Source organism: Lygodium microphyllum, chromosome 7, assembly GCF_053477565.2.
Source record: "Lygodium microphyllum isolate KBCC chromosome 7, Lygodium_microphyllum_v1.1.10, whole genome shotgun sequence".
In the NCBI taxonomy this organism is placed as follows: domain Eukaryota; kingdom Viridiplantae; phylum Streptophyta; class Polypodiopsida; order Schizaeales; family Lygodiaceae; genus Lygodium; species Lygodium microphyllum.
The window spans coordinates 152,388,322-152,532,500 of record NC_141141.1 but is presented as its reverse complement, the minus strand read 5'-3'; the positions used below and the strand labels follow the sequence as shown (position 1 = coordinate 152,532,500).

The 144,179-nt window shown below is 40.9% G+C and overlaps 2 protein-coding genes and 1 pseudogene across 2 annotated transcripts; 1 reads left to right on the top strand and 2 right to left on the bottom strand.

Moving 5' to 3' along the window:
* Window positions 1–27,259: 27,259 nt before the first annotated feature.
* Window positions 27,260–27,846, top strand: LOC148034092 (uncharacterized). Its single transcript, XM_087682083.1, has 3 exons — window positions 27,260–27,356; window positions 27,484–27,602; window positions 27,710–27,846. Exons 1-3 carry the CDS (start codon window positions 27,277–27,279, stop codon window positions 27,844–27,846), a joined length of 336 nt encoding a protein of 111 aa, XP_087538209.1. The 5' UTR covers window positions 27,260–27,276.
* Window positions 27,847–27,930: 84 nt separating this feature from the next.
* On the bottom strand, window positions 27,931–110,770 carry LOC148034090 (fanconi anemia group F protein (FANCF)). Its single transcript, XM_087682082.1, has 9 exons — window positions 110,622–110,770; window positions 107,640–107,738; window positions 107,312–107,547; window positions 106,478–106,670; window positions 74,499–74,639; window positions 44,519–44,619; window positions 29,611–29,667; window positions 28,166–28,206; window positions 27,931–28,066 (listed from the first exon to the last, which is right to left on the bottom strand). The coding sequence occupies exons 2-9, from the start codon at window positions 107,718–107,720 to the stop codon at window positions 28,014–28,016; spliced, it is 903 nt and encodes a 300-aa protein (XP_087538208.1). The 5' UTR covers window positions 107,721–107,738; window positions 110,622–110,770; the 3' UTR covers window positions 27,931–28,013.
* On the bottom strand, window positions 58,673–60,106 carry LOC148034091 (uncharacterized; annotated as a pseudogene).
* Window positions 110,771–144,179: the final 33,409 nt, after the last annotated feature.

Genomic DNA, 144,179 nt, shown 5'->3' with positions numbered 1-144,179 from the left:
GTTGTAAAGAACACTCTATCTACCAACTTCCAGTGGGTTGCTAATTGAACAAACAGAAGATTATCAGTGCACCAAGCATCCCACGTATCTTGCTGTTGAGCATCCACGAACAAATTCCAACTCTTTTCCTTCTTGTCCTTGTGAACCTCTACAGACCAAGACTCCTGAAGCTTCTTCACAATCTCCCACTTGATGATGTGTGGAAACTTCTCAATGAATGCCAAATCTTCCATGGATGGTCATTCTCTCTGTTTCTTCTCTTCAGTTTGTCCCCAAACAGTTTGCCACCAAGATGCAAGTTTCTGCTGCTTCAACAGGAAGAGGAAACTGTCCACCACATAGAGCATGCATCATGATGGTGATGTATTTCCGCCATTGTGGGATGAACTTCTTGTGGAAAGTGGCTCTGATTATGAGAAATTCTAACTCTTCAGTGGAAGAAGGAACTTTACAAACAACCATTGAATTCTTCTCTTCTTGGCAATGCCATTTCCTTCATTTTCAGCCTCTTCTAGTGCTTGTTGATGGCAAGTTTCCCCGGCTGCGCACCAAAAACATGGAGCCCCAAGAGGAACACCAAGGAAAAGGGAATTCTCTTGCAAGAAATCTATCTTGTAACATCAACAAGCTTGTTTATTATGTTTCATATGATCACAATGAAGAAAAGAACACCAGACACAATAAATCTTCATGCAACATCATGTAGATCTCCCACGGATTTGATAGAATCAACCATATTCCTCAATATCTTCACAAAATCCATCAATATAACAAAGAAAGCAAAGGAATACACAATCTTTGAATGGAAATACATCACATAGTATTCATCTTTAATATCTTCATAGTCTTCTCTCTCAATCTCTCACATACAATCACTCTATTTTAGTAGAATTGGCTATCTCTGACTCTCTCTCTCTCTCTCTCTCTCTCTCCATCAATAATACACCATATCCTCACTACAATCTCTCAAAAATAACTCTCAATAATCCTTCTTAGGTCATGGATACCCCTCCCAAGAGGTATGTCTGATATGAAGAGTCACCAGAGCCACTACAGTGTCCTTTCATAGCTCACTACTGTCACTACACTCCAGTCTTCACTTGAGTCTTCAGCAGCTACTTCTTTCACTTCTTTTAGCTCTTTTGTACTTGTATTCACCTTTTTCCAAGGCTAGAAAACTTTCCCAAGCTACACATACATTCTACAGAACACATACAGAAGCATACAGAACAGTCTACAGAACAGTACCAGAACAGCTACAGTACAGAACAGAACAGAGACAAAAGCTCTACAGAAGACCTACAGAAGGTTACAGAAGGTTATCAAAACCACATAACTCATACTCAAACCATTCCAAACTCTCACAAACTATTCAATAAGCTTTCACAATATCTCAATCTTCATCATTCATCAACCCATCCCTCCTTACAGAAGACAATCAGAACAAAATAGAAGCTATACAAAAGGTATACAGAACTAATCAGAATATCACAGAACCTCATATCTCCACTAATAAACATCATGAACTTCCAAAACACAATCAATATCATCCAAAACACTCTCAAACCACTTCCAAACCAATCAATCATCTCATAAAACCAACCATTCAGCTCTCAAAAACAACAAAAATCAGCCAAAAAACAAGTCACTTCAACAGTCAATAACTAGATGCAATTTGAATGCAACATAGACATGCTTTTGTGGTGTGACCTTTTTGCCCTTGTTGACTAGGTTGGCCCCATTGAGGTTCTAGGGTTTCTGTTCGTCTTTATTCGGGTATGGGCTTTTGGTTGCTGTTTTGCAAGTGAGAATCTATGCTTGTGCAGAGCCCTTAATACACTAGGATCTAATTTGGAGGACTTGTCACAATGGGTGTTTTCTCTCCAACCTACTTGGGGGAGGTGCAGAGGGGGTAGAACCCCCTCTGCGGGGGTCCGGGGGGGGGAGGGGGGAGCAGTCCCCCCCGTCCCACATGGCCGTTATGCTAAACACCATGTGCGATTTGAAGGACCGTTCATAGCCAAGTTTTAAACTATTTGCTTTAGATTTCAATCTAGTGATAGATCTATGATGTTCCTTTTGGCTCTATATGGTCTCTGTGTCAGTTTCAGGGTCTGTAGGTTAAGATTTGAAAAAATCCAAATTTGGCCCAATAGGTTTGAATTGCAGGGGCCGAATGTCCGATTCGGCCCGTCTGAATGGCCAAGGGCTGAATGAGAAAGGGTCGAATGCAATTGGTTTGAGTGTCGAACTCGAAAAGTTCGAGTACAATTATTTGAGGGTCGAATTAGGTGGATTGAGTCGTCAGGACCGAGGGTCGAGTGGTTCATTCAAATGGGTTTGGGCCGAATGGTTGAGGGCCGAGTCAGGTGGGCCGAGTGCAAAACTGATCCGAATGGTGAACTCGGCCGGGACAAATGTCAGTTTGTCTAAGTGGGGTAGGGCCGAGTCCGTAAGGTTGAGGGCTGAATTATAAGCTAGTCCGAATGGTTGACTCGGACGGGCCAGCGATGAGTGTCCGAATCAAGTGGGTTGAGTGGTGGGTATCCGAGTCAGGTGGGCCGAGAGCCGATTCTAGGACTCAGCCTAGAATCGCCTTCACTCAGCCCGGGCCGATCGCGATGCGTTTTTCACCGGACTTCCACAGAATTCGTCGCGTCGAGCAATCGAGGCATTCCCACTGGCCGAGCACCTCTAGATCCTAACTACACATGCTGGGGAAGGTGTGAAATTACCTGTAGTGGACAAAGAACTCATCGATGGCAAGATCAAAGCAAGTCCACACAATGAAGCTCTCTCTCCCTCTCTCCAGCTCTCTTGAAACCTTGCAATGCAAAATGTGGTCTTCCTTGCCACTCTTGGCCTCTTATTACCCTACCCACGCCTAGATTCACATGCTCCAATGTTTGGCTCCTATCCTACCTAAATGCAAGCAGAAATCAATAAGAAAATACGTACAATACATCCACCTACTTTTCCAAATCCAAAAAATCAAAAACCTACTCACTAAGGAGATCGAATACCTCTTCAAACTCCCTCACTTCCTACACATCTACCTCAAGCACCAGTTCGCGAAAAACCCTACTTCAATGCTCGATTCGAAGTACGCAAGCGCTCAAGACTTGAATCCGTTTGTCCCAGCAACGAAAGCAAAATGTGGAGGTGATTAACCACCAAGACCCATGTACCGCTTATTACTTCAAGCGTTCCAAGCCAAGCACTAATGGCTACCTCTCACATAGCCAATGCGCTATCCATCTCTATGGGTGTAGTGAGCTTACCTCCATGCCCGGTCGAGTTACCTCCTCTCCCAAGCACTCCGGTAGCTCCACGATCCAAGTGCAAGCTTCAAGTGAGCTCCATTCTCAAGCTCCACACTCCATTGCCACGAGCAAGAGAAGAGAAGAGAAGAGAAGAGAAGAGAAGAGAAGAGAAGAGAAGAGAAGAGAAGGAGAAGCAGAAGGAGAAGGAGAGAGGAGAGAGGAGAAGATGGAGAGCTTCTCCTCCACGGTCCCTCACCCTCACCTTCACACACTCACTCCCTCACACTCCCTCTCTCAAGCACAAGCTCAAGCAAGCAAGCAAGCAAGCAAGAAGAAGAAGAAGAAGAAGAAGAAGAAGAAGAAGAAGAAGAAGAAGAAGAGAGCCACTTTTGGCCACACACAAGAATGAGCTTCTCATTCACTTTTGAACTTTATATACAAAACCCTAAATCCCTTTTGGTTGATCATCCCATTATCCCCTTTTTCACATGGCCGGCCATGGCCTAGGCTATTTTTCCCATTGTCCTCATATCTTCCTAGCTTCCTTCCTACCGCCCATCTACCTTTACAAATTGCACAGGTGAGAGCCTGCCGATGCTCTCAAAATAAATCATGATGCGCCTTGCACTCTTTTACAAAAGTATTGACTTGTGCTTTTCTTGTGTGCATTTTTCCTTGATTTAGGACTTTTCTGTACCTCTTGTGTTTTTATATTTTTCTTGGCGCGCCTTCATGTTCCGTTCCACTTTTGCCTTGGCCTTGTCCTCCACTTTAGATTTTCTAGATTTTCCAGCTTGTTCGTTTGAGGGTTAACATCCACTCGTATGAGGCATTTTCTCATCATTCTTCTTGACAAAGTCTCTAAGGATGGCTTTTCCCATCTCTATGTGATCCTAAGCTGCTCTTTTATTACCCCCTGTTTTCGTGCATTGCCCTCCTCACGCCATGGTCAAATTGTGTTTTGTACCTATAAAAAAATGTATTTGGGATTCCATTAATCTCATACCATGCCCTTCCACATACCACTTGTCCATTGAAGATGAAGCTGTATTTCCTTGTTCCCACGTGTTAGATCCTGCATGATGATTCAAACTTGTCATAAACATAGTTTGTGCAGTCTTCAAATTGCAATCCCTAAAGGTATTTACATAATTGTTGCATTACTTCTATAGGAGCAAACTAACAGTACTTTTCTTGGAAGCAATCAATTGTGAAAACCTGTGAAATGGAGTCCATAGAAGTTCTTAAGTTTCACCTTTAGGGGCAATAATTTGAGGCTTTTTCTTGACCATACAATATGATCTTTTGTGAACAAAAATTTATTTTTTTGCAAAAATAGAATCTTCATTGGTATCTTCCATGTTTTTGGCACAAGCATTTGTAGAGATAAATTGCATGTATGATTGTTGTAGTAGTAGTGGTGTTCCATCATTAAAGGTGACTTGTTTAATAGGCCATCTTTCCAAAGTGACACAATGGAGGTTGTCACTACCACCATACCAACATCCTCTTCTTCTAGCAAATCAAAGTTTATAACACCATATGGAAAAGCCAATAATATAACCCCTGTCCCAACACACATCATGTTGCCTTCTGTCCATAGCATCACTCTATGTTCTCTCCAACTTTCACAAGTGCTAAGCACATCAATATCCACTCTCTTTTCTTGTAGCAAACATAGTTAATAGATTGCACCAAAAATCTAGAGTTATAAGGCTAAGTAGAATCTTCCACAAAGTGAATATCACAATTGATAAAGATACTCTTACTTTGTGGACGGATAACTTATAATCTTTCCTTTCATTACTATACCCAACAAAAATGCATTTTATAGCCTTATCCTCCAACTTCTTGCATTGTAGCACCAATACTAAAGCATAGAAAAAGCAACCAAAAACATACAAGTGAGCCACATATAGCATTTTACCATGCTAAGTCTCATAGGGTATGATAGTTTGTAAAGTGTTCATGAAGTTAGATATTTTATTGGTTTAGCAGATTTCTATAGAAAATTTGTTTGAAACTCAGTGGCTTTAATTACAATAAAATTAAACATGTGCACTTAAATCATATTTCCATTGTTAAAATCTAAACTTTTGACATCATGTTTCCTACATATACATTAGATCTTGATTTTTCTATTGCATGGAATAGTTTTCAAAATACTAACACTACTATTTTTGATCATTATAAAATAACTTTTTTGTATTATCAAATAAAATTCTATATCATTGCATGTTTTAGAAACATTACCATGAATGAAATACATACACCAACTTACATGGAATATATAAGCATTTAGTCTACCATAGCTACATGTAAGAAACATTTTGATTGGTCTAATATGAAGCATGACATTGCTAAATTTGTATCTAAGTGTATTGTTTGTAAATTGATTAAACATCACCATGGTAGATCGTATGGATAACTGATGCTTTTGCTTGCTCCTTGTGGATCATGGGAACAAATCTCTATGGATTTTATTATGGGTGCTCCCATGATATCCACCCACAATTGACATGATATGGACTATAGTGAATAGATTTAGTAAATAAGCTCACTTTGTTCCATGTGAAAAGGTAGTGATCGCACTTCAAGTTGCTAAACTCTTATTGATACCATCTTCCCATATCATGGATTTTCAAAAATAATACTTTCTAATAATGATGTTATATTTTGTAATCAATTATAGGTAGCGTTATTTAAAAATCTAGGTTCTCAAATAGACTTTACCTCAGCTTTTCACTTTGAAAGCAATGGCCAAATTAAAGCAACCAATAGTACTCTCTTTGCCCTTCTTAGATTCTATACAATTGATTGACCAAACAATTGGGACATCCTCTAGTTTACTTGCAATAACACTCCACAGTCAACTACTGGTGGTAAAGCACCTTTTGAAGTTTTCTATGGCAAGAAATTAAATGTTTCTATGACCACAATAACTCTATTGATATTTACTTACGATAACACTCCAAAGTCAACTACTGATATACACATTTTAAAGTTTTATATGGCAAGAAATTACGTGTTTCTATTATCACAACAACTCTACCGATATTTCAATAGTTGATACTTTAGCTAGTAACCATATGGAAATTCTAGAAAAAGTGGCTGATAAGAATAAGCAATCTTAATTAAGACATGTAGCTTAAGCCAATAAGAAATATAAGGCTATTATGTTCAAAGAAAATGATTTAGTAGTTTGGCTTTGTATTAAAAAGAGGAGATTGAGATCCATTGAAAGGTATCCTAAAATTAAACTAGCTCTAAGATATTACGGGACATCATTTTCAAATTCACAATTCATCCCATATTAGCTTATTAATGCCTTCGAAAGGAACCCAACTAGTAACTCCAGTTGTTAATGACCCATGATTATTAGTGGAAGACATAGAAATACTATACCCAAAGTTGTCCTTGACCACCATGATTAGAGCACTAGTAGAACTTGAAATTAGTACCATAGATTATTAGTGAAATACAGAAATCATTATATTGAAGAATCCTAGTAGATTTAGAAATCATCGGTAACCTCGATTTATGATTATCCAATAACTACATACCACTCACAATCACATCAATGTTTGATGGGCACAGATTTGCCGCATTGAGTCGACAAAGAGTTAGTGTTTTGTGAAAATCCATGATTGTCTTAATTTCATAAGGAGTAGGGAGGGGGTCAACACAAGGGGTGGATGACAGAGAGAGGTTTGTAACCTACATATGAAGAGGGGTCTCGTGCTACACTAGAAGAGAGCAAGAGTGCTTTTCTGTTATACGACAATGGAAGAGATAGAGTGCTCTTAAAATAAGAGTAATATTGACTGCATATAAGTACACTATTATTATTAGCTTTCTTTAAAAAATTAATTATGATAAAACTAAAAAAAAAGAAAATGATGTACACGAAATGTGCCATGCCATCCTATCTCTATGATCATTATAAGTAGTTGCCCCCAGTGCTGTAGATTGCAGAATCGGCCAAGCCCATCACACCATCGCCTGTCATGCACCAGGCAGGTTCACTATATTGCTTGCTAGTATGGGTTGCAAAGCCACCTTGCCTCATCGTCACCACACCTATCGCCACTGTGCTCGCATGTGGTCCCCTTACCATTTTGGATGAATTGCCCTTCCTTGCTATAAGAAGATGCCCCTAGCACCATGGACCGTAGAACCTCCTCTCGCTCCATCTCATCTGCATCACACACCACCTCCTCCCACTCCATGTCCACCTCATGGACATCACCTCCACCCTCCCCAGTCCATCTCCTCCTTTTCCACCTTCTCTCCACTCTATCTCCACCTTTTCCATCTCTCCCAACTCATCATGCTTGTTTGCCACCATTCTCATGGCCACCTCCACCTTCTCCACCCACCTACTCCAGCTCCTCCTTTTCCACTTCATCGCCCACCTCCTCCCACTCCACCTTCTCTTTTGAAATGCATGAATCTAAAGTATAGCCATGGCGGATGGAACACAAAGACAATGTTCATGATGACATAGATTAAACCAAGAGTCAAGTGAATTAGGTTTCAAGATGGAAGCTTAGACTCATAAATAGAATCTTGAGGATGACACTGACTATGACTGAAAGGACAAAGTTTAGTTGTATTCCATCATCGAATGATAAGAAGGTACATCACTTTATAGGCTCATGATGGTCCCCTTTTTCTCCACTGTGCATATGGGATTCAGGACATCTCTTCTTGGACTATACATCATTTGTCATTTCTCAACACCCCCCTCAAATGATGAGTTCCTACACTTGTTGGCTTTTTCCCCCCCTACATGGTGACATGGCTCGGGAGACTAGCTCATGGGCAGTCTAGTCAAGTTAAAGCTTGAAACTTTACATCTTTGGCAAGTGTTTTATTTTTTACAAAGAAAATCCACTAAGGGAAACAAAATTCACTATGAGAAAGATAATTTCTTCAAAACAAACTATTAGAGTTGTTGTTGATGGTAGCAGAAGCATCTTCTTCTTCATTCATGAACTAGTTTTGGTGGTGATCATTCAGCATCTGTTGTGCTCTTTTCTTATGGAAACATTCACTGGTTGTATAGCAAGTCTTGCCACAATAATGACATACAATCCAATCCTTGTTGTTGGTACTGAGTCCTTGATGAGGGCCTTTTGCTCCATAAGTGCATGTTCGTGCTTGAGGTCTTTAATTCTTTCAAAATCTTCCGTCCTTGTTTGTTTGATGGGTGAATATTACTGTGAACTTCAGTGCTTGTAGCTCAGTGATTAAAATCACTGTTGATAGCTTCAGTGAGAAGACCCAGTGAAAAATGTCAAGCTTTTGAGGTTTTGGCTATGGAGACTTTAGGGTTTTTGACAGACCCGACTGGTTTTTTGGTCACAGCAACATGTAGAGGCAACCATTTGATGAGTCCTTTGATGGAGAATAAGCTCATTAGCCCACCTTTGATTGCCCTATGGTTGCAAGAAGGATCATGGCCTATGCGTGCAACAGTAGCAGTACAACTAGAATTTGGCGCAATTCAGACAACAATGGAAAATTTTGACAATGCTGAGCTCTGGCTGGGGCAATACTGGTGTTTGATGTGTCATAGAGAAGGTTTGGAAGTTAGGAAACACTTTCCTAGAAGGAAGCATTGGAAGATATGGCCTGTAGAGAGAGATTTGGCTACTCAAAGTAGGGTAGGTATTGTTTTGGCTATGGCAGGCATAATGTCAATATGAAGGTGAAGTTGAAAATGGAGTCATGATTTGGATGTGAGCTGGATAGAGATGACCAGAGGTGAAGAGAGACTAGAGAAGCAGTGTTGGAGTTGTGCCTTGATACCATGTTCAAATGCATGGATCTAGAGCATGGCTATGGCGGATGGAACATAAAGACAATGTTCATGATGACATAGATTAGACCAATTGTTACTCAAGTGAATTAGGTTCCAAGATGGAAGCGTGGACTCATAAATAGAATCTTGAGCATGACATTGACTATGACTGAAAGGACAAAGTACAGTTGTATTCCATCATTGAATGATAAGAAGGTACATCACTTTATAGGCTCATGATGGTCCCCTTTTTCTCCACTGTGCATATGGGATTTAGAACATCTCTTCTTGGAGCATACATCATACTTCATTTCTCAACATTCTCCACCTCATGGACACTATCTTGGGAAGCAATGCACTGCCTTGGCAACCCCATGGCTCCTGCCAGCCCATAGCCACTACCGTGGATTGTGAAACTACCCCTCCACTCCATTTGACCTACCACCTCTAGCTTTTCTATCCATCTCACCATTGGTCGCTCACTCCACCTCCACTTTACTGAAGAGAAGCCGCCGCACATAGCAAGCAAAATCATTATGACTAAACTACAACAGCGCTATTGCCATGGGAAGGAGGCACTAGTGCTACTGCCACCTCAAGAGGAAGAGTCATCAGAGAATATAATCAAGGAGAGGGGCTATTGAAGGACTCAAGGTAATTTTTACACTATAATTGTTGATTTAAAAATTTCTAAAATTGGGTGCTTGCATAATTCATAAATTTTAAGTGTGATTCTTAGGGGATGAGAGAGCAGTATGCATTGGAAGTGTCAGTTAGTGGGGGGAGTAGTGGCATTATTGAATGAGTCGGTTACAATAAGAGTTGTTGTAACAAGAAGTGGATATTTGAAGTTTTCCTTTTTGGGCTATCCATATTCCCATTAAAATATTGGAAGAATTTGTGTGTACATGAACTTGCAAGTCATGAACCCCAACTTGTCAATCTAAACCTTGTTGATGTGAACTTATCAAAGTACAAACCTATCAATCTAAACCTTGTTAATGTGGACTTGTCAAACTAAAAAAAGTATCAATCTAAAACTCTTGACATAAACTTGTCAAAGTAAAAAAATTTCCATCTAAAACTCATTGATGTGGACTTGTCAAACTAAAACCTATTGATCCAAAATGATCTCAACTTGTGGATCTTGACTTGTTGATCCCAATTGTTAAACCGACCTCTCAACCCAATCCAAACTTGTCAACATATGATTAAAATATCTCAAACTAAACTTGTCAATGTGAACTCATCAATTGAGACTCATCAACCTGAAACAATCAACCTCAACCTATTTACCTCAACTTGGCAAAGCAAACTTGTCAACCTAAAACTTATTGATCAAACTCACCAATGTAAGCCTATCAATCTAAACCATCGACCCAAAACCTATTGATTTTAGCCTGCCAATCCTAATATGTTAACCCAAATTGATTGACTTGAAACTATCAACCTCGACTTATTAATGTGAACTTTTCAGCATGAACCTATCAACGTGAACTTGTCAACATGAACCTATCAATGTGAACTTGCCAACTTGAAGGACTAGATCCAAAACTTGTCAGTCCAACATCAAACTAGAACTGTCAATTCAAACTTGTCCACCCCATCGTGTCAAACCTAATGTGCCACCTAACTCTTCAAACCTAAATTGTCAACTCATTAGGAGAAATCTATCAACTTGTTGGGAAACTAGTCAACTTGTCAGGAAACATGTCATCTTGGTGACGTTTAGACTTGTAAATCCATCAACACAAAACTAGTAAACTTGGTAACACATAAACTGAACTTGTAAATGAAATTGAAGCTCTTGAAGGGAAACTTCTCATCGAGGGAATCTTGGTAATTGGTCAATAGAAACAACTACCAATTCATAAACTTCTCAACCTATTAATCTCTCAATAAACCTGCCAACAAGGGAGACTAGTGATAGATTGACTCATTGAAACACCAAATTGTCATCTTGACACTCAAACTTGTCAACTTGAAACTCATCTACCAATTTGTTAAAAGCTTGTCAATTGATCAATTGGGTGTCAACTTATCAACAAAGAAAAACTTAAACTTGGAAACCAAAACTAGGAATATAAACCATTGTTAACTTCTCACACATCGAGGTCAATTTGTTAAGTGTTAGTTTGTCAATCCATTGGTGCTTAAAACCATTAAGTCCCAAACTTAGCTACTCATCTACACGAGAATGGTCTATTCATTAAAAAATGAATTTGTAAAGCCCTCATAACAAGAATTCAATGATATCCAAGCATATCTTGTCACCTCATCAATTGGGCAAGCATTGGAACTTGTGACATATAACCCAATCGCCTACCCAGTAAGGCATGAGCCACTTGTCGGCCTTGGATCTTAACAACTTGTGAATTTATCAGTTAATCAACTCATTAGCTGAGTCAAGGCCTTTGAGAACTCACTACTTGTGGGGAAGTAGGCCACAAGGAATCTCATCCTATCAACCTTAAGGGGACCAATTTATGGTGTGGATTTTAGTGTGAATGCCCTACAAGGCAACACTTGTGATTTACGATGCAAAAAGAAATTGCATTATCTTAAAAGTTTAGAGGATTCCATTTGTAATAATTGATTGTGCAGGTCAAATTAAATTATAGCCTTTATTGCTTATCTTTGAAATCACACTTGTTTTGGAAAGAAAAGAAAACAACTTAATTGAGTACAAGCATTAATTGAAAACATTATGTTGAATATGACCTGAACGATCGAGATAAACAAATCTAAGTCAACATCAGTGATAAAAGAAACCCATTGCACAAGGACCAAATAGAAAGTATAGGGGGACAAGACATTTTTAAAAACATAATCCCAAAGATAATAAGAAATTGTCACAAATATCAAATTAACCTAGGCTTTTGAACCACATTGCTAGAACCATAGTTAAATAGCCCTTCCTAAGATGTAGCATGATGAAAAAGAAAGTGTTGTTGAGAGATTCACCCTCAAAGAGTTGAAGGTAGCACTTGAAAACTTTCAAGCTACTACTAATAACGATGTTAGCAAAGCCTTGTCAATAAGCATTAGAAGATGCTAGACAAAGTAAGGACACACTAAATAAGCTGTTGGATCTAACCTTAAGCAGCTTGTTGCCCTAAGATCATTGGATATGATGAGGAATCTTGCACAAACAAATGATGATCACCCTATACTAACCTTAGACCTTATGTTGGCTCTTGATGTTCTCAAAATTCTAGAAGCATAAGACATAATGAAAATTCACTTCAAGAAACGTATAATACAAGCTTAGAGTGAGTCGAGAGCATGTATTTTGATCCAAAAGCTCCATAGTTGACTCCAATAAGCAATGGAACATAAAGTTATCGATGCATTTCAGGCGAAAAAAAATAAAGGAAAAAAAAAAGAAACTCTAATGATGACAATCACAAAAGTCGTAAGATCTCTTGAAAAGGTTCACTCAATTTAAAAAGCAGGGGTGTGTGGCCATTTTGTTGGGAGCAAAATTTGAAGGGAACTCTAGAGAATCGATTAAGGGACTGTAAAGGTCAAAGAAGTGAATCTTGCCGGGAAAGAACAACTCCTAAACTGATATATATTGCCAACAACATTACAAAAGAGGACCAGGGAATCTCACAGTTCTTTAGGAATTCCAAGATATGTTCACATGGAGTTACAACAATCCTAAGGGAGTACCACCACATGTGCTCACCCACACTATCCCAACAGATCCAAACATGCCCAAAAAACAAAGATCATATTGAATGAATCAGACATATGGGCATCTAGTATGAGAAGAGCTGGACAAGCTTTGCAAGGTAGGGTTTATTTATGAAATAGAGCATACAAACTAGATGCCTCCCATCATGGTAGTACTCAAGAAGACATCAAAATTTAGGTATATATAAACTACCAAAAGGTGAATATTTCCATTGAAAAAGACTACTACATGTTGTCTTACACTTTGAACACACGATTGAATAGGTGAATGTTTCCATTTAAAAAGACTACTATATGTTGTCTTACATTGAACACATGATCAGATATGTGGGAGGCAAGGAGGCTTATAGCTTCCTTGATGGATTCTAAGGATCTAATGAGGTGCAAGCTGACCTTGATGATTGGCATAGAGCCGCCTTCACCATCGAATGGGGGGTGTTTGCATACATTGTCATGCCCTTTGGTTTGGCAAATGCGTTGGTAACCTCCCAATGCATGATGTGTACAATCTTTAGAGATATGCTTTGAAAATATCTTGAAGTGTTTTGACCTCTGCGCCAATTATTCATGGTATGAGCACCTAGAGAAACTTTGAGCTATCTTCCAAGGGTATAGGCAATATCAGCTATCTCTAAATCCATTGAAATTCTAGTTTTGGATCAAGCATGGCATAATTCTAGGGCATGCCATGTCCAAGAATGGGATTGTGGGAGACACATAAAATATTTGAGTTATTATGGAACTAATACCACAAGAAAATAATAAAGAGTTCAATGATTTCTTTGACACTAGTTACTATAGACACTTTGTGCTCAACTACACATCCATCATAAGACCATTGTATAGACGCTTGGTAAATTGGAAGTGGACCGACAAATGCCAACAAGCTTATGAAGCCCTAAAGGAGGCTCTAACGAGTGCACCTATCCTACAAGCCCTTGATTGAAAGCTAACATTCCACATATACATTGATGTGTCCAAAATCACTATTAGAGCCTTGCTTTGCCAGTAAGGAGAACACAACATGGATTTTCTTGTGAGCTTTGTTAGTCAACAGCTCATTGAAATCAAAATGAACTATTGCACTAATGGAATGAGATGGACTTGCCATGGTGTATGTTGTGAAGAAATTCTGCCATTATCTCATTGCCACACCTTTATCTTCTTTCTAGGCCATCAAGCCTTGGTATATTTGGTAAACAAATCATGTGCCGTAGGATGCATTGTAAGATGGCTACTATTGTATGATGACACTACCACATGTTAGAAGGAGTAATGAGTGTAGAAAACAATGGGAATCAACCAAGATTCCTAATTGTTGATTCTATAGCAAGAGACTTAGCTCTTTAAAGTTGATCAACAACTTATTACATCAAGAATGTTGCTAATGAATTGACAAATGGATCGCCTAAACTCTCAATAGATAAAGCTTAACTTGCATGCTTGCTCTTAAAAATAAGGTCTTATTAGTTGATTATAGGATAATTGTATAGGCTAGGGCAAGATGGATTTCTGAGAAGATGTGTAAGCGAAGAGCATGAAATTGATAATGTATTGTAAGCGAAGAAGCACATGTAGGAATTGTTGGAGGATACTTCAATGCCCTAACCATGGTGCACAATATTTTATAGTCCTAATTGTGGTGGTCAATAGTATTCAAGGATGTAGAATGATTTTTATTACACTATGACAAATGCTAGTGCACGAAGGTGCCAATAAAAAATGATGAAATGAAAGTTGTGCCAATTTTTGCACATCAATCCTTTGGAAAATGGGGTATTGACTTCATGAGGCCCATCTTCCTTGTGGCACAATATTTCCAAGCAAAATACATCGTAGTCACTATTGATTATATGATAAAATGGGTTAAAACACATGCCACAAGAAAGAATGATGAGAGAACATCTAAATTCCTTTAGAAATTGGTGATATCAATATTTGGATATCCCATTGAAATTGTGAGTGATTGGGAAACATATTTTCTAAATGAGGTAGTAGAGCATCTGCTCTCTATATTCCTAATCATTCACTAAAAGTTAGCACTCTACTATCCATAAGCAAATGGCCAAGTTGAATAAACAAACAAAACCTTAATCAACATATTGACCAAAACTATGTCAGGATCATAGTCAGATTGGGATAACAAATTAATAGCAACACTATGGGCTTACCACACTACTTATAAAACAGCCACAAAGCAAACTTCTTCTAGATTAATCTATGGCAGAGATGCACTCATGCATGTGGAGTTCTTAATCTCTACTCTGTGTATTGCAATATAAGAATGACGGGAGGGAAAGAAGGCCCTGGAGTGAGCACCTCTTTGAGGTAGAAGGACTGATAGAAACTTGGCTCTTAGACACTCATGCACTTATTATGGAAAAAACCCATAGGAAATCTTGGTTTAATGAACATAGACAACAAAGATCATTTGAGCAGGGCGACTAAATACTCCTTTAGATGATATAAACAAAAGTTAAAATTCAGAGCATTAGGGCCCTACCGTATTTGCACCATTAGTCGAATTAGAAAGATAGTGCTTGAAATTTTAATAGGGAGGGAATCAACCATTGGAAGCTCATTCAGAAACACTACCCCCTAGAGATCCTCAACACAAGAAACCTATGATATCTCCCAACGGTCCAAAGACTAGAAGCAAAACAATGGAACCCTTGCCACAAAAGCACAACATCACCCTACAACAAAACCTTCAAGTCCAAGCAATTGTAGTTACTAAATTTGATGAAGAGGAAGAGATGGCTATACCACCAACCTATCTATGCCTCAAGCTCATCGCCTCTAGAGAAATTCTAGTTGATGTTCTTATCAACAAAAGCTCATACTTCAACATCTTGCCATACGAGTTTTGGCATCAAATAAGACAGCCCTTGTTGATACCATTTGATGCAAAGTTATGCACTCAATATTTAGCAAGTGTAAGTTGATGGCATCCATAGAGATAGAAAGTTTGCCAATTTTTTTCTATGTTCTCCCAAATCGAGAGGATGTGGAATGAGAAATCTTGATGGGATGCTCATCCAAGTACAAAACATAATGTCTTGATGAAAGTGTGAATCTAAGCATGCATTCCTCAAGGTTTGGTACAATCACCACCTCGATATTACATCTCACCTCAATATTACATGTAATGGTAGTCAAATAATGACCAATACAAAGCGACACATTGTAAAAATATTGGGACATGGCCCAATGTATTATAGTGTGATTTTTGTTCATGCAATTCTTATTGCTTGTAATTTACAATACTTGTTTGAACTAGAGCAATACTCCTTATTAGATAAAATTCTCTTAGAAAAGGACTTTCATGTGGCAAGCTGACTCAAAGGCCTAGACTTATTAATGGACATAATTAGCTATCTTTGCAAATTTCCATGCTAACTCTTTGATCTAGAGTGCTCATCATTGAGCTTCAATTTGACCCAAAAATTTTCAACTAGTGGCTTTCTTAAAGCATCATGTCTAAAACTACTTAGAAAACAACTTTTTTGTACAAACCATTAGTTTACAAATTTTTTAATTATTAAAAAAATAAAAAATAATAACAAAAAACCAAAAACAACAAAATCTTATACTACATACACATAAAACCGAACCATTATTAGAGCTAGAAAGCTATCTCCCTTCACTAAAGGGGGAGAAAACCAAATGACATTGCTTGAACCATATTGAATTACGAAAAATTGTGCTATAATGACAAATGATTGTTTTTAATAAATTCTCTTTTGTTCTTATAATTCGCAAAACTTGATACTATCCAATGTGTAGATGATACCTCTCATAAGAATGATTGATCATGAATTCCCCACAGTAATCAATGGCCTTAAGTTTAAATAAACATTTTTCCTTAGTGTAGATCAATGTGACAAGTACAACTTACAACCCACCATATGGGACCTTAAATTCTGGCTCAATGAAGACTTTAAGGAGCTAGTTAATCACAATGACACGGCTAGGAAACTTGTAGAATATCGTGGCCTACAAACTTATAGTATAGTGCATAGTGAACTAGCTTACTGAATCACATGCTTGAGTTTCATTAGTAATTACGACCCTAACTCTAAAACAAGCATGTTAGCCTATTAGGCAAGGGGCAAACAAGTAATTGCTAAAGTGATGCTATCTCTAAAACAAGTTTATTGGCAAGGGGTAAACAAGTAATCGATAAAGTGATGCTTACACTAGAACTTGTAGATCTCGCCTTAGGAATACAAAATAACCAAGGATAATAAAAAGGATACATGAGATTTTCCAATGTTCTACAAAGATGTGCAATTTATGGCATTGTAGAAAAAGAATTGTGTATAACAGTTCAAGTTTTTGACCACATGTTCACTAATAATAAACCTTATTATTCCAAAATGAGGATTCCCAAACACCTTAGGGAAGATAGACTCATTGAATAACTCGTGGCTAGAGAACTAAATGACATTTGGATAGGAGTTCATGAAACTATCATGAAGGTGCAAAAAGCACTAGTCCAAACTCTTGATGCAAGTTTCTCCAAGTCTAAAGGGATTGTCATAGGCTTCCTAAGCATACTCACACTAGACTAATCAATGTGGGATTAGGACTCTTTCCTGATGTACTGCCTACCCTAGGAATTGTCACACTTCTAGGATGAACTACCGTTATACGACAATAGTTGCAAACAAATAGGAGAATCTAACAAACATAAGAGAGAAAGCGAAATAGAGCAAAAGGAAAAACTTGAAAGAAAACAAAGAGAGCAAGAAATAAAAAGTCAAACTTCTAGCTAAGAACAAAGTAACCAACAAGGGAAAAAGAGGACCGGAGAGGAGAGCAAGGAGAGTTCATCTACCTTGAACTTTAATTATGAAGACACCCTTAAGGAGAGAAGTTTTGCAAAGAAAAGGAGTAAGAGGGAAACAAAAATAATAGATATTAAGATAAACAAATACACAAAATATTCAAATGACTATTTCATAGTATTTACTAAGCAAAGATGAAAAATCAACCACACACTTATTCAACAGATTCAAGCGATTATGGTAGAGAAAGGGGAAGGCAGCTCGAACAAGGGAAAATAAAAGACCATTGAGAGTTTACAAAGACTTAATTCTACCTCAGTAGGGTTAGTATATTAGATATCAGGCTTGTAGAACAAAATCATAAGTATGGAGAAGATCAAAACCATTGAAGAAGCCACACCCACTTTGCAAGGTGGTGATAGGTAGCCCTAAGTAGAGTCCACCTCAAGCTCACACGAGTGTGGCATGATTCTAGGTTGTAGTAGGGAACCTAGATTCAAAAGAGCTGCTATGTGAGGAACTTAGAAGGGATAAAATGGAAGCGCTTCAAGGCAAACATGAGGCCTAACAATGCTTTCTAAGAAAAGAAAAATTTGAAAGGCTTTACCCCTAAGAACAATGCAAAAATCAATCAATGTAGGTAAAAATATTACCAAGAAATGAAAGAAACAACATGATGAGAGTGCCCTTTGAAAAGCTTGTCAGCTTTCAAGAAGGCGTAAGTCAAGGTGAGCATTAATTCCAGCTAGGCCAAATCTAGAAACTTCAACCAAAATTGTAGTATATTGTCCTAGAAATTGATGATATTGCAAGGCTAGCATTCTACTATGTTGAAAGTTATGAAAGAGTAGATGAACTTTATTTCCCCTAACCCAAGCCGTGCATACATCACGAGTATGATCCGCAACACCATGGCCAATAAAACTTCCCAAAGATCCCCAATGACAATGCCACATAGTGAGGAAATTCATATTTGTTTCAAATGTGAGATCTTTGACTCTCATTCAATAAGTTTCTCAACCACTTTACTAACTGCTATGATCTTGTCTTTGTTACCACATGTAATTACCTTCATCTCATGGTCAAGTCATTGGAACAAGCCCCGCATGGTGGAAAGCCATTTCTTTTTTTGTAACCACCCGTTCTACGCAAAATTCTCCATCAAGCTATGAGAAGTAGTAAAGACTATATGCTTAGCAAGTGATGTCTTAGATGTACCTTGCTACCACTTAGGAGAATAGGCTTATATTTGTATTTACAAAAAAAGAAGAAAAAAAGAAAAATCTAATTAGACAGATGCATAACGTGAATACTATGACTAGGGATACTCTAGTTAGGTGTTTTTGGTGATCTCAATTGGCCGGCTCCACTTCTAAACCTTAGCCCTTTTTTCCCGCAACACAATCTTGAGGCATGTCAAGCATGGGGTTCCTTGAGCAACAACTTGTTACCCTCAAATTTCAGTGGAGAATAAGGCCATTCACTAATTGGGTTCCTAAGTATAGGATAATGCTCCAAGCCATTCTCTTTTTGTAACCACCCGTTCTACGCAAAATTCTCCATCAAGCTATGAGAAGTAGTAAAGGACTATATTCTTAGCAAGTGATGTCTTAGATGTACCTTGCTACCACTTAGGAGAATAGGCTTATATTTGTATTTACAAAAAAAGAAGAAAAAAAAAAATCTAATTAGACAGATGCATAACATGAATACTACGACTAGGGACACTCTAGTTAGGTGTTTTTGGTGACCTCAATTGGCCGGCTCCACTTCTAAACCTTAGCCCTTTTTTCCCGCAACACAATCTTGAGGCATGTCAAGCATAGGGTGCCTTGAGCAACAACTTGTTACCCTCAAATTTCAGTGCAGAATAAGGCCATTCACTAATTGGGTTCCTAAGTATAGGATAATGCTCCAAGCCTACTTGGAGCTCAATCCATCTTTGAGTCACACATGCACGAGTAGTAGTACTACACAGTGGGGCAGACACACACCTCCAAGAAGAGCACATTATTTGAAATTTGTTGAAGATCAATGTGGCTAATAATCGTTTGCAATAACACAACATCCATAAGTCTTCTCCTATATTTTGGAGCACCATTACCAAAGCAATTGACAATTTGAACACCCCTCGATAGTGACCACCAATGCCTCGAAGAACCACCTCACATGATCGTCATCCCTTAGTACAATGCTCTACACCGCTATATGCCATGGGACTAGCACATGTCTATAGCACATGCTTAGAGGGGGGGGGGGGGGGGGGGTAAAGTTAACCCACTGAATAAAGCAAGCATAAGAACAACAAATAATGAGTAGTAAACCATTCTCACTCCAGCTAACCTTGTGGTTCGTGCAAGTGTGGCAACGATGCAAGTGAGATGATGAACAAGTAGGCATATGTTTGGATCATGGAGTGATGCATATCAATGTATTGCGATTACAATGTGGTAAGTGTTGGCAAATATGCTTATTACAATTATTGTGAATTGATCTATTGTTGGATGGGTCAATTAATTGCGTCTTATGCGTGTGAGTAGGCTAGGTGAGAGGTAGGCATGACTTCATGATTCAAAGTATTAAAACAATATGGTTGTCTGTGGCCCTGTTGTTGACATGTGAATGCAATAGGTAACTTTAAGACTAATTGGAAAAGAATAGGAAGCTACACAACAATAAAGGAACCAATAAAAAAATATTATGAGAGAACAATCAAATTACCAAGGGGAAGAATGCAAGGAGACTTTGTCTTTTGGTTACAATCTACCACATGATATCCTTGATGTCATTCCAAGGCAAGTAGCAACAACAAAAAAGCTTGTTAAGAAGGTAGAGCTATTGAAAAAGAAATCAACTAACGAAGTAAGAGTGGCTCCAAGTGATAAAAGATTGATTGACATAGAACTTGAAAGAGAGAGTTGCCCCACAAGAAGATAAACATAAGGTAATGAGAGAGAGTGATATGCCCAAATAACTACTTGACAAGGACAAGTCTCACCATCAAGCCAATAGAAAGAAAGCAACCAAGGAGGTCCTAAAAGAACCCTAGGAAATACAAAGAGACCTTAGAACAACACGATAACATAATTAAAATCCAAAATTATCAAATCGAAAGTCAAAAGAAAATCTTGAAAATCTAGTATGCCCTTAACAAAAAGGCCATAGATTTACTTGCTCCTAGCACAAGATTAAGCAAATACTTCTTTGTTTAATGTAAAATTTCAACCTTAAAGTACTTCAAAGCACCAAGTCAATGGGGATAAGGAGAATCAAGTGGAGGAATAGGGAAAGGAATTTGTTAGCAAGCTTACATCATACCTAGGACAAAGTATGCAATAAAGGAATCTAGAAGAACTGGGAGGCTAAGATTGGCCCCCCTGTTGCTTGGGGAAGCTACTATATGTATATCCTCTATATCACGTGCGTTCAAGGCCTATTTATAAATATCCTTATCTGTGATTTTTTCTTGAATAAAACATAAACCTTTTCTATTGAATCTATAAATAACCCCTTTATATTACACCCTTCTGTATGTAAAAATAAATAAAAATGGTATTTTAAAAATACCTTATTTTGATCCACGTGATGCACACATATATTTGTGAGTAACTTACTCGAGCCATGTTGTTCATTCAACAACAAATGCAATGGAATTTTATGAGGACAACTATTAAGCCTGTGAAAGAGGACATTGAGAGCCTAAGAAAGAAGTTATCCACCATAGAAGGTGCTCTCAACTCCTATTTGATATAGCACTTCCAAGTGTAGAATGTGGCTCTGCCAAAGAAGAATCTTTCCTCACCTACAATGATGATGGCTAAAGCAATTGGGAGATTAGAGAGATGGGATTCATAGTGCTAGGAGATCCATTCTCTTTAAGTAACCATCCACAAACTATTTAAATGGGAGAAAAAGTTACACTCAAAACCTCAATGTCGCAATTGTGCTAGGAGAGTCGTTCTCTTTTAGTGTCCATCCACGAACTTCCCAAATGGGAGAAAAAGTTACAATGGAAACCTTAGAGTAACCTCTTTGCTACCACTATTTGATGATTCTTAGGAGATGAAGTGACATATACCCACCATTGCGTCATCTTTAGAGAAATCATAAGCATACCCTAAGCCACAAAATGGTAAAGAACCCATCCCATCACAAGAACTTTGGCAACTAGAAGTGAAAAAATGCAATATCATGGTTTCTACTCTAAGAATCATAGGGTCATGAAGGGAACAAAGACTAACAAGAAGATATGAAAAAAAGACATTATAACTTAACTATGGAGGCTATGAAATGATTTTGTTAAAATTTGTGGATATTTGGAAAACCATACGAAATTTGCATAGCCTATAGCTTCTAAATTATGTATTAAAAAATATTTTAGGATATGATCTAAACTAGTAAAACTATCATTAGGAAATTGTGTGGCTTATCCAAGACTAAATGAAGGGGAGCAGTTCAACCAACCCATTGAGGAGTCCAAAGCGTGATACCCATCATCACACTCAAATAGACAAGAAAGCTACCCATCATCACACTCAAACAAGTCATTACGATAAGAAATTTTACAACTGGAAACAAATAGACAAGAAAGCTTTTTCCCAATCTTGCAAGGATTGGAGAGTTAAGGCATTTAGGCCCATGGATGCATATGGGGAGGAACTAAATGGTAGTGCACATCCTAGATACCTACAACCATGCATGGTTTGTACTTGGTAGGAGGATCATGATCAAGGAGAGGGTTGATGTGACGTGTTGTCCTTGTGCAAAGCGGCATGATACTTCATATAACTTGTCAGAACAAGGTAGGTACAACTTTCTAAGGATACCAAATTTCAATGCCAAGAACCCAAAGAGTATGTACTATTCCAACCTTCAAACTTGGTATCATCCTTTAGTGCCTTCATCAAGATCTTTGTCAATTACATGAAGCCATCCTTCCTCACCATGTGCAACCCTTTGTAGCTTCTCATCACTCTACTATGCCAAAAGCTTACCTTCTATGAGGAAAGACTTCCACTACTATTCTTTGATGTGCTTGCTAGAATTGCCCACAATCCCATTGCTTCACTTATTCTTTGTGTAGCCTTCTCAACAACAAACTCCGCATATTTCTTGGTGGACATTAATGAGTGTGACTTCCTCATGGATACTATGAAAAAAAATGTAAAATAAAACATGAAAGAAGAGCAACATATGCAACTCAAAGCAAGTGCATGCACCAACATTGCACCTAGGGTCATCTCTCGTCTATAGTGGTGTGAAGATAAGAATGGTAGAAAGGATGGCTCATTAAATCAATACAGCAAAGTTCGACCCTTTAGCAAGATAATTACCTAGTAGTGGGGGCAAAGCCGACACTCTCTATGGGAATATTTATGAAAGGTGTAAAGAGGTGGTGAGACATGGGGGACCTAAGGCAATTTAACTTTTGTTAGGGCTAAGCTAATTAAGGCAAGGTTTGGGCTAAATGAAGTAGAAGTGGAGTGGCTTTAGGAGTGATGTCCAAGATAAAAGAAACTTGGATAACTACAATTCAAATGAACCCAAGAGATCCCCTAAAATGGTGGACAACATTGCATGGTAAAGTTGCAACAACCATTTTGATTCATCTATAGGATAATAGAAATTCATGGCCAACAAAGACCACCAAAAATTAGTAAAAGAATGAGCAACGAAAAATGCTACAACCATGGAAATAGAGGATGAAGAGAGTTTGGAGATCAACGCTATCCTTGAAATCAACATGTTGATGTGGCAAATATTGGCAAGTAAGTTACATGTGAATGATAGAATTAAGAAAAGTAATATTTCATCTATACACTCGGTGCGCAAAGACAAGATAGATCAACAAAGTGTGTGTTTTGGGATTCTTTTGAGACTTGAAGATTTGGGTTGATTTTAGGGGAGTGCTATGTAGGTCAATATGGTACTTGCTTTGTAAGGATAAAGTATGGAATCAAGATCATATAGAGTTGCAAGGTTGCTCACAAAGTTGATATCATCCTTATGAGGATGCTGTAAACATTGTATTATTTTGCCTCTAAATGTATAAGGGGTCTAAATGAATAGGAAAAATGCTCACAGCCAAGGGTTAGCTTAAAGCCATTGAAGGTCTTTTAAAACACATTACCTAAGTAGAGATTAATACAAGTGCGTGGAGTTAAAAAAGGGGGGCCTAACATGTCATGCCTCCCTCTCAAGATGCAAGTGAATGCCGAATAACTAACCAAGCTTATCTTGAAACATGCACATCTTACTACTATGTTATTTTGATTGTAGGTTCAGAAAGCCCCAAATCTCTAAAGGGCTTCCCAAACCTTCCCTTTTCAATTAAAACCCCTTTTCTCTCACATTAAATCACTCCCTCTTTCCTTCCCCTCCCCATTTTAATTACACACCCCCTCTCTCTCTTTCTACAATTTCTAATTTAAATGAAAGCTTTCATAAAAGTCTTCTCCTGTTTCTTAAGTCAAAAGTTTCTCTCTTATCCCCTTTTTTAGTTGGATTAAAAGTTTTTTCCTTTTATTTTTTTCTCCTTTTAATTAAATATTTTAAAAATATTTATAGATATATTTTCTTTTTAATTAAAGACTTACAAGCCATACTTTAAGAGAGGGAGAGAAGAAAAATGAGAGATATAGAGGGAAAAGAGAATTACAGAGAAAGAAAAGATAAAATTTGAGAGAGAGAGAGAGAATGTAAAATTTAAAAGTTTTATTGCTCTTAATTATATTTTTAAAAAGTAAAAATTTTATTTTCCTTTTAATTAAATATTTAAAAAGGCATACAAAGAGAGAGAGAGAGAGAGAGAGAGAGAGAGAGAGAGAGAGAGAGAGGGAAGAATAAAGAGAGCATTATAAAGAGAAAATATCAAATTTGAGAGAAAAAAGAAAAAATATAATTATAGAGAGGAAAGATAAAATTTAAAATAGAATTTAAAAAGAAAGAATATGAACCCAAAGAGAGATTCATATAGGGAGAAAAGATGCAATTTGAGAGAGAGATAGAGAGAGAGAGAGAGAGAAAAAGAGAAGGGAGAGAGAAGGAAAAGAGAGAAGATAGAAGGGGAGAAGAAAATGAGAGAGAGAAAGAGGGGGAGAAAAGAGAATATGAACACAAAAAGAGCATTATAGGGAGAGGAAAGATAAAATTTTAAATAGAAAGAATCACGAGAGAGAATAAGAAAAAAAAGGAAAAAACATAAAGGAGAAATAAGAAAAAGGAGAAGAAAAGGTCCGACATATGAGGGGAATGTAAAACCTCAATGATGGTACCGACATATTGTGCAATACTCTCTCTCAGCTTGACATACATCGATCGGCCAAGCTGTATGGCTCCAGCAATCTGCCTTTTTGTTTAGAACCCAACTTCTTCTTTCACATAAATCCCCATAGGAAATCACAAGTAACCAGGTTACATTTCGCTTATCATCCCTTTTCATCCTAAATTTGCAAGGCCCGCCTTCCTCAGTCACACTTGAGAACGAAGACTGCTCATGATTTGTAGTAAACCCGGCAACCCTTTCATATACTCCTACTCTACTCTCTCCAAAGTCTACACAATAGTCTTCAAGACTGGTGGGATAAAAGACTCATCCAGAATCAGCCAGGATGTGATTGCAGAAAACTGTTGCAGGATTGGGAGAAGGGTGACAAGCGATATCATGCATGGCAAATTCCAGAGCTACGGATTGCTGAGTGTGGCATTGGGGCTGGTGGCTGGTGGATGACAGTAGCGTGGAGGTTAAAAGAGTAAATAAGATTTGGGGAGTGTATGTAACAGAGGCACAACTATCTTAAGCATTGGACGACTTTTGGGGCCTTTGAAGAACAAGACTCATGACAAGTAACAAATGTAGGAGAAGAGGTCGCGTAGATGAAAAGTGCAAGTGAGGAGCACTTGTTCTAGGATGGATATGTGGGAAAAAGATTATGGAAAGAGGTGTTTCTGAGGTTGAAACGTAAAGGAAACGAATGCGAGTACGCACAGAAAAGACACCTTATGAAAAAAAAAAAAAAAAGAGTTTATTATTTGTTTCATTGGTTTCAACTATAAAAAGTACAACCTTGTCCATCACTTTACAAATTGGGCGAGGGAGACTGCACATCCAAAAGTGGGCAAAAAATTCACCTATTTAGCAAGTAAACAACACGTCATACGCTCTTTCATATGTAAAGGATTGCATTGCAGATGCCCAACCTCTTAAGTACTGTGATTGGTTAATATTTACAAAGTGGACATCGACCATTTGGCGTGTAACTAGCTTCACATTGTGCATGTTGGGAGAATTCGATGCATGTGGCAACAAAGAGGGCTTGGCATACATACAATTAGAATGATTGAACTCCAATCGATTTGGGAGGCTAGGATCAAATGAGTCATTGATGGGGGTTAGTCCTCACGACCAAGTAGATGATGTCATCATCTATAGTGAAATGGTTTTGGGGTCATGCTTGTAAGTTGGGAAAAGCAAAAGAAGATGATGTGGCCACAATTCTTAGTTACTACTTGGTCTAGTAGTTCATTTATAGATATTCTACAATGGTATTGAAATTTCACTAATTGAATAGAAATTTATTCGCATATAAATATTACATGCTTCAACATTACAAAAGATAAAAAACTTACTGCCATAAGTTCGATAATGGCTTTGAGTACTCGTGGAAACTACCTATTTAATGTTTTGAAAGTGGATTACACACACACACACACACACACACACACAATGTCTAGGTTGTAATAAGCCTATTGAATGTGCAATTTTGTATCCTAATGGACATTACCTCAAGATTTTGTCTATGGTTGAGGATCCTTGGTAAGGCTTTGTTGAGGAAGGTTAGATTGATCCATGGCAAAGCCAACACGTTTGTGGCATGATAGCATATTGTTAACAATAACCAAGATATTCACATTTCTTTGCCCATCACCTCAAAATTTTGTCTATGGTTAGGCATCCTTGGTAGGGCTTAGTTGAGTAAGGCTAGATTGATCCATGGTAAAGAAGCCAACACGTTTGTCTTGTGATAGCACATTGTTAACGATAACCAAGACATTCACATTTTTTTACAATTGATTGTCTCATCTAATGCTTTCTTGAAGCAAAGTGCTATCACCTACAAAGGGATCCTCTGCCATGATATTAGCATGCTAATTCCTTATCAAGTGAGATTTGAGGAAATCATACATTGGCTGATGAAGCAACATGTTAGAAGACAGTTTTGTAGAATGACAAGCCTAGGGTTCTCTCCGCACAGATCGAATGTTTTATGCATGCGTAGTGAATGCCAAAAGGTTCCCAAGAACAAAAAACTCTACAAAACCTTCATTTAAAAAAAAGAGAATTTACACAATATGAAACAAAAAGATAAATTGGATGCAATCTCTCCCCATGCCTTGTGTGAGTGCTTCACAAGGTATGTATTTATAGACTTATTTATCCTCAAACACAAAAATAGCCCACTTTACAAATTGCATACTTTTTGTTTTTGTGTTTGCTTTTGCCCAAATATAGAGTAAGGTGTTTGAGTGTCCAAAAGTCGGACTGTGCTCAAATATAAATATTAAATAATAAAATATTTAACGAAGCACCTATAAGTCATTGTGTGTTTACGAATGCAATCGCTCGTACCCTCGCCCTCGTGGAAGCAAAACATGTGAACTTCGCGTATTGACTCGTCTCGTAAGCTGTGCTGTGCCATGTTGTGGTCCTATCCATGCGATGTGTCGCGAGTCATTACGCATCAAACTATCTTTGGATACTCTCCACTCCCTCGCCCCTCGAGCCTCGTGTTGTTCTAAGTATGCTAGCGATGAGTGCAACATGCATTTGATTGACGAGAAATCCCTTCAGTCTCGAATCTGCACGGGCATCTCTGTTTCTGTGCGTCCAAGCATTACTAACTAATCTGGCAACTTTCATTTCTAGGAGCAAAAAACGCTGCAGTGACGGTTTTCTTAACGACGTTCCTCATATGGGAGCTCCAAACAATCTTATGCATGCTCCATTCTTCTACACAATCTATCCACCTTTCCTCGGAAAAAAAGGTTGGCGTTTTGGATTTTCCTGTTCTTTTCTTTGGCGGCGACGGTTTTTAGCCCTCGAAGGTTTGAGAATTTGCAAGTTTTTTCTTAGATTTTGTATGTTTTTCCAGTCACATCAGAACTGAAATGGCGCTCCCGAAATTTTCAAGGTTCTTTTAAACAAAATGTAGAAATCTGCTTGACAATAAACCTGGGCCTTAAGCCATGGATTGGTCTTACGGCTGATGATATTCTTTGTATCTGGTAAATATCACCACTAACATGGTTACCTGTCCTCATCCTTGAGGGTGCAACTTCACCTGTATTGGAGGTTTTCTGTAACCGAGTGATCCCCTTTACCTTTGCAAATTTTGGGTTACGCCTCTTATGTAGTATAAATTGCTGCTGTGGACCTTTGATTTCACTAGTCACTAGTTAACTGATGGAGGCAGCCAGCTGGAGACACCAAATCCTCTCATAAATATTGTCTGCACCACAATTAAACAGAACGTGCTTTAATTGAAGCAAGAAGGCTGCATCAGTGACACTAACACATATAACAAATAATAAGATGCTAGAAAGAGCACCTGGGATATTTGAAGTGCTATCATCACCCCTACCCGAGCATCTGCACCCCCCAAGAAATTAATAAGAAAAACGTCCCGGGGATTCTGAAGTGTCCAGTATCAGAGTCAAATGGTAAAACCAGTGTTCACAAACAGCCGAGGCTTAGTGTGAAATGAGTTTGCAAGAATTTCAGAAAAATCTTCAAATTTTAAAGCAGGTTCACAACCGTGAACTTTACAAAATTCTTTACTTATAAAAGAGGCAAACACATGTACTTTGGTTTTAAATTATCCCTCTAAAGTTTTTGAGGCAAATGCTTCTGTATCTGCCACAAAAAAGTTTCCCGTGAACACTAGCTAAAACCTTATTAAAAACAAAACTAACCGGACTCTTCTAAATTAGTTTCTGTCTGGGCCTCTTACCATTTTTGATTTATTGAGCTTGAAATGGGGACTTATAGAGATATAATTGGTAAGAACTAGTCACCGTGGATAAAGAGTAGTTATTCCACCTCCATCATGGCATCCAGCTCAAGAGATATTGAGCATGCAAAGATACATGAAGACCATTGCAAACCGAGTATCGTCATTATGAATTTACAACAGGCTATCTCATTGCTTGATGGAACTCACCCAGTTGTGCTTATTTTAGTCAAACATAAATGTAAAAAGCGGTCCCAGATGGTCTAAATGGTTTTATTTGATATTCTTATTTGTATATTTATGGAACTTTCTTTGTAAAATAAGTGCACAGCAGCATGTGTTGGGGCATTGCCCTTTTATTTCCAAGAAGGGCTCTTAGCAGTACTTTAATTCCAAAAGCAAGGATTCTCAGAAGATCTTTCTTTAAAAACATAAGAGAAAGTTTGGGCAAAAAAAGGAACCTAAACCGAACTAAATCAGCTCTTAACAAGTCTAAAAGTGGGCAAGTAAACTAGAGGTGATTTTAACTTGTCACTGTGCCATTGTAATAGCATATGCTCTAATAGGCAATGCTAATATAGGTATAGGTGGAATATCCTTTTTCCTTTCAAAATAAATGGCCTGTGGTAAAAATGATTGCTATGGGGTTCCTATTCATCTTACCTCATCATTTGGTTGGCTAGTCCAAAGTTAAGCTTTTGCTTGTATACTTACAGATAGTAATTGATTCTTAATATATTTCAAACTTCATATCTTTTGATTTAATCACCCAGCATAACCTGTGGTCTTTGCCTTTAAGGTTGCAACAGATCAATCCCTTATTGGAACTTTGATATCACATACTCATCACTCTTGTTCTTTGAAGTGGGGTTTTCGATACAACACTAGTAGTAAGCACATCGAGGACTCGAACTCAGAGTAAGTACATCAGGACTTGAGGGATCACATAGGTATATGATGAAGTGCATCAGGATTCAAAGGACCAAGTTGAATAAGGCGTCATACCGTGTTGCAAACAACCAATCATTTGTCTTGTACAGTACCTTTCTGGTTCTACATGCCTGACGATGTCTTCGACATAATTGTTGAAAAGCGGCGACCTACACATCCACAAGGCTATGAGAAACAAGTTGTCATTCTTTTAATCCAATAATATTTACAATAAGCACAACTCTCCACACACACCAATGCAACAATATTAGTACATGAAAATTAAGGCCTGGAAAAATTTGCGAAAACGTTAAAGAAGGAACAGGCTGAGCTGTGAGGAGATTTACAGAACTTTACACTGGCAAATGTACTTATCACTACCAAGTCTACAAGATCGAATCACAACCAACCCACTCAGACCCCTACAATTCGCTCACATAACAATCTGCTGGTACAGCTTCAAGGACTTTCTGGTAGGAGAAAGAGTTGAATCGGGTATTTTCCTTTGGGGACGCTGGTTGTTTTTTTTGAAGAGGGGCCTCTCTTTCTTTTGTGGATGAGTTCTAAGAGGCTGTGGTGGATGAGGCCTGTTCTTTTGAAAGAAAACAAAGTAGCAAGGCTGAATGGATCAACAATGGGATCCACTTTAACGGATCAACAATGGGATCCACTTTAGTAAGGCACCGATTTGTTCATTATGTGGGCTACTGAGCTCCCAGATTACTCAGAGTTGACAAGTCTAATCTAGTCATTATCGTATGCAATTTCGGGTCACCAGTTATGTCATAATCAGAGTGGTAAAGTTTTGGGTGCATTAAGGGCACATGTTTTGGTTGAGGACACCAATAAATCTGAGAATGCACACCAACCCTCAAACCACTACCCCCTAGGATGCTTCTCAATGTCCTTGAAGCTACATCTGGTGAACAAAGCCAAGTGTGCGTTAGAGCCTTTTGCCTACATTCCAGTCTGTTGCCCACTTAGCCTATTTTATCGCCAGTGCAGTGGCACAGCCAAATCCACTATCTAGCATCCTGCCAATGTTCTGGTTTTACAAAAAGGTCCAGCCCACAGAAACAAGGAAAATGTGTTCTGCTGCAAAAATTCCTGGAATGTAAATTGATGCTTCTGAATCAGCACATCAAGCTCGTCTTAATATACTGAACTATACGTTGATAATTATGACATCTACACTAGGGAGGCCTAAGCAGAACATTACCAATCTATAGAATTTTACCTGAGCAAAGCCCCAACAAATGCCAGCTCATCAAATAGTACATATGCATCAAAGATCTGGTGACTCTAGGAAGGACTTTCGACATGGAGAGTGCACAATGTACTTTTTGCCTTCCCTAACTACCACCATGTGGTCATGAGCTAGTGCTGCAAAACCCCTTAAAGAATAAGTCAGCACAAGAAGATTACTAATGTCCACCAGCATTTGAGTGGGAAAGAGGCACCAACAAAGAGCAGGTCATACAAATATACATTGTATGTACACAATATCTTTCTGAGGAGGTCGAAAAAAAGACATGCATGACTAAGAGTTGACATGGATGAGCTTGCAGACAAACATGAATTGGCAGAAGTGAAGGAGGAAATTGATGTCTTCCTGTTGAAATAAATGACAGGCCTGAGGAATGGTTGAAGACAGTGAAGATGGCAGGATTGCCTCATGCTCTCTAACACAGTTACTTGCTTTTGGCAATAAGCTTGTGATCACATCAACTTCAAAAACTTCATCCTATAGCACTACACCCAACGATGGAAGTTCTGTTGGATAAGTACACTTTATAACCCTGTAGTGTACCACCCCCACAGATGGAAGTCATTTTAGATAAGCACCTTAGCACATCAACAACCTTAACTCTGTTAAGCATAGACATAATCTAGGAATATGTGCAATGTTATGGACAGAACCCATAGGAGATCTTTCTTACAAATCCTCCTTCAAAATGTCCCTTTCAATACTTCCATGGATTTGTCCTCTTCCATCGAGTCTTCCAAATGCTCTTCATCGTATAACATGTCAATTGGATCTGTCTCCATGTTTTCCCATCAGGTTTATTATGAAATTGACTCTTCGTTGTTACAATATGTTTACAAGTGCACGCTGTTGACACCCTGTCATCCATGCCTTCCCTGCCAACTAAAACCCCTCACTACTGAGTTCCCCATCACCAATCTTATCTTCCCAGCCAAGCTGCTCCTGTCCCTTACCGATTTCTTGACTAATCAGCATATTTAAGTTCTAAGGTCCTCCAACAAGTTCCTCTATTGGACATCGGCCAATCTACACGAATTCAGCATGAGACAGCAACATAAACTACCTTGAGGTCTTAAGAGCAATAAAATGACAAATTTGTTTATGTGGAGATACCTGCAAATTAAAGGACAAATATATTGGGTTTGACTCATGCCTACGCTCATAGAGGAGCGCCCATGATTTGTAGTAGGCCACTGGGGCACTTTTTACTCTCCTTATGAGAGGTTTTTTCCCCCAGTTACATTACTTTCTATTTTGCATGTTTATGTTACACAATTCGGTCACTTTTTGTACTTTTTTAAAAAGCCAAGTCACTAGATCACGGAATGTAAGAAGCGCATTGCCAAGTAGGAGTCAAGGATATTTGTTTCTGATGCATTTTCTACTACTACAAAGTCCACGTCTTTTACACTTCCAGTTATGATTCTTCTTGGGCTAATAGAGCATTCAGCTCTGCTGAGGATGCTAGCACTTGGTTCTTTGACAATGGTGCTTCTAACGACATTACATCCTATAGGGATTTGTTTTCCTCTATTATTGCAGCTCCTGTTGGCAAATCTTTGCAATGTGTGCCAACAATTAACAAGGCAAAACCTGATGTGCACCATGCACAGCGTGCTACAAGTAGACAAATGAGAGTGTATACATGATACATGATACATCATACAAAAAAGCAAACTGTAGGGTGGATGAATAGAGCCTCTTCATTCTTTTGTGTGTGTGTGTGAGAGAGAGAGAGAGAGAGAGAGAGAGAGAGAGAGAGGCTTGGAATTACGTATTCATCTTGGAAGTTGGGAGAGAGAGTGTGAGAAAAACTTGAAATTATGATAATAAATGTAAGGCTTGGAAGTTGGAAGATATTGTATGGTTCAATCTTCATGGGCAAAAAGTAGCCTGTTTTTTGATACCAAATTGTTATGAATACGTATCGTACAGTATGGTACAAACCGTATTTAATGAATTAGTCCGTATATAGTACAAATGCAACTATGCTATGTTCTAGGATCATTGCATACATTTTCTTCATAGGAAGATGTCATGAAGCCAAAGAACAGCATATAACAACGTCTAAGAAGCTCACCTCAAAGTCTGGAGAGAGATTGTACATACCCTTAAGCAAATGTTCTCACTTGCGCTATTGGATCTCACATCCTTAAATGGTGTCAAACTTAGATCCTCACAACTGAACCTTCATACTAGCCATTTTGGACCCCTATTTCGAAAATGCCGTTTTAGGAGCATTTCTAGGACTCTGAAACACATTTTTGGAACAACCCTTTTTTTCTTTTTTCCAGGGAGATTTGATTGTGTGTGTTTTAGGATTGTTTAGACTGACATAAAACATGTCTTAGTTCGCAAATTTCAATTCTAGCCTTCAAATTACATTTTTATTGCATGTGTTTGCATGCATATTTCTCTTCAGTAAAGGCTTTTATCGTGAGAGAATGGAAGCTGTCACACACAAGATTTGCATAACTCAACTCAACTCTTGCCAACAACCTGTAGCTATTAAATAGTGACATGAAGGCTTAAAATACTCAACTTGTCACAATTTGTTTGATATAAGAGATATAAAAGAGATGGAGTGAAGATGAAGACAAGTTCATGACATAAGGGCCTTGAGTTTTGCATAAAATTTAAGTGGTCATATGTGAATTGATATATTAAAGTACTTTTGTATGGATTTAATGCTAAAATCTCAAAACTTTGAAACTTCGGTTTTTGCCATTTCCAAAACTCCCTCGTACTATGATTCTAGTAAGGTCTCTTGTTATATGACGCTTTGCATTGAGGAGCTTCATGTTGATGCACACAAAGAATATAAAAAAGAAAAAATAGATGTATGAATTTTGGTACTAATTTGATGTCTGTCTAGATGCATTGCTGTTTAAAGTTCAAATTTGTATGAAGATCAACCAAGCCATGCAAAACTGTAAACAACAGAGTACTCTTAGGGTTTCGTGGAATCCACCAAAAAAGGAGAATACCGATGCTACTGTTACTCACTTTTTCTATGCGGATCACATTGGCATTTATACTACGAGGTAAAATTTGTAAAATTATAAATATTTGTTGTTTATTTATTAAATTTTGATGGCATAAATTTTAATTTCTAATGATAAATCTTGATTTAGATATTTGAAGTTTGTATCCAATACTATCCATGCGAAATCTAAAATCATGATGTATATTGTATTTAATAATCAATTAGGTTAGAGTTCTTCAAGGAAATGCTAAAAAAGGCTGCCAAATATGGCCTTACTTACATGCCCCCGTTATTAAAGCAATTGCATATTACTCTCTTGGAGAGAGAGAGATGCCAGGTTAAGTAGGCTACAAAGGACATGAAGATGCTTTGAGATCCATTCATCGGCTAGTTGTATGTTCTTGTGGTGAGATGTACGTTTTTTCATCTCATGATGCTTCAAGCAGAAGTCAAAGTGCTAATGTGCTTGCCCATGAGTGGTTAGACAATATTGAGGTGGTTGGGCCACAGAATGTTGTGCCATTCATGGCAAATGGTGAGCCAACAAATAGAGCAGCTGGTGCCATAGTTGAGAGCTACTATCCCTACATTACAATTTTCTTTTGCATAACTTATTGTTTAAACAATCTTCTGAAGGATATTCCAAAGCTTTCATGGGTTGAGCCGACTAGTATTAAAGCTATTAAGATGATGACCTTTGTGCTCAACCATCAATATCTTCGCCATGAATTTAAAAAAAAATCTAAAACGATTCTTCTCAAATACTGTGACACTCGCTTTGCTTACAACTTCTTGATGCTGGGTTATTGAAGGGAGTACGACAATGCATTGAGAGAGGTATTCATTAGTGATGAGTTTAGGAGCTACCCTTTAGTTTCTACTCCTACCGGGATATCATGTATAGATACAACTAAGGAGATGGGATTTTGGGATCAGGTGAAGACGATTGATACCATGGTTCAGCACGTTATCCACTTATTGCACCTCGTAGACGCGATGCAACCATGTATTCGCAAGGTCTACAGGCTATGAATAGGATGATTGAGCGACTAGAGAAGTTGGTGCAAGATTAGGATTAGTATGATGAGATCTACACCTTATGTGTGACATGTTGGAATGCCTATGCATCTCCTTTGCATTCAACAGTACACATGTTAGACCCAGAGTTTCAAGGTCATGGGCATACGAGTAACAAGGAGGTTGCTGATGGCTGAAGATGCATCTTGGAGTGTATGGTTCCTGAGATTGAGACAAGACGCTTAGTGAAGGATCAGCTTGCACTCTCGAGAAACTTCCATGGTTTGTATGGTTGCAGTGATGCAAAGGTGGCTAAGTTCACTCGAGGCGGTCCTCTGTGGTGGGAGAATTATGGATATAATGACCGTAAGCCTCAACTCCTAGCATTTTGCATTTTGAGCCAGGCTATTTGCTCTTCTTGTTTGAAGCAATTCTAGAGCTCTTACAACCACATTGCATCTAAGAAAAAGAGCAACCTTGGTGTACAAAAGGCTAATAATCTTGTCTTTGTCAATGCAAACTTACGTATGCTTTGCAACAGTCTAACTGTAAAGGCCGATCCCTTTATTGCATGAGAGAGAAAGCAAGAGGAGGAGCATAAAGGAAGGCAGGTCCCAAACCCAAGAGAGATTGGGGAGGTAGCAAAGGAGAGCAATGGTGACATGGCCAATGAGACTTAAGGTCCTAGGACATGTATGATGTATGATCATTGATGATAGATGTATCTTTTGATGTACTAAAGACTAGTTGACACTAGTCTTTCATCTCGAATAGGGTGGTAAATAAGCTAATAAAGCACTTAATTACAACAATTAACGACTTCACAAAAATTGAAATGTTAACTTTACGATACAATCTTGGACAATAGACAACCTGTTGGCCCAAAAATTAGCACCCCTTGTGATATTTCTTTAACTTTTATTGTAAATGAATGGAATACAATAGAGATTCTCTGACCTCCTCCGCTAGTCCAAGTGTCTCTTGCTGTCAAAACTAATGAGCAAGCCTTCAAACTAATTTTCCCCTTGGTTTGCTTGGAGATTGATCTTTACCCTGCTCCTTGAAAGACAAATTTCAAGCCAAATTTGATATTGGCTGGCTAACCTCTTGAACCTCCCTATAATTCTTCAAATTTAATTGCTAAAATTCAAGTCCTAGACCCTCAATTCTGAGCACATTCTTAAGGATTAGGATTAACGACAAAGATTGATAGAAATCTCTTCCTCTGATGGCTCAAACTGCGAGAAAATGCTAAGATACCTTGAGAGATGACCAAGGGATGAGAGAGAATGATCTAGAGAGAGAAAATTCAAAGTTTCATCGCAATAAACACTGAAAAGCTATTGTTGCCCTGCTCAAACAACCATTGAAGTTGTCACCTGTAGTTTAGGACCACCAAAAAGACTGTTGTCCCTCCTATATGCTATTATTTGTACCAGAAGGAACTTGGGCTATTGTCTCTTGCTTCTAAAGGGCTCCAATCTACTATCACATGTTGTAGGACTCATCCATAATGGTTGTAAATCACATTAGGAGTCTCTCCTTACTCTCCTCTCCTTACTTTTTAACAACCTCCTTTCTCACCATGGCCGGAATAGACTTTCACCACTCCCTAAAAACGTTTTTTCTACTTGCATGGGCAAGTTTTGCCAAGTAGCAACCTTCTAATCTCATTTTCCAACATTATCTAATTTATTAAATGATTTTTTAAATTTTATAAATTAATTTACTAATTATTCTAATATTCACAAAATTAATTTTGCTAGCTTGTGATTAAATTGGCTAGGCCAATTTGTCTTCCAAGTATGCCTAAGCACTTATTGACCCTTAGAATGACATTAATTAAATAATTAATGCCCAGTCTCTAATATCTCCATTGACATTAGTGGCCAATAAATTGATCTAGGCCTAAATCAAATACCATATACCACCTACTATGTGTCCACCATAACTCATTACAACTTTTGGCTTTGCCATCAGCTAATATCTCGAGATCAAGGGTTACATTAGCACATTTGATCAACTTTTAACTCAAATGCCAAGCAAAGCAATAAAATTTCACATCCTCGTGATAGACCACCGCCTTGAAATCTTTGCAATCATCCTCGATTGCACTGCATTGTGCCAATGGAAAAACATATTGCACTGGAATTTTCATAAGGTATTATAGTCACAACATTGATCCCTGTTGTCCAAGCATGCCATATGCCCCAAACTTGTGGAAAATCCCAATAAATATATACATAACACAAAACTGAAAAGTGGTTGAAAACTCTTGCTAGAAACCCATTGGATGCATCCATAACTCATGTTTCTCAACTGTTTTGACTTCACAACTTTAGTAAAGCATAATCTCAACATAAATCATACCTGAAACTATCAATGGCATTTACTAACATGTTGTCTATGGAATAAACTGTAAACCATTGAAAACTAAGCATAAACTCATAATAAATTGATCGCTTGCTAATCTGAGAACTAATCACAAACAACAGCAAATGTAATCTGGAACTGATTGCAAAAACTCATCAGTAACTAATGCAAAATTGATCTTAAAGTCACTATATACAATTCTCAAACTAATCAAGAACTAAATTAAAACTAATCACAATTTTTGTCTCAAAACTAAGTCAAAAACTCATGCCAAACTTACCATAAACTGATGCAAAAGTATAGTATACTGAGTAGTGCCCTCATGGCAAACATACTGTCAATACACTACCTTGGATGCATACTAAATACATATGAGATCCATTGTAACCAGCCTACCTCCTCGGATAGGGTGGTAAATAACTTGATTAAGCACTATTTACAACAACTAATAAATTCACAAAATTGAAATGCACACTTTACCATATAATCTTGAACATTGGATACCCTGTTGGCCCCAAAAATGGTGCCCCTTTAACTATTTTTTTAACTTAATTGAAAAAGAAGTTGATGTACAATGGGATTCTCCCAATCCCTTTCGATATTCCAACTTTCCTTACAGTCCAAAATAACCAACAAGTCTTTAATCTGATTTGCTCCTTGATTCTAACACTCAATTGGCCTTCATCCACTTTGATGGAGATAGAAAATGCCCCAAGTTCATTGATTTTCTAGCCTCTCCACCTAAACTTGACTGAAAACAGCTTTAGCCTTATTGAAACCAAGTCTTAGAGCTTCCACTTTCTCGCACGCTTTCTGAGGTTAATGCTAAACCCTAACTTTTGCTGCAAATTAGGGTTTAGAACAAAAAAATCTGAAATTTCTCAACCTCTGGTGATCTCAATATTGTAATCTTTTGCGCAAGGCAGTAGAAAGGTTGATAGATGAGAGAGAATGCTGAGGAGAGAGAAAATTCGGACTTTCTTCATGAAGAACTCAAGAAAATCTATCATTTATTGTTGCTGCCTTATCTCAACAGCTTGTAGATGCAAAGAACTAAAGAAAATCAATCATTTACTGCTACTACCATGTCTCAACAGCCTATAGATGTTGTCACCTGTTGTTGATTGGTCTTCTCCTGCCCCTAGCTGCCTCAGAAGGTCCTCCAATGGCTGCAAATCAAACCAGCAACATCTCCTCCCTCTCTCTTGCAGGTTGAATACACTAAAAATGCCTCTCTCCAACCTCCAAAGACGTTTTTCAATCTTACATGGGCATTTTTGATAAGTGGCAACCTTTCCAAATGGTTTTTCTAGCATTATCCATAATTAAATATTAATTTTTAATCTCTAAATACTAAAAATTAATCTCATAATTATTTCAGTGCCCTGAAAAAATAATCTCAATGGCCAATAATTAAATTGGCTAGGCAACTTCAATTCTCGAGTGTCTCTACACCATCTCTAGTGTCACCAACTGACACTTACGGCCAAATGAATGACCTAGGCCAACAATTGACACTAGATACCACCAAGTACTTATGCGATATAACTTATAGCAACTTTTGCCCTTTGACATCTCGTGATTTCCTCACATTCCATGCTCGCAAATTTACTCTCACCCCAGTTACACCTCACATGTGTAATATTTACTTAACCATATGATTAAAAATTAATCCACATAGTAAGTTAGGTTTCAAAAATACATGTCCTCATGATATCCACTACATACCAAAGTTGTCCACACTGGCGGAGTGAAAGTGCTACCTCTCCCTTGAGCATCAAGCAATGCTCCGAACCCTTACTCTACTTAACCTGACTAAGCCGACTCTAACTAAATAGTATCTTGGTAACGTTACAATTACTGAGGATGGTTTGCCAAGTCATCATTTTCCATTCACTTTGCATCTATTGGTAAAACAATATTGAAGCTTCACCAAGAACCATATGGAAACTTTACCTCTAACTTAACTTGTCTCAAAACCTCCACTAAGTTGTATTTCTTTCTTTACCTTCAACATTGCGATGCTTTATATTTTCACATTTTTGCAATTTCAACTTAACTAATATGCAACATTGCATCCAGTTGACTAGCCTCTCATGTGTACCACAGATGCTAGAAGTACCAGATGCATTGGGAATTATTCTTGTTTACATACTTTGAACCATTGCACTGTGATTGTACAATACTACTAGGCATACCAAGATACATTTTTTCATATATTGTATACATTACTAGCTACAATTTTTCCTCATGACTAATAGTATTCGAAGAATTTGCATGACTAGCATTAATATCACAAGTCGCAAACACAGTGGGCTGCATATATGCATTGCCAAACTTGCCACTTTATGCCCAATATCATACCAACATTGTTAAACGTGGGGTTATACATATAACTAGCCAAACCTGGAACATTGGGTCTTGTACATCACACATTAGTTACTATATACAATAAGGAGTTGTGTCATACATCTCCGTATACGGTCCTTGACCCACCCTAGTATGGAAACTAGCGCCACCATCAAAGTAACTTGGCTACCTCACAATTGTATGCATGCCCTCTTGTCCAAAAAGCATTGGCTTGGCGCTTTCAAGTTGGCCTTGCATATGCATCACTTGCCCCACTCGCATCATTTTCTTACGCTCACAATCTACATTTAGAATATTATGCTGCTATATTGGCTCTTTCTTTGGTGCACCTTGTTGTCCTAAAGCTCTTGAAGACAATTTCCTCTTTCTACTTTTGCTGCCCTCCATAAACTCAGACATAAACATTTCAGCTACTGTCCTTAGCTGATCTTTAAACTAGTCATCAAATTCCTCTTTCTCTTGTTGATCATTAGTCTCTAAAGGCTTAGGTCTAAACTAATAGTTGGCCATGATATGTGTCTTGTCCAAGATCAAACTTTTGCATTTTTCCCAACACTTTGTGAGTTTCAGAGCAAGAGGCATCATCCCTCCTTAATCCCATCTCACTAGATTGTTATAATACTCAACTGAATACAATTTTAGCACTAGAGCAAAGCTTTTGAACTTAAATCGGATATCTTGAGCCTCAATTTAAGGGAATTGATAGTATACCAACAATGAAACCATGAAACCAACCTTCCTTCTTAGATATGGTGATAATTAACCTAATGAAGTACTTAATTACAGCAATTAACAAATTCTGAAAACTAAAATGCACACTTTACCATACAAGTTGGACATAGTCATTAATTAGAATCTGCAATTAATGACTATGTATTTTTCTTTAACTTTCATTGCAAATGGATGGAGTACGATTAAGATTCTTTGATCTTCTCCGCTAATCCAAGTGCCTCTTGCTCTTAAAATTGACCAGCAAGCCTCCAAACCAAATTTTCCCTTGGTGTGCTTGGGGATTAGCCTTCACCCTACTCCTTGAAAGACAAATTCAGCCCCAAATTTCATATTGGCAAGTTGATTCGAATACAATCAACAACTTATATAGAGATCTAGACTTCAATGCGTAGTTTAACACAAACCATCGATAGTACCTGGTGTGTCCTAAGAAACACTAAACACCCTTGTAATTAGCTGGGGATGGAAGATCGACAATGACCTTGATCTTCGAGAAATTTGTGGCAATGCCATTCTTTGACACCACATGTCCTAAGATATATCTATGCCTTACCTAGAACAGGCATTTCAAGGGGTTCAATGAGAGGCGATACAACCAACATCGTTCAAAGTGTTCTTGCCAAGCAGAGTGAATACACAAGTCGTCCACGAAGACTTCTTGAAATTTCTCAATTTCAGCTACTAGAATTCAAGTCCTAAGCCATTAATTCTAAGCACGCGTCCCAAAACAACTACCTAAACCCTAATTTCTACTGTAAATAAGGGTTTACAATACAGATTGACTGAAATTTCTTTCTTTGATGGCTCAAATTATTGTAAAATGCTAAGATAACAAGAGATAGCTGGGAATGAGAGAATACTATAGAGAGACAAACTGACATACAAGTTGTCATCTATAACTTAGGACTACCAAAAAGACTATTATCCGCTTGTGTATGTTGTCATCTCCACCAAAAGGACCTTGGCATGCTGTCACCTACTCCTAGAGGACTCCAGACTTCTGTCACATGCTGTAGGACTGATATTTGGTGGTTGCAAATCGCATTAGCAATCTCTCCTTACTCTCTAACAACCTCCTCTCTCACCATGGCTGGAATAAACTTTCACTAGCTCCTAATAACATTTTTTCCACTTACATAGGAAAGTTTTACCAAGTTACAATCTTCTAATCCCATTTTCCATCAAACATAACTTATTATAACTTTTTTGCCTTTAGCACCAACTCATATCTTGGGGTCTTAAGAACTTTTAATCAAATGCTAAGCAAAGCAATAAAATTTCATGCCCTTGTGATACTAGTTACTAGACTGTAGAGTTCAGTTTCCAGTGTGATCATGACACATGTGATGTATCTTTTTGATAGTTTATTGAGAACTCACTGCTTAGTATTTATAAATTATGGTTGTTGACTCTTAAGGCTTGACTCTTTGGTTCGAAAGTCTAATCATGAAAGTTTTAATTTTCTTTTAAATGTGTGTTCAACAATTTACCGTTTGCTTTCCAAACCAAAATTGTTTCGTTCTCTGTAAAACAGAGAACTAAAATTTACACAAAATCAACTTTATGAGTGCTCATTTGTAGCTCTCATCGCGCTCTTGGTTTCTAGCTATAGAACACTCAAATCCAATATCGTATACAAAAGTTATAGCCAAAATACAATGTGCCTATCAAATTGCCATAGTTGGCCATGACTTCTACAACATGCTCTATATCCACTCAAAATGGATAGAATGGCTACTCTTTAGCTCAGTAAGTACTCAACAAGGCTTAGCTTAGCCCTGGGAAGCTCCTTAACAAGCCGAACGTGAGGTGGAATAAGCTTGAAGAAGAAAAAACTCAATGTATACCGCCAGAGGAAGAAACAATGGCTGCCATGCAACCTTGAGCTGAAGCTTAGAATCCGGGCTGAAGCAAAGCATGAAGAAGCTACTCAAATGGTTGCCTCTAATACTACTTGAAAGGTAGAGCCAGAGTGGAAGCACACAAGTAGAAGTACGAGCTATGGCATCTCGAGCAAGAGAGCAAGAGAAAGAGAGACCATTTGTAGAAACTCCAAGAGTCACAAGTGTGACTGGCCTTCCCTTATTCATTAGTTACTAAAAGAATAAAGAATACAATGACAGTGATGGGGACTCGCTGCCTACAGTGTATAGGTGTGCAATCATCGTTTATGAAGTAAATACAGGGTAGCATAACCACAAATCCCTTTACCCCCAACACTAATATCCCTAGGTCTTCCCATAGTCATTCACCCTTTGGACACCCCATCTGATAACCCTATACCCTCATGGGCACCTAACTTCCCCATGGGCCCCCTCTCCATGGATATATACCCCCTTCAAAACCTCTGTCCCAAGGCCATAATCCATTTTGTGGATACTGTCTTCTGCACATGCATTTGCATGTATGTGAACAAGCACACTACCTCCAAGGCAATGCATCCCCTCCATCCCCCTAGCTTCTTTGTACTCAATGTAGCTTCAACAAGCTGGGAACTTATAGGCTAAACATGAAGGCCAAGTGGAAATCATAAAGTAGATTTGTCTTTAGAAATAGAAGTGTGTGGTCATGGACTTACAAAGCCTCTTGCTTCTCCTATTCTAAGTTAGATAGGACTTGGCGGATGCTTCATTCCAATGACCACTTATAAAAGCTGTTTTATATTATCATGTCATTGCAATTATTCATAATCATGTTGATCACCATATGGTGCAAGTTGTCTTGTCTTGTTATTACCTAAGGATTGTGAAACCATTTGTAAGATATAAAGTTTTGCCAACAGTTTCTAACTCATGCTCCTAATAAAGCCTCATCTCCACATTATAAAACTCATGATTTCCAATTAGTATGCCATGGGATGTTGCAAGGTACAGATTAATAATTTGGTTGCAGAGATTCATATGGAGTGCATGGGTTCATACTTACAGCTTTCCTATATTGTGGGAAGGGCTGCAAGCCTTCATATTGGGTTACACGGATTTGCACTCTAGACTCTTGATTCAATAGAATTTGGAGTGGGGAGCAAGGACTCAGGTTGGAATACATAGATTTTTACTCTAACCTCTGGGTTGCATCAAATTCCATTGTTGAGTAGGCCCCTGATGCAAGGAATTGCATTGGGATGTGTGGATTCACATTCTTTTAGCAAACTAGTGCCAAAATTATGTAGATGTCATGTGCATACCTGAGGCACATGTACGTAAAAAGGGTCTGATTATTTTAATTGGACATTACATATGAGAACTGTGATTTCAAAGCTCCAGAGAATCAAAACTTCCTACATTGAGAATCTTGCACCCATTGTTCAGGTGTACTAGTTGAGTAAACAGTTTTGTGGTTACCTAATGCCCCTTGGTTACTATGTTGTTAGGAACATTGCCCTTGACCTCAATTGAGTATGTAGTTGCCCATGTGTGTGCCCATCAGCTTTGCACATACCTTACTCTCAGCAAATTTACTTTGTTAGCAGGCTATCCGATAAGTTGGCTTGGATTGTCATATTTAGCATGCTGCTTCATTGCCTTGGAGGCACTTCATCCCCTTGGCTTTGATCCAGCATACAAGTCTCTTCTTCATTAGTTGCATTTGGAGTTTTGGAGCATGTTTTGAAAGAACAAAATTTGAAAATACAAAAGTTCTAAAACCGCCTACAAAGAAACCCTTTGAGATGACAAAATGATGAGTCTCAAAGCCCTGTGCAAACCATGGACTGCATCCAAAGTGAATGCCTAGGACTTTAGCATCTAGGCAACGGCAACTAACAGTAGAGGAGGTAAAAGATATTGCATTTTTAAAGACTAAGAATGAAAAGATGAAAGCAACTTTTCTGAGAAGAGAGAGCATTTTGTTTATTCCTGCTGGTTCCCCTTCCATCAGTTGCATTTTGAATTTCTCCAACCAACCATCCATCCAGAACAGACTCTTGTAAGAAACTTTACAACTTTACCATGCTATATCTCTTATTGCAACTCACACAGGCAAATGCAATTCAACTATAATTTTGTTTTAGTATTCCAACACGTGAGGTTGGTGCTTGTGTGAAGTATTATTCTTGTCTTCTCAACTGGTTGTGCATGGTACATATGCCTGTCAGTTTGCAGCTAGTTCCATAATAGATCACTTAATCAAAAGAAAAAATGAAGAATGCCCACCAAGACAAAAACAAGGGAAATTCTGAATCATCCGGCTGATTTAATTTTCATGCCATGCCTGCGAAAAACAAAAATCAAAACAGCATATTGTGGGAGACCTGCTATAACTATCAAAGGTTTCTCACCCCTTAACAGCAGCAACTGCTAAAATCATGGGAGGAAGCTTCCACAAGATTGCCAGCTCCTTCCCCAAACACTCCAACATGAACTGTGTAACTTCATTTCCCTATTAAACACAAAGATGAACATTTCATAAAATACAATTAGGAAGACAATTGGATTTCAGAACATTCTCAAAATCATCAACAAAATGAGAGCCATTGGCTATTGGACAGCTCTACCTCTGAGCATCTTGTACAATCTTTCCTTTATTTATAGCATTTATTTATACGCTTACATTTTATTGTGTTTGATTTATTGTGTTTTCCATTTTGCAAATTTGCATTTTTGTTTGAGTTCTCTTTAGTTGTGGTCGTACACTTGGTGGGTTTTTTTTTTTGGTTTGAGTTCTCTTTAGTTGTGGTTGTACTCCATCCATTTGCAATAAAAGCTAAAAGAATACCACAAGGTGCACCAATTTTGGGGCCAACAAGCTGTCCATTGTCCAAGATTAAATTGGTTAAGTGTGCATTTCAATTTATGTGAATTAGTTACTTGCTATAATAAATGTTAAATCAACTTAGTACCACTTTGTGCGAGGAGAAAGGCTAGTTTCAGCTAGTGGTTCCTTGAGAAGGGTGAGAATGATACTGATGGTGTCACAATCAAGGTTTCTTGGTGCTTTCTCCTTGGCCGTTGGCATGTGGATAGTAGACATAAGACTACCGATGCAAAATCTTGTAATGACTAACAAGATAATTGATGAGAGCATTATTGAACTATGTAACACAATCCATCATGATATTCAAGGGGTAGCTATAGCGAGAGAACATGTGAGAGTAGAGGAAGATGGCAACTATGGCAGTGGCATCTTTAGAGAAAATTGCTTCAGCCCACTTGGTAGCAAAGTCAATAGCAACCAAGATATACTTATTACCCTTCTTGCTGGTTGGTGAGATTCGCCCTACGAAATCTAAGCCCCATTTGGCAAATGACCACCAACCAATTGTTAGGTTAGGGTTCCACAACACGCACACACTCAAAATGAACAAGTGAACAACGAGAGAAAAGGGTGCTGAAATGTCACATCCACTATGAGAATGATATGAAAGTACAATCCTTGAGGTATTAGCTGCCACATCCACTAATCGGAATTCACACAAGGAAAAAACCCTTCAACTAGAAGTTTAAAAATACCCATGGATAAGGAAGCATTCATACTAGAACTTAGGAGGAATATGATAAATGTAACAAATGCCCCTGGAGTGAATGATGTGAATGTATACAAGGAATAGACATATCAAGCCCAAACGATATCAAGCCTAGAGCCTTGTGAAAGCCTTCAAACTTCTCTCTAAGAAGAGCTTTCGTAAACACACATTTGCGAAGTCCTGTGTAGGGACATAAACCAACTCAATCCCCCTGTATGGAGCCTCTCTGTGACATAATGATAATGCACCTCAATGCGCTTAGTGCAAGCATGAAAAACTGGATTCCTCACAACTACCATGGCACTCTAACTATCAATATAGATAGAAGTGGGTGGCTCTTATCCCACACTAAGATTGACTAAAAGAGATCTCAACCATACACATTCTAGTGTAGCCGTAAATGCTGCCCTCTATGCAGCTTCACAGCTACATATGGCCACTCTAGACTACTTCTTGTTGAGCCAAAAAATGCATGAATCACCAAGCATGAAACAATTACCGCTAGTAAACACCCTCGTGTCAAAATAACCAACCCAATCACTCTTTGTAAATGCATGCAAGCAAAGAGAAGTGTCTTTAGGATAAAAAAGACAAAAATGTTTGAGTGCCTCTAGAATGAAAAACACCTTTAATTGCTTGCTAATGTAGTTCCAAGGCTGTGCACAAAGCATGCCAACTGAGAGACCCCAAACTGAATATCTAGATGTGTATTACACAAATATAATGAACAGCCAACAACGTGCTAATTAAGAGAAGTTTCAAATGGATCTCTCGCATCCTCAAGTGTAAACCTATGGCACGTCTCAACTAGAGTAGAGATAGGCTTGCAATCTTGCATCTAAGAACACTCGAGGAGCTACCCAATGTACTTAAGACTTGCAAAATTATGCCCCCCTCGACTGCAATAAACAATATGCCAAGATAGTAGTGCAAGTGGCCAATATCTATCACATCAAAAGCATGCTACAATTCAAATTTCAAGGTTGAAATCTATGTCTCATGAGGCCTAGTAAACAACATGTGATCCACATAAAGAATGTGAATTACTAAAGCCAAGAGGAGTCAAGCATGCATGGATCTTTTAGATACCATGCCCTAGGTTTCAATAGTAGAAGTAATAATTGTCAATGCCAAACGGTGATTGAGAAATGTTGTATGACTTAAAGACTATAGTCCAACAGCAAACGCTGAATAATGAGTATTGAAATTGAAGACCACAAGAAACAATATAAACTGAGAGCTGTAGGAAAAGTTAAAACTAAAAAATCAGAAATGCCATATGACATAAAGACTGAAGTCCAACAAGAACCACTAAATAGGGAGTCCTCCAATTGAAGACAACAAGAAACAGTACAAGCTCAGAAACAATAAAACTACTGGATCGAAGACTACAAGAAACAATATAAATAGTACAAACCCTATGTTATGTGGCGTCCCCTATGTCCCATCCTGCCCCCCCCCGCGTCTTAAGATGCGTCCCCTTGTGATAAACCACTGGAGGGAGACGCACCCTTTCCAGGACACATTGGAGACAAATCCCACGTTTCAAGACGAGGTCCATGTGTTCCAACCCCTCATTCCCTATGTCCCTTGTGACTATGACCAACATGTAAGTCACATAGTGTGTATGTGCCATTTTTATGAATAGAGTCCATTTCTGATTACATAGCTACTATCCAATGTTCTGCAAAGCATCATGTAAAGAGATAGGTTCCTCATTGCATACAATAGCTACAAGTGCCTGCGCAACCAATTTACCCTCTACATGGCGAGTGGCTACTCTAGTTCTACCAAGAAGTGGAACCATCCGTTTGTTGTCCCATAATGTATCTTACAGCCATCAAGGGGCTGTTTTAGCTTCATCATGAGCCACTTCATCATCAACAATGCTTGGATCAATGGGCTGAAAATCAAGTTGCTGTTCAGAATATGTTTGCTAAAGATTTTGTTGCTGTAAACCCTCAATAGGTTACTGAAATTGACCAAAATTAAGTGCATTTTGCTGAAACAATGGTAACAAATTGTCAAACATGTGCATAGGCCCCACATTGGGCTGATTTTTGCAGCCCATGAAGGGCTGACCAGCATGTTCAATGAATACCACAACTCTACTTACAAATATCCTTTCTACACTATAACCATTAAAAATACATTTGACAGCCTTGTCTTGCAGTTTATGTCTTCATGGCTATGGCACCAAAGCATATGCCAAACAACCAAAGACACAAATATATAACACCATTGGTTTCTACCCATTCCAAGCCTCATAAGGCATACATTCAACCAATGCTTTAGTGGAGATAAGATTCAACACATACATTGCATACATAATAGCATCAAGCCAAAACTTTGGGGTAGCTTAGTGTGTGGTAGTATACAACGTCTCACTTTCATCAAAGTAGGATTTTTTATTTCAACCGCACCATTTTGTTTAAGTGTGTAAGGCATCGTACACTGATGTATAATGCCCCTTTCAACCAAAAAGGAGTTGAATTCCCGTGACATGTATTCCCCCCTCGATTGGTATCTAGTGTAATCAACTTGCATACACTGCCATTTTCAGCCAAGGCCAAGAAGATTTTAAAGCATACAATCACTTCTCATTTGTGTCTCAAAGCAAATGCCCAACAATAACAAGTCATGCCATCAATGAAGGTAACAAGGTACAAGTATCCTTCGATGGATTTGGCACACATGGATCCACAAACAATACTATGCACAACCTGTAATTTTTTATCAACACACATAGATCCACCTTGAGAAAACAAAGCACAATGCATTTTGCCGAGTACACAACTTTCACATATATTGTGAGTAGGTGGTTTTAAAGGAGGGAGATAAAGCACCATATATTTCCTTTTTGGGCGATGTCACAAGAACGTAAAATTTTAAGATGCTTTAATCTTGGCGATAACATTTGATTAAGTTATTAATTAAACGTGCAAGGTTGTTTAGCACATGTGATGCACATGGCAATTATTTCATGGTAATAGGCCAAGGACCCTAAGGATGCAGTGGATGTCACAGGCAAAAGTTGTAATAAGTTATGCTGATATGTACTAGGTGATACTCGGTGTCAAATTTTGACCTGGACCAATTTATTGGCCACTAATGTCAATGGTGATATTAAAGACTAGGCATTAATTAACTAATTAGTAATGGTCTAAGGGTTAATAATTGCTCAAGGATACTTGGAAGACAAATTAACCTAGCCAATTTAATTATTGACTGGTCTAATTAATTGTTTGATACTAGAATTCTGAAAATTAATTTAATAAGCTGAATAATGCTGAAAAATAGAATTAGAATGTTGCCACTTGAAAAAAATTACCCATGCAATAGGGAAAACGTTTTTAAGGGCTGGTGGAAGTCTATTCCAAACATTATGAGAGAGAATAAGATTGTTAGAGAGCAAGGAGAGACTATTGATGTGAAGAGCAATTGACAGCAGATAGCAGGGGGCAACAACCTTTCTAGTGGTCCTAAGCTATAGATGACAACTTCTATGGTTGTTTGAACATGGTAACAAAGGTTTTTCAACATTTCTCGTGACGAAACTCTGAAATCTCTGTCTCTCTACAACATTCTCTCTCATCCCCCAACCATCTGTCAAGTTATCTCAACATTTTCCAATAAGTGAAAGAGATTTCAGTCAATCTCTGCTGTGAACGCTAATTTACACGAAAATTTAGGGTTTTCATAACTGCCTCAAGATGTTGTTGAGTTACAAATGCATTAGCTTTATCTAAACAGCCCGAAAACTTGCTTAATTAATGAAGAAACCTAGTTTATTTAAAGAAACACGATCCTCGAGAGTTTTTGTGTCCCATAAGCACAAACCCACTCAGCAGGGCCCAAACTTTCTATAAATACGTATGCTGCCCTTCATTCTAACAATCTCGTTTTGGCAAATTTCAAGTGTTTCAGCTTGCTGCCCACACCCCGTTCACGAAGGACATCTCAGCCGAAGTTGTCCATTGCTATCTACATCAGTTGGCGCTTGATTTCCAACCCTCTTCTCGCAATTTGGAGCTGATCCCAGCCAAGCAACTGTTGTTCCTGCACAGACATGTTGTTGTACTCCCTGCTACGTCATCTACAATCTATGTTTGGCAGTTTTCTCTCTCCTCCAACTATTGTCCAGCTTTTACAGGTTGTCACTAGGCTATCCAGCTTGCGTTTGGTAGCTCTCTCTCTCTCTTGTAGACTCTCCTGCCTGCGTTTTTACTCTCTCTCTCTCTCTAGTAGGCTGTCCTCCCTGCGTTTTAAGTCTCTCTTTCTCTTCTCACTATCATCTGTATCAGATCCAACTTCTCACTATTGCGTTTGCTGGTATTCGAGATTTGGAGACTGCCTTGCTGCGATTCGAGATCCGTTCAGATTACAACACACTCTCCACCTCATTATCCCTGCCCTGATCCTTGAGCTACAAGAGTTCAAGGTTCGGTATTCATTCACTGCATAGTGTGTTTGCTGCATGAGCATTGTATATTCAGCACTTATATCACTTCAGTTATTTTCTGCGTTCATTGTCTCTAAGTTAGCCTAACCCTAATTGTGTTCTTTTATTATTCTGTGCTTTATCGTACGATTGTTATTTGTGCTTCTGTATCAGAGTATTTCTTTACATGGTATCAAAGCCTGGTACTCTCTTAGAAACCTAGGCCTTCGATCTGAAAGCTCTTCGCAAGATGCAATAACAACAATAGGTTCAAATGACGTCGAACACATTAACACCAATTGAGTCTCAAGATCAATTATGAGGAGAACTGTAATATTCCCTCCATAACACTTCGTATCAAGAAACAAATTTGGGCTTAAAATGTTACTTGTCGAGTTATCACATAAGTGACCGCACGTAATTTTTTTAAGATCGAGTCTTGTATTGAATCAATTTCACAATCCGACACAAAAAGACGCCTTAATGTTCCAAGCCAACAAGAAGTAAAGACACCTCTTAAATAATATTATAATGGCTTGATCATAATTTTTCCCGCAATATATTTGATTGAGTATTCCCAATTCCATTTAATGCGTCAAAGATCGCATTGATTTTGTAACCGCAAGACAAATCGCAAAAGCCTTAATCGGTAGACAAAGAACGCACAAGAACGAGCATTGATATTGAGTAAGTTAAGTATCAAAGAGTATGGCATGACTTATAAACAAGATAAGCCATAAGGTAACTTGGCCAAAAACCACCAGATAAAGTCGTTTTGAAGAAAAAAAGACGTTTTTTAGAAAATAGGCAAAAAATCACTTTAAAATCATCCGCATGCCACCATTCACCAACCAAAAAGCATTTTTTATAGCGCTTACTTAGCTCTTGACAAGTAGCCAAAAGAATAAGTAAAACTAGCCTTTCTCCTCGGATAGAGTGGTAAATCCCTGATTACAACTTAATTACAACAGTAAACAATAAATGGAAATCTGAAAATACAAATTTACCTACTGTGGATAATGCACATCCGATTGGCCCCAAAATTGACGCCCCTTTCAGTATTTGTTTAGCTTTATTAAAGAAAAAGTTCACTTACAATGGGATTCTCCCAATCCATTTCGGTATTTCAACTCCCCTTACTATCCAAATTGACCAGCAAGTCTTCAATCTATTTTGCCCCTTCATTCCGGCTCTCGATTGGCCTTCACCCACTTTGATGAAGATGAAAAATTTCCCAAATTCAATTATTTGCTGGTCTCTCCACTTGAATACGGTAAAAACAGCTTCAGCCCTGTTCAATCCAAGTCTTGCAACTTCCAATTTTTTGCACAATTCTCGAGGTTGCTGCTAAACCCTAATTTCTACTACAGATTAAGAGTTTACAGGAGAGAAATCGGAAATTTCTCAACCTCCAAGGGTCCAAATGCTGAGATCTTCAAAGCAAGGCTGTGAAATGGTTGGGAGATGAGAGAGAAAGCTGTAGAGAGAGAAAATTCAGAGTTTTGTCACGAAGAATGATTGAAAATCAGTCAAATGTGGCTGCTGCCCTGCTACAACAGCTTGTAGATGCAAAGAACTAAAGAAAATCAATCATTTACAACTGCTGCCATGTCTCAACAGCCTCCACAAGCTGCCTCCTACTGGTGATTGGTCTTCTCCGGTCCTTGGTAGCCTTAGAAGGTCCTCCAATGCCTGCAAATCAAACCAGCAATCTCCCCTCCCTCTCCATTGTAGGCCGAATCAATAGAAATGCTTCTCTTTAGCCTCTAAAGAAGTTTTTCAATCTTGCATGGGCATTTTTGAAAAGTAGGGGCCTTCCCAAAGGGTTTTTCCAACATTATTTATAATTTAACATTAATTTTCAGTGTTTAAATAATGAAAATTAATCTAATAATTATTTCGGTGCCCTGAAAAATAATATGACTGGCCAATAATTAAATTGACTAGGCAAATTTCATTCCGGAGTGTCTTACGCCATCTTTGACCAGTAGATTGGCATTAGGTACCATTAAACGCCAAAATGGATAACCTAGGCCAACAACTCGCACCAAATACCACCAAGTACCTCTACGGCATAACTTATAGAAACTTTTGCCTTTGACATCCGGTGATTTCTTCTGGTCCCGAGCTCGTAAATTTACTTTAACCCCAGTTGCACCTCACATGTGCAACATTTGCTTAATCATGTGATTAAGAATTAATCCACATGTTAAGTGAGATTTCAAAAATACATGTCCTCATGACAACCCTCCCCCTTGAAATCCTTGCAATCGTCCTAGATTGCACTGCCAAATGCATCAAAAGCCCATTGCTGTTCAACCATTCTATATGCCCAACATATGCTGAAAATTACCAGCCAACATAACATAGCATAAGACTCACAAAGAATCTCAAAAACATCGCCAGATTATCATGTGACATGTCTATTTCTCATGAGCTCAACTCATTCGGCAAAACCAAACCATACTATAGCGAAAACCAAGCATAAACCATGGCTAAAACATCAATTGCATCATAACATATGCTGTTGTCCATGATACTAGATGTAAACCATTGAAAAGTGAGCATAATCTGTTCATAAACGGATCACTTGCTGATCTGAGAACTGATCACAAACTGCCGCAAATGTAACGCCAAAGTAGTCACAAACTCATTGCAAAAACAGACCAGCAATCAATGCAAAAACTAATGCACAATCGATCCAAAAAATGACCATAAATGGTTCTCAAGTTGATCAAAAAGTGAGCTGAAACTGGTCATAATTTTTGTCTCAAAATTGAGGCAAAATTCGTGCCAAATTGATCAAAAGTATCCACGTCAAGCTGCAACAATTGAGGATGGTCTGCCAAGTCATCCTCTTCCCTCCATTTGGTATCCATTAGTGAATAATTCTGAAATTTCACTAAGTATCTCCTGGAAAGTTTACCTTGGGCCTTTCTTTCCTTATGTGCCAAAATCTACTCAGGTATCAAAATCTCATTTAGCTCCTCAACCTCAGGCTGAATTTCAGCAGACATTCTCTCTGGCACATCACCATGAAAAGGCCTCAACAAAGTGACATGAAAGGCATTATGTATCTGGCAATGTGAAGGTAATTTCAGCCAATATGGCACATTGTTGATCTTCTCCAACACCTGAAAGGGCCCATAGTATCTCATACTCAACTTCGGATTCAATTTTTCTCTTCCTTTCATCTTTTTCAGCCTTGCGTTTTCAAATTGCAGCAATACGTAATCACCCTCTGCAAATTGCAAAGCACGTCTGTGGCGATCAGCTACCCTCTTTTACTTTTCTTGCGATCTCTGAATTGCATATTTTATCTTTGCATAGGCTACATCCAAGTTTTCCACATAACGATCAACTTTAAAGATCTTATACTTAGTTTGTGAATTAGGTGGTTCCTTCTTGCCACCCTCAACCACCTTAAATGGAGCATTGCCTGTAGAACTATGCACTGTGTTGTTGTAAGCAAACTCAACCAAGGGCAAATACTGCTCCCACTGTGTCTTGTGGTCTAAAACATAGCACCTCAAAAGATTTAACACTGTGGAATTTGCTTCCTTAGACTGACTATCTATTTGCAGATGGAAGGATGATGAGAATTTCAACCTGGTACCCATATTCTCAAACAAGCCCTTCCAAAATAAACTGGTCATTTGAGGGTCTCGATCACTAATGATCGACTCTGGTATACCATGATACTTAAAGATGTGTTGCAAAAACAATCATACCATATGATTAGCGTTTATTTTCTTCCTCACCGGAATGAAATGGGCTTGTTTGCTAAACCTGCAAATGATAGTCCATATCCCATCATTCCTTGTAGGTGTCTTAGGAAGCTTAAAAATAAAGTCCATTGCAATGCTCTGCCAAGGCCTGTCTGAAATAGGCCAGGGCTGCAATAAACCCGACATCCTTTTCTTATCATACTTTACCTTTTGACATACAATGCATGTCTTAACAAAGTGTTCTACATCATCTGTCAAAGCTGGCAATTAAAAGAAATGCTCCACTGCCTTGACCGTGGTATCAATACCTTTGTATCCAGTATACGGAGGAACATGACTTTTAGTGATAACTCTAGGCCTTAACTGCTTTGTGACATAGAGTCGTCCATGCATCATCAAAATTCCATCTCTTAGCACAAAGTATTCATGCCTTTGGTCATTGCAAAGCTGATCATAAGCATTAGCAAAGTCCGAATCAACAACATATTGCTCTTTCATGGCATCCAACTCAGTGTGACAAACCATGCTCTGACGACTAAAATTTCTGGCTTACGTGACAGTGCATCAACCACAACATTCTTTTTTACCATCAATAAGTACAATCTGAAAATGAAACATAGGGAAAAAATTTGCCCATCTCATCTGGAATTTGTCTCTCATAAGCCACAACTCAGCCGTCCTGCATAAGGATAGCCCCAATGCTGTTACCACATGCATCACATTGAACTATGAATGACATGCTCAAATCGGGCAACAAAAGCACAGGATCTGAAGTCATCTTTTCCTTTAACTTTTCAAATGCTGAAATTTTCACTATTGTCCATCCAAATGGCACATCCTTCTTCTGCAAGGCATGCAATGGAGATGCAATTCAACAAACCCGCGTTCATACTTCCTGTAGTAAGAACATAAACCCAAGAAGCTACGAATCTCATGCACATTCCTGAAAGGTGGCCATGATCGTGAAACCAACCTTTCTTCTTGGAATGGGTGGTAATAACCTTACCATAACAAATGCACATAAAATGAAATACACACTTTACCATAACATTCTTGGACAGTAGACACCCTGTTGGCCCCAAAACTGGCGCCCCTTGCGGTATTTCTTTAGCTTTCATTCAATTGGAAGGAGTACAACTTGAGATTCTTCAATCTCCTCCTACTAACCAATTGCTCTTGCTGTCATAAATATCCAGCAAGCCTTTTAGGTCATTTGCCCCTTGTTTCACCCACGACTTCTTCTCCAATTTGACCCTTGGCTGGCCAAATGCTGCCCCAAATCAATTCGGGATGGGTTGGCTCCTGAAATCCCTTGATAATCTTCAATTATCAGCTGCTGATTTCAGTCCCTTGAGCCTCCAATCTCTGGCACGGATCCCAAGGTGACTGCTAAACCCTAATTTCTGCTGTGAATTAGGGTTTACTGAAGAAATTGCAGATCAGCCCACCAAAAATGGCTGAGATCTCCTCTGAATGGCTGAGAATTGCTGAGAATGGGCTGAAGGAGATGAGAGAATGCTGTAGAGAGAGAAAATTTTGAGATTTGTCGCGAAGAACTGATCAAAATCAGCTGCTGCCCTGCTGTACCAGCCCCAAACGGATGCACCAACAATAGGAGCATCAAAGACTGTGATCTTCAGGAGAATGTGCATCAGCAGCAATTGTCAGCTTCCCAAGGTTGAGAATATGCAATCTCCATCACCAAAATGGTCTCCAATGGCTGGGAATTGGCCCCAGAAGCTGGCAGCAACAATCCAACAGCTCCAAACTGAAAAAAACGAGATTTCCCTCTCCCTTCAGCCCTATTTAGCCTTTCCCCCACTTGCAAGGAAAAGTTTTGCCAAGTGGCAGCTTTCTTAATCCATTTTAAGCAATTTCCAGCCATTTATTTAATTTTCAGAATTAATTAATTCTGAATATTAATTCAGCCCTTAATCCATGCCCAGAAAATTGACATTGCCCATCCAAAAATTAATTGGCTAGGCCATTTGCAACCCAAAGTGGTCCCATGCATTAATTGACCCTTGGACAAGCATTAATCCATTAATTAATGCCTAGTCCCTAGTATCACCACTGACACTTAATGGCCATTTAATGGTCCTAGGGGCAAACTGACACCAAAATTCACCTAGAATCTAACCAGTGTAACTTGTTACAACTTTTGTTTTTGACACCCATCTTTTTCACAGGGTCCTTCGGTCTTCAACTGTGAGAAAGTAGGTTGCACCTCACATGTGCAACACATGTGCATCTTTTAATTGCACATTTGGGTAATCCTTTAATCAAATGTCAATTAAACATAAACAAAGCATCAAATTTTCACGTCCTTGTGACACTCCCCTACTTGAGCTTGATGGGGAGAGGATACTTCCCTCTTGCTTTCCCTTCTTGTTTGAGAGGGGACAGCTTCTACTCTTAATAGTGACAGTGATGCTCTTTACAGTTTTTCGACATTCATTCATTTATTCTTTTGTATTGTGTTATGAACATTTGTAACTTAATCCACACTGTCAAGATGATATGATTGTAAAAGGACACTTGGAAAAGTGAACAATTCCCCTACGAGGACACTGTCCAAGTGGCATCGTTGCATTGCATCTTGCGTGGGCATGACATCTTGCATCGCCCTTTGCATTACCCCATGCATTGGCATTCTGTTCATATACACATGCATCTATGCGCATTTATCCCTTTTTCCTCTTTTGGAGTAGTCGACTGTAGATCCACCATATTCGTGGCATTTCCCATGGTAATCTCCAAGGCAGTTTTTCCTTAACTTGTTTGCTTGCTTTGCTTGTCTTGATCGCTTCACTTATTTGCTATATCCACACCTTAGCCTTATTATTCTTCACCGACACCTAGTAACGGTAGCGATAGTATGCTTGTTTTGTGAAGGTCTTGGGTCTAACCATCTTGTTTTGGGAAGGTCTTGAGTCTTGGCACAGATACTCAATAGGACGAAAACTAATTTGAACCCCCACTAAATGCTACATCTATCAAATTCGAAAAAACAAACAAACAAACAAACACAATCCATAGCTTATTCCATCCGCCTTTGTAGGGCTTGGTAGGCCACTGGGCAGCCAACGTGCACCCTTTGTCCGATGCCATGTCCTCTCTAGAGTGATCACTTGGGCTCCCTTGGTAAGATAACCATCGCCTCTGTAATCTTAGTGGGCTACTGGGCAGTTGACGTGCGCCCTTTGTCTGATGCTCTAGCTGCTTTGGGGTGGGACGCCTTAGGGTAAAAGATCTTTCTTGTGGCACTGTTGTTGGGCCTAAGAGGGGATGTTGAGCTAAAAATGCATTAGCTTTACTTAAACAACCCCAAAACTTGCTTAATTAATGAAGAAACCTAGTTTATTTAAAAGAAACGCGATCCTAGAGAGTATCTGTGTCCCATAAGCACAAACCCACTTGGGAGGGCCCAAACTTTCTATAAATACGTATGCTACCCTCCATTCTAACAATCTCGTTTTTGTAGATTTCAGGTGTTTCAGCTTGCTGCCCACACCCTGTTCGTAGAGGACATCTCAGCCGAAGCTGTCCATTGCTGTCTACATCAGTTGGCGCCTAATTTTCAGCCCTCTTCTCGCAGTTTGGAGCTAGTCCCAGCCAGGCGATTGCTGACCTGCACAAACCTGCTCCCGTACTGCCTTCACTGTCATCTACAGCCTGGGTTTGGCAATTTTCTCTCTCCTCCAGCTATCGCCCAGCTTCTGCAAGCACCATATTGTCCAGCCTGCGTTTTGGCAGCTTTCACTCTCTTGCAGGCTATCCTACCTATGTTTTTAGTCTTTCTCTCTCCTCACTGCCATCTGCATCAGATCCAGCTTCTCACTGCTGCGTTTGCCGGTGTTCGACATCCGGAGGCTGCCTTGCTGCGATTTGGGATCCATTCAAAGTACGATAGACTCTCCAGCTCATTACCCTTGCCCTGATCCTTGAGATACAGAAGTTCGAGGTTCAGTGTTCATTCATTGCATAGTGTGTTTGTTGCATGAGCATTGTATATTCAACACTTACATCACTTCAGTTATTTTCTGTGCTCATTGTCTCCGAGTTACCCTAACCCTAACTGTGTTCTTTTATCAGCGTGTGCTTTGTCGTATGATTGTTATTTATGCTTCTGTGTCAAAGTATTTCTTTACAGATGCATGCCATAGTTGTCACGTATGAAAGATACGTACAATACGGTACGATAAAATACGATACTAATTGGTACCTTATGATTTTATAAGGTATGGTACGATATTAATACAAAAAAAAATTAAGATGATTTTGTAAATAATAAAAATCATAAATCATTAAATAATAGATCATAGAATACATGTTTAAAGTGAAAATAGCCATTTCATTACAGAATAAGATGAATACATGAGGATGACCATCACGGTTGGTGGTCGAATGAGCTAGTCGCTACGCAAAACATGCGATGCAACTGCAGTCTAGTATATCTGATACAAAAAAAAGAGAGACCTATGTCATATGAATCTATGATGAGGAATCACTATCATCATCATCATTAGAACCATCTGAGTGCTCATCAAGAGAGTCTGAAGATGACTCCTCGACATCCAATGATGAGACACGCTCATACTTATCCTCACTCATGAGGTTACCATCATCATCAAATGATGGCTTTCTAGGTGGCGGCTATGTGGGCAAGAAAGGGATACCATCATGAGACACAGGATGTGAGCTACCAGAGCCCCGCCTTACATATGTCTGCAAGCCACTCGAACCACCCCTCCTCAATGATGGAGGGTGTCGAATGACCATGCCCCTGCTACCACCTACTCAAAGTCCTCGCCCACGAGCACGCCGACTGCGAGTGTCACGAGTATCTGCTGCTATAAGCTCTCTATAGAGCTCTGCGAAAATCATCTCCTTTTCTTCATCCATCTCCTTATGTATACTCAGAACATTCACCTGCACAATGCCAGAGTGATGCACGTAAGATTGATCATTGTAAAGTATAAAGTTTAAACTTTAAAGTTCAAAGTTTAAAAGTTAAAACAACAAATTTTAAATGTTATGGTTAAGTGTTTAAACTTTACCTACTTCGGACTACCTATGCTCATCAAGCCCTCATCATGCGTAAGTTAGTGCGGCAATAGACTAGCCGCTCTAACTGTCATGTGCTAAGCCGATTACAAATCTTTGTATGAATGAGAGAATATTCAATAGGCACTCTAGTTTCTCTCACATGCAATCCTAGGCAAGGACCCTCATGGCTAAGGACTGAAGGTCTCCAATGCGTATCCAAAGTTTTGCCACCAAAATAAAGGCTTCACAAGTGCATACATAACACCCTATAAAAGGGATTTACGACAATGACAACGGCACGAACTTTTTGCCAAAACTGCTCATTAAGGCACAAGCGCTGCATGGCTTTGGCCTCCTCTGTGTCATGCTCATCCCACTCATTCCATAGAGTGGACACCACTGTATGGTGCAAGGCAAACCGCACCTCATAAAGGTGCACCAACAATAACCACATGTAAGCAAAGAGAGTTGAAAAAGGCTTCTTCAACTCCAGTATACCATGCTCACGATACATTGCAAGCACCTTTACTTTTGCCGTGAAGAATGTGACAATTGATGTAGCTTTGCGGACCACCCTCTTCACCCACTTGAGCTTCCCAATGTCCTCCATGAGCAAGTCCAAACAATAACTTGCACATGGAGTCCACACAATCGTAGGGAACTCTGCCTCAAGCAAACGACCCATGAGTCGACAATTCGATGCATTGTCGGTAATAACTTCTACCACATTTGAGGAGCCCAGGCCCCACCTACAACCACAATTTACAAATTACAAGTTATATATAAATCAAATTTCAATTATGAATCATAATATTATCATAATGAAAAAAAGTGAAACAAATTTAAAACGCAAATTGCACAGTATACCTCAATGATGGCTTATCGAATGTGGCAGTAGATGAATGCACCTATCGTTTTTCTCCCCCTCTTGCCGGTATCTACGGCCCGCAAAAAGTAAGTGCCGAGTGGACATGAGACGAGTATGTTGATAATGCCCCGTTTCTTATGATCACTCCATCTGTCGGTGAGAATGAAGCAACCATATTTTTTCCATGCGGCCCGAATAAGATCAAGGGCTCTATCAATCCTCTCCTTCTCTTCATCAATCTTTCTCATCCTCAGGTCGTTGTATGTGACACCGGTCCATCCTTCACATGGACCCACATTGGCAATAACTTTTACCATATTCTTCCATTGCTCTTGCTTTAGGACATTGAATGTCAGATTGCACTCAATCACCGTGCGTGCAATTTAAATGTCCGCAAGTCATTGTCTTTTTCTAAGAAAGGCAACTGATCCATGCATATGACCAAGAGCTTCAAAGAGGGACGATTGTCTCTCTGGCACCGCATGAGCCTCCACTCTTTGTCTTTTACCAAAGCCGGATGCGGATGTGGAGCCCCCACCACCAATGGTAAAGACCTCTCCCGCAGCAGTTGAAGATACGCCTACATTGAATGCTTCCTTGTTAGTAGGCATAAGAGTTGGTGCTGATAAGCCACTTCCTCCTCCTCTTATGGATCTCCCTCTCATCTTGACGAGAATCTCCTCCACAATGTTTTAAGGGATCTCCTTGCATGGAGCAACTTGCCCCCCCATCTTGGAATGATGTTGGAGAAGCCAAGTTGCACCACTTGTAGAGCGCTTCCCGCAATACTAGCATGTCCAATGGTGGGAGTTGGACTCTTTGTGTCCCTCTCCACATGGATTGCATGCAAATTGAAGGTCTCGTATTTCTCAGGAGTCATGGTGCTGATGATGGATAAAGAGGCTCAAGAGAGAGAGAAAGAGAGAGAGAGAGAGAGAGAGAGAGAGATGCTTGAGCCTCAACTTTTGAAAGTTGAGAGGGAGACTTGAGAGACTCGAGAGTTAGGGTAAAGTTGAAAGAGCAAGAGTGACAGAGAGAGGATGGGAGATGAGAATGGAAAATGCTTTGATAGGATGCGGGATAGAGGGGATGGGAGATGAGATTTGAGAACGGCAAATACTTCGATAGGGTGCAGGAAAGAGGGGATGGGAGGTGAGATTCGAGAATGACAAATCACAAGTCAATTCAAGAATCAAGATCCAAGAGAGGAAGATGAGAATGATAAGTCACAAGTGCTTGCTGAATTGGTGTGGAAGCATGGAGGAAAGGAGCACCTTTTGTAGATGAGAGAAGGGTCAAAGTTCAAGCACTCAAAGAGAGGGCTGCAAGCTAGAAGGAATCCAAAGAGGGTTAGGGAGGGGACTACATGGCTGGAAAAGAAGGTGGGATGAGGTATCCAAGGCTTCCCACCCCCCAAAAAGTGCCACGCGGGCAGGCGGAGTAAAAGCGGGGGCGCAAAAAATACACGACGCGGGATCCAAGAGGCGCAAGCGACGTAGCCCAAATAGACCCAAAAATTCGTATCAATTCGTACGGACACATACCGTACGGTTTGTACCGTACAAACCTGTCTGTACGACATACGAAGGTAACTATGATGCATGCTCAAAATTGAGAATCTAGGACTTGAATTCCAACAGCTAACTTGAGGAGTTTCAAGGAGATTCAAGAGACTAGCAAACATGTATCAAATTTGAGATGAGTGAATTTATCTTTCAAGGTGCTGAAATTGAGGAGTTTCAAGGAGATTCAAGAGACTAGTCAACACGTATCAAATTTGGGACTGAATTTGTCTTTCAAAGAGCAAGGTGAAAGCCAATCCCCAAGCAAACCAAGGAACAAATTAGTTTGGAGGCTTGCTAGTCAATTTTGACAGAAAGAGGCCCTTGGATTAGCAAGAGGAGATCAGAGGATCTCAATTACTCCTTCCATTTGCAATATAAGATAAGGCAATACCGCAAGGGGCACCAATTTTGGGGCCAACAAGATGTCCAATGTCCAAGATTAAAGTGATAATGTGTGCATTTTCAATTTACATGAATTTTATGCTTGTTATAAGTAGTGATTAATCAAGTTATTTACCACCCTATCCGAGGAGGAAGGTTGTTTCAGCCGATGCAAACTACCATAATTAAGACGACCAAACCGAGGATGCCATAACTCCAACTCATCCATAATGGTGGCATCAACATGCAATGCATCCTCTCATGCTAGAGTCTCATATAAATCAAGCTAATAGAGTCTATTGTACAATGTACCAATGACAATGAGAGCATCCCAATCACTACAATTATAAACTTGCATCCATCCATGTGGAATTTGACCACAAAACTAACGCATACTGTAACCAACCTTCCTTCTTGGAATGGGTGGTGATAACTTGATTTAACAGTTAATTACAGCATAAATAAATGCACATAAAATGAAATACACACTTTACCATAACATTCTTGCATAGTAGATACCGTGTTGGCCCCAAAATTGGCACCCCTTGCGATATTTCTTTAGCTTTCATTCAATTGAAAGGAGTACAACTCGACATTCTTCAATCTTCTCCTACTAACCAATTGCTCTTGCTGTTATAAATGACCAGCAAGCCTTTTGGGTCATTTGCCCCTTGATTCACCCACGACTTCTTCTCCAATTTGACCCTTGGCTGGCCAAATGCTGCCCCAAATCAATTCGGGATGGACTGGCTCCTGAAATCCCTTGATAATCTTCAATTATCAGCTACTAATTTCAGTCCCTTGAGCCTTCAATCTCTGGCACGGATCCCAAAGTGGCTGCTAAACCCTAATTTCTGCTGTAAGTTAGGGTTTACTGCAGAAATTACAGATCAGCCCACCAAAAATGACTGAGATCTCCTCCGAATGGCTAAGAATTGCTGAGAATGGCTGAGCATAGGCTGAAGGAGATGAGAGAATGTTGTAGAGAGAGAAAATTCTGAGATTTGTCGCGAAGAACTGATCAAAATCAGCTGCTGCCCTGCTGTACCAGCCCCAAACGGATGCACCAACAACAATAGGAGCATCAGAGATTGTAATCTTCAGGAGAATGTGTATCAACAGCAATTGCCAGCTTCCCAAGGTCAAGAATATGCAATCTCCATCATCAAAATGGTCTCCAATGGCTGGGAAATGGCCCCAAAAGCTGGCAGCAACAGTCCAACAGCTCCAAAATGAAAAAACGAGATTACCCTCTCCCTTCAGCCCTATTTAGCCTTTCCCCCACTTGCATGGGAAAGTTTTGCCAAGTGGTGGCTTTCTTAATCCATTTTCAGCAATTTTCAGCCATTTAATTAATTTTCAGAATCAATTAATTCTGGATATTAATTCAGCCCTTAATCCATGCCCAGAAAATTGACCTTGCCCATCCAAAAATTAATTGGCTGAGCCATTTGCAACCCAAAGTGGTCCCATGCATTAATTGACCCTTGGACAAGCATTAATCCATTAATTAATGCCTAGTCCCTAGTGTCACCACTGACGCTTAATGGCCAATTAATGGTCCTAGGGCCAAATTGACACCAAAATTCACCTAGAATCTAACAAGTATAACTTGTTACAACTTTTGCCTTTGACGCCCATCTTTTTCACAGGGTCCTTCGGCCTTCAACTGTGAAAAAGTAGCTTGCACCTCACATGTGCAACACATGTGCATCTTTTAATTGCACATTTGATTAATCCTTTAATCAAATGTCAATTAAACATAAGCAAAGCATCAAATTTTCACGTCCTCGTGACACATACAATGGTTGAAACTAAAAGTAAATTTTTCTTTATGCCTGGCACATATAAGATTTTTCCAAAGCATAGTAGTTTTCCCACCAACTCCAATCATGAAAACTTGACCAATGCCTTAAATTGCATACAAACAAGCCACGAAAGCATGTTATGTGCTTGGAAGCCCCACTATCAAAATACCATATGCTACAATTTTTAGCCATTGAAAAGCCATGTTCATGTGAAGAAGAATAACACAAACAATGCACAACAAAAGCACAAGACTCCAAGCTTCCTAAATGTACAGTTGTATCCTTTGTATTTGCTGAATTTCTAACAACACTCACGCTCGATTGTGTCCTCTTTTCACTGGCCATTCTCTTTTTGCATTCTTCAATAACATGCTACTTTTCTCTACAATAATTGCATCTCTTTTTCTTAGCATCCTCATCCTTGGTACTTGATCTGTGAAAAAAACTAGTTTGCCTTTACCCTTTGAGTTTGAGGACTACCATGGCTTCCCTTTCTTCCTATGGCTGCTGCAAATGCTGAATTGTCCATACTTATATTAGAGCAATTCACCCTTGATTACTCTTCTTCCAATGACAATGACACCAATGCATCAAATGTGTATGCCTCGGTATCTCCTTTTGCAAGTAAGTGAAGTATAGTGGCCAAACTCTGATGAGTATCAAGTAGGCCAGCAAAGACTATAGATACAAGGGGGACATTGAGAATTATTTCATCAATATTTACAAGTTGCTCTATGATGCCTTTGACAGGTGTAATGTATGTTTCCACGAAAACACCCTTTGTCGCATGCTCCATCTCAAGCTACTTACACAAATAAGCTACACAAGCCTCATTGCTCACTTGATACAACAAAGCAAGCTTATCCCAACTATCCTTAGCCGTTGTGCATGGCCAAATATGCAAGATAACTTGTCTCTTGCATGAGAGTGCAATCAAAGCATGATCTTGCGCATCACGTCTATCACATCTCAACAGATCTACAGTGGGAAGTGTAGGAGGAGCTGGAGCGAACAATCCACTCGTGATAATGGATGAGCTAGAAAAACATGTAGCATTCTATGTAGCCGCACTTGCAAGCTTAACCCCTAAACCACACATGTAACCCCAAAGCTGGGCAACAAGAACATCGTCCATGATGTATGTCCATATGGGATAATTGGTGCCTTGTCAAAGTCCCCAAACATTTGCCCTTGCCATTGTTTGTTGCAAATTTTTTATTTTTGGTGGCAGCTGCTGTCCAAAGTGCAAATACAAGGGCAACACATACATAAAGCAAGGAAAAAGCCAAAAACTTACAATCTTTTACAGAATTGATGATGAAAAACTTGCAACTCAAACGGCTCCAAATGTGCACGAATGTCGAGTTCCAAATTGTTCGCACATGATCGAGCAATTTTTTAGCACCAAGTATAAATTACCCAAAATCTTGGTGAAATTTGGGTTTTGTAGCAAAAGATCCAAAATATTGGAAGAACTTTTGAGAAATTTCATGTTTGCTAAAAAATCCCCAAATTTCTGTGCTAAGATGGGGGCTCGCATGAATACGTGTCACCAGAGATGAAGCAATTGATTATTAACGTGTTAAATTGATTAAAAAATATGTCGCACAATCTTCCAAAACGGGGCAAGGGCTGACTGCTTTGAGACATCAGTTGTCAACACACAGGCTATGCAAGAACTATCGAAACGAGGCAGTGCACGATGTTCGAGTTAATGCGGGCTAAGGAGATGGGCGGCTAGAACAACAATCAGTATACAAGTCGAGCACTAGGCTCAATGGTGTTGGTGGCAGTCGCGATGGTTGAGAAAAGGTATGCTATGATACCACTGTTAGGTTAGGATTGAACAACACACACACTCACAGTGAACAAGTAAACAATAAGAGAAGAGAGTGCCAACATATCACATCCACTATGTGAGAATGATACGAAAGTACAATCCATAAGGTACCAAGTACCACACCCACTCACAGGTGTTTATATAGCGAAAAAACCCTTCTCCAACTAGAAGGTAAAAAATGTCCATGGATAAGGGAGCCTAAACACCAGTAATTAGGAGGAACCTGATAAGTGTAAATCCAAGACCCATTTTGGCAAATGGCCACCAGCCAATGGAGATGTGAGGTAATAAGTAGTTACTCCTCGTAGGCTTAGGTCAACATCTCTGACAAGCGTTCCAACTTTGGACATACTACTTGCAATCCAAGAACAAATTGTGAACCACCAAAGACTACACTGTAAGATTTTAAAAGTGGTATCATGAGCTAAGAAGTGGTTACCTCTAGAATTAGAATGGGCAAATGATGGAAGATCTTCAACTTCATGGAGTGCACACATCTTCAAAGAGCCATGTCTGGACCTTAGTGATAAAGTTGTCCTCTACAAAATTGATATGGATGGCTCTTGAGTAGAAGATAATGCTTGTCTCTTGCAAAAGCATGCGGTGGGAACAATTCCTATGCCAATAAGTATGTGTATCCTCCTACCAAGGTGATACTGCGTCCGCTTGAAAAAGCAAGCAAGTAATCCTAAAGAGCTTACTATATAGAAGATCGAGGTCAAAGAGAGAATGTCAAAAGAGTCAACTCCATCCATGGAAAGTCCTTCAAATGCCTTTTATATGCTGCAAAAAGAGGAAATAGAACCTTGCAAAAAGGTTGCTTCAAAGAGACTTGAAGTCCTACGGTGTCGCAAGAGATACGCACGAGAGTTCGTGAAGTCGCTCACCGTAGGGACGCTTTGCAAGATGGGAACAAAGAAGAGTACTCAAAACATGAAGTAAAGAATGACTAGAAATCTCATTCCATCATTTACATATGTCAGCTTGATAAGGAGAAGTAGAAACAAAACCTTCTCGATATGTTCAAGGATTAGAATCAATTCACAAGATAACTTCAAAGTTTGATTAAGAGAAAGACGAGTTGAAAATGTTTTTGATAGTGAAGAAAGTTCACTTCCAAGTAATAAAGTTTCATCACTCAAAGCATTAGAGGTTTGAAAATTACTTCAAGATTGTCACCTCATTCCATTCTCCATGAAAAGCTTGTCTTCAACTACACCTTCATATCTTATCAGTTAGTTGCAATGTAGGAAAATAAATTTGTGTCGAGAGTCCAGCATTTTGAGATTAGGGAAATGAATAGATATCAGTTAAGGTATTCAATCTCTCATAGTTTGGGGGGCGAGCACTCAGTATGTCAACTTGCAAAGAGGACAAAAGTTCGTTTAAAAGATTTGAGGCTGAGTCTCTTTATGGTCTTCACCTCCACCGACTGAACGAAAGTAGTAGCTGCAGACATTTTGCAAAGCTTCCCTCTCACAAAAAGCTCTTTGTGCACATGAATTACACCATTATCTTCATCAACAATTTGTTTCAGTCCGTCGTTTCAAGAGAGCTCGCCACCTTCCTCCGCGTTCTTTGGGCTCACCGAAGTCCCTCTGAAACCAGCCTTCCTTCTTGGAAAGGGTGGTGATAACCTGATTTAAGAGTTAATTACAGTAATAAATAAATGAACATAAAATGAAATACACACTTTACCATAACATTCTTGGACAATAGACACCCTGTTGGCCCCAAAATTGGCGCCCCTTGCGGTATTCTTTTAGCTTTCATTCAATTGGAAGGAGTACAACTCAAGATTCTTCAACCTCCTCCTACTAACCAATTGCTCTTCTTGTCATAAATGACTAGCAAGCCTTTTGGATCATTTGTCCCTTGATTCACCCAGGACTTCTTCTCCAATTTGACCCTTGGCTAGCCAAATGCTGCCCCAAATCAATTCGAGACGGGCTGGCTCTTGAAATCCCTTGATAATCTTCAATTATCAGCTGCTGATTTCAATCCCTTGAGCCTTCAATCTCTGGCACGATCCCAAGGTGGCTGCTAAACCCACTACAGAAATTACAGATCAGTCCACCTAAAATGGCTGAGATCTCCTCCGAATGGCTAAGAATTGCTGAGAATGGCTGAGCATAGGCTGAACGAGATGAGAGAATGCTGTAGAGAGAGAAAATTTTGAGATTTGTCGCGAAGAACTGATCAAAATCAGTTGCTGCCCTACTGTACCAGCCCCAAACGGATGCACCAACAACAATAGGAGCATCAGAGATTGTGATCTTCAAGAGAAAGTGCATCAGCAGCAATTGTCAACTTCCCAAGGTCAAGAATATGCAATCTCCATCATCAAAATGGTCTCCAATGGCTAGGAAATGGCCCCAAAAGCTGGCAGCAACAGTCCAACACCTCTTTCCAACAGCTCCAAAATGGGAAAAACGAGATTTCCCTCTCCCTTCATCCCTATTTAGCCTTTCCCCCACTTGCATGGGAAAGTTTTGCCAAGTGGCAGCTTTTTTAATCCATTTTCAGCAATTTCCAGCCATTTATTTAATTTTCAGAATTAATTAATTCTGAATATTAATTCAGCCCTTAATCCATGCCCAGAAAATTGACCTTGCCCATCCAAAAATTAATTGGCTAGGCCATTTGCAACCCAAAGTGGTCCCATGCATTAATTGACTCTTGGACAAGCATTAATCCATTAATTAATGCCTAGTCCCTAGTATCACCACTGACACTTAATGGCCAATTAATGGTCCTAGGGGCAAACTGACACCCAAATTCACCTAGAATCTAACAAGTGTAACTTGTTACAACTTTTACCTTTGACACCCATCTTTTTCACAGGGTCCTTGGGCCTTCAACTGTGAAAAAGTAGCTTACACCTCACATATGCAACACATGCGCATCTTTTAATTGCACATTTGATTAATCCTTTAATCAAATGTCAATTAAACATAAGCAAAGCATCAAATTTTCACATCCTCGTGACAATTCCCCTCTCCGAGCAGGAGAGCCAGATTTTTGTTAGGTACCATTGTCTTGCGAGACGATGGTGGTACGAGTCAGGAAAGGCTCTTGCCTCCTGGCAGCGACAGTTTTTCCTCATGTGTCTATGGTGTATCTACTGAAAGTACTTTGTGTTTTCAACATATTTCTGATATGCCTAAAGCTGCAAGGCAATATGTAAAAAGAAAAGAAAAAGAATTGATGATTGCAGGTGTTTTGCAGGAAGAGGACTGGATAGATGGTCTCTATGATAGCCTTTCATGCTCAAATACCATGGAAGAACTTTTGGTATTGCTAAATGCTAACAATAAAGAGTTGTCATATGTCTTACAGGTCCATTCTTTGACGATGTATTGTGAAATTGCTGATTTCATGCTTCAAAAGAATTTGGGTGCCCAGGATTCTCAACAAAAAGTATTCTTTGTTGAAAATTAATTAAATGGCTGGAAATTGCTGAAAATGGATTAAGAAAGCTGCCACTTGGCAAAACTTTCCCGTGCAAGTGGGAAAAGGGCTAAATATGGCTGAAGGGAGAGGGAAATCTCGTTTTTTCATTTTGGAGCTGTTGGAAAGAGGTGTTGGACTGTTGTTGCCAGCTTTTGGGGCCAATTCCCAACCATTGGAGACAATTTTGGTAATGGAGATTGCATATTCTTGACCTTGGAAGCTGGCAATTGCTGTTGATGCACTTTCTCCTGAAGATCACAGTCTCTGATGCTCCTATTGTTGTTGGTGCATCCGTTTGGGGCTGGTACAGCAGGGCAGCAGCTGATTTTGATCAGTTCTTCACAACAAATCTCAGAATTTTTTTCTCTACAGCATTCTCTCATCTCCTTCAGCCTATGCTCAGCCATTCTCAGCAATTCTCAGCCATTTGGAGGAGATTTCAGCCATTTTTGGTAGGCTGATCTGTAATTTCTGCAGTAAACCCTAATTTACAGCAAAAATTAGGATTTAGCAACCACCTTGGGATCCGTGCCAGAGATCGAAGGCTCAAGGGACTAAAATCAGCAACTAATAATTGAAGATTATCAAGGGATTTCAGGAGCTGGCCCATCCCAAATTGATTTGGGACAGCATTTGGCCAGCCAAGGGTCAAATTGGAGAAAAAGTCTTGGGTGAATCAAGGAGCAAATGACCCAAAAGGCTTGCTGGTCATTTATGACAGCAAGAGCAATTGGTTAGCAACAGGAGATTGAAGAATCTCGTGTTGTACTCCTTCCAATGGAATGAAAGCTAAAGAAATACCGTAAGGGGCGCCAATTTTGGGAGCCATCGGGTCTACTGTCCAAGAATGTTATGGTAAAGTGTGTATTTCATTTTATGTGCATTTATTTATTGTTGTAATTGAGTGCCTAATCAGGTTAAACCACCCTATCCGAGAAGGATGGCTGGTTACAGGAATCCCTCAAGGAATTCTTATTTCGCTGATGATTGATACAAACAGTCATAAACTAGACAACTCTCTTTCCATCCTTGCTTTGGATCCATGCATAGGCAAACCCATCATCCAAAACTTTAGTCTCCATCTAAGACTCAGCAATAAATGGCTGTCCCAAAATAATAGAATAAGAACAAGAGTTCTATACAAAGAAATGATAAGACTCACCCACATCTCCAATAGAAATTTTCAGGTTTGGACAAGCAGCATACAAATCTCCTGCAGTGTTGTTGGCCGCACGCATGCGCCAACCATATCCACATCAACTGGCCATCTACCAGTATCATATAAACCTCACACTATGACATTAATCTTGGAACCATGATCCAAAAGAGCAACATAAGGAGTCTCAGACTCACAAATCTTTACGACAGTTTCAGTAGTTGCACGAGCCCAGTGACTTAGAGAAAAATGGCTATGAGACACCAATCTAGGCGCATCTTCGCTCTCATCATACTGTACGGGCTGAAGTAAAGGATGAAGAGACTTCTTGGACTGCATACATAGAGCTCCATCTGTAGACTCCTCAATAGTCTCCTCTTCATAATCAATCTCCTCAATCTGCAACCCATAGAGAATAGCCTCGGCAACAGCTAAAGCCTCTCGATGGATCATATCCTACGTTGGCTCTTCAAAAATTTGTCGTTTTCTTTTTATGATGTCAATAATAATATCATGAAACTCTCTTTTGGCAATCCCCAAGACTTCTCCAAGTGTAAATTCAATTTTGCAATTAAGTATTCGATCCTCAAGTACCTTTTTCAAGTCTATGGATGTCTCGATGTCAAATAGCAGCTTGAATCCAAGTTGCTTTTTCGGCTTCGAATCTGTCTTCGAGGCCTTCTGGTCTTTTTGAACTTTTGGCTTCTGTACATCAGCCATACTCTACTCTCGTCCTGAAGAAGAAGACTGAAGAATTGGTTCACTCCTCCTAGTTGCCCTCTTTGATCCTTCACGTTGATCATTATCTCTTTTGCACTTTTCTTCAACAAGTGCTTCAAATCCTTGAGATTTTGCAATGTAAGCATAGATAGAGAAGACATCTACGCGATCATTTCATCCAGTCCCTTTTCTAATAGCATCTCCTATGAATGAAAGTTCGGATGATAAAGCTTTACCTTTCTTTTCTGCATGTAGTACATAGGACCATAAAGCATACTTATCTTTCGGCAACTGCTCCAATTGAAGACCATAGGCAACAGCTTCTCTTGCCGCCTCTTGTTTCACATAAGAAGAGCGTAAAAGAGATTTCTCCAATAATTTCTTCATACCTCCTTTGCCGAAATTCATTTTAAGCAATTGCTCCGTATCTCAGAAACATATCATCCTATCCTTCCAAACCGCCAACTTCAATCTTTTCACCTCTTCAAAGACTTGACAAACCTTTCGCTCGTGATCTGGACTATCGCACCATATACAACGACGAACACGATCATTTCTGGAAGAATTCATAGGAGTAGAAGAGGTTGGGATAGAAGTTGGAGCTAGAATAAGTGGTGGTTGTTCTTTTCTGGTCATCTTAATTTGAAGATCTTTCAAGTTCTTTGAAATTTCCTCCACGATGTCTTCGACTGTCAGTTTAGCAAATGGTCTGACAACCGTAGCAAGAATAGGCATAGGCATAAGAGTAAGCATAGACACAAGAAGAAAAGTAGGAGAATAAGTGGAAAGAGCAACAGGAGAAGTAGGAGAAGTTGAGGTAGGAAAAGACATCACTAGAGGTGTTTGCAAACCGTTTTGTAAGCGAGCTTTCAATCTCCGCCTCTTTGTCAATGTGAAAACCGCATCAACAGCATCTTGCTAATCCGTCTTCAAACCCATAGGCTGCGTACGGTCTTCAAGAAGCTCTCCCAACTCATCTTGAAGTGTAGGATCAGGCGCCTGCAAGAATAACTCCACTTTCTCCAAGTTAAGGGCTCTTTGCTCAAGTGTATCCAATTGGTTGTAACGTTCTTCAAATTCACGCAATAACTTGAAAGCAACAAGTCCTTTGTTGGGCTGACAGACCCATTCTCTGAATGTCTTCCGCATAGCAATACCATAATCCTCCAGAAAATATTCATCTTTGAGTGCCTTCTTGAAGACATTCTAGTTCAAATCTTGCACAAATAAATTAGTCACTCTGACCCGCAAAATAGACGTGACAAGCCGTAGAAAATAGTTGCTCCAGTTGGTAGAAACTCCAAAGAAGTGCATCTAGCTTTCAAAATCTTTAAGATAGGCTGAGACATTGCGGCCATTAAATAATTTACGCTCACTTACCACAGCCTCAATCGCCTTGGTTGCACCATGCGTATGCTCTTGTTCTTGATGCAGCATTCGTTGTTGATCCAATTGTTGCTGATGTAACTGTTGTTGCTACATAGATAACTGCATCTGCTGATTCTGCATCATAATGGCTGAAGAAAGAGTTTGCAATAAATTCTTCATCTCATCAGTCGAAAAGGAAAAAGCACTCGATGCGGCGCTTTCACGTCGGGTTCACTAGATGTTGCACGAGATACGCGCGGCAATTCGTGAAGTCACTCGCCGCGGGGACGCTTTGCGAGATGGAAACAAAGAAGAGTACTCAAAACATGGAGTAAATAATGACCAGAAATCTCATTCCATCATTTACATATGTCAGCTTGATAAGAAGAAGTAGAAACAAAACCTTCTCGATATATTCAAGGATTAGAATCAATTCACAAGATAACTCCAAAGTTTGATTAAGAGAAAGACGAGTTGAAAGTGTTTTTGCTAGTGAAAAAATGACACTTCCAAGTAATAAGGTTTCATCACTCAAACCATTAGAAGTTTAAAACTCCCTTCAGGATTGTCATCTCATTCCGTTCTCCATGGGCTTGTCTTCAACTACACCTTCATATCTAATCAATTAGTTGCAATGTAGGAAAATAAATTTATATCAAGAGTCAAGAATTTTGAGATTAGGGAAATGAAGAGATATCAGTTAAGGTATTCAAACTCTCGAAGATTGGGGACCGAGCACTCACTATATCAACCTGCAAACAGGACAAAAGTTCGTTAAAAAGATTTGAGGCTGAGTTTCTTGATGGTCTTCAACTTCACCGAATGGACGAAAGTAGTAGCCGCAGACATTTTGCAGAGCTTCCCTCTCACAAAAAGCTCTTTGTGCACATGAATTACACCATTTTCTTCATCAACAATTTGTTTCAGTCTGTCGTTTCAAGAGAGCTCGCCACCTTCCTCCGCGTTCTTCGAGCTTGCTAAAGTCCCTCCGTCACCTTTGTCACAGCAGCCTTCGCCGATAGGCCTCTCCTCCTCAAACTAACGGTACTTCACAAAGCCGATGTCTTTGGCTTAAATCCAAAAGCACTAATGACAGCATATGATGTTGAACTTTCGAACCAAGCCAAGGCTGAATACCCCCATCTTTCTAGCCCAATCGCTCCGGAGTGCACGAACTCTCTGAATTACTAACGATTACAGGGCGCCATAACTTTCAGATACCTCCCTCTTCGTCATCCTTGTAAACTTCATTAATGGTGCTTGCTTTCACGCGATAAAGCTCGTGATTCCTAGAAAAGCTCAAGAAAAGTTTATATTTTTGTTGATATCATCAGTCATGTCGCTTTTCCAGTCAACCTACGTTTCCAAGCCTTCGTCATCACTTCTGTCATCAATCTCATCGCACTGTTTGGACTACACTTCGTCATTTTGACTTCTAATGGCCGTTTTTTATTACTCAACAAATTCACGCCATATCATCTATTCTCCTTTCTAGCTGTTTCATATAGATTATTAAACACTCTCCTAATTGTTTGTGATCATTGCCCATGATTAAGCCATGATCAAGAGACAAATAGCACCCTATTTTCTATCCTTGGATGACGAATTCCACAATAGTTTCCAATCCGAGTACCTGGGTGTATGTCGAGCAATCCGATGTGTCTCATAGCCAAGGAGACCTTTTAAAGTTTAACATTCCATGCACGTAGCTTATGCAAGCAGGATTTCTTTCCTTGAAAGCTTTTATATCTGATCTTAATGCCCCTCATCAAATTTAGAGGATATACATATTCAAGAAGAATGTTGTAGCAACTCAATAGCACCATATACACTCAATATGGTTAATGTGCCCTTTGCACAAGATTAGGAGATCGATGAACTCTCATTTTTGTGAAACAACTTACAACCTCCTCAAGACCACTGTTACAACGCATATTTACAAAAAGACATGGTGCAAGCATGTTCTGTCCACAAGGCATTGAACTGAAACAAAACTTCCCATTGGTGAATCCTCATGGCCTACTACTTGTTTTCGTGCGTCATGCAAACAAAAAGCACACATAACGGAAAATAAATTCCCAATGACGCTGACTAATGTGATCAAATTCTTGGTAGAAATTTCCGCCCTCAGATTTGCAGAGGTGGACGCGCAATGTCATGACAAGGGTAATCTCTTGGACATTCAAAGATAGGGGAAAACCCCGTGAAAACAATGAACAGGCTACTCAAGGAGTGACTCTAACAACTGCATGAAAACAAGAGGCTTAAATTCCTTCACACCATATGCCAGCCAAAATGTGCAATTAGCTTAGTAATGGACTCCTTTCAACATTAGCTTACAAATCCAGCAGTTATATTAAACTATCCACAGCAGAATTATTAATAGCAGCAAACTGAAGTGGGATCAAATAACTTCACCTCCAATTCTTGCATTTTCTGATGTTCCAAAAGCCAAAGGTTGAGAGACTGCCTTGAACAAAAAGGACTCTGGCATGGCCGTAGAAGAAAGCTTAATAGCAGTTGCCATTTATTGGATGACAAATGTAGACAACATAGTTCCTAATAGACCATTCAAGATATATCTGCGTCAGAACACTTCCTATGATTGTTTCAGGTAAAAAGATTACATGAAGTATATGAGAAAACAAATTCAGAATTGCTAAAAAATCATTAGATTGAACCCTTGACAGCAGCATACTTCAGCAGAGATTACCTGAAATATGCATCCTATGACATGGATTATTATGCATACATATACCCTTTAAGAAATATCAGGCCTTCTACAGGAAGTTTGACCGCATCACCGCTGTACTGCATCAATCAGACTTAAAGTTTTAAAAGCTTCATGCATCTTAGAAATGGCAGTTTTGCAGTAGATCATATTGCAATGGCAGTCAAGCAATCACTATATGCAGTTGAACTTGTTCACAAGGATCAAGAAGATCAGCATTCAGTTCAGACCCAAGAATATGCTAACCCAATAGGTACAGCTTTGGCAATGAAACACATACTCTAGCGATGAACAACTCTGCTGTATATAGGTTAGCCATGGCAATATCAGATCAGTCCCCACAAAATCAGCTCACCCCCAAAGGTAGTTGCATCAGAGCCAAAAGTAGCCAAACAACAAGTGTCAGCCAATGAGAATGATAAGTGCTTCAACATAATTGGTGCAATCATTCATCTTCTTCTCCTTAATGCAAATCTCAAAATACAAATTTACCTACTGATCTTGGGCAATGCATACCTGATTCGCCCTAAAATTGGCGCCCCTTTCGGTATTTCTTTAGCTTTATAGAAGAAAAAGTTGATTTACAATGGGATTCTCCCAATCCCCTTCACAATCCAAACTCCCCTTGCTGTCCAAAGTGACCAGCAATTCTTCAATCCGATTTGCCCCTTGATTCGGGCACTTCATTGGCCTTCACCCACTTCATAGACGGTATATATGTCCCAAATTCAATGGCTGGCTAGTCCTCCACCTGAATTTAGCTGAAATTTAGCTTCAGCCATGTTGAATCCAAGACTTGGAGCTTTCAATTTCTGGCACACTTCTCGACGCTACTAGAAAACCCTAACTATTGCTGTTAATCAGGGTTTACAGCAGAGAAATTTGTAATTTCTAAGCCTCCAAGGGTCCAAATGCTAAGATCTTCGAAGCAAGGCTGTGAAATGACTGGGAGATGAGAGAGAAAGCTGTAGAGAGAGAAACTTCAGTGTTTTGTCGCAAAGAATGACAGAAAATCAGTCAAATGCAACTGCTGCCTTGCCACAACTACTTGTAGATGCAAAGAACTGAAGAAAATCAATCATTTACTGCTGTTGCCCTATCTCAGCAACTTGTAGATGCTATCATCTGCTGTTGATTGGTCTTCTCCTGCCCCTGGCTGCCTCAGAAGGTCCTCCAATGGCTGCAAATCAAACCAGCAACATCTCCTCCCTCTCTCTTGCAGGCTGAATACACTAAAAATGAATCTCTCAAACCTCTAAAGACGAGCATTTTTGACAAGTGACAACCTCCCCAAATGGTTTTTCCAACATTAGCCATAATTAAATATTAATTTTCAATCTTTAAATACTAAAAATTAATCTAATAATTATTTCGGTGCCCTGAAAAATAATCTAACTGGCCAATAATTAAATTGGCTAGGCATCTTCCACTTCCCAATGTCTCTGCGCCATCTTTGACCATCAGATTGGCGTTAGGTACCATTAAACACCACTTCTCTAGTGTCACAAAAATAGACACTTATGCCCACATGAATGCCCTAGACCAACAACTGGCACCAGATAGCACTAAGTACCTGTGCGGCATAACTTATAACAACTTTTGCCTTGGACATCCCGTGATTTCCTTGGGTCCCGAGCTCGTAAATTTACTCTAACCCCAGTTGCACTTGACATGTGTAACATTTACTTAATCATGTGATTAAAAATTAATCCACATGTTAAGTGAGGATTCAAAAATACATGTCCTCATGACACACTGTGTCCTTATTCTAGCACATGTTAAGCTAAAACAAATGCATTACACATTAAATCTCTATTAGCTCATTAAAACAGCCCCAAAACTAAAATTTCACCAAAGTTTGTGTGTCCCATAAGCAAACACCCAAAATTTCGGAGGATCCACATCTATAATTACAAGCTTTGCATACCATTCAGTTCATCCCTTTTTAGCAAGTCATCACTCTTCTTATAGATTTTAGCCATACACTCCCCTTTCAATGGCCACCCAGCCTTCCCAAGTGCAGCCGCACATCAGACAACCTGTTTCCAGATGCTGCAAGCCACCTAGCACCTCAGGCCAAGCTGCATATGCTGCTTCATTGCCGATGTCATCAGGTGTCACCATCTTTTCACCTTTTCTCCCTGCATTTTCAGGTTTTGTGGGCCACCCTGCATCAGCCCACACTCTACAGCCTCCGCTAATTAGCTGCCATCACATCCAGGTGGCTACACTGCTGCACTGCTGCGTTTACCAAATTCAGCCTCTGGACTGCTGCCTTCCAGTTTCCAGCCTGCTGTCCTTCCACTTTCAACATCATCTCAGCTCCAATTGGTGGTCACAAAACCTCGAACCTGTCTCCAATAGACATCACTCTCCAACTACTCCCATTGCTCTACCTTTGAGCATCTGTGCACTCTTTCATTCATTTACAACATCCATTCCTTCACTTCAGAGTTCAATTTCTTTTTTGTTCATGTTTTATGTTTTTGCATTTATTGTGTTCTTGTCCAAGTCCTTGTGTTTTAGTCATGTTCATACATTCTATGTTTCTCAGTGCAAACCCTAGCATCACTTCACAGTTGATATGGCACAAACATATGAGTCCATGCAATCCCTTGAGATTTGCAAGAAGATGGTCGTTGAGATAAGGCAAAGAGTTCTATGTAGGTATTGGAGAAGCCAAACTCTGTGTCAATGAGCTAAGGGTATGGAAAAGTTCTACAATGTGACCCTCTTGTAGTGGTGTTAGCAGAAATGAAGTGTATGAGGCTGAGGACACCAAGTTCAACATAGCTCAAGTGCTTTGTCCAATATTGGAGAAGCCAAACTCTGTATCAATGAGGCTGAGGGAAATGGAAAAGTTCTACAGTGTGACCCTCTTGTAGTGTTGCTGGCAGAAACGAAGTGTATGAGGCTAAGGACACCAAGTTCCTGGTGTATAAGGTCAAGGACGCCAAGTTTGACAGAGCTTGGGTGCTTTGTCCAATATCAACCCTAACGGTCATGCACCTGGGACCTGTAACAGCAAGGCATCCAAGGAGGGTGGATTCGCTCTTGGAGCACTATCTACAAGTAATCGATATGAGCTATCATGCACATCCTCTACTACAACAAAGCTATATCTAATGCCACACCTCTTAATCACACACGTAGGACCTATATCAACATGGCTTCCAAGGAGGCTACCTGGATTGGATCTTGACATGCTGGTCTACAAAAAATCAATATGAGCTGTCCACGCAGATCCTCTAATAAGTACTATTCAATTGGCTTCAATAGGAACTCCCTTTTCCTTTGAAGAAAAGAGAATTCTATTAATAAGCACATCGATCAAAAAAGCTCAACGTACAGATACAATACTCTATGTAGGACAGCAGTGCTACATCATAAGATATCAAGATATACCTGAACACAAGAGCTGTGTAAAAAAGCCAACTAGGAGGTCTACAAAACTCTGAAAAGAAGAAACCCAAGGCATCCCTAGAAAGGCAAGGGTATTATCCACGTCCTTCACCCAAGCGTTGATAAGCTTGCCACACCCTAAGCAAGGGTATTGTCTATCTCCTTTACCCAAGTCTAGCTGAGTTCCCCACCTCTCTTACCTTTCAAGTAAGTCTCTTTGCCACCACTGCTTGTTCCTTCTTGGTGACAGGAAGATTTGGAGACCCACCAAATGTGTGTCCTTGTGATTGGTATACAATGAAAGTTACCAATTTCTCTTCATGTTATCAAGTTTGGTGGAACAAGGATACTCCAAATAGGCCAAGCCACCCCAAGTCCTTGATGCAAGAGAGTGATCCTATAATCGAGATTACAGGATGAAACAAATAGCAAGCAAGGAACAAGAAAAGAAATGCAAACAGCCAACAAAACAAAGCAAAGTAATGTAAGACCCAATGACAAGAAAAGACCTGAAAGCAACAGTTGAGCAAGAGTCAAGGAATAGAGTATATAATTTTTAAATATTTTAGACTCTCTAGAAACATTTTGTGATGAGAAATTGAGTGTTGGGCTCTCCCTCATGCAATTTGTAAAAGATTATTATTTGAGCAAGCATGCACACACAATTAAACTCCACTTCTGCAGAACTACCAAAATACAAGTGCCTACTATTGAGCTGCCAGAATTAGAGGGGTTAGCACTAATCAAAAATTACAATGCATAATCCCTATTCTATTCTCCTTTAAAAAGCCCAAAAGGTATTTAATGTTGATTACCAAAAGTAGATGGCTTTACTTTTATCAATAGAACAAAAGCACCAAAATCCTCCATAAATAGAGTCAATTGTGGCCACCCCTTCATCATGTCTTTATCATTCATCATCACGCCTTCAGTCTACAACCACCTTTCCTCACAAGACCACCACTGAACTGGCACAAAAATATGGGCTGGACTGGCGCAGAATTTGTGGACTGCAGGGCATTCAACAAGGGGAAGACTTTTGTTGAAGGGGAACAGAACTAAGCAAGTAATATAGAGACTACATGCTACATCTAAGGGCTCTTCTATGGATGAAGAGGGCTGCTCTTCAAGAAGAACAGAGAGAAAATAATGCAGGCCTGAACTGATCTAAGGGAAGCTTTCACTACTGTCCATAAATATTGCTATTTGATAGGGTTTCTTGAAGAAGAATTATACAAGCAATCTACAGGATAGTCACAGCACACATGAAGGCTGAATTTCAAGGACACTTCACAGCTGAACAGGGTCAGCTTTGTGAACTGTTTTAATAATCAAAACTACTGTCATATGATAGGGAAACACGGATATTGATGCAGCCCACTGCCATCATAAATCGCTACTCTATTCAATGTACTTGGTTGTCCCAAAACGATAGATATAGTGGACTGCTTTGATGCTTTCTTGAATCACTGTTATCATGGGTTGCAAAACTGATGTTTAAGGTTGAAAGGAGATGTCTTTGGTGATCCAATACAAGATTTATTATGTACATACAGCCGAATAAGTCCAGCGCTATTCTTATGTATGAATAGGACTATTTTGGGTCTATAAAACAATGTTTGCTATCCAAATTTTCATATGTTGAAGTATACACATATAGGACTGATCGTAGCGCAATAGACTGAGAAATTGATGTTTATGCAAACATATATAATGTACTTGGTTGGGAAGCAAGCTCTTGTGGATTATATGGCATCCATGGTTATGTTTTGAGCATATCTGATTCCCTGTGACTGGATTTATATACCCTCCATCTTTATATCTATTGGGGGTAAAGGCGTCTCCGCCTAACCACATGTGTATTACTACACTGACAATACCCGCCACTACACACTACAGGTAGCGGGCGCCCATCACAATCACTTTATTCTTTATTCTTTTAGTGACTGTTTGAGTAAAGGAAGGCCCGGTCACACATTGCAACTGTTGGAGTCCCCATTTAGTCTCTCTCTCTTTCTTGCTCTTGCCCTCCCGCCATAGCTCTTCCAAGCAAGCTTCGATCCTTCTCACCTTTCAACTGGTATCAGAGCATGGATTCATGACTACTCGAGCTTGGTTCGTGGAGTCTTCAACTTCCTGTTAAATCCCTACATTCATTGGGTCTCCTTCCCAACAGCCATAGCCGACTCTCTCGAGCTTCCGCCACTCCCCAGCATCCCGAGCACCTACCTGGTCCCTTTGGGCACCCTCATGACATTCCATCAAAGCTAATCATTTACTTGCTTCAAGGTTTCATTTGTTGTTGATAGGTACAACAGGGTTTGCAAGATCAGGGGCAGCCATAGCTCCCACAATTGGAGCTTGTTCTCACCACATCTTGCCTGAAGACTTTCTAGGCTAGCTTGGGCTTGTACTAGGCCTTCATTAGCTCAAGACTAAGCCCTCTTTCATCTGGTTTACCCTCAGCAAGAGCAGCAGAACCCATCAGCAAATCAACGTGATTTGCGTCTATTTCCTACTGCCTCTGGACAGCTCCCCTACTCTTGCTGATGATCAAGCTTGGTCTCTTGGGCATTGTGGCACTACTTGCATTGATCCCTAACATGCTTTGAGCCTTCTAAAGGCTTTGGGGCACTAATATTCAGCTCCAATTTGACTGTGTATACAGCCGACCTACTGTTTATGCCTGTCGCAGATCTCTACATGAAGATTGGAGCTCATCTACACTTCACTTGATGCCCGTATACTAGGCCATTGATGCCTATTGGTTGGTGGATGTAATGCTAGTGTTTTGCCATGCCTTTGTACTAATTTTTTGGGCTGGAAAATCTCATTGAACAGTAAATCACTGTTGTACAACAGTGGGCTGAAGTCTATTACTTCATGTTTGCCTAGCCTCTTGGAATTGGGACATGCTTTGGAGATGTACTTTGATATATTGATCATCGGGGATCGACTTTGAGCTTGATATTGCTTCGGATCATTGGGTGAGCTTGAGCTCGCTTCGCATAGCATTTGAATCTCCATCTTTGATGTACTTATGGCATGAACTTTGCTTATGTCTGACCGGTCTTGACATGCTTGGCCTATGCTACCACTACGTGCCCGTTACATTGTCTGGAGTTGGATGCTACTGAGCCTTGCCTTGACATTTTATTGCCCAGAGCTTGCTTTGGCTATTTCTCGGCTTGCCAGAGATACAGTTTGGTTGTACTTGATGTCTATGGATGCTATGTACATATGCTACACGGCCTATATGCTCATGAGGTCTTATTGATGCTTGATCTTGGATCTTCTGGCACTGGTGCTATCATATGCCCTTGTTGAGCTTCTTTGCTTGATATTTACGGCCTTTGTGCCAGTTGGAGCATCTTGATATGCTTGATAGACATTGAGCAAGCGGTTTATGCTACTTGAGCATTTGGATACTTGAGACTAGGATCTTCACTTGGATGTTGCATGGTTGATATGCCATGGTCCTCACATATGTACTTGGACTGATTTGGGCTTTGCACTCCCTGAGCATACACCTATTTGTGTCAAGTCTTGCTAATGTTGTGTACACTTTGCCCTATTATACAAGGGGTGTGCCAGCTTACTGGCGGCTTCTTTTGCAATACTTGGGTGTTTGCTCGATGTCTGTATGATTGTCACTTGCTGATTTATGCCCACTTGATGCTAGTTATGCTTTGACAGTCAGTGGTTCACTTGGTGCATTCATTTTGCCTACAGTTTACTCTCATTGTACCTAGCTAGAATTTATTACAGCAAGCAGTTATGCATGGACTGACATGGAATTTTCATGCTGAATCATCCCAATTTTATATACTTTTGATGGTACTTAGTGAGCAGCATCATTAGCTATCAGTTCATGGTCAATTTGCCTTGGTTTTGGTGGTATTTTGGCTGTTGACAACAAAAAATAGCAAGCAGTTTTGAGCTGCCTGCACTGTTTTGGACTGCAATATGGCATTTTCTTCCACTGATAGTGCTATCCTCAACATCATTAAGCTTGATGGTACGAATTATGCCTACTGGAAGAGCCAAGTTTGGCAGATATTGGTGCAGAAATCGAAGATAAAGCCGTTAAGGATGCATGGCGAGTAGCTTGAGACTATGACTGATGACGAATGGGATGAAATTGATGAGTTATGCAAGTCCACCCTCATCTTGTCTCTCACTGAACAAGTGCGTTACAATGTGGTTGAGGAAGCACATTGTGCTTGGCAGCTTTGGGATAAAATTAAGAACCTCTATGACAAGAAAAGTCCAGCAAGTCAAATATATTGACTGAAGCAGCTTATGGACATACGCATGAAGGAAAATATGACCATGTCTGCTTATTTGAGCCAGTTCCATGCTATTCTCAAGAACTTGACTTCGTAGGGCATTACCTTCAATGATGAGGTTACTCCATTGTTTTTGCTTGGGACTCTGAGTATGCTGAAGATTAAAAGAGAAGAAAAAAAAGGCATTCAGGGTGAAGAACTCGAGTATGCTGAAGATTAAAAGAGATGGCACATGCCGAAGGATGTGCAAGTTTAGAGGGGGTGGATGTCGTATGGTTTTGTTGGCCAATGTTTAAAAGCTCTATCCTAATTGTATACAGAGAGAATTGCACTTGTCCTAAATATTGATGGCAGCATATATCCTAAGCTAATATGTCATGAGGTTGAAGAAGGTTCCAACCTTTGCTAATTGTTAGGAGCATGAAGCGTATGTTAGGGAGAAGAAAAACATGACTTTAAACATGAGAAAAAGCGTGAAGTAAAGGGTCAACAGGGGGGAGACTCTTGTTGAAGGGAAAGAGAACTATGCAAGCAATAAAGAGACTGCATGCTACATCTAAGGACTGTTGTATGGATGAAGAAAGCTGCTCTTGAAGAAAAACAAAGATAAAATAATGCAGGTCTGAACTGATCTAAGGGAAGCTTTCACTCCTGTCCATAACTATTGCTATTTGACTGGGTTTCTTGAAGAAGAATGACACAAGCAATCTACAAGATACTCGCAGCATGCATGAAGGCTGAATTTTAAGGATACTTCAGAGCAGAACAAGGGCTGCTTTGTGAACTGTTTGCAGAGATTCTGTGGAAAGGAGGTGAAAAAAGTAGACAAGGGTTAAGCTCTTACGCTCCAGATCTACCTTGCCATACTCCATGCCTTCTGTGCTTCATCCCAATGACTATGTCTACAACCTAGAGGAAGGTGCACAACAATCTGAGTATGAAGCTAACAAGGATCCAAAACTCCTAATCCAAAGAGGAGACACCAAAATGTTTTAAAAGGATGCCACATCCAATCTATCTGGTCCTACTAGAATCAGTGCAAGGTATGCAAATTGTACATTCAATTGGTCCTTCTTTTTTGACTCCATCTAATGTGCAAGGTATGGGTATTTAAGTACTCATAATAACCTTGACCATACCAATATGGAATGTTAATGAAGGTGGATCAAGAGCAAGAAGAAGACATGAGGTAGCCCCTCCCATTCACTTGCAAATTCTAGAGATTTTACTTTTGGTGCATTATAGTAATTTCAAAACCCACCCACCCCACCCATATCACTTATTCATTCCACTACACAATCACCTTTACATTCACCCATTCTACACTACACACTGGGAGGTACTTATCATTTAGGGACATATCCCATTGGTTCCTTTCCTCTCTCACAGTTGGCTGATAAAATTAAGGCTAGCCTGATCAACACCTACACACAGCTGACATAAGTCAGTGAGGGCACCAGAATGGGCAGATAGAGAGAGAATAGTAGGCTGAAAGAGCAAGTATTGGCAACTCCACAAAATGATAGCAAACTAAAGAGAATGGCTCCTACATAGAGCTGATGCAGCCAAACCTCACCGACCAGCTGTCAAGGAGGGTGAGAAAATTAGGCCGACATCCCATACAGTGTGAATGCAACTGAAACCTGACCAACAAAGGAGGAAATGGAAATGCAAATGCACAACTAGCTATGAGAGCTCCTCTCTCTCCATCAAACTCTAACAAAGCCCAAAACCAAGAGCTTATCAGTAGTAAATACAACAAATGCTAAGACCCCTTCTCAGATCTTGGGTTTGGCTAAAGGCCTAAGAGGTGCATCTAATGAAGCATGGAAACCTCGCATTATCCACCATAGGATGGTAGACCACCACTAATTCGGAATCCCAAGTCTGCTCTCAAACATAATGGTATTGTAACTCAATGTGTTATTGAGGTTCTTCACAAGAGTATTCCTGTTTGGCAGATTGTTGGCAGCTGTTCTATGCTGTCCACACACCCCTTCCGGTGGATATCTCAGTTCAAGCTTATTGTCTATAGCCTGGTGCCTACATCCAGCCCTCCATCTGCTCCATATAGCCGCTGGTGGCAGCTTTCCAGCCTGCTGCCACTGTTTCCAGCCATCATTATTAGTCGAGCGACCTCCACAAGCTGTGTTTGCCCCTGTATGACATGTTCCAGCCTGCATTAACTGCATCCAACCGGTCGTCATGTCATCATCTACTACTGCATTTTCAGTCTCTGCAGCCACCCACGTCATTCTAATACTTTTCGTGCTGCTGCCTACTGTGTTCGATCTGTCCCGGACCTGTCCAGCACTGATCCAAACTCTCCAGATCTGCCTTTCTAATGCCATACACCTTCAAAGACTAGCTGTAGTGTTTTGGGATCCATATAGAGCAAGACACACACTCTAGCTCATATCCACTACCTCAGTCCTCCCAAGGCACAAGTTCCATGTTTAGTATTCACCTTGCATAGCATGTTTGCTCCAATGACTATTGTACTTATTCATTCATCTTCGATGTTCATTGTCTCTGAGTTACCCTAACCCTAGGGTACTCTCTAAAAAAACCAAGGCTTTTGATCGGAAAGCTTGACATCAAAAACACAGTCTCAAAGGAAAGATGACTTCGAATACACAATCTCTACTTCTCTAGAGCAAGTTATGCCAAGAACTAAGTAAGAGTGGGCTTCCGACCTACTTTGCGAAGTTCCAACGCTAAAGGAGGGACATTAGACTACCATGGAGTCTATAGACCATACTAGATTTCACGAGCTGAGTTTGACTTGATCCTCATGCATCAAGCCCAACAACTAGAAGGTAATATTGATTATTCCCCTTTAGATTCAATGCACAATCTATTGATTTTGTAGGAAGAACGGAACCTCCACTTGGGATTGGCCATCCTATTGGAGAAACCAACACAAAGTATAAGCCTACCCTTTCTTCTCCTCCATCAACTCCTATGTCAGTATGCCCGCTTTTACTTTTGTATCAACTCCTATTGTTTCTACTTCCAAGCAAGATTTTGGTGATAATCAAGAAGAAAATCACCAAAATGTTCACTTGATTCTAAATTCGAAAGAGAACTAGTTTTCATGCATAAACAGACGTAGAACTTGGATACTGCCGCTCCCATGGAGTGATGACTCTACCAGCAGCATCAAAGGCTGGCTGAGCAAGAGGGCCACGTGCACACAACAATCACTGGCTGGATTGTTGCTGGTGCGATTGTTGTCTGGAGGAGGGTGGATCCTTGGCAAGAGGAGGAACTAAAGCGGTAGGCACATCAGAGTATTTATCTCAGTGATAAGAATAGTACAAACGGGGTTCTATGTAGCTCCTTCACTTTCCCCTTATTGCATGGAGCTTCCATCCATCTTGTGTTTCCAAATCCAAAGAAGAAGGTGGCTGCTTGTCTTTAGATTGACCGGCAGGCTGAAGTGTATGTGGGTGGCTGGGTAGAGGTTGAAGGCATGTTTTGGTGATTGTCCATGGCCTGATCAACCAAGGTACTCTTTCCGTCAGGATTTTGCCATGAAGTGGCCTAGGTGGCCACAAAAGAAATAGTGACCAGTAAATGTACCCCACTTTAGCCGAAAGCAAAGAGGCCGCATGTCAAGAAGCACAACCAATCGGACATCTTTCTGGCGGTATCTCGTAGCATGCATAGTCAGTTTCTGTTGGCTGCCTTCAAACTTGGAGGTACTAACACATGGCCTACTACAGCCATGTCATCCTTGAGAAGGCCCCAATAAATAGCCAAGCAACCTTCCATTTCCACCCAGATTGGACATGCCTGCTTCAACAAAGACTAGAAGTCTACCATTGGCCGCCATGAAACAATATGCACTAGCTATTATCAAAGAAAAAAGGCTACTTAGTAAGAAGAAGGTCTCAAGTCAAAGTGGAAAGGAGCACAACCTCATAGTATCCATGTGGACCAGCGAAGATCTCCTCCCCACAATCATTCTAAAGAAGAGATGTTAGCTAGTGACACATACACACAATCACAGACAATCGACTGGTGAAGCAAAGAATAACACCTCTCTCATGGAATGCAGAAAAGGAGCAAAGAACCTCCCAAGTATTCACCTGAGTATCCAAAATCTCCTCCTCTACACAAGCAAGAATAGCTCCATCATTATCCGCAGCATATGCTTCCAATTCGGTCATTGCAAATCCTGCGAGGTAGAGGATACATAGTATTGCGCTACTTTGCTCCAGCACATTCTCCATGTGCACCATAGGGAGGAGAGTCACAATATTTACCATTGTATTGCATTATTCCAACATTGGAGATGTCCTTTGGTGGGGGACTTCAATGCACACACAGCACAGAGATAGATTCCCTTCTTGGAGAGTGAGGACCACATTTACAGAGAGGTAGCACTAGAGGAGATAAAGGACATCACAAGACGTAGCTACATGCACAAATTATGGTGACCACCTCCTAGCCTTGGGAGGCCACACACACACATGGATTAGCCATCCTTAACAGCTTGGATAGATGGCCTGGATTGGACGCTCTCACATGTTTTTCACTTACACATGCATCCAAATGTATAGGAGGAGCCCCCTCCAAAGGATCTACACAAAGACCAAGAGTGAGCACGGTGGGCTACCTCCTAGGGTCCTTATCCCTCCTTGACATACAATCCTTCAAAGTGTCCCCTCATCCACTAGCAGTGACAACCAACCACGCCTACCTACCTACAATTTACCATCACCTACACACATGATATGACCCTCGAATGAGCAACGACCTAAGATTCCCTAGATACCACTTCACCAAATTGACAACGAGTGCCTACTCAAACCATCTTTATTGGAGCTTGTAGGAGATGGACCCCCACATACCCCTAGAGGATTTTACGGCACGGCTTGCTAGAGCACTTCACACCTCAACCGCCATGTATTTTCCCCACACACACACCCATACCACCCCCCAAGCAAGAATGTCCCACAAAATAGCTGGTATGAGGAGGAGTGCAAGGAAACCCGTCTTTGTCCCCAGCAAGGCGAAGCACAAGGGACCTACACGCATAGCCAAACATGCTTGATCTTTTGCCGCACTAGAAGAGGGCATTTCTATCCAGATTGAAGTACGAGTTTTACCAACTATTCTTAGAAAAAGATAGCAAGGAGAAATGGAAGGCGTTCCAAGAGCCCCTAGCCCATACACCTATCACCTCCCAAGATACATGGCATGCATATGCTTCCCCATTATACCAAGCACATGGACAGCCCTCGTTGCCCCGACCACCAAAGGATAGACCAACATCATCCACCTTCTTCAACACCAGGAGGGTTCACGATGCCATCGATAGGCTTCAAAACGGTCGAGCTGAAGACAATGATGGCCTAGTAGCACAGCACCTATCACATGCTAGAGATATCCTAGCACCCCTTCTAGACCACCTATTCAATAGGGCCTTGTGTGAAGGCTTCCTTGCTAGTTGGTCAACTAATACTATAGTACCAATACTGAAAGCTAAAGACCCCATGGTTCCTATGAACTATAGGACAGTCATTGTTGGCCACATGCTAGCCAAGTTTTATGGATCGATATTAGAGTATGAGCAAAGAAAATGGACAAAGAAACACCAACATCGAGCATGTGGACATGCAAGGTTTAGGAGGGGTTACTCCACTCTCGATCATATCCTCATACTCCGAGCCATCATCGAGGATAGCATGGCATAGGGAAAGTGGGTATACTACTGCTTTGTGGGTTTCCATAAGGCCCTTGAAACAATACCACGCACTAGGCTCGTGCAAAGAATATAGAAGCTAGAGGTCCTAATAGAGATGAGATGCGGAATACTATCACTGTATGCGTCTCTTACAAGATCAGTACAAGCACTAGGAAGGCTGTCGGAGGAGATCACCAACACCATTGGGATGAAATAAGGATGCCCACTCTCACCTACTTTCTTCGGCCTTTATATTGATGAGATATTAGACTACATCGATAGACTTGGAGGGGAGGGAGCTAGCCTGGGGGAGCATTGATACCCATACTACTATATGCCAATGACATAGTCCTCATCTCTAGCACACTAGAGAGATTACAATGGCACCTAGATGCACTACAGGCCTTCAGTCAAGAGAGAGATCTCACAATGAACCTTGGGAAAACCAAGGTTATGGTGTTCAACACTTCCTCCCAATGGATTTGGTGATCACTATCCCATTTCACACATGGAGAGGAAATAGTGTAGGTGGTCCAAAGATATGTTTACTTGGGGATTACTTTTTCAGGGCCAAGATTCACTTTGAGGAGAGTAGCAAAGGATAGATTGATATGAGGCTATGTGGCTCTAGGTCAATGGAAATGGAGAGCTAGTGCGCACACGCACACACACACACATGTATATATAAAAGACAAAGTTTTGCTTATTCGATGCTTTGGTGATACCAACACTTCTGTATGGGGCCCCCATATATGGAAATCAAGCCTCTACCACATGAGAGCAACACAAGATTAGTCACTACCCAGGGGGAAAGAGATATATGAGGGGTGGGAGCTGATGGAGAGACCCTTGGTACTAATGATTTCATGGATGATTCAAAGTAAACCCTTAATACCACGTGAGATCATCAAAGCAAAGATGGGAGCACCACCCATAGTGGCAAAGGCCCTCTTCCAAATGGTGACTTTCCTACATAAGCTTTAGACCTTGCCGAGACAATAGATACTCCCGGCTCACACTAGAGTCATCTAGATACCTAGCATTACAAGGAGATACTAAGTGCTGGTATGCTCGAACAAAGGTATGGTTACAGTTACATGGATTACACATGGATCATCTCCCACCATTACAATACAAATTGGATTGCCCTCACCTGGAGCTCAACCAAGAGGAGCTGAACTGCATCATCAAAATGGACATTATTCAAGTGTACACAACCATGACATGAGTGACACCTACTAGAGATCTAGGGACAAAGATGGCTTTCTATCAAAGGCATCTTCTACACATATCACCCCATGGCTTTGTACGTCTGAGATACATGGATGCACACCTATCTCATGGTGTACAATGTGCCATTGGATAGCTCATCCTCACACCTGCTCTGGATCAAGGTAGGTAGATTCGGCATAGACTCCCTCCCCCTACAGAACAAGATTTGCCTACTTTGTTAGCTCAAGCGCGAGACAAAGAAGCACTACTTATGCACATACCCAATGTACTACAAGATTCGAGGGCGCTTCCATTGCTTGTTCAAGGAAGGTTTTGAGCCACTATCCAAGGTTATCAAGGTTATGGATTTCCCAAATCAGGATGTATCAGGCTCTTCTTATTGGAGCTACACCACCATAGAGAGCACCTCTTACAAACCTAGCAGCAAAGACACGAAGCCACACACCAACCAACACTCACGGAGTTCTACAAAGCATCAACTACTCCCTCCACTACAGAGCACTCATCAATCCCCAACCGATACCCCCACCAAGAGGGATCACCCTAGACACAGCCACAAAGAGATGTAGAGCCCGTAGCCCATGCCCAACTGGTCCACGACCTCGCAAGATGCATCATCTGCAAATATAGAGGATACTACACCACCACAAGGGGACCCTACCTTTGCCACTTGAGCCTCTCTATGCTTGATAGACCCATAGAGACATCCTCGGATGAATGCCTCTTCAACAATTCCACATCATATCTAGCTTAGACATCATTTTGTACTCATCAGCTATGTGTTGTTCCATGTTTTTTCTCCATTTAGTTAGTCATTGCATTAGATGAAAGCTTTCTTGGAATAAGGGAAATTTCCAAACTTCTCAAATGTAACATTTTGGTCTCATAGGCCGATTTGGGCTTTAGTAGACGTTAATCTCTCTCTCTCTCTCTCTCTCTCTCTCTCTCTCTCTCTCTCTCGTAATGGGTAATTGTATTAATTACAAAAAAATACAAGTACAAGATTGCAAGATTACAAGAATGCAGGATGGCTCTAGTCCCATCATGCATAAAAGATACAAAGTCATAGAAAAGGAATAGAGGAGATTGCCATATGCCAAGGATCCAAATCATCTCTGACTGAGATATCAGCATGCTGTAGAAGGTCAAGCTGCCACTCGAGAAGTCCCTTAAGCTTCACAACATGATGTTGAATGCCTCAAGCATCATAAAAAATGAATACATTGCAAGTGACCCAAATATGCCAACAATCCCAAAATTTGGAAGAGTGAAACAAGATCTTAATATGAGGTTGTGGTAGACCATGGTATTTAGCTTTACCAAAAACCTGATCAAACGGACACATCCTTGTACCCACCATTGCAAGCCAAATGTCCAAGAGAAGGGCCCAAATCTTCTAAGCACAAGGGCATGAAATGAATCTATGATACAAAGATTCAACCACAGTGGCAGAGAACAAACAATTCCCATTAGAAATACCTCTGCGATGAAGGGCCAACACAAGGGGGAGGCCCCCCACCAAAATTCTCCAAATGAATACCTTACATTTGAATGGTGTCTTTCCCTCCATTATTGTCAATTTCCACCAAGCTTTAAATTCGCACAAGCCCCAAAGAGAATTGACTTTTGTGGTCAACCATACGCCATCTCTTATCATGAGATGATAAATCTGATTAACTAAAGAAGGCACCACTCTCTCTCTCTCTCTCTCTCTCTCTCTCTCTCTCTCTCTCCAGCCTCAATAACGTTTTTTCCACTTGCATAGGCAAGTCTTGCCCAATGGCAAACTTTCAAAACAATTTTCAGCATTATCCATCTTTGTTACATTTAATTTTTAGATTATTCATTTTGAAAATTAATTTAATAATGATTTATGGCTAAATAATAATAATCTAGCTAACCAACAATTAGATTGGCTAGACCAATTTATTATCCAAGTGAAACTGAGCACTCATTAGTCTAGAATTAGCATCCACTAATTAATCGATACCAATTCCCTAGTGTCACCATTGATACTAATGGCTAATTCAATATTCTAGGCCAAGTTCTAACACCAAGAATCACCTAGTACCTATCAAGCATTACTTATTACAGCTTTTGCCTTTGGCACCAATTGATATCTCAAGATCCTAGGTCCCACACTGCACAATAATTAACTTGCATCTTACATATGCAAGTCACATTTGCACATTTGATTAACTTTTAATTAAAGGCTAGGCAAAGCATTATAATTTCACATCCTCATGATAATATCCTTCATCTCCAATAGCTCTCAAGGACTGCGTTTTGCTCCCTATTTTGCTATCCTTCATCTTTCAATGTCTACTTCGACATTCCGACATTCCACTACCCAAAGGACGGTGTTTCACTCCCTTCGTAGAGCAACTCTTTTCCTCGTCATCATCAATACCTCTTCCCAAAGGACTGCCTTTCACTCCCTTCACAATGTTGATTCCTTCCATGTGCTGCCACCAAATCAACTAGGACTTTCACTCCCTTCACAATGTTGATTCCTTCCATGTGCTGCCACCAAATCAACTAGGACAATATTAGCATGATTCATTTAACATGATTCAATGTTCACCATTCTTCATTTTTCTTCAGTGTTTTGGGTTTTCTTTGTCACAATGCTTGTCGTACGCTATGTGATGATATGTATTACACGCCCCAAGTTGAATTGAATCTACCTTCCGTCCATCAACTTTGCCTCACAAGAAGAGTCATCTACTTCACTATGACTACAATTGAGACCATTGTTACAAGATTGGTTACTGATAGCTTGAGACAAAGGACATCCTAATGACCTCTATCTAAAGGCCCAATTTCTCTCCCAAACAACCACTCAAGGCTCCTTTCATCATATACACGGCTTGGCTACAACCAAATCACCTTTAAATGAGAAGCGCCTTTGGCACTTAAGGCTAGGCCACCTTGCCTTTGATTCTATTTATGAGTTATCACATCACTAGTTGGTTAAGGCTCTTCCACACCTAAAACTAGCTAAGGACATCTATTGAGCTTATCAATGGGGAAAACAACACTACACATATACCATTTCCAAAATAGTCTACTCATATAGCCAAGGGACCACTGAAGTTGATTCACCTTGGCTTGAGTGGTAATTTATCTACACCACTGAATGAATCATAATGTTTCTTGCTCATTGTGGATGATTTCTCCACTTACATATGGGTGTATTTCTGAAGGAAAAATATGGAGTTTTTGCTTACTTTTTCACTTGGGTGTAGTTGGCTCAAAATTTAATGGGCGTCCATCTAGGGACAACAGGATGTGATAATGGTGGTGATTTTGTCTTTGACAAATTTATGAGTTTTTATAGGAACCAAGCATTCAACATCAGCTCACTCTACGAACTCCCCTTCTCAATATGGAGTGGTGGAGCACACAAACTGGACAATCATGAATATGGCACACTCAATGTTGTTTGCAGCCCAACTACTTGAGCATGTGTGGTCAAAAGTTGCAATACAACAATATGCCTTCTTAACCAATGTCTTACAACAACAATCCATAAAACAAACCCCTTCAAGGCATTCCATGGCTCACATCCCTTCCATTTCCCACCTTTAAGTCTTTTGATTATCATGCATACATACACACACAAGATGGCAAGTGATAAACTTGTGGCCAAAGCAAAGATATTGTTCTTTGTAGGCTATTCTCAAAGGGTATCTTTGTATCCTAGCAATAGTACGCCCTTCAATTTTATTGATCAACTTTATCCTCATGATGTACACCCAATGGCCACCCTATTAGATCCAATTTCAAAGTTAACTAACCAATTTCAAAGCTCACTAAGTACTCTAATGCTTCTCCCTTCAACTCGAATAGCTCTTATAGTGATTTATTATGGTAACCAAAGTGCCATACCACTTGTTGGCAGCCCTATAATCAATAACAAACCAAACTATGTTGGAATTCACTATCACTTTATGACAGAGCAATCGGAGCTAGGCACCATCCACCTAGAGTTAACGCCATGTTCTGACTACCCACCGACATACTAACCAAACAAGTCAATCGCCCCATCTCAATTACCTTCACCAATTGATTAGCTTTAATCTACCCTCCTCTTCAACATTAGTATAAATGGAGAGAAAGGGCCCCATAGTTTTCTCTTCCATCACCAATGATGAGAGGATTGGCTTTTCCTCTTTGTACTTATAGTATTTTGCCCCCTTTTTCATAGATGCATATGCATTTGTGCCTTTATCGATATTGAATCTTAATGGTCACACTTATAGAAGGGTGCTTGGGCAAGTAAACAATTTCCCTGCAAGGGCACTACTCCAATGGTACCACTACACTTAGCATTTCATTCTATTTAGCATGAAACTTTGCATTACTCCTTCATATACCATGCATTTGGAATGTATTCATAAGAAATGGAACCCTCAAAATGGAGGAAAAACTAAAAAAAGAAAGCTTGCATTGCGTTCCCATGTCCCTTTTGTTAACAAATATGTTAATTCACCATTGAGTCTATGCATGTCCGAGAGGGATGGTCACATTCTAGATATTTTAGGCATTTTTTATTTGTCATTTTGATAGTGTTTATGGCATTTATTATTGGCCATCCTGACATCATTTATGGCATTGTTTTTGCATGTTTATTCAAGCTTCTCCTCCACAATCACCATGCATCATCTCTCATTCATCATCTGATAGGTTTTGGTGGAGGCAGAGGAGCAAGTGAAACCAACCTTCCTTCTTGGAATGGGTGGTGATAACCAAATTTAAGAGTTAATTACAGCAATAAATAAATGCATATAAAATGAAATACACACTTTACCATAACATTCTTGGACAGTAGACACCTTGTTGGCCCCAAAATTGGTGCCCCTTGCGGTGTTTCTTTAGCTTTCATTCAATTGGAAGGAGTACAACTCGAGATTCTTCAATCTCCTCCTACTAACCAATTGCTCTTGCTGTCATAAATGACCAGCAAGCCTTTTGGGTCATTTGCCCCTTGATTCACCAAGGACTTCTTCTCCAATTTAACCCTTGGCTGGCCAAATGCTGCCCCAAATCAATTCGGGATGGGCCGGCCCTTAAAATCCCTTGATAATCTTCAATTATCAGCTGCTGATTTCAGTCCCTTGAGCCTTCAATATCTGGCACGGATCCCAAGGTGGCTGCTAAATACTAATTTCTGCTGTAAATTAGGGTTTACTGCAAAAATTACAAATCGGCCCACCAAAAATGGCTGAGATCTCCTCCGAATGGCTAAGAATTGCTGAGAATGGCTGAGCATAGGCTGAAGGAGATAAGAGAATGCTGTAGAGAGAGAAAATTCTGAGATTTGTCGTGAAGAACTGATCAAAAATCAGTTGTTGCCCTGTCGTACCACCCCCAAACGGATGCACCAACAACAATAGAAGCATCAGAGACTATGATCTTCAGGAGAAAGTGCACCAACAGCAATTGTCAGCTTCCCAAGGTCAAGAATATGCAATCTCCATCACCAAAATGGTCTCCAATGGCTGGGAAATAGCCCCAAAAGAATTGGCTAGGCCATTTGCAACTCAAAGTGGTCCCATGCATTAATTGATCCTTAAACAAACATTAATCCATTAATTAATGCCTAGTCCCTAGTGTCACCACTGACACTTAATGGCCAATTAATGGTCCTAGGGGCAAACTGACACCAAAATTCACCTAGAATCAAACAAGTGTAACTTGTTACAACTTTTGCCTTTGACACCCATCTTTTTCACAGGATCCTTGGGTCTTCAACTGTAAAAAAAAAGTAGCTTGCACCTCACATGTGCAACACATGTGCATCTTTTAATTGCACATTTGATTAATCCTTTAATCAAATGTCAATTAAATATAAGCAAAGCATCAAATTTTCACGTCCTCGTGACAGCAAGTGCCAATGCCTTCACAGTCGATGACTCACATTGGTTCTATACTATCTCATATCTTGGTATATGGATTCCCTTTCCCGAGTATTTCTTTGCTTTTGAGTTGTTTGTGCAATGCTCTTCTCCTTTGCAGTGTTTCTCTTTCCTTTGTCTCTCATGTTCAACAGTCTATTACAGCAATTTTCCACGCTTCCACCACTAGATCCACTTCTAACACGGTATCAAATTTCAGGATCACTGTTCTTGCTGCTGTTTCACACTATTTCAGGTCTGATCTTTGACTTCTCGTCTGCTGACTGGACCTGTTTCTAACTGCTGCGCCTGATTTGCAGCCTAGGCAACCATCTTCTGCTAATTTTTTACCTGTTTTCTGCTATCTTTCTCAGTGTTTTGTTGTCTGCCCTCTGTGTTTACCAATTTGTGGGCTGTTTCAAGGCTAGGGACGTGTTTCTAATCCTCTTTTTCTTGAGTTTTGAAGACAACAGGCTGAGGTGACCTGTTTTCCTGCAGGATGACTGCATTTAATGTAGCTACTGTCTAGGTTTTCTTGATCAACATCTCTGTTTTGCCTTTTTGCTTTTGTGTAGGACTGGGCGACACGTTTCAGGCTATTTTTTGGCTATGTTTGGTCTATATTTTCCTTTTGTGATCCACTGCTCAGCTTTAGAGAGGGTTCATATGCATCTAGCTGTCATGTTCTCATCACTACACTTGGTTACTGTTGATCTTTTCTCTATGTGCTTTCTTTACTGCTTTGAACTCATGCAATCCTTGTGAACCTGTATTTTCGGCATACTTTTCTCCCTGCAGATCTTTTCTCTACACGCTTTATTTGGAGCCTAAACCTAGACTTGGACATGAGGAAGACTTGTCAAGAGATTCGTCACCCATCATCACCATCTGCACTTGCTCTTGTTGTATAGCTGCTAATGGCCTGCGGTCCTTTCGGAGGTGTCCTTTCTTGCCACAATAATAGCATGGAAACTTCTTCTGCTACCTTATGGCACCCCTCTTTGAAACTGGAACAACTGAAGCACCAAGAAATAGCATCCTCACAGAAACTTGAAGCTGAACACAAGAAGTCTCCAACATAACACTGGTAAACGAGTAAATAATGTCGGCATGCTGACCATTAGGAGGAGATGCCAAGGAGCCATGAGAAGGTAGATACAAAGAAGATGAAGAAAGATAACGGATCTTCAGGGAGAAAAGTATGCCAAAAATACAAGTTCACAAGGATTGCATGAGTTCAAAGCAACCCCAATGATGGCTATAGGGGCCTCCCTTCCAGGTTGCTTGTCCAAGTGATGTAGTCATCCCTCACAACTCTCTAGTGCCAGAGAGGGAGTGTGAGAGGATGGTGAGGTGGAGCCAAAGAGCCTCATCTATACAAGTATACAAGTGCACAAGTTCCTGAGAGGGGTTTCCCTGATGCATCTATCAAAGTCTAGCAGGTTCAAATCTTGGAGTTAGGATTGACATCTATGTTCATGATGAGCTAGTTATTTGACAGAGAACGAGATTGACTCCTAGTCCAAGCTCATGTGAGGGGACACTCAGACGGTCTTTGCCAAAGGCGGAAAATCCATGGTCACATATATTCAAATGTATTTTTGATAGAATGGTCTTGTATGCTATTACCAGACCTTGATGACAGATATTGTGAGCTACTATGATTCTTCTCTGTTTTCAAGCACTGATACAATTAACATCGACATCAGGTTCTCCTCAAGGCACCTTGGTAGTGGCTTGTGCACCCATTGCTTGGGTATACCGGCTCTACTCTAGTGGTCTTTGTTGTATGTACTATGATGGGACATTATCATTGTATACTATATTGTATCAGATCGCCCATGATCTAAGAGAGGGTGTTAGCACATATGTTAGTTCATGGTTGAGTCTGTGCATGCCAGAGTGGGCTAGGCACATTCTAAATATTTTAGGAATTTTTTGTTTGTCATTTTGATGGTGTTTATGGCATTTATTGCTGGCTGACCAACATTTAATGCTAGCCGACCTGACATCACTTATGGCATTATTTTTGCCTATTTATTCAAGCTCCTCCTCCACAATCATCATGCATCATCTGTCATTCATCATCTGATAGGTTCCCGTGGAGAGAGAGAAGTAGGTGCTAGTGCCTCCACAACCGATGACTCACATTGGTTCTATATTGTCTCATATCTTGGCATGGATTCAATTTCCCAAGTATCTCTTTGCTTCTAAGTTCTTTGTGTAGTGTTCTTTTCTTTTGCAATGTTTCTCTTTCCTTTGTCTCTTGTGTTCAGCAATCTATTACAGCACTTTTCCACACTTCTATCATTGCACCCACTTCTAACACCTTTTACCTCTCACAAAGTGGTTGACTTAAATATGTTGCATCCACTTCTAACACCTTTTACCTCTCACAGAGTGGTCGACTTGAATCCAACATATTCGCAGCAATCACCATTGGTAGTCTAACTATGGTAATCACGTAATGGCAGTTTCCAACACCCTCTATGAACTCGTGGCCTGCAAGCTCTCTCTCTCTCTTTTTTTTTCGTAAAAGGTAATTGTATTAATTACAAAAAAAGGTACAAGGTTACATGATTACAAGATACACGATGGGTCTAAGCCACCGTGTGTGAACTTGTCAATACAAAACACGGACTGAGATACACAAGTCATGGCAAAGACACAGAGGAAATTGCCCTATGCCAGGGAAGCAAGTCTTCCCGCGGGAGCAAGTCAGAGTGCCGAATGAGATCTATCTGCCAAAGCAAGAGGCCTTTAAGCTTGGCAATGTGTCCCGGAACATTAGAGGCCGAATCAAAAAGAAAGGCATTCCGAGTAGTCCAATTATGCTAGCATCCCCAGAATCTGAGAAAATGGAACAAGGTCTTCAAATGCAACTGTGCCGGTGCGGGGTATTTTGGGCGTGCAAAAACCCAATCGAAAGGACTCATTGAGAAACCAACCATAGCTCGCCAAACCGCTGATAAAAGCGACCAGATTTTCTTAGCGAGAGGGCAAGAGATAAATCGGTGACCGGCCGATTCCACAACAGTCTTGAGTGACCAGCCATTGATGATCTTTAATTAGAAGATGGTACACCTGGTTAGCCGAGGCCTTTCCCAAATTTAACCGACTTGCAAGGGCCCAATCCTGCCAAGGGCGATCCACAGCAAGGGCAGGAAAGGGTTGCCTGCTCTAGAGCACTAACAAAAGCTGTTCCCATAAATCATGGTATCCACGAGGGATTCGGAAAAGCCTCCTGGCAGTACGAAATTATATGAAGACGTTACAACTGGCAAGGGTGGCATCTGCAACTGAGATCAAGCCCAAACGGGCCATGCAGTTAAATTCTGGTCTAAGCTCCTGTTTGCCTTCCCATGAAAGTAATCTCGAGGCTGCCAACAATTCCAATTGAAAAGAGTTAGTATTTACACGGCCCTCCATTGGAGACCAATGCGCCTTCTGAAGAACCAATTGCCAGGAGCCGACCAAATGAACAAGCAAAGATGAGGAAGGACTCGAAAACCGAGAGTCTGCATTAAGCACATGCCACCAGGAGCCTCGAATTTGTGTATTCCCATGCAGAAGCCTGCGGTCCTCATGAAAATAACGGGCTATAGCGGCCCAAGGGTGATGCTCCATACACATGGCACGAAAAAGAGACCAACGAAGTGCCAGCATATGAGTTTCGGCATCCAAAATAGCCCCACCACCCAGGCGTTTGGGGGTACATGTATGCGACCACGAAATCCACGAAATACCGGCATGCAATGAATCCTTCTTCCATAACATGAAACAAATGGGCCGGGTGAGAGCATTCAAAGTAGTAGGAGTCCAAGGCAGCAATGGTAAGAAATATGTGAGCATTGGTAGCATAATTGTTTGAGCCACTTTGAGGAGAACATGGAAGGGCCAAGCTTGCGACTTCCAATACGTTGCCAGTTTCTGTGAAATCCACTATAGTTCTCTCTCTCTCTCTCTCTCTCTCTCTCTCTCTCTCTCTCTCGTAAAAGGTAATTGTATTAATTACGAAAAAAGTACAAGATTACTTGATTACAAGATACATGACGACAATCTAAGTCATCATGTGAAGAGGTTCTAAGTACTACAAGTTACAACGTCATGGCAAAGATGCAGAGGAAATTGCCATATGCCAGGGACGTAAGTCCTCCCTAGAGAGCAAATCAGAATGCCGGAGAAGATCCAACTGCCAATACAAGAGGCCCTTAAGCCTCGCAATATGCCGCTGAACATTATAGGCGGAGTCAAAAAGAAAAGCATTCCGAATGGTCCAGTTATGCCAGCAGCCCCAATATCGAAGAAAATGATACACGAGCTTCATATGTGGCTGTGCAGGAGCGGGGTATTTGGGCTGCCCGAAAACCCAATCAAAGGGGCGCAGGGTGAAACCAACCACTCCTTGCCAAACAGCCGACAAAAATAACCAGACTTTCTTTGCAATGGGGCAAGAAATAAATCGGTGGCGGGCGGATTCCACAGCAGTGGTGCAAAAGAAACAGTGGCCATTGGAGATTCGTCGCTTGGAAAGAGCCGAAGCAAGCGGAAGACCACCAATCATCATTCTCCAAAGAAAGACTTTACATTTGAAGGGTGTCTTGTTCAACCAGCCCGCCATCACAGTTTTCCTCCACCATGACCGTGATTTACGTAATCCCCATAAAGCATTCGCTTTGGTGACGAGCCATTGACGATCTTTAATCAGAATATGATACACTTGGTTAGCAGAAGCTTTGCTTAAAGTCAGCCGGCCTTGTAGGTCCCAATCCTGCCAGGGATGATCCGAAGCAAGGGCAGGAAAGAGTTGTCTGCTCTGGAGCACCCTCAAAAGCTGTTCCCATAAAGGCCTGTATCCACGAGGGATCCTGAAAAGCCTCCTAGCTGTATGAAAAGATATAAGCACATTGCGACTGGCAAGGGTGGCATCCGCAACTGAAGACAAGCCCAAACGGGCCATCCGGTTGAATTGTGGTCGAAGGTCATGTTTACCTTCCCATGCAAGTAAACGCGAGACTGCCAGCAACTCCAATTGAAAAGAGTTAGTAGCTAAGCGATCCTCCGCTGGATGCCACTGAGCCTTCTGGAGGACCTGTTTCCAGGAACACACCAAATGAGTAAGCAACGACGAAGAAGAACTGGAGAACCGCGAATCAGCATTAAGAACATGCCACCAAGAACTCCGGATTTGGGTATTGCCATGTAGAAGCCCATGGCCCTCAAGGAAATAACGGGCTATATCGACCCATGGATGATGATCCGAGCACATGGCGCGGAAAAGCAACCAACGGAGTGCCTGCATGTGAGTTTGGGCATCTAAAATAGCTCCGCCACCCATGCGTTTGGGGGTGCACGCATGCGACCAAGAGATCTAGGAAATACCTGCATGCAATGAGTCTTTCTTCCATAACATGAAACGAATAGACTGAGTAAGAGCATTCAGAGTCGTAGTAGTCCAGGGCAACAATGGCAAGAAATATGTGAGCATTGGCAACATAATAGTCTGGGCCACTTTGAGGCGAACATGGAAAGGCCAGGCTTGAGATTTCCAATACATAAACTTAGCCACCATTTTCTGAGAAATCCACTGCAGAAGCTGCTTTGGGGGAACATCAACACCCAAAGGGTACCCAAGGTGCCTGACAATGGAGCCACGAGGAACAACCAGACCCTGCCAGTCCAAGGACTGCAAATCTAACTCCGTGCAGCTGAGAATGGCTGATTTGAGGGCATTGATACGAAGGCCGGACGCCAGCAAAGGTTTCACCAGTTGGGTAGCAAAAGCTTCAAAGAACTCATTAGTGAGACCATCCCAACCCGGGCTTTTATCCTTAGGCAAGTGTAACAAGACGTCCATAACCTCTGCCTCACAAATATCGGACTCCATAGTAGCTTGCATGTCCTGCGGAAGCTAATTGCGGACCAGGTCATAAAAAGCCGAACGGGCCTGAGTAATTTGGGCCGAAGGTGGAGAAGTGGAACCGAGAAGGTCATGGAAATAATTCCTGCACATATGCACAATAGTCTGCGGATCCAGGATAAGGTGGCCTTCTGCATCCTCGAGTCTGGTCATATTTTCTCGCGCAGGAGAGGCATGGAGAGCTCAAAAGAACTTATGGGTCTGACATGCACTATCTTGCAAAGTCTCCGTCAGATGTTGCAGTTTGGCCTGCTGATATGATTTCAACTGGAATGCTTTAATAAGATCAGCCACCCGCATGGCCAGTGCGAGCAGAAATGCATCATCCGGAGTGTCCACCAGCAGAGAACGAACCAAAGCCAGCAGATCCTCTGCTGCCTTGCGACGCTGCCGACAAAGAGAGGCATGATAAATCCCATACTGCCGAGCGACCCGCTTCACATTAGAGAGCAATCTGTCAAATGACAAAGTGCCCTGAGAAGAGAAGTCCAAGACGAATCTGTCAATCAATTGCTGCATATAGCCCTGAAAGATTGCATGCTTCAGGTAAGACGAGTTGAAACGCAAAGGGAGTCGGTCCAAAAATTGCTTGAAAGGTGCAATGGGTTGTGCAAGCAGCTCAAGCTGCAGAGGAAAATGGTCTGACAAGGCATATTGCTGCAACACTTTGATGTCGAGCATCTCGGGAAGAAAATCATCATTCTGCATGATATATATACGATCCAGTCGCGACCATGTTGTTGCATACTGGGCAGAATGGAAAGTAAACCCTGTAGAAGACGGGTGTAGCCAGGACCAGAGATCTTGCTTAAGAACAGCAAGAGCCAACTCATGCCACATACGACTTTCCGGCGCGTCCATTACCGAATGCTCCGATGTGGACTGGGAAGAATCCACACACATATTGAAATCCCCCATAAAGAAGCCCCGTCTGCCAAGTGACAAGGAGGTCTACAAAGTCTGCCAAAGCTCCCGACGAGATAACGAATCATTCGGAGCATAGAGGCCAAGTAACCATAAGATTTCCCCTTCGAATAAAATTTCAATTACCAAAAAGCGGCCATGAACATCATTTTTAATAAGAACACGCTGATATTTGTCATGTACAGTCATGAGCACTCCCGAATAATGCATGGCCCGTGTCCCTGCATAGAACAGTCGAAAGCCATTGCAATCCACCACTTTTCTGGCTTCACCGTGACTCTTGTGCTCAACAGCGCACAGGACATCCCACTGATTTTCATGCAATACAGTCCACATGGCATGTTGCTTGTGGCGAGAACAAATTCCTCGCACATTCCACGTGGCTATTTTCATGTGTAGTTAAAACCAAATCAGGTACGAGGCACAGCTTGCCTCGATTTGACTTTGTCGGCAAGAATGTCCAGGACTCCCTCGTCCAAGAAATCCGCCAACACGGCAAAAGAGTTCTGAGGAGCAGATTTGGAAGTAGATGGCATATCTGCTGGCTTGGGGTTGGAACGGGGATAACGACGGTCCCACGGGGTAATGACGTTACCTCTAGTATCAAATGCCAGCTTAGCAGGGGGACCCTTTGGACGATCCGAATACATTTTTCTGGCGGGCTGATGACGAGGGGCAGAGGAAACCATAGCAGGAGCAGAGCGCTCGGAAGACAACATTTCCTTCCTGCGCATATATGTACGCATGGAATCTTGTGAGATAGTAGGCACAGTATTTTCCATGCCAGCAACAACCCTGTTGCCTTTTTTTGCACGTACTTCCACCCAATCAGTGGCGCGGGAATCCAGACCCGAAACCTGTTGTTTACCTTTGGCCAGAACTTGGGGCTGGTGAATAGCAGCCAGCGACGGGGCATCACACACCATATCTTCCATGGGCGGCGCAGCATGGCTAACATCGGAGGTATGTTGCTGTTCCGGGCATTCAGCCATAAAATGCCCCAACTGTCCACAGGAAAAGCAATGCCCTGCAAAATTGCCCCATTTCAATCGAAAGTGCAACGGATGCATGCCCGAGCAGTTGAGGCGTAACCAAGCAGGCCTTTTTCTTGCAGTGTCCCATAGCATACACAAGCGGTTGCGATTCACTGCCCGGAGACTAGGAGGGACCAGAACAGTGCCCACCGCGGCCATAGCATCCTTCAACAGTGGCCAATAAACAGCAGGACAATTTTCCACTTCTACCCACACAGGGCATTCACGTTGCAGCAGACGCTGAAAATATGCCATTGGGCGCCATGGAACCACATGAACCAACCGGCGTTCAAAAAACAAAGGCAGTTTAGACAGGAGAGCAGCACGGTGCGTCTCTGATTTCAACAGAACCTCAAAAAACCCTCGGGAGCCAACAAAAATCTCTTCAACACATTCCCCTTGTAGCAGACTGTGCAGCCACTGGGAAATACGGGAAAGCAGCGGGATTCGACCAGTGAAGAAGAGTATCACAGCGCGATCATAAAATACCGAAAAGGAGCGTAGGACAGTTTTTGGGTCCACGGTGGCGTCCAGAACATCGTCAGGTGCTAAGTCAGAAAAGGCTTCCTGATTATGTTGAACATAATCGCCAAGCAACGTGTTGGCAAATTCCAGCAAATGCTCCCAGTCAACTTCCTGAGAGTCCACAGGATCCGAAGCAACCTGAGCATAGGAACAATCCTGAGGAACGCCTATCTCTTCCGAAGTATGCTTTGGACGTTTACCCGCAGGCTGAATGTCGGGACCAGGGGGCATCTCTTCGTTGCACGGAACCATATCCTTAGGTTCCTCGACATCAGAATCCGGGCCAAGTGCTGCCACTGTTTGGTCGATGAAATCCAGATCCAAACCAGCCATCGTGTGACGATTTGATCGTGAAGGAGGACTGACCCTGTCTCTCTCCCGCTCTCTCTCTCGCCCGCTGGTCTGTACAGAGGCGCTGTCCAGGGGTGTACTCTGCAAAGACAGCTAATGAAAGCTGAGCTGTACCTGTCACCGTGCAGGGGCAGAAGGGCGAAACAAAGGCCTGGCGGTCGCAACGGCAAGACGGGACAGGCTGGGGTGCCGGGCAGGGATCCGTCAGGTCAAGTGACAGGGCAGCAAGGGCGGCCGTGGACAGGGTGTCTGAAGCAAGGCGTCAGGGGCGGCCGTGGGCAGGGCGCCAGGCGCAGGACGCGCTGACGGCGGCAGGCGCAGGGCGTCAGGAACAGGGCGCGATGGGGTCCGCTGGCGGCGCAGGGAAAAAGCACGAAGAAGGTCAAGGACGGACGGATCTGCAGGCGTCGACAAAGCTGAGAAGGCGCGAGTGACAGGTCGAGTAGCAACGAAACGACAGGCGAGCAACGACGGAACGTGAGGCAGCGACTGTGCGGACGCGAGCGAGCGAGGAAGACAGGCAGGTCGTCAGTCTGCGACCACGCAGATCAAGGCGACGACAGGGCGTGCAGGGCCGGGCGATGGCAGGGCGGCACGAAGCAGGGGCACCATCGCTCTTCTCTCCCGTCGCGTTCTCCCAAGTCTCTCTCTCTCTCTCTCTCTCTCTCTCTCTCTCTCTCTCTCTCTCTCTCTCTCTCTCTCTCTCTCTCTCTCTCTCTCTCTCTCTCTCTCTCTCTCTCTCTCTCTCTCTCTCTCTCTCTCTCTCTCTCTCTCTCTCTCTCTCTCTCAGCTAAGACTGCAAATGAGGCTTTCCCTTGCCCCCCGTGGTCTTAAACCCTTGCTGGGCACAACCTTAATCTTCCCGATCACTCCCCCTACGACTCCAACACATCTAAGCACTCTTTTTTCCCATTTTTTTCCTTGTTCGGGCCTGTTTTACAGCAGCGAACCCTAAGCTTTCCACTCTGATTTCGCGATCCAATCTCCTCACTGGCAAATGGAGATTGAGACAAACAAACAAGCAAGAAAGACCTAGAGACAATAACATCACCAACCCTTTCATACGAAACAAAGGACTCGTCTTACGGAAACTAAGTACAAGTCAACAATGGCAAATTCATGTAGTAAGCCATTAATATTGATCAGAATGGAATTGGCACCCAAGCTAAGGTGTAGATTAGGTAGATCTAGTACACCAGTAGTTTGGAAAGCCAAGCTAGGTTCAATTGAGCTAAAATATACTTAGAATACAACCTCAAGCACAAGGTTAAGTGAAGTAGACCCAAACCCCAAGTTGGACTTGTGGGAATCTCAGGCCAGCAAGGCCCTCCTTTTTCAGAAACAGGAATGGCTTGTTCAATCAGGCCAGTCCAAACATGGGGAGTCAAATCCAAGCAAAGCTTCCCAAGGCGCACTTGTGATGGGCTGTGAAATGGATACCATGACTAGCAGTCTCCAACATGAGGCATTTCCCATGTGCATGACCCACATGCATGATTGACTCCCTTAGGCAAGTCTGAAATAGCATGTAGCAAAATAATTTCAGCCAAGCTTCCATTAGGATGCATTTCCTGTGTCTTGTGACTTGCCAAGGATTACAGGCCAAAGTACTATAAGGATGAAGCTCTACTCTACAAGTTTGTGATAATCCTCCCCATTTATCGAATGATTGAACACTAGGAATGAAGAAAGATATTGAAAAACTTGTTAGAGAAAGCACTGTTTGGTGAAATGAACAGACATAAGACTTGAAGACTTTGTGACTACTGTCAATTCACAATAAACCCTGGGAAATATCTAACTCCCTGTTTAAGCGCAACCTAGAACTCTAAAGCCTTCTCAAAATTTCCTTCCATCAGCTAGGTGATATGTGAGTTCTTCAAGTCTGATTTACATGATCAGCAACATGGTGCGGGTTGCAAGAGCCTGGACTGATGCAATGCGACTACAGTAAAATGACAGTAATCACACTGTAGGAAAAGCCTATTGTCCCAGATAAACTCAGGATGGACTGCATGCCAAACTGTCTGTTGTTCATTACCACATGCCACCGACCAAGCTTGAATAAAGGTAAGCATTGTACCAGATAGCACATCTCGCACCAGACAACTGCCTTTACCAGCCAGAAATATTACCTGCCTCAGATGTTGCATTGCCAATGGAAACTGAAATGCCCCACTCCAATCATGGTGAGTGAAAAAGACAAAGTTGAAAACCAACAGTATTAACATATTAACAGTATTAACAGTGAAAAAGACAAAGTTGAAAACCAACAGTATTAACAGATACTCTGAAAAGTATAAGAAGGTTATTTCTAACTGTGTATGTTACATGTTTGGATTCAAAATGTGTGTCAACAAAAACAAAAGAACAAACTGAGACTCCAGACTAACAGCAATTTCGATCACTTTTTCATCTGCACAGTTTGTAATTGCTTGAAAAACAGCCCTCCAATGTGTCTTGCTTGACTTGAAAAGCACATCAGCTCCAGAAAGTTTGTACATTGTTTTCTTGTTCAGCATGTATGACAAAGAGTTCTGCCTCCATTGTTGGCAGCAGTGGTCATTTATACCACAGCTCGACTTCCTGCACATGTTCATAATTCATGTATCGAAGAGACTGTGCAAAAGTAGCTCCATGAACATACTCCACCCACCCAAATAACAATAAAATTTAATGTTTGATCCCCAGAAAACAGAAGTTTCGTGAACATTCATGTTTTAACAATCAGTGCCTGATCTGCTGACATGTAAAAGTTATACAAACTTTAAACTATGCATAAAAAGCTTTGCCTAATGAGCATCCAATCTGTGGAGTTTACACTCAATGCAACTATTTTCTCTTTCTTTTACAGACCCACATGGTCTGGCATTATACACCTCCTGACTGGTTGTTCGTTCAAGCTTTGTATTAGACTTCCCCTTGTTACATATTTTTGATGGTTCCATAGAGGACTGCTTTGTATTTTGCATTTTGCCTTGGCATTTTTTGTTCCGAGGAGTCTAATTAATAAAACCCTTTCCTCGTCTCTGAAAAACAAAAGTCCTCTCTGAATAAAAAAGAAACAAATAATTTGGCTTTGAGCAGTCTCTGTCCAATAATTATGTATTATCTTTTTCGTTCTGCCTGCTTTAAGCTCTACTCATCATGACAGTGATGAAGCCTCTGCAATCTGGTCTAATATATAGTGTCTCACATGCAATGTTTAAAGATAAGAATGGCATTACATAGATGGCACCGGGCTTGCTAATTGCACTGCTTGAAGTAACGACTTCGTACAAGTGGATGCTGTGATCCTATCTGACAGGTACTGCAATGTAGCATCCCAATCGTGTTGATCACTATAGGTTGCAGAAAGCAGAGATTCGACATGTCCATTGTTGCAACCAAGTGCATTGCTCATAGCAAAAATAAATAAATTCTTTGCTTTAGAGAGAGCACTGCATGACAGCTTTAGCGGGCCCTGTATGTTGCAGAATCTAAAGCTTAGAATAACAATACCGTACCATTATTTCCTAGCTTGAATTCATTGAAACTCTGATGATGACTTTAAACCTGTAGAAAGATGGTATCGGCCAATACATCTTGAAAAGCCATCTCTAAAGCTTTCTTTGATCTTTTGCCTTCGTCAGACATGGGGATTCTCTTTATGATCTGCACTCAGGAAAGACATAGTTAGATTGCATAAACATGCATGATTTGTATTTTTTTTTAAAACTTTTGAGAAATGGCTTATGGTTTTGTCATAATTACATTCTAGATAGTAATGCTACTACCACTTGAAACTTGAGATCTCTTTTTCGGCGAATCAACTTCCCTTAACTCAGCTGTATTTCAGCAAATATGTTTACAATAGAGGAGAGGGATTACAGGCATAATTGCAATGTACTAAGGCCAGGATGCAATGAGAAGGGAAGGTACCATGTTGCAAGTGCCACATCACCGCTTACACTACCCACCACCCACAGGATCTTTGAAATCAAGGCAGCACCAATCATTATGGCGAGAACAACTATCTTGAATTCTTTGACAATGAACCTTAAATTTATGACACTCAAATGGTTGCCTATCCCATATTCAGTTGTGTCCCTAATGGAAGGTCAAATGCATCTTCCAATGACTCACAAGCTTCAACAAGTGGTCTTGAAAGAAGAAGAAGGGGGGGCGAGGGGGGGGGGTGGGGGGGGGGGGGGGGGTGGGGGGCGCGGGGGAAAAAGAGGAAAATGAACCCACCCTGGACATGGGCAAGGTGAACTACCCCAATATGGAGTTGGACATATAAAACCTCCAAAGTATGTCTCCTTTTCAAGAAGAAAGATGCGCAAAAATCTTGGAGGACAGTCTGGTCCACATTTTCCAAGTTTATTAGACATAACCTTGAAATTATCTGATCTGGCTGCGTGAAAAGCAATGTGCTCATTGTGGTAAAAAACCCTCTAGCAATTGCCACATTGGCACCTTCTTTTTTCTTGGCATAAATTATGCATTGAGGGTACTCTCCAAAATCTCATACATGTGTAATTGTAGGTATTGCAAAGCTGCAAAGCATGTCAAGGCACCACCAATCGTGTTGCTAGCAGTGGCTGATGATGCGGTAGATGATCCACACCTACTACATGCATCGCCAGCCACAAAAGCATGCAAGTCTACTGCCACTAGACGTGATCCTCTCCTTTGGGCTGATAGGGCCTCCTGCTCTACAGCCTTCTATTGAAGAAACTGATTCCTCCCTCAACCGAGATTTTTGCAAAAAAAGAACTTGATGGCTTAACTTTCTCAAAAAATGGCCTCTTGATTCGTTTGCCCCGAGCCCCGCCTATTCTTTCATAGCCACACAATGCACTTTCCAATGTCATGAGCCCCCTCCCAATGTTGGCCTTGCCGCCTCAACTTTGTGACCAATTGGCAGATCATCTCCCCCCACCAACCTTTACTTGTGTGTTATGCTGATGGGCTGTCCCAAACCTACAAAACGGACAACCTTGCTTAACCGTGCTTGTAAAACATTTGTATCTAGGATGAAATCTTGTTCAAGCTTTGAAGAAATAAATGCACACTAAAATGCGTCCGGGGGAAGAAATGCACACAAAAGTGAATGACAAATACAGTCAGAGCTCCTCTGCCTCCGTCAAGACTTTGATGGAGCTCACAACCAAGATATGACAAACTGACAGAATAAAATGGCAGGCTAACAGAAACAAGCTCTGTGTGCTTGATACTCCAAGATAGATGCATTTTTGACTGCACAGAGTTCCCAAAACAGCCCAATAGAACCCACCCTTCTAAAAAGAAACAGCAGTCATCCAAATGTAAAATGGAGAATGAGTAGCTATTCTGCAGCAAAAGCAACTTTCCAAAAAAGTAACTTGGGGTCAAAGTTCCCCTAAATTGTCACCATATGTTGGGGATGGGAGTAAAAGCAAAATGCAGGCCTGACAATGGTAGAACACAACCCTCAATATGCGTAGTCCATACATCAGCAAAACACAACTCCCTCAGATCTCCAGTTGGCTGCTGCACAAGTCAGCTAGCTGTTGTCTCCATCTAAGATGAAACTCTGAGGCCCCTCCAATATTGCAAGAGATGTTGCCATGGTTGGAGCCCCCATAGTAGCAGCTTTATAAAACCAAGTTTTGGGGCCTCCAACAACAAGTCCTAAGGGTAGTAATGTCAATACAGGCAGCATAGAAGGTGCAAAGGATGGCAACAAAGGAAACCAGAAGGTCGCCCCTAGAAGAAGGAACAGTCCTATCCTAAAATACACACAAGACTAGCTGTATCAAAATGCACAAAAGAACTTATAGAACACGGCAGATATTGCCATGTCACCGTGCATACACAAGACTCATCAACAAGTACGACCCTTTGATGACACCGATGCACCGGTCCAGATAAGGACAAAACCACAAATCAGAACATCCAAAACTATCACCTCAAGATGTGCATGTCTTGGCTGGTGTGGGTTGACTCCAATCAAAGAGCAAAAGCCACCTCCTCACACTTGGTGCAAGAATTTCTGTTAAATGACAGCCCGAGGTCTTCTAGATTGACTCTAATTCACCCTCCACTGGAAGTTCGCACTAGCATCCAACCTTCCACTGCTTGCTGTGAACAAAACCCTTAGACCACACACATCAAGATAACATACTCCACAAAAAAGACCCTGACATAACTTTGCAATAGCCCCTATGTTGTAGAAGCAACAAAAAACAACATGTGCAACCAAAAGGTTTGACAAACAAGACTCGCCTTAATACTCTTATACTATAGGTGGCAAGGAAGCTCCTTTGCATCAGTTCTCTAGGTATATTGTCAAATTCACCTGAGAATTAGTTGCAAGGAGGGGGGAGGATATGACTTTCTCCCTTGATTTGGTTAATCACCAAGGACACAAGGAATACCAAACTTCTCACCTTGACTCCATCAAATTCCAAACCGTTTAATTAAATTGCCAAGCAGATCCAAGATAAAGCGGCTCCAAATGATGGAGCTTTGATTGCAAAATGGGAACCGAGGAGTTAATTCAAGTCCAAATACCCCAATGCAGCTCCCAGCTCGCTCCAATTTGCCCAAAGCTTCAAGCCCCAGTATATGATGTCTCGCTTCCAATTTGTCAGAACCAGTTTCTTGGATGTTAAAACGGGAAACGGCAGTTGGATGTACAAACCCACTGTGTTTGTAATGTTCTTCTGATTATCTCATTCTCAGAATAACAACATCCTAGTTGTAGCACATACACATGCCGGTTAGGTCTTATGTAAAGTAGATGCTTTCCACGACAACAGCACCGTGCTCTTACAGCCAAAACCGTGGAACTACGCTGGCATAATAACAATCCTCAAACACAGCCCACATGACCACAGATACCTGGAACCAAATCAAAAATAATCTCTCTCTCTCTCTCTCTCTCTCTCTCTCTCTCTGACTGAACCTCTTCAATGAGAGAAGCCCAGCCTAAAGCTCGTTTGAGTTGGTAGGGGGTCCACCGTGCTGGGAAAGCGGTAGTGGGCTGGTAGCCGGACGCCAAGAGGAGCATGTCGAGGAATGCCCGGACCAGAGACAGGAATTGAGGGAGTGTGACATTGTCTGGATGACTCCACGCGGGAACTCCCTGCTCATTATCGGTCTCCTCGTTCCTTGCATCCATACGTGCGCGCGAGTGTGAGAGAGACAGACAGCGTGCGCGAGAGTGAGCCTGCTGGCCCTGGAATTTGAAGGTACCGAAGCTTATATATGTACACATTGCACATGCGAGTATTTCAAGAACTGTAATGACTGTAATAAAGTTCAGGCTGGTTACACACCGGGCTGTGGATGGACGCAGGGTGGAAAAAGAGGCGTCCACTGCCTTACGTGCTGAAAGGCCATTGGGCCCAATTTTTGCGGGTGGCAGACACTTCTGGGCGGGGGATCTTCCTCGTCCCGAAATTCGGGCGCGCCCAATATACAAAATGACAACACCTTTCTCCAAAAAAACCCATGAGATAGAAAAGAATTGAACCCCCAACCAATCCCCCCACACCTCTCAATAATTACCAATGGACCAACCTGCTTTTCGTGATGTTTGAGGGCACAGTTTAGTGTCTAAACAAAGTAGTGGACACCTTACAGCTCCTATCCGTCCATAGCCCGGTGTGTAACCGGCCTCAGAGTGTTGCTCACTGCTCATTTATTAAAATCGCTGTTGATAGCTTTAGTGAGAAGAAATAGTGAAAAATGTCAAACTTTAAAGCTTTGGGTATGGTTACCCATTGAGATGACAATTAGGGTTTCATATATTATGACAAACAAAGAATTCATTTTGGGGAGCCCTTTCAGCTTGAGATTGCCTGCTTGGGGGGCTTCAAATGCCCCATAAAGATTGGACAATTGCGTGTTGTACTGAATGCTAGATCAAATCGAATCTCTACCTGTGAATTTTGCACCACTCCCTCTCACATGTGTTTTTTCTTTGCTTTTTCATAAATGCTTAAGGCATTTAGCTTTAAAGCTTATGCTTTTTTCACTATTTTCGTTTTTTCTACCATATGTTTATCTACAACTTGTTTGGATAATAATTTCGTCATATGAACTCTGAACATAATCATTTGGATACTCAAAGCAATCAGAACACATGTGGTTGACAAGCTTACACGAACAGAATTGCGAAAATCCATCAAAAATAAATAAAACTAACGATTTTTATCAATCACGTCATTTTTCTCTATCTTTTGTCTTAGACGACTTATTCCTTTCAAAATAAGTCATAATATATATTTGGATTCATTTAAAGTGAGAATTAAGTCATCTAAATATGATATTAGAGATTTCAAACTATTTTAGTAAACCAATCTTGCTTCTTGTAAAGATTTTGCAGTTTTTCCATGTGTGGACATGCAACACCACGTGTATGCAGATTAAAATAAACCAAGTAATGGGGACATTACAAGATCTCCAGGGAGAAAAATACTTTTTTAGGTGATAGCCATTAATTAAAAAAGAATCATTAGAAGCATCAACAGCCTGCACTTGGACAAAGCTGTTAGGGTTGACAGGAAGTACCTTATAGGGAGGGGCCCATCCAATGCTATTGTAGCTTTCTTGGAAACTTGCCAAATCATGAAGGGACTAAGTCACATTCCTTAAACTCCCCGCGCTTAATGAAGTTGTCATGGTATGCCTTCCGTCGAGCCTGTGTGGCTTCCATACACTATAAGGCCATCCTGTGAGTCTTGTCCAAAGATTCCAAGTGCAAGAGACGACTTCTTGTGTATAAGAGAAGAGAGAGAGGGAGTGAGAGGGTGTATGTATGTGTGTGAGGGACCATGGAGAAGCTATTCTTCACCTCTCTTCATCTTCTTCTTCTTCTATTCTCTTTTCTCACACGTGTGGTTATGGAGCTTGGGGATGAAGTTTGCTTAAAAGTGCATCTTGGATCATGGAGCTATCAATGAATTTGTGGAAGGAGTCAACTCAATCGGATTCAAATGTAAGATTGCGACACTTGTGTGTGTGTGAAGGTGCATGGCTATGTGAGAGGTAGCCCACCATAGGTCTCGGCTTGAAATGCTTGAAGCAATAAGCGATTCGTGGGTCTTGGCGATGTGTTTACGAGAGCACAATATTTTGGTTACATTTTTGGGACCAATGGATTGAAGCTTGAGCGCTTGCACTCCAAATTGAGTGATAGAGTAGAGTTCATCTCTCAAATGGTACTTAGTTTGGGTAGGAAGTGAGGGAGTCGGAGGGTGTTCAATCTCCTTTGCTTGATAGTTTATATGTTAGAAGATTTAGGAGCATGGTTAGATGAGTGTGGTATGTTGTTTTTCATTAGTAGGATATACTAGGGTTTGGAGGAAATAAGGAGAAAAGAAGAAAAATATAAGTCTTTATAACAACCACGAAACAAGGGAATAAAGAAAGAAAGGAAAAAATATTTTGAATACATGGGAAAGAATAGGGATAGAGAAGGAAAAGAGAGAAACAAAAGGTGAGAAAGGGGGAAGAGATGGCCAAGCCCACTTGGACTTGGATGGCCAAGTCACTTCAAACCACTCAAATAGTCCTCACTCGAACACTTAGATGGCAGACTCGAATACTCGAATGGGCACCCCTAGTCCGAGTCTGAGAGTTTGACCACTTGAGCGGTCACAAGGCCCACTTGTTAACCTCAACACAAGAAAAAGTGAAAAAAGTAGAAAAGCGCAAGTCGAAAGCTGAAAAAGGCGATCTTGAAGAAAATTGGACACAACGGAAAAAGTAGGAAGGGAAACATCCGAAAGCGCAAGGGCGGCCTCAAAAGCTAACTCAAAGGCAAAAGCACATTTTTAAATGTAAGGCGTCCCTGAAACTTTTATAAAAGAGTATCAGGCTCCCTCCTGTGCAAATTGAAAGGGTAGATGGGCAGTAGAAAGAAAGCTAAGAAGATAGGAGGACAATAGGAAAGAGAACCTAGGCATGTAAAAATGGGCATGACCGCCCAAAAGGGATTAGGGTTTTGTATATAAACTCAAAAAGCGAATGAGAAGCTTATTCTTTGGTATGTGATAAATGTAATCTCTTCTTATTCTCTCATTCTTGCTTGCTTATGTGTGCTTGAGAGAGGGAGTGTGAGAGTGTGAGGGAGTGAGTGTGTGAGGATGAGGGATCAAGAAGAAGAAGCTCTCCATCATCTCCTCTCTTCTTCTCTTCTCTTCCGTTCTCTTTTTTCACACGCAGCTATGGAGGATGGAGCTCAAAGGTGGAGGCTTGAGGTTACTTAAGCTCGTTTGTAGAATCGTGGAGCTATCGAGTTGCTTGAGAAAGGAGGCTACTCGTTCGAGCATCAAGGTAAGCTCACTACAACCCCTAAGATCGAATGCGCGTCAGCTAGGTGAGAGATAGCCATTTGTATCACTTGAAACGCTTGAAAGAATAAGTAGCCCGTGGGTTTTGTCGGTTGAGCATGAGCTCCCACTACATTTTGGTCTCGTTGCTGGGGACTAACGGATTCAAGCTTGAGCACATGCATGCCTCAAATCGAGCGATGAAGTAAGGGAGCTACCAAGTTGCTTGAGTGATGCCAGGAGGCATATTCCACGGTGGATTCCGTGAGGTTTTACGGTGGATTCCGTAAACTTAGATGACCGGGGCTCATACGCAAAGAGGATTCTTTGTGCGAGAAGTTGATGGGGACGCCTGTCCTTTTCGGGCGTTTCATTAATTTAGTGTGTACATGGGTGATTCCATAGCGGGTGATTCCGCAAAATGCATATTAAATTAATAAACGTTTATGAGTTTAGAGTGCGCACTCGTAATAAATTAAGGTTAGGATTTATTTCTAACCAGTTGATTTATTTATGTAGCTAAAGACTGCTAGGTATTCACTTTTGTCGGTTTAATTGTGTTATTTTACTAACGATTGTGAATGCTTCAGTTGATGTGTAGAGATAGCAGCAGTGGCGGAGGAAAGCATTGGAGTCTAGCGGGTTTTCGACTCTTGGACTATATTTTGATAGGCGCCACGCCTATATTTTGTTATGTCTATAGAGACATCGATTATTTATTATTATTTTGTATGCGCTTATGCGCCTGGATATGTTATTTCTATTTGGACATTGAGATTGGGCGTGCCAGACACTATGGGCACCGTCCATTAGCTTTATTTTTCTATTTTTGGTAGAAAGCAAACTCAAAAGCTAAAAGCTTGTCATATTTTTGTAATTGGGCTATTTTTGAGCATGAAGATTGGAAATATACATTAAATACATGCTTTGTGAAGCGCTCACACAAGGCATGGGGGAGATTGAACCCAATTTGTTTCTTGTCTCATGTCGTGCTTGCTTTTACATGGGTTTTTGTGCTAAAAAGTAGAGTACTTTGTTCTTGGGGACCTTCCGGGATTCACCACGTGAGCTATCTGCGTCCTATCTGCGCACCAGTGGTATCAGAGCGGAGCAGAGATCAAGGGCTTCCAATCGCTACCAATCTCGGGCGAAGGCGGAGCTCCAGGAACAAACGGCCTCTACAGTCAATCTCGTCGCAAACCGTCGATACAGGCAGACTTCTGGCGATCAAGAACCCCTATTTCCACTGTCAGATCGCGAAGGACCAGGCTCTGTCGGCGGAGGACCACTCATACATTCTCTTCATCAAGTCGTTGCAAACAGAGATAAGATCTCTTCATAATCAAGTTTATTATTACCTTAAAGCTTAATCTTAAGCTTAAGAAGCTTATAAAGCTTCAAAATTTCACTTTGATCTGCAAGAAGGGCCCTCCGAATTTCACGCGCGGCCAAAAAAACGGCCCCCCCCCTCACGATCAAAAACAGCGGCCTCTGCTAGTCCTCCTTAAGCCTTAAGCACTTAAGCTTAAGCTTAACTACTTAAGCTTAAGGCTTCTTACAAGTTACACAGAGCAACAAAGTCGATCTACTCCGGGTCTCGCACTCTTCAAGTCAAGTTCCGTAAGTCGACAGAAATCAAGTTCTGCAAGTTCTGCAAGTCGGCCTAAGTCCAGCAAGTCAACAACTCTGCAAGTCTGTTAAGTCTGCAACTCTGCAAGTCAGACTAAATCAGAACTGACTAGTGCTTAAAACTCATAGAAGACTTGTTCGTATGCAAAAACTCTGAACTGGAAAGTTGTTCGCAGCAAGCTGTTCTACCTATCTACAAGTTCGTTGAAGTACTTTGAGCAAACGGAGACAGAAATATTGCAGAATTTCTAAAAATTGAAGAAGAAAATACCCAAAAATACATAGCCTTGTAACCCCAAATTTGAGCTACGCTCATCCCGCTAACTGATTTTGAGTGAGAAAGGTTTGTTGAGTTTTACAGGATGACTACCCCACATATGGATGATCCTATGGCTGAAGAAGATCTACCCGAGCCTACCATGGAACAAAAGTTGGATCTTATCATGCTGCAATTGGAAGAAGAGCGAAGAGCTAGGCAAGCCTTGCAAGCGCAATTGACAAAGCTACAAGGAGCGTCCACTGATAAAGAAGAACCTCAAGCTGAAGATTTGATTCGCCGTACCATCGACGCCACTCTTGAAGCACAAACCATTCGCAAGGAATCCAAGATAAGTAAACGAAGTTTCAAGTTTTGCACTTTCAATGGCATAAGAGAAGGAAAGACTGTTTTATCATTCATTAGCCAGTTTGATGACTATTTCCATGAGGAATCTTATCCCGAGAAAGATAAAATCAAGTGTGTTACTAATCATCTGATAGATAGAGCATCACTTTGGTGGACTGTAGTCCGCAAGAGTATAGAATGTCCTACTACATGGGAAGATTTCAAGAAGAAGTTCATGCAAAATTTCCTACCACCGCAATTTCATGAGAAGGCTATCAAGCAATGGGATTTACTTCAACAGCGCGATCGTGAGCCTATTCCACAGTATACAGAGCGTTTTTGGAATGCACTCTTACAGCTACGCATGCTTGAAGACGTACCAGAGACGACACATAAGCGGAAGTATATGTCTGGACTTCTTGGACATTACTACGCTGAGGTGAACATGTTCAAGCCTGCTACCCTTGAAGACGCCATCTCCTTAGCTCACGACACTGAAGATAAGTTACGTGGAAGAGATCGACGACCACAGCCATTCCAAGCAAATGGTAATTATGGATCTAAACAATTCAATTCAAATTTCAGAAGGTTTAATCCAGGTCGTTTTTCATCACCATCTTTCCGCAAGAATTGGCCTAAACCACCTGCATTACCATCCACTGTCAATCCAAATCCTAAGCCTATCCAACAAGCAAATCCAAATATACCCAGACTCCCAGCCATTGCAAATAATGTGACCAAAGCTAAGCCCATCGTATGCTACAAGTGTCACCAGCCAGGGCATCTCGCAACAAATTGTCATTCAAAGAAGCCATCAGCACATATTAACTACCTTGGAGCTATGGACGAAGAAGAGCATGAGGATATGCCGGATTTCACTGAAGAAGAAGATGATCCTATTACTACTTCCGACACTTTACCAGGTATGCCTACTATACATTCATTGTTGACTATGAAATGTATGGTGCATGGAAAAGAAATAACTATACTGCATGATGACGGTAGTACGCATGACTTTATTTCAGCAAAATTGGTAAAGGAATTGAAATTGCATACTGTACCTACACACTATCGCATAAAAGCTGCATTTTTAGGCACTAGGTACAATGGCACACAAGAAGTTCAAGATTTAGAAATTCAAATTGGTCCATATATTGAAAGAAGAAATTTCTTAGTTGTCCCATTACAGTCAAGCGACATTATTCTAGGAATGCCATGGAGACACCAACATAATCCCAATATAGATTACTCCACACACACAATGAATATTAATTTTCAAGGAAAATCTATTACATTATTTGGTATGCATGCATCTCATATTTTTCCACTGCTTTCGCATACTCAAGCAAAACGTGCACTACGCAAGAATACTAAATCATATCTCATTTGGATGAATGAATTGCATGCAAAGGAAAATCATATGCACCCTAGGCATAAGGAATTTCTCGCATATTTTAAGGACTGTTTTGCAGAAGACCTACCACCAGGTTTACCTCCATCACGTCCAGAAGACCATAAGATTGACCTAATACCTAGCACACAACCACCTTGCAAAGCCCCATATAGGCACAATCAAATAGAGCAAAAAGAAATCCAGAGTCAAGTTGAAGAATTACTAAATAGAGGTTTAATTCGACCTAGTAGTTCCCCATTCGGTGCACCTGTGCTCTTAGTCAAGAAAAAGAATAATACTTATCGGATGTGTATTGACTACCGAGCATTAAATAAGATCACTGTAAAGAATAGGTATCCTATACCTAGAGTTGATGACCTTATGGACAAACTGCAAGGATCTTCTATATTTAGTAAAATTGACCTTAAGTCTGGATATCATCAGGTGAGGTTAGATAGATTCGACATATTTAAGACTGCATTCAGGACACAGTTTGGCCATTACGAATTCTTAGTCATGCCATTCGGATTAACTAATGCACCTGCTACTTTCAGTAGAATGATGAACCGTATTTTTCTAAAATATCAATATTATGTGATTGTTTTCTTTGATGATATTTTAGTGTTCAGTCAAAGTGAAAAAGAGCATTATGAGCATTTATCATTGGTTTTTCAATTACTGAAAGAAAATCAATTGTTTGCAAATCCTGACAAGAGTGAATTCTTTAAGACAGAAATAGAATATCTAGGTCATATTGTATCAAAAGAAGGAATAAAAGTTGATCCTAAGAAAATTGATGCAATATTGCATTGGCATGTTCCCAAAAATGTACATGAATTACGCTCATTCCTTGGTCTTGCTAGTTTCTATAGGAAGTTTGTATGTAATTTCTCATTACTTGCTTTACCATTGACCAAACTTCTTAAGAAAGGCATTGTTTATCAATGGAATGAAAACCAGCAGAAATCCTTTGACTTACTCAAACGTGCATTGACCAATGCCCCTGTTCTACAATTGCCTGACTTTAACAAACCATTCTTTCTAGTTGTGACCGATGCTAGCGGATCAGGAATAGGAGCCGTGCTTATGCAAGACAACCATCCAATAGCATATTCTAGTTCTAAGCTGAAACCCTCTGAGCTTAAATATTCCACTTATGACAAGGAACTCTTAGCAGTTGTCCAAGCATTAAAACAATGGAAGCATTATTTAATGGGTTCAGAATTCATGATAAAGACCGACCAGCAAAGCATTAGACATCTACTTAGCCAACACCAAATTTCTGACCGTCATATCAAATGGGCTTCATTCATTCAAAGTTTCCATCCTATCATTCAATACCAACCTGGAAAAGAAAATGTAGTTGCCGATGCATTGAGTAGAAGACCTGCAATTCACAATATTTCTATTCTTTGATTGCTATGAAAGACACATATCACCAGGATATTACTTTTCATTCTGATTGGCAAAAATTAGTTCAAAATAATTTCATTCCTGTTGATTCATTGTCATATAATGATGGATTCATGTTCTTTGAAAAGAGACTGTGTGTTACTATTCCATTCCGATCTTTTGTTTTGAATGAAATTCATTGTCCCCCATATCAAGGTCATAGAGGTATCATTTCTACATTACGCATGTTAACTGAAGATTTTTATTGGCCGCATATGGATGCAGATGTATCTAATTTTGTTTCTGAATGTTTGATTTGTCAAAGAATAAAAAGACATCATGGTAAACAGTATGGGTTATTAATGCCTTTATCTATTCCATCTAAACCTTGGGAACATATATCTATGGATTTCATTACTGGTTTACCAAATACTAAATCTAACCATGACATGATTTGGACAATTGTAGATAGATTTAGTAAGCAAGCATATTTCATTGCATGTAAGAAAACTTTAACAGCATCACAAGCAGCACAGTTATTTTTTAAAACTATTTTTACTAACCATGGATTGCCGAAAGTGATTATTTCAGATAGAGATTCTAGATTTTGTAATAATTTTTGGATTACACTGTTTGCAAATCTAGGCACAAAGATTGATTTCTCATCTGCATTTCATCCAGAAACAAATGGACAAACAGAAGCCACAAATAGCACCATTCTAGATCTTTTACGTGCATACACTATCTCTAAACCTCAGACATGGGATACTCATTTACATTTATTACAGTTTGCATATAACAATACACCGCACACATCTACAAAGAAAGCACCTTTTGAAGTTATTTATGGACATAGATTATCTACACCTGTTGTATCTTTGTCTAATAGAATACAAAGTGCCGATGATATTGCTGTTATGCATAACACTATTTTTGATGAAGTAAAGGATATGATTGCTAAAGCCCAACAATCATATACCAAACAAGCCAACAAGAAAAGACAAGCCATGAATTTCAAAGTTGATGATTATGTTTGGCTTAGAATAGAAAAGCGTAGACTGCAAAGTGTAGATAGACATCCAGTTGTCAAATTAGCTCCTAGATTCTACGGACCATTTAGAATCATTCATAAGATTAATGACAATGCATTCAAGTTAGAACTGCCATCCCATTGGAAAATTCATAATACATTTCATATTAGTTTATTGAGACCATTTAGAGGACAATTACCTATCCACCCTGTCTATGAAAACCCACCTTTACTAGAAGAAGAGACTGAAATACTTGAACCAGAAGCCATCATAGACACTGACTACATGACTACTAGAACTGGCCGAAGGTACTCTAGATATCTCGTGAAATTTAAGAACCATCCTGTAGAGGAAGCACAATGGATGCACGCTAGAGACCTAAATGCTTTCCCCACTCTGTTAGCTCCACATTGAGCTAATAGCAATTGAGGTCAATTGCTATCCCACCCCGGGGGTATGATGCCAGTAGGCATATTCTACGGTGGATTCCGTGAGGTTTTACGGTGGATTCCGTAAACTTAGATTACCGGGGCTCATACGCAAAGAGGATTCTTTGTGCGAGAAGTTGATGGGGACGCCTGTCCTTTTCGGGCGTTTCATTAATTTAGTGTGTACATGGGTGATTCCATAGCGGGTGATTCCGCAAAATGCATATTAAATTAATAAACGTTTATGAGTTTAGAGTGCGCACTCGTAATAAATTAAGGTTAGGATTTATTTCTAACCAGTTGATTTATTTATGTAGCTGAAGACTGCTAGGTATTCACTTTTGTCGGTTTAATTGTGTTATTTTACTAACGATTGTGAATGCTTCAGTTGATGTGTAGAGATAGCAGCAGTGGCGGAGGAAAGCATTGGAGTCTAGCGGGTTTTCGACTCTTGGACTATATTTTGATAGGCGCCACGCCTATATTTTGTTATGTCTATAGAGACATCGATTATTTATTATTATTTTGTATGCGCTTATGCGCCTGGATATGTTATTTCTATTTGGACATTGAGATTGGGCGTGCCAGACACTATGGGCACCGTCCATTAGCTTTATTTTTCTATTTTTGGTAGAAAGCAAACTCAAAAGCTAAAAGCTTGTCATATTTTTGTAATTGGGCTATTTTTGAGCATGAAGATTGGAAAGATACATTAAATACATGCTTTGTGAAGCGCTCACACAAGGCATGGGGGAGATTGAACCCAATTTGTTTCTTGTCTCATGTCGTGCTTGCTTTTACATGGGTTTTTGTGCTAAAAAGTAGAGTACTTTGTTCTTGGGGACCTTCCGGGATTCACCACGTGAGCTATCTGCGTCCGATCTGCGCACCATTGAGAAAGGAGGCTACTCATTCAAGCATCAAGGTAAGCTCACTACAACCCCGTAAGATCGAATGCGCGTCAGCTAGGTGAGAGATAGCCATTTGTATCACTTGAAACGCTTGAAAGAATAAGCAACCCGTGGGTTTTCTAGGTTGAGTGTGAGCTCCCACTACATTTTGGTCTCGTTGTTGCTGGGACTAACGGATTCAAGCTTGAGCACTTGCATGCCTCAAATCGAGCGACGAAGTAAGGGATTCATCCCCAAACCGGAGCTTGATATAGATAGGAGATTTGGGCTTTTTAATATTCAAAATAAGTAAGTATTTCAGTTTTTGATGAGTAGACAAGTAGGAAGATTCATTTCAGTATTTGTGTTTTGATTTTTGTTGCATTTAGAATAGGATAGGATTAAGAAATCGAAGGAATAAGCTTTAGGATTTTTGTTGTAAAACAGGCCAAAACAAGGAAAAATCAAGGAAAAAATGAACTTGTAATCTATTGACAAGGCATGAGCATTAACAAGGCAACACTTGGACATTAAGACAAGGGCTTAAGACCCAAGGAAAGGGGTTGAAAGGCTCATTTTTAGTTCTACGTTACAGAGAGAGAGCTTAAGAGCGAGAGTGACACTTTGAGCTTTCGGCGAATCAATCAGCACTCCTAGGAATTTTATGCTTGGATCAGGAGTTTGACACGAATCGATTTTTTATTGCCACTATTTGCATGCTGGCAGAATTGGACATGGCCCACAAGGGTCCAATTCCCAAAATCGGACACTTCGATGATTGATTTCTAGAATTCGGACACCCCCAGATTCAGATGGCCACTTCGGGCCAAGCCTAGAATGGGCCCTCAACTGCTCACATTTAGCCCACTCGACCCAACTTGACTCGAACCTACCCACTCGGCCATTCGGCCTGATCAATTCGGCCCACTCAGCCTGACCATTCAAACTATAGTATTCGGCTCAACCGATTCAGACGATTGGCCATTCAACCCACTTTGCCACATAGCATTCAGACGGCTCTACATTCAGTCCTCAAATACTCAGCCCTCAAATTTGGCCCTGATATTATTCGGTCCTAGGCCACTCAAACATGCAAATTTTGACATCGGACCTTGCAATTCAAACTAGCTAGGCTGAATCTAAAATATGTCAGATTTGACATATGTAGACCCTGACTAACGTGGACCATAGCCATACGAACCGTCGAGAGTGATATAAACAAATATAACACCTTTCTGGCGTAGGAAACGAGAGAACCAGTAAATTCAAGATCTAGCAACAACGATAACCAACTTGCTATCTATCCACCCCGCTAAGAGCACTAAACTGACCCATAGACCCTAACTAAGTGGGAATACACAATCAGACCCTAGAGAGACCATCGAGAGTAGCCAACGACTGAGCTTAAAGCCCTATTAGGCCAAGAACACAAACGAGAGTACTGAAGGTGCATTTTGCATTTTGCATTGTACCCTACATTGTTTTTCAACACTTGAAGTGCACTTGAAAAAAAGTTAAAAGCCTGGTTTCGCATAGTCCACTGAAAAGAGCGCACACACACACACACACAATCATTGAGGGTTGTTTGTAAATAACAAGGAACTCACTCAGACTTAAGAAATTGAATGAACCCACCTATAGGAGAAGACCCTGAAACTTAGACGGGTAAGAACCCCAAGTGGTAGAACCAAGAGGAAGACATGAAGTAGGAGCTAGACAAATCAAATGTTTGACATCATTACCAGAGTGAATCTACCTGATTTAATCAACCTCATCGACACCTTGGTGGAGGAGAGACCGTGGATATGGCAGAAACTAACACAAATTGCAAACACAATGAAGAGCTAGATTTGGGGGATTTCTCAAATGAAATCCAATAGATGGTGAGCAAGCACAACTTGCAAACCCGGATGGACCACCACAGTAGGCCATCCGAGGATATCATTGCAGATCTTGAAGAGGAGAGGAGACTAGTGCTCGCTTTGCAAGGCATAGTAGCCTGCAATCAAGAACAACAAGCTAGAAGCTTGCGATAGAACGTAGAAATGCGAGAGATCCAACAGGTGTTAGCCTTAGTAAACAGAAATCGATCAGGACCTAACACGAAGAGAGAGAGTACGCTAGAAGGAGACCTTACACTGAGCGAGCTTATGAAGTGACTATTAGATAACACATCCGCATAGCAGCACTTGTGACCTCTTTGCTCATAGGGCTAGGAGTCAACTAGGGCTCAAAGAGCCAATCAAAAATCCATGTTGTTGCTAAGCAATTAGATAAGTACCAGCTAAACAATGACCCCTACACCTTCGGAGAGTTCAAGTAGGTCTATGAGGCCCATGGCCTCATCGATCTCACCTAGCGCTCGTAGGCCTTCAGCCTATGCTTAGGCGATAAGGAAAGGACTTGGTCCACCAACTTAGATGCCACACAATATAACAACTTCAACCATCTCAAGAGCCTCTTCATTAAGAGATTCTCGGGGTACTCTAACAATTTGAACATATGGCTCATGAATGTGAGGCAGAGATAAAAGGAAGATACCATGGTTTATGTGACCGATGTGAGGAGTCTCTGTAAGGGAATCCCGACAAACAAACGACCCACAAAAAGGGCGGTATCCACGGTCTTCATCAACGTAATACTAAGTGAGAAACTCTACAAGGCCTTGGTAGGCAACTCAAGCTTGTAGCGAGATGCGCTAACTAAAGTCTTTAAAGAGGCCATTTGAGTGGATGACTAGCTCAAGAAGAGGAGCTCCAAGAGCTTTAACCAATACGAGGCTAGCTTTAGAACCTCTAAAAGGCAACCACATCCAGCAAATGGTTGGTTCCAATTTGCTAGGATAAGGGAAAGAGTACTGACTAGCACCAGGAGCTAGCAAAGATGAAAATGGAGATTGCAAGGCTACAAGAAATGGCGAGGAGACTAACGCACCCACACATCCAATGCGTATATTGTGGTGAAAGCCACCCACTGGCCAAGTGTCAAGACCCTAGGTCCCGACCTTGCGCCACTTGCAGTAGGTTTGGTCATAATACCATGCATTGCAGACTATCAGGACGACTCCCATATTTGCAACCTTACAACTAGCCTTACCTAGGGAATAGGTCACCAAATTTCTTTGGGAGGAGAGCTCCATAGACTCTCTCGGCATCTAATAATGCTAAACCAGTCATTATTAGGATGGAGATTAATTCCACAAGCATACCCTAGCCACCTAGACCTTTCATAACCCATCCTCCGAGTGACACTCTAGTCCCCTATGTGGAAGAGCTAAATGACGATGAGCCCTATGTGAACCCTTACATCTCGTACGATGAAGAGGGAAATCCAATCCTCATGGATTATTGATCAGTGCTAGTGATAGTGCTAGGTAGAGGTAGAGGCTGAGGCTTAGAGGGGCAGACCCAAGAACCAATTTCTTGTTGGATTTGCAGTTAACCAGGACATATCTCCTCACATTGCCCCGAGCGGGAGCAAGCTAATTAAGAAAAGGTCGATCTTAAGTGCCCAAAGTGTGGAACCACTCACTTGTTTGCCAGATGCCCTAGACAAAAGCCACCTTCTAGTGCGGCAAATGATCTATCAGTACGATTGGGGCTATTTTTGGAGTTGAGACATTTAACGAAGAGGACACACCTATTCCATTACACATCATGACTCGGGCACAGATGAAGTAGGCTGGCATATCACTGCTTGGACCTAGCAATCTAGATGCAGTCTCAATAGGGAAAAAGAGTCGTTGGCGAAGGAAGAAGAGAATGGAGGCCACGATCATGCTTAAAATAGAGAATGCTATGATAGTGCCCCCAAGAAAGAAAGTCATCGACACAAAGGTAGAGACATCTGCTCCAAGGACTGCTGAGAAGGGGAGTGCTAGGATGGGGGAGTACCCCAACCCAAAACGCCAGCTCGAAGCCATAGAGGAGAGGGTCAAGGAATGGGTGAAAGAGACCCAATATCATCATAAGGATGTTGAGTCCATCTTGGAGGACGAGATTGATGATCTCTCAAGCGTAAGCACACCAGCTTTGCCTCCACAACCAAAGTGAAAAACACATCTGTACCATAAGTAGTGCTGCTTAGACAGAGTTTAAATGCTACAGGCCAGCAAACCAGTCAAGGCCATTAGCCAAGGAACACATGACTAGAAGAAAAGCAAGTAGCTAGCAATCTTCTCACAATGCTAGGGACCACCCCAATGACTCTATGCTTAGGAGATCTGCTTAGGCAACATCCACGCTATGGCAAGAACTGAAGTAGTGGGTTGAAGGACCAATGGAGCAAGGGACAGCTGACCTACACAATCATGATGCGATAACTCAGATACCCAGTCTGATGCTGCACTCAGTTCCCAAGTCCTTGCACGTTAATGTTTTTTGGGAGGGCACAAATATGCATGCAATCCTACCGGTCCTAGCATTAGGAGATGCCACAAAAAAAGGGATCATGGACATGGGGGCATGAATCAGTATGCTTAGCCATGCAGTACTCTAGGCTTGGGATAACCCACCTAATCGAGAATGCTAGGTTTAATGTTACACTGGCCAATGGAATGAAAGTTAGGCCATTCGAAGTATTGAAGAATTGGCCATTGAAGATCCCAAGTGTTTAGTTTTTCGTGAACTTTATTGTCATGAAGGAAGTGGACTACAACATCTTGTTAGGCTGGACCTAGATGTGCAATGCATGAGTCATAGAAGACTGGGGAAATGATCTGATCTTCTTGGGTAACATGACAAAAGCGGTAAGGGTAGAGATGGATACTTAGAAGACTTCGCCAATCAACTCAGATGCCATCTCAGCCATCCTGAAGGGTGATGTGCAAGTTAGAAAATCATAAGGGCAACTCACCAAGTATATCCCTTGTCCAGAGGATGAGTGAGATTGGATGCACTTGCTAGCCACGATCGATCTGCCATTCTTGAATAATGAGGAGTATGAGCAAGCCACTAAGGCAATTGGTAAGCCTAGTGACATACTCTTAGTACTAGTCTACATGATGGCAAGGAGCTCACATAGACAACCCAACCCTGTCAAGGTACGAGTAGCCACTATCATGGGATGAAGATGAGGAAGCCATAGCTTTGGCTTACCTACGTATGACTGTCACTGCCAAGCAAACACATGTTTGATGCATCGATCAATGAGGCTGCCGATTTTAAAATCTTAACTCACAAGCATTGGATCCAAATTAGCAAACCACAATTGCAGCATACTAGTGCCAAACTCAGCACATATGGGGGTTGATTATATGCACTTCTGGGAAAGTGCAATGTTGCATTTTCTATCGAGTTTGAAAGCATACCAATGATCTTTTATCTGTTGATTGTGCTGAATGCAAAGGATGCAAGTAGAGAATCACTGTTGGGAACGCTCAAGCGTGTAAGTGTGTGCACACTTGTAGATCTATTGGATTAACAAGGAACACACTAAAGGGGACTTAGCTAAGAAATGAATCCACCAATAGGAGTGCAACCTCGAAAATTGGAAGAGTGACCTAAGATACTAGAGACAAAGATCTAGGGAAAATAGAACCATTAGACCAATAAGGGAAGAAAGGACTAACCAAGATTAGAGACACATCTTTAGCCAGCCTAGTCAACCTCATAGAAATACTAGTGATTCAAGAGACAACTACCATGGTAGATACCAATTCAATGAGAATGATCTCGAAATTGACCTTAACCTTAATGTAGCAGGATACCCAGATGACATCCAATGACTTATCACACAGTATGACCAACACACAAGGATAATGCACCATGGAAGACCTGCATAAGAGCCAATATCATAGCTAATCTTGAGGAGGAGAGAAGGCAGGAAGGATTGCACTATAGCACAAAGTGAGCTATAACCAAGAGTAATGGACTCAGAGGTCACTTGAGAGAGAGAGAGCTCAATCAAGTTCACAAGGTCCTAGCCATCTCAGGTAGAAACAAAGTGGGAGGAAATGCTGATAGGGAGAGAGCCTTAGACGTAGATCTTACAGTGAGTGAGCTACTCATGAAGTGATTGTTAGACAATACCAGTGTAGGGCAAAGTGGAGCAACCTAAGGAACATCATTGCTAGCTAGGCTAGGAGTCATCTAAATATTAAGAGCCAAACAAAGATACCCATAGTTGCCAAGCAATAAGACAAATATCAAGCAAGCAATGACCCTTATAGCTTTGTCAAGCAGTTTGAGTAGGTGTCCGAGGCTAACAAACTCACGGACCCCACTCAATAGGCACAAGCATTCGGTCTTTACTTAGGAGACAAGGGAAGTCGGACTTGGTATACTAGTCTAGATGATGTTGAACATAATAATTTCAATTATCTAAAGGATCTCTTCATCAATAAGTTCTTGAAGGTAGGATACTTTGACAATCTCATTGTTAAGTCGATGAATGCCAACCAAAAAGACAAAGAGGACATACGAGACTATGTCACTCACACAAGGAGTCTCTACAAGAGGATATCTACACGCTGAGTGACTCAATGAGAGAGTGGTCTCCATTGTATTTATCCATGAGATTTGCAACAAAGAACTCTATAAGGCCTTAGTGAGCAACTTAAACTTGCAAAGGGATATGTTGGCAAGAGTCTTTGAGGAGGCTATATGAGTGGATGACTTGCTCGAAGAGAGAAGCTCTAGGGCTATGCAACAAGAGTATAACACATGTAGAAATGTTGAGAGAACCATAACACTTAGCAAACGATCAACCCCTAGCTAGTGAGATAAAGGAAAGAATGTCAACCTGACCCAAGCAATCGTTGAGCTGACCATATGTCATTACAAAGGCTAGTCCGACCTCATGTACAATGTGTGCATTGTGGAGGGAACCACTTGCTATCTGACTATCCTGATCCTAGGTCCCAACCTTGTGCCACAACTCCAAAAGATACCGGCATGACACTATGGACTATCGATTGCCAAAATGGTTGCCATACCAACAACCCTATGCTTAGCTATACTATCTAAGAATTAGGTAGTCTAACTTTGGAAGAGGAGCCCCTTCGGCTCTACCTGCACCTAATGATTCAAAGCCAGCTGCTCCAAGGATCGATATCAATCCAACAGAAATCCCTAGACCTCTAGGTTCTATAGTGACCCATCCACCAAGCGATGCTCTAGTCCAGTTTGTAGAGGAACCACCGGAGGAAGAATCATATGAACCATAATGTCTCTAATGACAAGGAGGGTAATTCCAGACTATTGATGGACTTCAGGCATGTGCCAGTCATGGATTTAGGCAAAGGGAGAGGTAGAGGCCGAGGAGAAGGTCAAAACCATGAGCCCATAGCATGTTGGACATGTGGTCATCTAGGGCATATCTCATCCCACTGCCCTGAAAAGGAGCAAGCAAATAGAGAGAAGACCGACTTGAGGTGTCCTAAATGCAGAGTTACACACCTATTCACCAATTGCCTTAGGCAAATTCCCTCCACTAGTTCAGCAATAGTGCCATCTGTGCCCCTCGAACTCTTTTATGTCGAGTCACATGATAACAATGCCACACCCATCCCCATAAATGTCATGACACGAGTCCAAATGAAGCAAGCTGGTATTTCATTACCTAGACCTAGCAACTTGGATGCAACCTCTATAGGAAAGAAGAGCCGATGAAGGAGAAGAAAGAGGACTAATGCAAAAATAACACTCAAAACAAATAGTGCAACCACTTTTAAAAAGGGAAGGCAGGTTATTGATGTAAAAGCAAAAAAATCTACTCCTAAGACAAGGGAGAAGGGAAGTGATGAGGTTGGAAAGTACTCGAATCCCAACCAACAACTAAAGGCTATAGATAATGTTAGTGAATGAATAAAAGAAGCACAAGCTCACTTGCAAGATACTGAGCCTATCTTTGAGGATGAGATCGATGAACTCTCAACCATAAGCCCACTAGTCTCCCCAAGGTACTTGAGAGCAGGAGAGCCAACATCACCACATACACAGCTGCATAGGCAGAACATGGATGCCATAAATAGACAAACTACCCAAGAGAATTGGAAGGAAGCTCATGAAGCAGAGGAGGGAAATATGGTTGGCAATTTTCTCACCACACTTATATCAACTTCTATAACATTTTCATTGTGAGAATTGCTTAGGCAAAACATTGCATTATGGCAAACGTTGAGAAGCAATGGGTAGAACGAACCAATAGACATGAACCACAAGACTTGCCCAGCCATGACACTATGACGCACATACCAAGCCTAACACTGAACCCAATGTTTAAGTCCCCACAAGTGTTTGCCTTTTGGAAAGGCACCGAGATACATGCAGTCTTACCTATCATTACACTAGGAGATACAATGTGAAAGGGGATAGTAGATACATGAGTAGGAGTTAGTGTACTTAGCCATGTAGTCTTGCAAGCTTAGGGAAATCCACTAGTAGAAGCTATATGATTCAATGTCACTCTAGTGAATGGGATGAAGATTAGACCCTTCAAAGTCCTAAGGGATTGGCCCCTAAAGATAGCAAGAATTCAATTCTCCGTGAACTCCATAGTCATGAAGGGAGTGGATTATGATATTTTGATGGGTAGACCTTGGATGAAGAATGTTCGAGTGATAGAGGATTGGGGTAATGACATGATATTCTTAAGCAATAGATCAGAAGTAGCATGAGTAGAGATGGACACTTGGAAAACCTCACCAATGGACCTAAATGCATCTCTACCATTTTGAAGAGTGACTCAAAGGCTAGAAGTGATTTAGCAAGTAAGAAAAAGATTCTCAATTACAAATTTAAAAGACATTAGAAATCTTTGCCTTTCCTATCGTTTCCCCATAATGTGAGGCCGTCTCATTGACATGGGTCTCTTCTTCCTTCTTCAACTCACTACAACTATGAGCTTAAATTGATCCATTTTCTTCATAAGGATCTTAGTTATTTGGATATTTCCAAGGAAAAAAAGCACAATTTAAAAACACAAGATAATTGAAATAAATCAAGAGCTCTAGCCATAGTCTTGACCCAATCACCAGCAAATTTTCTTTGAGTGCATGCATACACATTGTCTCAAGAAGACTCCACATGCTTGTGAATTCTTGTGATTGCAATCCTTGACTTGTAAAGGAAGATTTCAATGTTGACAAGTCAAATAAGGTTGTTAGAGCAAAACCCACCCAAGAGGAACAAACATAATTAGCACAAAACAAAACATGCAAGGGACACAAAGAGAGAACTGAAGAGAGCTAAATTGGGAACTTTGATGAACTTGAGACCATAGAAAAGTGATTGTTCAAGGGAAGGAAATTATACCCACAAGGTCACATCATCGATGCACCAAAATACATCAACTATGCTAAGAGGCAAAAACCAAAAAGGATAGAGCCTTTGGACTCTGTCTAGGTGAAAAGGGCCAAACATGGTTTACAAGCCTAGACCATACTGAGAAGAATGATTTTAATGTCCTGAAGAACTTGTTCATAAAATGCTTCTCAATTGGATATGTAGATAACCAATTTGTCAAGCTCATGAATGTGAGACAAAAGGACAATGAGGAGATCCTAAACTATGTCATTCACATGAGAATTTTCTACAAACAAATCACTGCCACTAAATGACCTAACGCTAGAGCTGTTATCCATCATCTTCATTAATGGCATAAAGAATGAAGAGTTGTACAAGGCCCTGGTGGCGAGCAACTCAAGCTTGCAAAGAGATATATTGGCAAGTGTGTTTGACAAAGCCATATGAGTTGATGACCTATAAAAAGAAAGGAGTGACAAAGCTATCCATCGAACATGCGTCATCACCATTCACTGTGAGAGGTATACCATTCATAGTGAACAAGCAATATCTAAATCTCATGACAAGGGAAAAGGCTTGGACATCTCCCCTAATCTCAAATTAGAGATAGTTAAGATCCAAGAAGCTTTGAAGAGACCCACTAGAGCCAATGTCATGTGTGTGCATTACAACAATAACCACTTGCTAGCAGAATGCCCAAAATCTAGGCCTAGGACATGTACCAACTATGGAAGGTATAATCACGAGGCTATCCACTGCAGAATGCCTCAAAGATTTCCTTATCAACAACCATACCAGCAAATCTATTAAACAAACAAATTGTATTTAAAGGGGAGCTAATTGCCCCCTATAGATCAAAGACCACTAGCACCTAGGGCAAAGATTAATCCAATAGGCATACATAGACCCCATGCACCAATTATAACACTACCACAACGAGATTCTCTTGTGCACAATCATGTCAAGGAGCCATTGGAGGAAGAGCCATGTGGGAATCCTTACATCTCATGCAATGAAAAAGGAAACTTAGTTCTTATGGACCATTATCCAATTCTAGTAATGACCCTAGGTAGGGGAAGAGGACCAAGATTAGGAGGAATGCAATCACCAAAATTGATGACTTGTTGGAATTGTAGCCATCCTAGAAACATTTATTCTCAATGCCTTGAATGGGAACAAGCCAACAAAGACAAAGTGGATTTGAGATGCTCAAGCTGTGGGGTTACAGATCTATATGTAGATTGTCCAAGCAGGAAATCATCCTCTAGCAACATAGGCATACCTTCAATGTCCCTAGGTCTCTTTGGTATTGAATCACTTGATGATGAAGCCACACCCATAACACTAAATATGATAACTAGGGCATAGGCCAAGAAAGTCTAGGTGTGATACCTAGACCTGGTAACATGTGGATGTTTCCTCTATTTAATAGGAAGTAGAAGGAGAAGAGAGATGAATGAAAGATCAACCTAAAAAGTGATAGTGCCACTACACTAACATAAAGAAGAAAAGTACCATATGTCAAGAACCTAAAACCTCAACCCCAAATACTAAGAAGAATTGGAGTGCTAAGGTAGGAGAGTATCTTGACCCAAAGCACAAATTGGAAATCATAGAGAAAGTGAGAGGTTGGGTAGAGGAAGCTCAACTGCATATAGAAGAGACAATACCAAACCATGAGGATCAAGGAATATCCTCTAGCATAGAGCTGCCCTCTTCTTTAACTTAGATACAATCATTGACAAACCAAGGGTAGGAACCTCAGAACTGACTAGATGAAGCTACCTTGCCTCAACATGACCTGGAGATGAAAGCTCAAACACCAAGAATGAACAAAGCTAATGAGGTTGACACGGCACTCCTAATAACCCTTGAGTCCACTCAGGTGTTGTTACCCTTGGGACAACTAATGAGGCAAAACCAAGCCATCCTCCTACGCTCTTGCAAAGTGAAATTAAAGAGGTTAACAACATGCCACAAGAGTATTGTTTCCCCCCATTGACATTGAGAATCTAAATCCTATAGGTTCCCACCCTGTGGGGTATCACGAGAAAGAGGAGCCCCCCTTCAAAAATTTATCAAGGAAGTCCAACAATTATGGTTGGGACTTGCATTAGCTAGGTTATCAGCATGGCTTAAACACTGGTGGGACAATAGGCATGCCTATGGAATACATTCAAGCCATGGGTCGAGGGACAACGATAGTCAACATTAGCAGAAGAGGTTGATAATGACACCCACATTCCAAGTGTAAACCCTCCCCATGGCCAAGCTCATTATAGATTAATGCCTTTTGGGAAGGACATTAGCACAAGAGGTTGATAATGACACCCACATTCCAAGTGTAACCCCTCCCTAGGGCCAGAATAGATTAACGACTTTTAGGAAGGAATTGAGATGCATACTATCCTCCTAGTTGTGGCATTAGGAGATATGAATTAAAAAGGCATCATGGACACAAGGGCAGGAGCCATGTCCTTAGCCACATAGTATTATAGGTGTGGGGTATTCCCCTTATGGAAATAGCTAGATTCAACATGACCCTCACTAAAGGCACAAAAGCTTAGCCATTTGGAGTGCTAAAAGACTAGCTAATCAAGATAGCCAGAGTGTAGTTCTCAATGAATTTCATTGTAATCAAGGGTGCATACTATGACATATTACTAGGAAGACCATGGATAAGAGGTGTGCAAGTGATAGAAGATTGGGGCAATGGGTTAATGTTCTTTGGGAATAGAGCGGAAGCAATATGAGAAATGGACACCTAAAAGACCTCATCTATCAACCTAGATCCTATTTCTACCATGCTCAAGGGAGAATCACATAGCAAACCTAACTATAGCCCCTAAACAAATACATTCAATGCCTAGACGACAAGCATGATTGGATGCATGTATTTGCAATTATTGACTTTCCATTCTCCAATGACAAGGATGACTAAAAATGGCTATTGAGTAAGCAAGCATACTCAATGAAACTACGAAATCCTATATGCCTAAGAAAAATGACCTACCCACAATTCCTCTTTGCATGATGGAAATAAGCTCATAAAAATGGCCAATGCCTATGACATACTATGTTCCAATGAGTAGTTTAGAATTGCATAGAATCCTTGATTATCTAAATGGGAAACTAGCACTACAAGGAATTGGGTAATTAGCGACGCCGATTAGCGACGGCGGATATCGGCGTCGCTATTGGCGTCGCTATTTGCGACGCAAATAGCGGCGCCGCAGGGAAAAAAAGCGCGGCCGAAACCAGAGCGCCGTTTTCATTTTCTTTTCTTCGCCTTTTGAGAGCGAGAGCGAGGGAGAGAGCGAAGGCTTTGTGAGAGAAGAAGAGGAAGAGACTTGCTGCCGCCGCCGCCACCGCCACCGCCGTTGTTCGCGAAGGAGAGGAGGAGCCCTCGTTGCAAAGAGAAGCCGCCCACGCTCGCCATATCTCATTGGTGAGTCTCCCTCTCTCTTTCTTTTGCTTGTTGAAGGTTTAAATCGTTCTCTTTTGCTTGTGGAAATGAAAGAGAAGGAGAGGGAGAGGGAGAGAAAGAGAGGGAGAAAGAGAGGGAGAGGGAGAGGGAGAGGGAGAGAAAGAGAGGGAGAGTGCATTCTCTCTCTCTCTCCCTTTTGCTTGTTTAATGTTTAAATTACTTTCTTTTTTGCTTGTTTAGGAGAGGAAACGAGAGAGTAAGAGAGAAAGAGAGGGAGAGGGAGAGGGAGAGGGAGAGGGAGAGGGAGAGGGAGAGGGAAAGAAAGAGAAAGAGAAAGAGAAAGAGAAATAGAGGGAGAGGGAGAGGGAGGGGGAGGAAATAAGAGAGGGAGAGAAAGAGAAAGAGAGGGAGAAGGAGGGAGAGTGCATCTCTCTCTCCCTCTCCCTTTTGCTTATTTAATGTTTGAATCACTTTATTTTTTGCTTGTTTAGGAGAGGAAATGAGAGAGAAAGAGAGCGAGAGGGAGAGGAAGGGGAAGGAAATGTGAGAGGGATAGAAAGAGAAAGAGAGGGAGAGTGCATTGTATCTCTCCCTCTCCCTTTTGCTTGGAGGATGTTTAAATCACTTTATCTTTTGCTTGTTTAGGAAATGAGAGAGAAAGAGAGATAGAGAGGGAGAGGGAGAGGGAGAAAAAGAGAAAGAGAGGGAGAGGGAGAGGGAGGGGAAGGAAATGAGAGAGGGAGAGAAAGAGAACGAGAGGGAGAGGGAGAGGGTGAGAGAAAGAGAGAAAGAGAGGGAGAGGGAGATAAAGAGAGGGAGAGGGAGGGGAAGGAAATTTAAGATAATAGACTTATTGATAATGGTATGCAATGTGCTTTGCCATGGGCCACGTACTTCATCAAAATGAACCCAAAATTATTGTTATAGAAGAAGAAACCCTTAAATTGAGTATAGGATAATTTCTCTCAGGTCTTATGACTATGAGTAGAATTGATTGAAATAATTTTTATTACTATAGTTATAAAATTTCATAGATGGCGCGCATTAATTTTAAAATGGATTACTTATACTCAAAGCCGAGATATAACAAATAATTATCTACCGGGACAAACAAATTGTTGAGCATGATACAAGGCCGAGATATAACATCGGAAAATCTCTCGACTACTATATACAATGCAAGGTTTATGGTCAACTTGCAACTTGACGTACATATAAAGCTATCCATTTAAGCCTCGTTTGCTGTAATGTAGATAAGATGGCAAACGAAGAAGGTCTTATTGTTCAAGACCGCGAGACGTATCTTAATCAGCATTTCCCATGTCCTTGCTCTCAATGCAAGTTGGCAATTAGACAAAAACGCCGATTGTCTATAGAACACGTACGACGATTTGGCGAGTTTCAATCGGAGATCATTGATCAGGCGATTGTGGATTTTCAACAAACGGTAATTTGAAGTTAGCATTTTTCATGCATTGTACTCTCAAGCTAATTGAAAACCATACACAATAAGATTGGGTCTTGTTGGCAAATTTTGTATCCAGGGGGGTGATGTCTCGACCCAAGGGGGAGTGCACCCTTTGCGGCCAATTAGAAGAGTTCGTGGACATGCGATAGATGGATTGCAGGAGCCAATCGACCACTCGCAAGGCCCATCTATACCGTCAATGCCAGAGGAGACAGACAACCTTCCCGACTTGCCTACAATCTTGGAGCCTGAGATGGAGGCAATGATCGATGCATTGATTTCCATGGATGTTGAGACATCTGACCCGCTTAGAGAGGAAGAATCCATACCATTATATGATGGGTGCCGAGTATCTCGGTTGAAGACATTGCTTGCACTCTTAAGTGTGTAAGCAAAATACGGTTGGAGCGATACGAGTGTGACTGAGTTGTTCAGGTACCTTGCACATAGACTTCATTGTTTTTTTTAAACAGTATTATTGCAAACATTTGTGTTTTTTTCAAGGTGTTTTATGATTTTCTTCAGGTTATTGAAATATCATATATTGCCACCTGCAAACACCATGCCTGAGTCTCGTGATGATGCACGACATGTTTTACGGAAGCTTGGCATGGACTACAATAACATCCATGCATGTATCAACGACTGTATATTGTCTCGAGATGAATACGAGACTATGGAGACATGTCCAAAGTGTGGTGTTCACAGGTATCGACAGGACTTGCAAGGGCAGACCATTCCTCAAAAAGTTCTCAGACACTTTTCGCTCATCCCCCGCATAAACCACATGTTTCGCACGTCTGCCATGGCAAGCTTGACAACGTGGCATGTGCAGAATAGGTCCATGGATGGAGTTCAACGAATATCAGCAGATTCGCGTGCATGGAGCCACATTGACTCTACCTTCCCAGGCTTTGCGCGAGAGCCAAGGAATCTTCGGCTCGGTCTCGCCATGGATGGTGTGAATCCATTCGGTCTGCGCTCGACTTCTTACAGTGTGTGGCCTATAGTGCTTGTCAACTACAACATTCCTCCATGGCTTTCTACGAAGAAAGGACATCTCATCCTTAGCTTGCTCGTCCCGGGCCGCTACAAAGTAAAAAATATGGACGTGTATCTTCGTCCATTAGTCGATGAGCTTAAGATTTTGTGGGAGGAGGGGGTCACGGTGCAAGATATGAGCAGGCGCGATGGTCGACGGTCAGCCAACATTCGAGCCATTCTCATGTGGACGATGCATGACTTTCCGGGATTGGGAGAGTGCTCAGGTGAGCAGACCTTTGTTCTCACTAGTAATATCTATATTTTATTTCATTCAATCAAGTATTCACTAGGTCGTGGATCGCCTTGCAGGTCTCGTTACCTCAGGTTATCATGCATGTCCATTGTGTGGGTCACAGTTAGACTCCCGAAGGTCACGAACCATGAAGAAGATGGTATATCAAGGACACGCCGCTTTCTTGCCGGAGGATCATGAACTCAGGGAAGGTTTTCTTGGACGACCTCCAGCACATATGAACGCTACAAGCTGGTACGAGCTGAAAATGGTAAACCCGGAATCATATCCAAATGGAATGTGATGGTTCTCAGTTTTCTACGAGTTGTCATATTGGACCCACTTACAGGTCAACCACTTGTTGGATCCCATGCATATTTTCAAAAATGTGGGCAGCTTGCTATGGGACCACATCACAGGAAAGAGAGACACTATAGGGTCACGAATGGATTTAAAGGAGGTAGGTAAGATGGAGGCGCTTTGGCCGCAGTCGAGTGCTGAAGGGGGAGTGCAGCTTCCTCGCACTCCCTGGGTTTTGTCTACCAAAGAAGAGCGCATTGTGAAGCAAGTAATCAAGTCTATCCGCACTCCGACGGGTATGATGCGTTCTCTCAGGTCCGCATTTTCTAAAGATGACCAAATGTCTGGGCTAAAATCCCATGATTGGCATAAGATATGTCAGGTTTGTGAACAGAATGGATTTTAATTAGCGTGGACATTTTGAAATTTGAAAAGTGACCATTATTCTTAATGCTTTCTCATTTGTGGCAGTTTGTCCTACCGATCGCGATTGCGGGATGCCTAACTCCAGAAATTCGCGGGGCCATTTACAAGTTGTCGACTTTGTTGCAATGGATCTCACAGAAAGAGATTAAGACGTCCTCTATTGAATCCGCAAGGCGGGGAGCAGTTGAGACGGTCTGTCTCTTTGAGAAATACCTGCCCACTAGCATGCTCACGATACAAGTTCACCTTCTTGTGCTTCTTGTGGACGAAGTGGAGATTGCTGGACCTGTCCATACGCGATGGATGTTCTTCTTGGAGCACTTCATGAAAACCCTGAAAGGCTTTGTGCAACAACGAGCTCGTCTGGAAGGTAGCATGGCGGAAGGTTGGTTGGTGTCAGAGGCGTTAGTGCATATCTCACAATGGCTACCAACGGTGGAACCAGACAATGAAATGCTATGGACGCTGAAGGACGATGATAGGCTGACTGGAGATGTGGTGGTTGGAAATGGGGTAGAAAAAAGAATGGATGCCTCAATGGAAGAGAAGGTGAATCGCTTTTGTATGTTGCACCATGCCTCCATGGAGACGTGGCTCACCAAGTACCAGATTGCAAGGCAATATCGAGAGGAAGCGCGAGCTGAATTCCGACGCAGTACGCGTCACCGATCGATTCGATATCCCGAAGGCATGGAGGAGATGCCACGGTTTATGTCAACATGATGGTTGCATGGAGCCTTGACCGTAGCATCCAGCGAAGGGACAGAGGTCTCAATGGAGGAGTGGGAGTTCTCGAGGGGATGTAGTCCAAAGGTAATGAGGGGTTTAGAATGTGTCGTATCTAAATTTGCTTGCTACATCTAATTTGAGTGTTTCAATGTGCAGTACAAAATATATAGTGCAGCGTGGTCGCACGGATGGCATTTTCGGGTGGAGCGTATTGACCAAATGCGCTCCACAATGGACTGTGGTGTCATGGCAAGGTTTGAGCAAGAGAGCCGACGACGAGCAACGGATCCGAACACGATTGTGGATGAGATGGAGTATTTTGGGAACTTGCAAAGTATTATTACGGTGGATTACCGTAGCTTCTCCATGATACTATTCGATGTGCAGTGGTTCAAAGTGGTACTTGGAGGAGCTGGAGCAACAGTTCGACGATGTCCATCTGGATTTCTCGAAACAGATTCCGAAAAAAAATGGATGGATTTGCGCAACACCTTTGTGTTGCCGGCCCATTGTGAACAGGTACAAATAGTCATTTGCTTGCTAATTGTAATACGACATGGTTTATGTCACAATGGTTTGAAGTCGCTTTGTAAGTGTTTGTGAACAGGTAATCTTCTATCCAAACCCCCGACAACCTCGATGGTGATATGTTATACCTTCAACTCCTCGAGGTGCGAGAGTATATGATCAAAGCGATGTTCCAGGCATAGATGAAGAAAATATGCAAATAGAGGGATCGAAATTACAAGGGGTGGAGGCCACCGCAAGCTTGGAGCCCGCATCGGCTAACAATGATGGAAATACAGAAGTCGTAGAATTTTTTGAGAACGAGGCAGACTCGTTCTTTTGTGGTGACATGTCTATCGACCTTCCAGTGTATGCAGAGTTGTGTCAGGAGATTAACATGGGACCATAGAATACTTCATTCTTGGAGAATTGTATTACTCAATTTGTTGTTTAGATCTTCCATAAAGGTAGATAAGATATGCATTTTAAGAGGGATTTTTCAAAAATGATTTATATTAATGTGCTTTATATAGTTTAAATTGATTATTCTAATATCATTTTTTATCTGTGCAGGTATCGACATTTTCAGGATGAGTCGAGGGATGAGCGATGAGGAGTTTCAGGACATGATGGCACGCATGTCTCCAGATCAGCTCGCGAGATTCAAAGAGATGGCAGATCAGGAGCTGTCTCGTTCTTCGTCAGGGCGCTCTGCTAGATCAGCTTCAGCTAGATCAGCTTCAGCTAGATCAGCTTCAGCGCGATCAGATGCTTCAGCTTCGAGCAAACGATCTCGACGCTCGCGACTTGGGCCAGAGGGAGGGACTACGACTGCAGGAGGATCAGGGGGGTGCTATTGTGGAGACACGGACGCGGTGTCTCCGTCTCATCGTTCAGCTGGAGCTGCGTCACCTCCAGGATTTGTCACACCTGTGGGGACGTCCACTCTAGTTACTCCGGCTTTTGCGCAGCCGTCGGCAGATGGCACGCCTTTTGGTGGCACCCCCTTTGGTGGCACCCCTTTGAGTGGCACTCCGGGAGAGGGTACCCCCGTCGGTACACCGGATGTACAGGGGTCTCCTGGATATGCCCAGGAGCGTGGACGGAGATGGGAGAGGGCCCATCTTAGGCATACTCCTAGGGGTTATGGATACCTAGTGGATGGCAGGTCAGGAGCCATCATCATGAATGATGAGGGGAGGAGGGTGATGGCTCATATGAGGGAGTTGTGCCAACAACTTTTTCGGCACAACGTCCTAGATCATTGGAGGAACATACCGGAGGGGAGCAAGGACTACATAGTAGCATCCTTGCACGAGGAGTTCCTGGTGCCAGCCGCAGTGGATAGATTCTCTACGGGCTGGATGATGGATTGCATGCGTGTATACATGTCACATAGACGATCCGACGCACGCAAGGCAATCAAGAGTGGGGCTCCAAAGCCCGAGTGGTTAGATGTAGACGACTGGCGCCGACTGAGGGAGGAGGCTACAAATTCGCCAGGACGTTGGAGTCAGCAGTGGGAGGCGGCGAGGGCACGAATCGAGGCCGGATCGGTACATGGTGCGCAGATCGGTCGCAGATAGCTCACGTGGTGAATCCCGAAAGGTCCCCAAGAACAAAGAACTCTACCTTTTTGCACAAAAAACCATGTAAAAGCATGCACGACAAGAGGCAAGAGACAAATTGGATTCAATCTCCCCCATGCCTTGTGTGAGCGCTTCACAAAGCATGTATTTTATGTATATTTCCAATCTTCATGCTCAATAATAGCCCAATTACAAAAATATAACAAGCTTTTAGCTTTTGAGTTTGCTTTCTACAAAAATAGGAAAATAAAGCTAATGGACGGTGCCCATAGAGTCTGGCACGCCCAATCTCAATGTCCAAATAGAAATAACATATCCGGGCGCATAAGCGTATACAAAATAATAATTAATAATCGATGTCTCAATAGACATAACAAAATATAGGCGTGGCGCCTATCAAAATATAGTCCAAAGGTCGAATACCCGCTAGACTCCAATGCTTTCCTCCGCCACTGCTGCTATCTCTACACATCAATTGAAGCATTCACAATCGTTAGTAAAATAATACAATTAAACCGACAAAAGTGAATACCTAGCAGTCTTCAGCTACATAAATAAATCAACTGGTTAAAAATAAATCCTAACCTTAATTTATTACGAGTGCGCACTCTAAACTCATAAACGTTTATTAATTTAATATGCATTTTGCGGAATCACCCGTTATGGAATCACCCATGTACACACTAAATTAATGAAACGCCCGAAAAGGATAGGCGTCCCCATCAACTTCTCACACAAAGAATCCTCTTTGCGTATGAGCCCCGGTCATCTAAGTTTACGGAATCCACCGTAAAACCTCACGGAATCCACCGTGGCACGGAATCTACCGTGGAATATGCCTTCTGGTATCATACCCCCGGGGTGGGATAGCAATTGACCTCAATTGCTATTAGCTCAATGTGGAGCTAACAGAGTGGGGAAAGCATTTAAGTCTCTAGCGTGCATCCATTGTGCTTCCTCTACAGGATGGTTCTTAAATTTTACTAGATATCTAGAATACCTTCGGCCAGTTCTAGTGGTCATGTAGTCAGTATCTATGATGGCTTCTGATTCAAGTATTTCAGTCTCTTCTTCTAGTAAAGGTGGGTTTTCATAGACTGGGTGGATAGGTAATTGGCCTCTAAATGGTCTCAATAAACTAATGTGAAATGTATTATGAATTTTCCAATGAGATGGCAATTCTAACTTGAATGCATTGTCATTAATCTTATGAATGATTCTAAATGGTCCATAGAATCTAGGAGCTAATTTGACAACTGGATGTCTATCTACACTTTGCAGTCTACGCTTTTCTATTCTAAGCCAAACATAATCATCAACTTTGAAATTCATGGCTTGTCTTTTCTTGTTGGCTTGTTTGGTATATGATTGTTGGGCTTTAGCAATCATATCCTTGACCTCATCAAAAATACTATTATGCATAACAGCAATATCATCAGCACTCTGTATTCTATTAGACAAAGATGCAACAAGTGTAGATAATCTATATCCATAAATAACTTCAAAATGTGCTTTCTTTGTAGATGTGTGCGGTGTATTGTTATATGCAAACTGTAATAAATGTAAATGAGTATCCCAAGTCTGAGGTTTAGAGATAGTGTATGCACGTAAAAGATCTAGAATGGTGCTATTTGTGGCTTCTGTTTGTCCATTTGTTTCTGGATGAAATACAGATGAGAAATCAATCTTTGTGCCTAGATTTGCAAACAGTGTAATCCAAAAATTATTACAAAATCTAGAATCTCGATCTGAAATAATCACTTTCGGCAATCCATGGTTAGTAAAAATAGTTTTCAAAAATAACTGTGTTGCTTGTGATGCTGTTAAAGTTTTCTTACATGCAATGAAATATGCTTGCTTACTAAATCTATCTGCAATTGTCCAAATCATGTCATGGTTAGATTTAGTATTTGGTAAACCAGTAATGAAATCCATAGATATATGTTCCCAAGGTTTAGATGGAATAGACAAAGGCATTAATAATCCATACTGTTTACCATGATGTCTCTTTATTCTTTGACAAATCAAACATTCAAAAACGAAATTAGATACATCTGCATCCATATGCGGCCAATAAAAATCTTCAGTTAACATGCGTAATGTAGATATGATACCTCTATGACCTTGATATGGGGGACAATGAATTTCATTCAAAACAAAAGATCGGAATGGAATAGTAACACATAGTCTCTTTTCAAAGAACATAAATCCATCATTATATGACAATGAATCAACAGGAATGAAATTATTTTGAACTAATTTTTGCTAATCAAAATGAAAAGTAATATCCTGGTGATATGTGTCTTTCATAACAATCAAAGAATCAAAAGATATGATAGAAATATTATGAATTGCAGGTCTTCTACTCAATGCATCAGCAACTACATTTTCTTTTCCAGGTTGGTATTGAATGATAGGATGGAAACTTTGAATGAAGGAAGCCCATTTGATATGACGGTCAGAAATTTGGGGTTGGCTAAGTAGATGTCTAATGCTTTGCTGGTCGGTCTTTATCATGAATTCTGAACCCATTAAATAATGCTTCCATTGTTTTAATGCTTGTACAACTGCTAAGAGTTCCTTGTCATAAGTGGAATATTTGAGCTCAGAGGGTTTCAGCTTAGAACTAGAATATGCTATTGGATGGTTGTCTTGCATTAATACGGCTCCTATTCCTGATCCGCTAGCATTGGTCACAACTAGAAAGAATGGTCTATTAAAGTTAGGCAATTGTAGAACAGGGGCATTGGTTAATGCACGTTTGAGTAAATCAAAGGATTTCTGCTGATTTTCAGTCCATTGATAAACAATTCCTTTCTTAAGAAGTTTGGTCAATGGTAAAGCAAGTAATGAGAAATTACGTACAAACTTCCTATAGAAACTAGCAAGACCAAGGAATGAGCGTAGTTCATGTACATTTTTAGGAACAGGCCAATGCAATATTGCATCAATTTTCTTAGGATCAACTTTTATTCCTTCTTTTGATACAATATGACCTAGATATTCTATTTCTATCTTAAAGAATTCACTCTTGTCAGGATTTGCAAACAATTGATTTTCTTTCAGTAATTGAAAAACTAATGATAAATGCTCATAATGCTCTTTTTCACTTTGACTGAACACCAAAATATCATCAAAGAAAACAATCACACAATATTGATATTTCAGAAAAATACGGTTAATCATTCTACTGAAAGTGGCAGGTGCATTAGTTAATCCGAATGGCATGACTAAGAATTCGTAATGGCCAAACTGTGTCCTGAATGCAGTCTTAAATATGTCGGATCTATCTAACCTCACCTGATGATATCCAGACTTAAGGTCAATTTTACTAAATATAGAATATCCTTGCAGTTTGTCCATAAGGTCATCAACTCTAGGTATAGGATACCTATTCTTTACAGTGATATTATTTAATGCTCGGTAGTCAATACACATACGATAAGTATTATTCTTT

What these genes read in the sequence shown, in the direction of transcription:
- LOC148034092 (XM_087682083.1), top strand. Translation starts at nt 27,277, where the DNA reads ATGTGTCGCGAGTCATTACGCATCAAACTATCTTTGGATACTCTCCAC. An exon ending in CGAGCCTCGTGTTGTTCTAA is followed by an intron (nt 27,357 to 27,483) that starts GTATGCTAGCGA and finishes TTTCATTTCTAG; the next exon opens with GAGCAAAAAACGCTGCAGTG. An exon ending in ACCTTTCCTCGGAAAAAAAG is followed by an intron (nt 27,603 to 27,709) that starts GTTGGCGTTTTG and finishes ATGTTTTTCCAG; the next exon opens with TCACATCAGAACTGAAATGG.
- LOC148034090 (XM_087682082.1), bottom strand. Translation starts at nt 107,720, where the DNA reads ATGTCTGACGAAGGCAAAAGATCAAAGAAAGCTTTAGAGATGGCTTTT. An exon ending in CCGATACCATCTTTCTACAG is followed by an intron (nt 107,548 to 107,639) that starts GTTTAAAGTCAT and finishes TGCAACATACAG; the next exon opens with GGCCCGCTAAAGCTGTCATG. An exon ending in GCAGTTGCTGCTGTTAAGGG is followed by an intron (nt 29,668 to 44,518) that starts GTGAGAAACCTT and finishes GTGGATGTGTAG; the next exon opens with GTCGCCGCTTTTCAACAATT.